General features: G+C 35.8%; 10 protein-coding genes across 19 annotated transcripts in view; 7 read left to right on the top strand and 3 right to left on the bottom strand.

Annotated features, from left to right (window-relative positions):
* LOC137810573 (receptor-like serine/threonine-protein kinase ALE2) overlaps window positions 1–38,064 on the top strand; it is an 81,342-nt gene extending 43,278 nt beyond the window's left edge. The window contains exon 2 of the mRNA XM_068611915.1: window positions 37,275–38,064. Coding sequence (XP_068468016.1) covers window positions 37,297–37,959 — 663 coding nt within the window. The 5' untranslated portion in view covers window positions 37,275–37,296 and the 3' untranslated portion in view covers window positions 37,960–38,064. The remainder of the gene's footprint in view (window positions 1–37,274) is intronic.
* LOC137810569 (phosphatidylinositol 3-kinase, root isoform) lies at window positions 7,660–19,752 on the top strand. Its single transcript, XM_068611912.1, has 18 exons — window positions 7,660–7,857; window positions 8,009–8,105; window positions 8,478–8,574; window positions 8,775–8,927; window positions 9,036–9,242; window positions 10,601–10,779; window positions 12,289–12,436; window positions 12,931–13,026; window positions 13,581–13,716; window positions 13,804–13,925; window positions 14,497–14,691; window positions 14,880–15,050; window positions 15,213–15,350; window positions 16,108–16,262; window positions 18,593–18,736; window positions 18,830–18,977; window positions 19,056–19,236; window positions 19,577–19,752. Exons 1-17 carry the CDS (start codon window positions 7,746–7,748, stop codon window positions 19,191–19,193), a joined length of 2,436 nt encoding a protein of 811 aa, XP_068468013.1. The 5' UTR covers window positions 7,660–7,745; the 3' UTR covers window positions 19,194–19,236; window positions 19,577–19,752.
* Window positions 22,312–26,525, top strand: LOC137810572 (DEAD-box ATP-dependent RNA helicase 57-like). The gene is made up of 12 exons (XM_068611914.1): window positions 22,312–22,583; window positions 22,671–22,800; window positions 22,896–23,029; window positions 23,115–23,206; window positions 23,330–23,426; window positions 23,603–23,683; window positions 23,774–24,006; window positions 24,483–24,677; window positions 24,783–24,873; window positions 25,296–25,418; window positions 25,696–25,846; window positions 25,997–26,525. The coding sequence occupies exons 1-12, from the start codon at window positions 22,503–22,505 to the stop codon at window positions 26,197–26,199; spliced, it is 1,611 nt and encodes a 536-aa protein (XP_068468015.1). The 5' UTR covers window positions 22,312–22,502; the 3' UTR covers window positions 26,200–26,525.
* On the top strand, window positions 26,970–28,357 carry LOC137808997 (receptor-like serine/threonine-protein kinase ALE2). Its single transcript, XM_068610140.1, has 4 exons — window positions 26,970–27,117; window positions 27,738–27,880; window positions 27,976–28,129; window positions 28,215–28,357. Exons 1-4 carry the CDS (start codon window positions 26,970–26,972, stop codon window positions 28,355–28,357), a joined length of 588 nt encoding a protein of 195 aa, XP_068466241.1.
* LOC137808996 (uncharacterized) lies at window positions 28,731–30,197 on the top strand. The gene has a single exon (XM_068610139.1). It carries the CDS (start codon window positions 28,731–28,733, stop codon window positions 30,195–30,197), a length of 1,467 nt encoding a protein of 488 aa, XP_068466240.1.
* Window positions 32,185–34,823, top strand: LOC137810571 (uncharacterized). The gene is made up of 3 exons (XM_068611913.1): window positions 32,185–33,753; window positions 33,865–34,264; window positions 34,337–34,823. The coding sequence occupies exons 1-3, from the start codon at window positions 32,324–32,326 to the stop codon at window positions 34,691–34,693; spliced, it is 2,187 nt and encodes a 728-aa protein (XP_068468014.1). The 5' UTR covers window positions 32,185–32,323; the 3' UTR covers window positions 34,694–34,823.
* An 8,670-nt stretch (window positions 38,065–46,734) lies between the features above and the next one.
* On the bottom strand, window positions 46,735–48,918 carry LOC137809607 (axial regulator YABBY 4-like). The gene is given in 9 exon segments (XM_068610719.1): window positions 46,735–46,953; window positions 47,553–47,660; window positions 47,803–47,878; window positions 47,958–48,006; window positions 48,117–48,240; window positions 48,385–48,519; window positions 48,663–48,744; window positions 48,746–48,795; window positions 48,797–48,918. Coding segments are annotated over 9 exon segments (786 nt in total). The 5' UTR covers window positions 48,878–48,918; the 3' UTR covers window positions 46,735–46,872.
* Window positions 48,919–66,121: 17,203 nt separating this feature from the next.
* Window positions 66,122–66,889, top strand: LOC137808995 (uncharacterized). The gene has a single exon (XM_068610138.1). It carries the CDS (start codon window positions 66,122–66,124, stop codon window positions 66,887–66,889), a length of 768 nt encoding a protein of 255 aa, XP_068466239.1.
* A 24,486-nt stretch (window positions 66,890–91,375) lies between these two features.
* LOC137810568 (uncharacterized) lies at window positions 91,376–124,101 on the bottom strand. 10 transcript variants are annotated; one of them, XR_011080925.1, is made up of 4 exons: window positions 123,823–124,101; window positions 123,473–123,609; window positions 99,003–99,166; window positions 91,393–91,902 (listed from the first exon to the last, which is right to left on the bottom strand). XR_011080925.1 is itself a non-coding variant. In XM_068611911.1 (3 exons), exon 3 carries the CDS (start codon window positions 113,974–113,976, stop codon window positions 112,438–112,440), a length of 1,539 nt encoding a protein of 512 aa, XP_068468012.1. In that variant the 5' UTR covers window positions 113,977–114,952; window positions 123,473–123,609; window positions 123,823–124,101; the 3' UTR covers window positions 99,175–112,437. The 10 variants fall into 10 exon arrangements, 2 of the variants coding, with proteins under 2 accessions (XP_068468012.1, XP_068468011.1); XR_011080924.1 differs by lacking the exon at window positions 91,393–91,902 and adding an exon at window positions 96,566–96,991; XR_011080926.1 differs by lacking the exon at window positions 91,393–91,902 and adding an exon at window positions 96,566–96,991 and having other exon boundaries at window positions 99,003–99,154; window positions 123,473–124,101.
* Window positions 124,102–134,507: 10,406 nt separating this feature from the next.
* Window positions 134,508–135,523, bottom strand: LOC137808994 (uncharacterized). The gene is made up of 2 exons (XM_068610137.1): window positions 134,931–135,523; window positions 134,508–134,817 (listed from the first exon to the last, which is right to left on the bottom strand). The coding sequence occupies exons 1-2, from the start codon at window positions 135,521–135,523 to the stop codon at window positions 134,508–134,510; spliced, it is 903 nt and encodes a 300-aa protein (XP_068466238.1).
* Window positions 135,524–144,179: the final 8,656 nt, after the last annotated feature.

Below are 144,179 nucleotides of genomic sequence, written 5' to 3'. Positions count from 1 at the left end.
ATTTCCATAAACACCTTTCTGAAACTACCTTACACAAGAACACACAAAAATACAATGTTCAAGAATAAGAGAATAGAATACACCTAGGTATACAAAGCTTAAGTTCAGAAGCGTTAAACAACCTTTATATGAACTTAATCAATTGGTCAAAGCAGTTAAACCAAAAACCAAAGGTTGTTGGAATCATTTAAAACAGTTCAAACCACTTAACAGAATTCTGTTAAGGTTTTCACAAAAACAACCAGTTGATTTATCGAAACAACTAGTCGATTTTGTTTGATAGCAGAGCCAAAACAAAGCTAAGCTTTTCCAGGCCATTTTAAAAACCACTAAGTTTCAAATAATTGGTTGATTCGACATTTCAACAGGTTGAAATCTCACAGCCTTTTAAAAAACTTATCTTTTCAAAAAGATAAAGATTCAAATAAACTTGGATCATCTTAAGGAGTGAATTGACAAGTCAAAAACTACTAGACAACACACACACCTAGCAACAAGGTCTTCAAGCTTTCCTCATGGATTTAGAGACATCAAAGCATCTTGTTCAACAACCAACACGTCAGCAATTGTACGTCCAATTAAAGGTACTATCTGAGTCCCTCAACCTATACAGGTACAATATTAAATAATTTATGCATAAATACAATTTGGAAAAAAAGTAAAAACAAAAAAGTGAAATATTTTTTTATAAGTAAAACTAGTTTAATCATCAACTAAAATTATGATTATAAAAAAATTAAAAGAAATGTTTTCCATAAATTGATTTATACTAAAACTATTTTTAACATCACAAAAAATATTTTATTCTCAATTTTTTCAAAAATTTCATCTCTATTCAATTTAGTATCTCCTTTATTTTCTTCAGCATAATCTTATCAATTTTTTTTATTTTCTATTATTTTTTTTATAAATGGAATCAATCTAAGAATATATATACATATATAAAGATTAAATTATATGGATGTATTTTCATTAAATATTATATCGTTAATAATTTTATATATGAAAATAAATTTTATCAATTCAATTCTTAAATTATAATATTACCCATATTAATTTGATTAAAATTGAATAAAAATATAAAAAATATTAATTTTAGTATATTTTGAAAATTATATAATATAATTTTGATTTAGCTAAACAATATATTAAATAATTTTAAATTAATTTTTTAAATATAATCTATGTAAATTTTGTAAAGACACGATAAATTATTTAAAAACAGAAATCGTACATCTGAAAGGAGGCATAAATATTTTAATATTAAAGTGAAAAATTTATAAGTAGAAACAAATTAATTATTCAAATTTTATTTCGAAAGAATTATTATTTCTGTAAAACTTGATTTCCTTTTTTTTGTTTAACTTCTCTCTGAAAATTTGATAAATTTATCCATCTTTTTGAAGAATGAATTATGTCATAGAAAACCTGGTGAAAAATAAAACAAGTATGTCTAATCAGTTTCTTCTTTAGAGTAGGTTCATCTTCACTCTATTTTCTTGAGTCAGTTTTGAGAATTTTTGCATGTTTGGGAGAAAATTGGATGCATGTGGGGTTTATAGAGTTAGAATGAATCTTGTTAGCTTAGGATTATAGGGGTATATTTAGAATGTTGATTAAGACTTTTTGTGTACAAGTTTAGTCTTGTGAGTTTTGTGGAGTTGAAACTTTTGGTTTCGTATCGAGCAAACTAAGCATGTAAGGGAATCTAGTTTAGTTTTCAATATTACCTTAAGATAGATGATCTGAATGTGAAGGTGACATGGTCACATTATTTTGAAACTTTTGTAGGAATTCATGTGTTGATTGAATTGTGTTTGAAATTAAATTTTATATTATTTGAATATTTTGAAATGTTGAATGTGTTTATTAGTTTTATGATAGAATATTGAACATGAACAACTGGTTCAAGTTGTGATCAGTTAGAAGTGATTTGTTCAATGATAGGTAGAAAAGGAATTGAAAAATACATATTGAGTCATTTGAATATGTGTAATATTTTGCAAAAAAAACACCTTAATTTTTATGTAGACTCGTTGGACAAGCCATGTGCTTATTAGGTGAAATTCATTTAATAAAGCTATGAGAGCTTTGGTCTCCAAGTGAGCTAGATTTGTTAGAAGAGTCTTTTAAATAAAAACTCCTAGTGGTTTGGTCATTAGGCAAGCACACTCTCACTGGGAAAAATTTGTGGAATTAAAAACCCGAGAGCTTTGATTGTTAGGCGAGCCTTTTAAATAAAAAAACCTCTCAATGTTTTGGTCCTTGGGCGAGCATATTCTTGTTGGGCGAAATATTTTTATGAAAAACTTCTAGTGGAATAGTTGATGAGGTAATATTTTGTTCGTTGGGCAACTAAAAGTGGTTAGTTGTGTTGATGCCTTTGGTTGGACGACCAAAATGGTAATCGGGTAAACTGCAACATGTGCTTAATTTGGTGGGTGATAAAATATTTTCTTAAATTTGATTAAGCATGTTTCTAAGTATCTCTAAATGTTAAAATTGGTTTATTTTTCACTATATTGTTATATTTGACTAATATATTGTATTTGAACATTATTATAATCTAATGGTTGGTAAATTTTAATTTATGGGTGTTTAAATTGAGTTAGATGTATATGTATGAATTCCATGGTTTCATTAGATTATGGAATGTGTGGATGTTTTGTTATTAGGTGGCGAGAGTCGATGAATGTTCATATGACTTAGTTTGCGATGTGAAAAAATAACTAATTTGGCAGGTCATAAAAAGATTTACCCTATCATATAAGAGGACTTAGTTCTTATGTAGTTGTGTTGGAGAAACAACATAGTGAATATAGTATAACAAGTGCAAATCTCTAAGTCAAATTCAATGCAAGTGAGTTTTAGAAGTAAAGTCAGATGTTTGTCATGTTGATGTCGTTGAGTTATGACATGGGAGGTAGTTATTGGGATTGAGATTTAGACTTAGTTCTAATAAATGTTAACATTTGAATTGAAATTGTATTCATTATAGTAAATGAATGAGATCTAGTTAAAATATGTGTACATAATTGAATTTATACATATATAAGTTTTTGTTTTAAAACTCTAACTTATCCGGTTTTGTGTTTTGTTTATCAATAACTGTGATAATCATATATTACACGAGAGACGAGTTGAGAAATTAAAAAATAATTTTATTATGTTTTGTATATTTACCTTTTCTTAAAATATTTCTATGTATATATCTATTTTAATTTTTTTTGAGAAAAAGGTTTATTTTAAAAAGTTTATTTTCAGAAAATGGTAAATATTAGTATAAATGTGATAATTATTATGGATAAATATTAGATAATATAACTCTAACGATATATATTACAAAATTAATCTCACACTCAATTATACAATCATGATTCATTATATATAACAGATAAATGTATATAATATTTATATTTATAATCTGTTCCATGTTTTGATTCATTATGCATATAATCATTATGCTAAAATTACTATTCACTCAAAATTAACTTGAACCATCTTGCTGCAAATTAACATTTAACTAAAATTATACTTATAAAATGTAATTCATATATCCACTAATTTTTTTTTCAGTGCAAATCAAACAAAAGAGTTTTGATTATGGAGAAAGTGATACTTTTGTTTTGTCTCTATACAATGTGCTGGCGTATCATATTCTGCTTTGAATATCGAAATTTAATATAGTTATGCATTTGATTTGTTCCACACAATCTTTTCCATTGAGTAGAAGCAAAAGACATTTTGTACAGTTGAAGCACTCCTACAAACTTTTTATTTTATCTAAATATTTTCTTTATTCTTTTATTACTTCTAGCTTAGATGCTTAATATTTTGAACTATTTTTATCATATCATGTGTATATGTCAACAAAACACAATCACGTTAAAATAAGTTCAAACTTAACATTATTGGAAAACCTATTGAATCACTTTCAAATTTAGAATACAAGCAAAAATTAAGTTCAAAACTAAATTATTCAACACTTAAAAGATAGAAGCACCTATGTAATCAAATTTAACATTTTGAGCATAAATAAACTTTAACCGTTTTAGTTTAAAAGTCAAAGTACCTTATAAATTTATTAAATTAATTTTATTAAGACTTACCAAGCATTCTCCATGTACGCCTAAAGTACAAAGAGTTTTCATATTATTATAAATTAGTGAATCCGCATTTTTTATTTATTTTTACTATTACTATATATATATATATATATTTAAATATAAATCCTCTCGTATTTATATGTATGAGAGATATGTTATTAGGGTTCAAGAGATTTGAGGAATGAGAGAGATAAATAAGAGAAAAAAAATTAAAAAATTGTTCTACATTCAAAACTGTTTTTGATAACTGCTTTAAATAGGAGAATCAATCTCTACATTCTCCTGCCAGTTAAGTAACTACAAATAAAATAAAACTAATGTACCAATCTCTCCACTTTTAAGTTAGAACAAATAAAATAAAATTTTAAAATTAAAAAACTGCTTATTTAATAAAGAAGAATATCAGTTTAAAACAGAAAAGTAACCAATATCTCCACTCTCCTGCCAGTTAAGTTAAAATTAACGTACAAATCTCTCCACTCTCCTGTCAAATAAAATAAATAAAAATTAAAAAAATGTTTTATTAACTTCTAAAATTATAAAATATCCAAATAACTAAAATAAATTAATAAAACAAAATATTAAATAAGCATAAAATAGGAAAATAATTTAGAGCGGTTAATAAATGTGGAGAATCTCCCATTATATATAAGCATATATATAAGCATAGATAACTTATAATTAATAATGTTATGTTCTAACGTAATAATGTGTATTGATGATTACTTAATCGAATTTAATGAGTATATACCTTTGTTGATCATGATTCATGAGTGATACCTTTGTTGACCTTCTTGGATCATAAGCATCTTCAATTGCGGAATGCTTGTGTCATTAACATTTGACTTCTTTGAGATGCAATTTTTTGGTAATCTAAATTTCATATTTTTCTATTATTTTTGTTATTAAAAATTATGTTCGGATTTTTTTTAATAATCATGCACTCTAGGATAATGATTTCCATAAAAGGATGATCTCATAAAAAAAACAATAAATTCTTCATTGTGTATATATATGATCATACCATTTATTTGAAAATGCATAAATTTATTTAGTCTTTATTAATATAAAAGTTTGATTCCTATATTTATTTTAATATTTTTTTACAATAGATATAATATAAAAAAATAAGTTTGATGTCATGAAATAGTCTCATTATGAATGCTAATATCTTTTTTTTGGGTGGCAATGCGGGCTGGCCCGCCACGCATAGAATTTGTGGGTTGATTTTTCCAACCCGTCCCGCATAAGGGTTGGTCCGTGGGCCAGCCCGCATAAGAAATATTTATTAAAAAAATAATTTTTTAAATAAAAATTTGATTTTTTTTTATTTAGATGCATTAGGTAGATGATTTCATAATATTATTTCGATAAAACATGCGTAGTAAGATGTTATTAAAAATTTTGGGATATAAAATATAAGGCTACATGAAGAAAATATAGGGATGTGAAAAAAAAAGTATACATTTTAAAGTTATGCGGGTTATGCGGGCCAACCCGCTCCGCCCCGCACTTGGCCCGTGCGGGCTACGGGTTATACGGGGCGGGCCTAAGCGGGCCAGCGGGTTGAAATAAGCAACCCGCCCCGCGTTTTTTTCAGCGAGCCGCGGACCCGCACGGCCCGCCCCACTTTACCATTCCTAATTTTTTTAATAAAAAAAAATTGCGGTATAAGATATTTTGCTTTTAGAGGATCTAATTATAATTTTAGAACATTTCTACTCGGAGATGTTTTGGAAATATTTTGGATTGCTTAGAATAACTTTTTTTTACTGGAGTTGTGTGATGTGATAGTCTACATTTAAAAATAATAATCAGTTATTTAATTAAGGTTTAATTCTCTTGTAAATTTGATTATTTTTAATCTAAGTTCTTAATGAAAATAATTTATTTTATTAAGTATTTAAATTTTTTTATATTTTTTATTTGAATATTTTCAATCTAAGTTCTTAATGAAAAAAAATTGTTTTATTAAGTATTCAATTTTTTTTATATTTTTTAATTGAATCTTTGTGGTTTAATTTTGTTGTCATTAGGATAAAGTGAATATTACTTTGCATTGTTAATGTCCATGTGTTTTTAAATGGAAAATAAAAAAATAATATAATTAAGTTTTAAATCTCATAAATTGAATATGTTTAATTGAGTTTATATTAAAAATTTGCTTTATTAAGTGTTGAAAATCTCTATATTTTTCAATTGTATCCTTGTCGTGAATTGAATATGGTGACCATTTTGATTTGTAGCCTCAAACAAAACACCATCTAAATGAAAGGACTAATTAACTTTTTTTTTTGTTGAAGTTTTTGACAACTAAAGTTGGAAGGTTTTAGCTTTTATATCTTTGAAAATAACATTTCAAGCTAAATTTTTAACTTTGCATTTAAAAAATAACATCATTTTAAAATAGGTTTTAAATTATTTAAAAAAATAATTTCAAAATAATAAATTTGATTATGAAAGTGTTCTAGAATAAATAATCTAAACTAGTTAAATATTAATTGGATTACCCATTCTAGAATTTATTCTATCATCACTAGCAGGAACATAGGCGCTCCTGCCCATGTGCATCCGCATTTTTGTATGTATGATAGATATGTTATTGGATTTCAAGACATTTGAGAAATAATAGAGATAAACTAAGAGAGAAAAAAATTGAAAAAAACTACTTCTACAACTGTTTTAATTAGGAGAATCAATCTCTTCACTCTTCTGCCAGTTAAGTGACCAAATAAAATAAAATTAATGCACCAATCTCCCCACTTTTCTATGAGTTAAGTAAAAATAAATAAAATAAAATTAAAAATTAAAAAACTGCTTATTTAATAAAGAAGAATATCAGTTTAAAACAGACAAGTAACCAATCTCTCCACTCTCCTGGTAGTTCGTGATAACAAAATAAAATTAACTTATCAATCTCTCTATTCTTCTATCAGTTAAGTGAGAACAAATAAAATAAAATTTTAAAATTAAAAAACTGTTTTATTAACTTCTAAAATTATAAAATGTAAAAATAATCAAAATAAATTAATAAAACAAAATATTAAATTAGAATAAAATATAAAAAATAATTTAAAACAGTGAGATCTTTATATAGGTATAAATTTAATAATGAGGTTTATCATAAGCGCATTTAGATTGCCTAATTCAGAAACCTTGGGATAATTTTTTTTAAGCCCTAGGATTTTTAAAAATGTGATGCAAAAAGAATATTCCTTAAATAATGGGCCGAAAAGGAGAACATGTAAAAATGCAAAAAGGTGAGTCTCTCCCTTGTTTATGAATAAATAAAACCATATCAATTTCAACCTTCACTTCATTATCTTTTAAAATTATTTTTTATTTTAGATTTAAAAATTCAAAATGTAAAAAGTATAATTTCTAAAAAAAATTGAAACACAACATCTGAAAATATCTTTAAAAAAGTTATAAAAGTAAAAAATGTATTAAAGAATCCAATTTTAAAAAAAAAATTAAAAAAAGTTTCATATATTTTATTATCACATTATCTTTTTATTTAAGGTCATTTTCGTAATTTAAAAAAATTGATGAATACAAATTCCGATCGCATTATACTCTGTTTCTGTTTTGGTGCAAGTGATTCAACCAAAACTGGTTCAGCACAAAGAAGTAGTTCCAATGACCGGTAACGAGTTTCGCTTCTTCTTGTCCTGCGACATCAATCTTCCCGTCACTTTCCGCGTTGAGCGTCTCGAAGGCAGTTTTTCCCTTTCCAAATTCCCCGATTCAGGTTTCTTTCACACTCTTTTCTAATTCCTCATATCATGATTCAATTCCCCAATTATCTGCTCTCAGTTTCAGTACTTCTGCAATCTCAAATGTCCATCAATTAAACTCCATGATTCTGCACTTCACACTTTAGTGTTATTTGCTTATTGCAGAAAATGATGACCCCACGGAGAATATAATCCCGGAGTTGTATGTGGAGTGTGCGTTGTACATTGATGGTGCGCCGTTTGGCCTTCCCACCAGAACCAGGTTTTATATTTTTAATTGTGCTATTTTGATTCCTGTATATACTTCACACGTGACGCAACTTTGGTATCAAAGTTTAAAGAATGCTAGGATAACACTTTCAATAAACTTTAATCAAAGGGAGAAAATGCGTTAGAAAGCCAGTGTTAGAGAGTGTGTTCCCATCACTGTAACCTTGCTAGTATGTACTGGAGGAATAAATTTTATGGGATGACATTTGTTTTGCTTATTTAAAGATTTGGATTCAATTGGGTGGGGTTTGTTAACCAATTTTTGGAATGTTTTACCCAATCGGCAATTTGTCAATAGTTATAATATTACATTGAAATTTTAATGTATTTGAGAATTTTGATATTTTTAAATTATCTGGTGAAGGTTGGAGTCCACTGGACCACCATTTTGTTGGAATGAGCTCATCACTTTAACAACTAAATATCGAGACTTAACTGCTCAGTCACAACTCACCTTCACTGTAAGTTGCAAATTTAGCTTACAAGTTTATTTATGCTTCCTTCAAGTAGTGATAGAACAAAACTTGTTTTGTGCCAACTATGAATTGTTGCAAGAACTAAATTCTGGTTATGTCTGAATTTTATTAGCTTCCGTTCTACCAAAATTTTGCTTTAAAGTGCGGGCTTCATTATTTCGGTAATGTTGATGTATGGATAATAGGTTTGGGATGTTTCACATGGAGAAGGATTGATTGGAGGAGCTACAATTCTTCTCTTCAATAACAAAAAGCAACTCAAAACTGGGAAGCAAAAACTTAGGCTTTGGACAGGAAAAGAGGCAGATGGAACATATCCTACTAGTACACCTGGAAAGGTAGTGAATGTTTTTAAACACGCATGAGTGCCGTTTTTCTTTTTGGTTTAAATTTTGATGAAATCTTTCTGTCTTATAAAACATACTTTGGTGGTTTGTCATCATTAGGTTCCCAGGCACGAACGTGGGGAGTTGGAGCGTTTGGAAAAGCTTGTGAACAAGTATGAACGAGGCCAAATTCAGCGAGTAGACTGGTTGGACCGCCTCACATTTAGAACTATGGAGAGAATCAAGGAACGTGAAAGCTTGAAAAATGAAAGTTCTCATTACCTGGTTGTAGACTTCTGTAGTTTTGAGCATCGAGTTGTTTTTCAGGTATTATTGCATCTTAGTTGTGTCATTTCCCATGGTATTAGTCTCACAAAATTGCCTGTGGTATACTTGGTTAACGAACAAAAGTATATATATTTTTAGTAAAATGTTAACATGGTATACTGGTCCTCCCTCCCCTTATTTGAAATACTCCGGCACAAAATGGTTTTGTATTTATGATCTCTGGGTTTAGTGTAGCAACCTATGTAGCACAGACACTAACACGGATACTGATATGACACATAGACAGAGACGGAGATACGTATAATCTCTAAAATGTAGGACACATGAACACAAATATATATATTGTTGCATAATCAGGAGAATTATGCTGTAATTAAGTGCAGATTCCATTTTATATTTATTAGGAGAGATTTGTTAGTGATTTGATTTTATTTGATTTGTACAGCTTTAAACAACCATTATAATTGTCTTTTATTACCTATTATTTCCTTCCTTAAGTAGATTGTAAAACAGTCTATAAATAGAGACTGTAATCACATTTGTAAGACACATCAGAAATACATTCCTTCTATTTCTTTCTATTCCTTTCAACTTGGTATCAGAGCCATTTCGAGCCTATCCTAGCGAGTGTTTGTGTTGGGCCTATCGTGCCACCCGCTATCGGGCCGCTATCGGACCACCCATAATATATTGTCCCACGCACGAGTTGGCAGTCTCGGCGTGAGGGGGGTGTGTTGGAATCCCACATCGACTAGAGATTAGAGCCTTTCATTGTATATAAGTGGGTGCAAACCTCAACCTCATGAGCCGGTTTTATGGGGTTGAGTTAGGCTTAAAGTCCACTTCGTAATATATATATTATATAATTATGAATTATATAAATTAACAATAAAAATTTATGTACACAACTATGTTTTAGTTTTTTTTTGTAGTAGAAAGATAATAAAAATTTATACAATAAATTTGAGTTTTTAGAAAATTATGTATTTTTCATTTTTAAAATTGTGTTAGAACCGTGTTAAAATTGTCACAAATCCAACAAATATTTTTTTAATTGGACACTTTACGGATAAGTTTCATATGAGTCTCTTACGAGTGTCGGTGTCCGATACGTGTATCCGACACAGACAAACCATTTAAGAGGCGTGTCCGAGTCTTGTCATCCCTAAAATGCAGTCTTGGGTTTGCATGCAACTTATATTATAAAGAATGTTAACACTCGATGCATAGACCATCTAAGTTATCAATGTATCCTACCCTGCATACTGCTGTAAAGTTATCAGTTTACCAGGGGACCCCTGAACTTATTGATGCAGTTGTTGTTATTCTTCAAGAATATAATAAACGCTGATACATATCTTACATGTGCATTAACTCTTATTTCTTACAAAATGTAGGAATCAGGTGCAAATTTTTTGTTGCCATCTCCTATAGCTTCAACCAATGATATTGTTATTGTCTGGGATCCAGAAGTGGGAAAGATAAATCCCTCTGAGCACAAACAGTTAAAGCTGGCTAGGAGTTTGACTCGTGGTGTCATAGACAGGGATCTGAAGCCAAGCTCAAATGAGAGGAAGTAAGCTTAAACTTTTGTAGAAATGTAATTTCCCTGTTATATCAATCAGATTAATGTTGGAAATGATTTACCTCCTCAGAATTTGAAATGATTAATTTGTTCAGTGACACACACATATGCACATATGTATGTTACACCCATTATTTCTTCACACACCCTCTCTCTCTGCCTATAACTAATTTTTCTCTTACAAGACATCCTATTAACATAATAATAAACAACACATAAAAGTTATAGCTCTTTGGCGCAATTCAAACCATAGTAGCCGACAATTAGCAATCTTGGTGATCCATCTAACACAATAAAACATTTACAAAATTAAAATAGATTGAAACATATATAGAGTTCACATTAGTACATAATTGCAACATGTATCAGTTTACAAGGAATGCAATGCAAACATCAAATCATTAATCAATCAATCAATCATGAATAAAACATAATACAAAGGCAAAAGGAATGAGTGAGTAGTTCTTATATTTGCTATGAAAAATATTGAATGCCTAAGAAGAAATTCAAACCATGAAAAGGGACTGACAGTTTTCAAATAGATGCACAACAGTGGGAACTAACTTGTGACAAATGATAGAAATTTACTTAAATGCAATAGCAAATGGATGGGAGAAGAATTGGAGTTGAAGTTTCTCAGTTGAAGCTTTGGCAGGTTGAGAATTGGACATGACAGCAAGAAGAATGATAGGAGAAGAAATGAGTTACATAGGCGAAAAAGCAATTAGGTCAATTTATTCAAACTAATTAAAATGTTTAGATTGACACTTTCCCTCTTCTCCAAATCCCCCCAATATTGGAGGAAAGCCAAAATTAGATTAGAAGGGATTTTGCTCCCTCCATTCCTCTTCCCTTCTCTTAAATAATGAACCAAACAAAAAAGGTTTACAAAATCCTGACCTTCCCTCCCCTCCATTTCCTTCCAACCAAACACTATGCTACAGAAAGAGGATATGTTCATAGCAGATTTGATGCAACGCTTCAAATACACGTGGACATTTTGTTATGTAATAATGTCAGTGTCATTGACCATAGTTCTTAGATTACCACATTTTAATGGTGGGTGGTTAAACTAAATGATTTCAGATTTAACTAGGATTTTATTTAATAATTTAACTTCAGTAAAACAATTTTGGTCTGATTTGTCCAAGGAAATTTGCAATTGAAAAGGAAAATGTATTTATGTGAAAGTGAAAGAATTGAAATAATGTATTTCTTTCCAGGACCATGTGCTTCTTCCGTTTTGAAGGGATCTAGACCATATTTCTGTTTGATAAATGAAAATTTAATTATTAGGATTCTTTTCTTATTTGTCTAGTTTTAGCTGTAAGTACTGGGATTTTTTTTATTAAGAGTTAGTATTATCTCTTCTGACAAACCTTTTTCATTTCTCTAATTGGTTTTGTTATGAATATCATTTTCTTCCCTCTATAATATTGTACTTCTTTTCTTTATCATATAAATCATTCTGTAACCTTTTTATTTGATCCTTTATGTCAGGTCAATTCAGAGAATACTAAAATATCCACCAACAAGGACTTTGAGTGGTGATGAGAGGCAGCTCTTGTGGAAATTCCGCTTCTCTTTGATGTCTGAAAAGAGGGCTCTTACAAAGTTCCTTCGTTGTGTTGAATGGAGTGATGTTCAGGTCAGCCTTTATTATTGTGGAAATTAGTAACAGATATTATGATAAATGATTTTTGGTATGTTGTAGGAGTGGTACTTAAATGTATGTTAGGTTTTCTGAAGTAGTTAATAAATAAATAGTGCATTCTGCACCGATTCTCCACTTGTAGCAGCTGTGATCATATCTCACACATTGTGTATTGGCTATGTTTATTTAATCAATTAGAAAGATCAGTGCATATTTCCTTTAGAAAAATCTGTTTTCAAAAGGGTATTAGTGTGACCATTTACTCTAATTATCAAATGTGGGGTATAATACCGCATTAATCAAGAAAGACTCTAAGTGAAACTCTAATAAGGATCTAGATCTAAATGGCTTTGCTGTAGTGGCTCTTGATGTAACACATTTTCATTATCTTATCTTCCTATCTCTATTTCATTTCTTTTTTCCCCCTTGAATTCTTATTGCTAAAAACGTGGTATAGTTTTTCATTTTATGATGCTGTTTTTATCCAGGAAGCAAAACAAGCATTAGAATTGATGGGCAAGTGGGAAATGATTGATGTTTCTGATGCACTGGAACTTTTGTCTCCTGTTTTTGAAAGTGAAGAGGTAATTTTCAAGAGAGATCTTTGGGAAAATTGTAACCAATATGGGTGTATGTGTACAGAGAGAAATCTAAGCATTAATCATGAATGTAATGCCCTCAACACATTAATAACGGAATACACTTATTATCAACATACTTAACTATCAGTATCAACAGACATAGTGGTAAGAACCAAGAAAGTTTCCTTTAGTTTTCCCACATTATTATTAGTTTGAAAAAGAAATTTTACCAGATAGCAGAGAAGAGTATTACAACTAGAGATGAGGGGGGAGAATAATGTATCTTCCTTAACTGAGAAAAGAAATGTAGCAAATCAGCCCAATCTCTCTGTACCTTAGAAATTTCCTTGATACAACCATGAATTGAACAAAACCAAAGAAAGGCATAAACATAGCATTCCAATACCAAGTGTAGGAACAAAGATGACATTGCACTCCCTGCCTTACTGTTGTTATAGATGTATGACTTAATATTGCAACTACTTTTTCATTCAAATGGAGAAATTTGTACATCTTTGAAGAACCAAATGAGGGCATTTATAACGGCTTCATTTCAGGTCCGTGCTTATGCAGTTAGTGTTCTTGAAAGAGCTGATGATGAAGAGCTTCAGTGCTACTTGCTTCAATTGGTTCAGGCTCTTCGGTTTGAGCGTTCTGACAAATCTCGTCTTTCACATTTCCTTGTCCAACGTGGTAGGTGCACGAGAGTTTAAAAGCTATTTCAGGTGCTGATTCTAGTTAAATCTGATTTTTTTCTGAAAGAAACCTGAATTTTGTCAGCATTATGCAATATTGAATTGGCAAGCTTTCTTCGCTGGTATGTGGCTGTTGAACTTTATGATCCTGCATATGCCAAACGATTTTACTGCACTTATGAGATTCTGGAGGAGAATATGATGAAGGTTTGGAGTCAATTTTCTTAATATGTACCCATTTACTTTACAAAGTTTTGCTTCTGTGATGCTTATTATCATGATGAATCATTTTTCCACTTGTCTACATTGGGAAAATATTATTTCTAAAGATTGCATGTTGTGGCTTCATTTGTACTCCTATTGTTAGAGATGCTACATCAACTAGAAATATAGTTAAATTATAGTATATAAGTGGGTGAAAATCTCACCTTATAAGTAAGTTTTGTAGGATTGAGTTAATAATAAACCTACTTTCTAATATGGTATCAAAGTTTGCCTATCTTAATGAAGATTGTTGGACACTCAAGATGTTAAGTCCTTGTTGTGAGGGGGTGTCTTACAAGTCAGTTTTGTAGGGTTGAGTTAGACTAAACTCATTTTCTAATACCTAATACCTACTGTAGAAAACATTTTCATATTTCACCATATTTTAAAATTGTTTCACTCTATGAATAAGTAGATTCTTTAATGTGTCATCATGGTTTCATCTGTGTGGCTTAATTTTGGAGTAATTCATTCTCGAACATCGGAACATGACAATTATGCTCATTTGTCTTAGATGGCAGCTGGTGTGAATGGAGAGGAAGATGGGTTTAAACAGTGGCAGAGTTTGGTACGCCAGACTGAATTGACAGCTCAGTTGTGTTCGATCACTAGAGATGTAAGGAATGTTCGTGGTAATACACAGAAGAAGATTGAAAAACTTAGACAACTACTTTCTGGTCTTCTCAGTGAACTTACCTATTTTGACGAGGTAGGTATAAATAATCTAACATGAAGCTGTATGCATTTATTGTTTTCACCTCTTACTTTCTTCAATTAATGATTAATGTTGAACAAACTATTAATTTCCACAATTTATTTTATTTTCAATAGTTGTATATAGTGAATTTGTTGAAGTCATTAAAATGTATGTTTATTGTTGCTATGTTTTACTTGTAGCCAATACGATCACCTTTGGCACCTGGTGTCCTCATTAGTGGTATTGTACCTTCAGAGTCATCAATATTTAAGAGTGCACTGCATCCTCTGCGCCTTACTTTTAGAACAACAAATGGTGGAACTAGTAAAATTATATTTAAAAAGGGAGATGATATTCGGCAGGACCAGTTGGTATTCCTACTTATCCTTTTTCTGTCTCATTGTTATGCATGCAAATGAGTACATGCGTGCATTGACGCACCAAATATACATGTTTTTCCATGTTCTCATTCACGCACATGATAGATATTCAGAAAACACGAGTTCAATTATATAAATGTTGGTTTTATGTAGGTTGTTCAAATGGTATCCCTAATGGACCGATTACTTAAGCTGGAAAATCTTGATTTGCACCTCACACCATACAAGGTGCTAGCAACTGGACAAGATGAAGGCATGTTGGAATTTATTCCATCTCGTTCATTGGCCCAGGTATGGTGATTTATGCTTTTTAAAAGCTGTTTCTTGTATTAGCATGTTGCTGCTTCTTTTCATAGCTGAAGATTTCTTGCATTGACATATAGTAAGGGTTTAAGTTTGATACATCAAGTGTTAATTTCTTAACATTTAGTTATAAGTTGTAGCATATTTACCTTTTTTAACTGACAAAGATGCTGGAGATCTGACACTGACTAGTGATATGACTAAAATAAAATGTATAAGTGTAGTGCCAATTTCATCTTACAAATCAGTTTTATGGTGTTGAGTTATGTTCAAATTCAAGTTATAAGAAAAAGGCTTGTTAATTTAATGCTTTTGGTCTATGTTTTATGAATCTTGTTTTATCTTTACTTTCATATCTGCTTCTACACTGAATTATTTTATATTATTGGTTGAAGGAGTTGAAAATGATTCATTGACTTAGGCATCATAACATTGTAGAAAATATTAAAATATCTGGAATTTTGTAGCTGTGTTTTAGCCTGGTCACTTGATTTATGTATAAGTTTATATGTTTAGTTGCTAATATTTCTGTGAGAGATTTTATTTTATAGTGTTCTAAAAAAGATCACGTTGGGAATAAGAATTCAAATACCTGTCAGGTTGCTAATTGATATTGGATATTGAAATTTACTAATAACATATTTGCTTAGCTCTTTAGTTTTTTATATTAAATAAATGATCATGTTGGTTGTAGGATGCACAATCTTGTAATTGCTGTACTAATATATAATCTTTTCTTGACTAGATTTTATCAGAGCATCGTAGCATCATAAGCTATTTGCAGAAATTTCATCCTGATGACCATGGGCCTTTTGGAATCACAGCCACCTGCCTTGAAACTTTTATAAAAAGCTGTGCTGGCTACTCTGTTATCACATATATACTTGGTATCGGAGACAGGTGATTGCTAATTTTATTCATCACACACCATTTTACATCCAACTATTTAAGCATTGATATGTTGTTTGATACTTCTAATTTTGTTATTGTGATGTGCTGGTGTGATCACGTGAGCAACCTCCCCCATGGCCGCCACCCCCAATGAATTTGGGGAATTGGTTGTTAGAGAGTTGGGTGGGTGTGAATGTGAACCAAGGATAGTTGTTCTTTTGGGTGTTTTATGGTCTATTAGCTATCAGAAATTTCACAACCAGGATGAAAAGGTTGGACTTGTTATTATGAAATTATCTGCATGTCTTGGTTCTATGACTTTAACATCTTCAAGAGATTTTTGTCTTTAGTCCTTACACCAGATACGTTGCTTTGGCTTTGTTAGAAATATAATAAATATCTAGAGATGTATGTAAGAATAAAATCTCCTATAATTATTTTTATTTATTGTAATCAACTTTATAAGATGAACTCTAGTCCATACAATCGTTTTCAGAATCTTTCCCATTTATTTTTCTCTTTCAATTGGCTTTTTGACAATCTGATCATGCTTATACTGAAGACCTTCATTCATTTTAAGAGTAAATGCCCTGTTCACCCCTTCCTCGATAATATTCTACCAATTGATCCTTAAAGATAGTCAACCAAATTCCTCAAGATTACAAATGTGGGACACTTCAGTTCATCAGTTATTCTCCGCCTATTTTATAGTACATAAATATTCCATAAATAAGTGAATGTGTAATAATTTAGTCTAAGTCTTTGGAAGAAAATCATTACTGGCCCAAATTACTCCCCTGAAATATTGACTCAAATAAATGAATGACTAAAATGTGCTATTTTTGTAATCTCGAGGAACTATTTGGTATTTTTTTCATCAGACACTAAATTGGGTTGAGTGTTTTTTTTTTCAGGAACTGGGTATTTACTATTATTTTATCGTACTATATTTTTTTACTGTTCCACTGTTTCATCAGATTTTGAAGAGGATGTATCACCCTCTTTTATTGTATTTTATTGGTAGGAACTGGGTATTTACTATTATTTTATCGTACTATAGTTTTTCACTGTTTCACTGTTTCATCAGATTTTGAAGAGGATGTATTACCCTCTTTTATTGTATTTTTTGGTAATCAAATTTCATAATTTATTGAAAACATTTAGGTACTTCACTTAGTTTGGTAATGTTTGAATAGTTGTGAGAGGCTAAGTTTCATTTCTGAATGTTTACTGTTATAGTAAGATGTGTCTAGAACTATAAGGATGGCTGCAAGGTTTTCAGAAAGCCATTAGAGAATTGAAGAATAGGGATTGGACAATCTTGTCCAAACATACTTTAAGGAAGGGGATGGCCCTGCTGATTGATTTGCAAATTATAATTCATCTCATGATGAAAGATTGAAGACGTGGACTGCATGCCCAGAACAGTTACAACCTTTGCTGGTAGCTGATAGGATGGGTATTGGCCATGTTAGGAGACGAGTTTTTGTGTTCTCTGTCTTTGTCTTTATATTTTCCTCGTAAATAAAAAAACAAGCAAATATCCAATTAGCTGCAGAAACTGAGTGGGAGAGAGAGGTTTAGTGGGTGAATCTGCTTATTGATCTTGACCTGGAACATGTTGAACAACTAACAGCTTGCTGAAAACCTTTTCACACACAAAAAACAGGTCAAACTCCATATGCTTGGTCCTGGCATGGTCAACATGATTATGAGTGAGGGAACTGCACGATGATGTGACACTGAACCTGTGGAGTCAGGGAAGAACTGCATGTTCGATGAGCTGAGTCTGAATCCGTGATAAGTTCAGTCCTCAAGAAAATCCTTAAAATACCCCTGTAATGTTAAAACTTAAAAATTAAGAGCATCTTCAGGGTTTTGGGAGACTGCCCTATCATGGACAATTTGCACGCACGGGCTGTGATCTGTAACACTATATTGGCTGCAACAGCTGTGACACCAAACATGATTCTACAGTGTTCAAATAGCTGCCACTGGCCACTGTGCTGCTATAGCGTGCTTTTGGAAACCTAGGTTTCCACTGAACAACGGCCCCCACTCATTCCATCAATTAAAGAAGATAGAGGCTAAAATGGGGAAAAGGGGTTGAAAATAAATGAACCAGGCTCTCAACCAGTTTCTAAACGAAAGTTATTCCTATTATTTGGTTATCAAGTGCTGCTGCCATTTGTCTATCTTATACATATAACTAACACAAATGATTCCAAGATTGTTTCCCCATTTTCAAGTGAAGAAAGATAATAAGATTAGATTACATCACATTATTCTAAATTTTAGATTTTGTCCCTATTTTGACGGAACTTTAATTTTTTGGGCAGGCATTTGGACAATCTCCTCCTTAGAAATGATGGAGGTCTTTTCCATGTCGATTTTGGTTTTATTCTTGGGCGAGATCCTAAGCCATTTCCACCTCCAATGAAGCTTTGCAAGGAAATGGTTGAGGCAATGGGTGGAGCTGAAAGGTACAGTTCCCATTGATGATTCACTTTATATTCAAGGTTGTTGTGATTTGTAGCTTAAATTGTGAGATAGTGATTGATTTCTTTGCCATGCAGCCAATATTATACAAGGTTCAAGTCCTATTGTTGTGAAGCATACAACATTCTTCGCAAATCCAGTAACCTAATTTTAAATCTATTTTACTTAATGGCGGGTTCCAATATTCCTGACATAGCTTCTGATCCTGAAAAGGGGATTCTTAAGGTGAGATTCCTCATTATTTAATAAATAGGTAAATAAACTGTTAACTTTTTCTTATTCCTTCACATTATGGATGTACAGCTTCAGGAGAAGTTTCGGTTGGACTTGGACGATGAAGCTAGTATACATTTCTTCCAGGATCTGATTAATGAGAGTGTGAGTGCATTATTCCCTCAGATGGTTGAGACTATCCATCGTTGGGCTCAATATTGGCGGTAACCCCAATATTTATTGGGTGTTATTACACTGACCAATTAATCAGGTATTTTTTATTACTATTCTCAGGAAGACGGGTAGAACCCAAATGTTATCTTTGACCGACTTAGTATTAGTATACAACTGCTTGTTTTGATGTATGGCTTTAAGCTCTTAATTTAAATCATAATCATTCCAAAGCACCTTCCGTTAGCTCTTAAAAGTGCGACGCTGACATATGATTATCGGTAACTGATTGGAACGTCATAGTAGCTGCAATTTTCAATTCTTCAAGGTTGTTTCTGTCAAACAGAAAGATCTCATCTACTGAAAACCTGTGCATGCTAGACAAATTGAAATACAAGTTATTTTAGGTTTCTTTCTCACACTATATCTCCTGTTTCCAGAACCTGATGCTGTCTTTAGGCTTTTAAGCAGCTGAAATAAAGTATGCTTTGGAATTCAACAATCAGAGAAAGCCCTGACTGCAGATGTATATATGGACTTCTAATTTCTAAACTAATTATTCTTAATGTAGTGTGATATTGTTGGCAACAATGTAAATAAAATTAGTTTTCTTTCATTCTTCTGGTTACTGTTTTTATTTTTTTTATCAGCAATAAAATTCTGGTTACGGTTGCATCAAGGCGTCACCGTAAGTTATAAAATGCTTATCATACCAATGTTCGTTTAGGTCAAATTGATTCTGCCATTTGTAAATAAACCCTCTTACATGCTCATAGTCTATAGTTCGATGTATGTGTAATGTAAATAACTTTAGCTGTGATGTTTGCCAGTTAAGGTGTTCATTACTTTAGGTCAATCCAACCAATCAGATACTCTAAACCAAACCAATTAAATCCAGTGGTCATTGGTTCGAATATGTATTTATCATATACAAATCCAATTATTAACTATTATATGTGAAGTTGTATCATATAATTAAAGGTACTTCCTGAAAAAATATACTAATCTGCTAAATTTATTGTTTTGGTTAGATCCTTTAGCATTAAACTACTACCTACGAGTTCAATTTATAGAGTTGGTAAGAAATTAGATGTTAGGTACCTTTTTCGGTGTTCTCAGTAACTAAGATAAGAAACTATTATTATTATTATTATTAGCGGGAAGACAGTTTGTATCTGTATTCTTTTATTTTTATCATTACATCATTTAATGATATCATTAAGTAATAAACTAAAAATTCATTATCAATTATTCAATCAACATTAATCATAATTATTCAATCAACATTAATCATGAAAAATATTATATACAAAAGAATAAAATATAATGAAATGTGCTTATTTTTTCTTTGCCTTAGACTCGCAGAGAGACTTAGTCAAATTGTTTTTATCTTTTACTACTACCGTCAACCACTTCCTCTCCATATACTCCATCACCGTCACCTCCCTTATTTTTAACCCTCTCAAACAAATTCCAAAATGAATCATTTTTTTTCTATTCATATATTAATCATGAGTAATATGTCATTGAATGACTATTTTATTTTTATCATTACCATATATATATATTTTATATATTAAAAATAATTATAAACTTATGTATATTCGTATTTTGAAATCAATTTGTCTATATACATATGTTCTAAAAATAAGAAAAAAAAATACTAATTTGAAATTTCTTGATTTTACATCAATGAATTATATTTTTAGATGGGAGGCATTCACATAATTTACAGGATCTTTTATAATTCACATAATTTAACATTGAAGGATTCTTTATAATTTTGTATAAAATAGCTCATCCATAATGTCTTGAGTTTTTAAAAACTACAAATTTTATTTATTATTTTATTCCTTGCATATTCTTATTAACATTAAAAAAAATAAAATTATTATAATTGTTAAGTATTATAATTATAACTTACTTGATATAACTTTATGTATGTAGATTAAATATTAATAATATATAAAACAGGGTTATAAATTTAGGTTTTAACATTATAAAGTTATGTTATTATGTTTTTATATTATTTTATGTGTTATTTAGTTATTATCATTATTTTTAATATTTTAATATTAATTCAGCGTTATTATAATTGATGCAATGTTTGATGCTAATAAATGATTTTCAATTTCTAATAAACTATATGTACAAATGACTTAAATCATAATGAGTATTACCTTAGTCAAAGTTTTGCTACACATTATTAAGATAGAGAATGCATAAAGTGGAATTATTTTGAATTTAAAATGAATGAAATGAATAAAAAATAACACAAATTTTTATAATAATAAAATAAAATAAAATAAAATATTAATATAAAAATAAAATAAGAAAAAAATAAAGAAAAGTTAAAGGAATATTATTATTAAAGATATTAATGAGTATTATAATAGTCGCGTATTCAATGTGGTATCTTCTTTTAAGTTTTAAAATAAGATTATTTAAAATAAAAATTCAAATAACATTTTAATAAGATTATTTAAAATATAAATTCAAATAACATTTTGATGTTGAAGTATATTTTAAAAAAGTAGTCTTTTATAAAAAAGAAATAAGTTATAGATTAAGTATTACTTTGTATAAATTTAATTATTTAAAAATTATCTTAATTTCATAAATTTAAATAAAAAATATTATTTAATTTATTTTTTCATCAATAATTTTACTTCAGTCTTAATAGATCAAATTGAGTGGAGGAGTAAAAGGTCCAAATTAAACTAACGGAATACATGTAGTCTAAGGCAGAATCTCCCAGTACCATATAATTTTTTAGGGCGATGAAATTTTTACATTTTACTCCACTTTACATCCACAACAAAATATTAATATTTATAAAAAAAAAATTTATAAAAAAAAAAATGTTCTTAATAAAAATATAAGCAAAATGAAAAATGTTAAAATAATTTTTAAAATTAAAAGAATTAAAAATAATTAAAATATTAATATTTAGTGGGATGTAGAGTGAAGCAATGAGTGGTGTCAAAAAAATATTTTTCAATTTTTTACCTACATCCAACAGTAGTACTATATGTGAAATGTTTTAGATGTGAAATGTCTATTGTATCCTTAGCTCTACTACAGCTAAACGCACACCAAGCACTCACTCCTATGGTGTGTAGGAAAAATTGCCCTAGTCTAATATACTTTTCTTTATTTTTTATAACTGTAAAACAGGTTAAAGGTATGGGCCGAGAAAAAAACGATTTTTTTTAGCAAATGTATTATGTGGAGTAATTTTGGTTTGGTTGCTTTCCCTCACAAATTGCAGAACACAGGACTGGCCGCAAGGAAGTGGAAGAAGGAACTGCACATCCCGTGACTCATTACAGAAACTCCTAAATCCTCTCTTTCTTCCAATTTTCAATGGCCAGCGAGTCGTCGTTTTTGTTTTCCGGCATTCGTTTCGACAGAAAGAAGTTCGGCGCCGATATCGCCAGGTTCCAGGTACCGCTCTCTCTCATCGTGCATACGCTTATTCACTGCTACACCACATACTATTAATAACTGTTATTTTCCGTTGATTTTGAAAAGAAAAAGGAGAGCGATACTGATTCGGTGAAGATTTGGAGCGTTGCCGAAGACGAAAGCGCGAAAACGAGGGAAGCAGTAGAAGAGAAAACAACCTCCACGAAGAAGAGGAAGCGCAAGGGAAACTCTTCCGGTATTCACATTCTCGTGCTTTATTTATCCTATGCTATCTCTTGTATTCAACGTTTCGTATCTCACTTTTGCTTCGTGTTCGTAAATGCATAAAAGAAACTGTTGAAGGATTCAACGTGTTTAGAAATTCCGCATCTGTGGTGCAGTCCAGTGGTGAAGTTCAAGCTGATGAGGAGTCTATTGAGCTGAATAAGAAGAAGAATAAGAAGGAAAAAAATCGTCAACTCGAGGTTCCTTTTCTGTTTTGTGCGATTTGCGTAATTATAAGTGTTAGTAAGTTTGTGCAATGGTTTTATATTTTGAATAATTTTTCAGCGGGACGCGATATTCAGAAAGCAGCACAACATTCATGTCTCTGGTTATAATGTACCGTCTCCTCTTCAAAACTTTGACGAGTTGAAAACAAGGTATCTTTCTTGAGAATGCTATGTTATCTCATTTCAGTAATATCTTTTATTCCCTTTGCTTCTCATTCTCGTATTTGGTTTACAAGAAAGGGAGGATTCAGAATCTTAATGAATTGTTTGCAGATATAACTGTCCATCGTATTTGTTGCGCAATCTGAAGGAGCTTGGATTCAAACTACCAACGCCTATTCAAAGACAAGCTATTCCAGTACTTTTAGATGTATGGATTTTATGTTAATTTACTTGTGGTATAAGTATTTTTCAATTGGTTTTCTGGTCTTTAGAAAACTGTTGCTGAAGTTCGATCATGATTCATATGCAGTTTCTATTGTCCTTGGGATAGGTATTAACTTAATATTGTTTTAACTGCTGTATTTCTTCAATTATTTGGGATAGGGTCGTGAATGCTTTGCGTGTGCACCAACTGGTTCTGGGAAAACCCTTGCATTTGTATGTCCAATGTTAATGAAGCTTAAGGTATTTTGCTTATTTTCTCCACCCGTGTTTGCAGATCACAATGTCCTGTGTACTTGGTTCGTATGATATAACGTCTTTTATGTTTTACAGGACCCAGAAAGAGGTGGCATTCGAGCTGTCATCCTTTGTCATACCCGTGAATTGTCTGCTCAGATATTTCGAGAGTGCAAAAAGCTTGCCAAAAGAAAAAAATTTCGTATTAAGTTAATGACTAAAAATCTCTTAAGAAATGCTGATTTTTCAAAGTTTCCATGTGATATACTAATATCTACACCACTCCGATTACGCTTGGCTATCAAGAAGAAGAAGATTGATCTCAGCAGGTGCGATGATACATTTGTTTTGTTGATTTAAACCTGAAATCCTTAAAATACTAGTCAAGTAATCATTACAGACTTGCAGTATAAGCATCTTTTATCCACAAATATTTTATCTTGAATGCTTATATAGATGGTTTATTGTTACACTCTTGCTCTCCTATTATTATACTGCAGTTTTTTATCATAATAATTGATTGAGCTATGGTTTATTGATTATCAATCAATTGCACATTTGATGCGAAATGGTTTCCTGGGATGGAATGTATGATAACCTTGGGGGGACCATTTTACTGTTAGTATCCATTCCTTTTGATTGTGCTTGTATTAAACGGCATGGTCCAACTACTGTGGGTTTGGTAGATTCTTTTAGATGTATCTTACAATTGTGTCTAGAAAGTCAGTAGCAGATATCTGATAATTTATTCAATAGCTCGTTGTATTGATATTTTTATTTCTTGCAACTATTTTGGGTGCTTCAGAGTTGATTATCTTGTCCTTGATGAATCGGATAAGCTTTTTGAGCCTGAATTATTCAAACAGATTGATTCTGTTCTCAAGGCATGCTCCAACCCATCAATCATACGCTCACTTTTCAGTGCTACTTTACCTGATTTTGTTGAGGATCGAGCTCGAGAACTTATGCATGATGCTGTTCGTGTAATTGTTGGCAGGAAGTAAGTTAAATGCAAAACATTTACAAACATGATACTCCAGAGCATATACTTAATACAGTTTTAGTTATCATTATTTTAAGATGATGTCTAATACTTTTGGATCAGGAATATGGCTTCTGAAACGATAAAGCAAAAATTGGTTTTTACTGGAAGTGAAGAAGGAAAACTTCTTGCAATTCGTCAAAGTTTTGCAGAGGTAAATTGCTAAACTAATTCACTGGATGATAATGCTAGTCAGTCCCATGTTCTTATGCTTCTAGGGGTTGTGTGTCTCGCAGTTAAACATTAGTTGGTGTAGGTATGTTTAAAAGAAATTGGAATTGTCCCTACAATTTACTATTAATATATATTTTCCTATTATTATTCTTTTTTCTAGACTCATTTCTTTACTGATTGTGCGCTGCATGTATGTAATTAAGCATTTTGTTTATTCTAGGTTTGGTGTCAAATAATGTGTCTTGAACTTAATATGGACTTGGAATGTTTAATTATATATCACTTACCTTTGCTTAACTAACTTGCAAAATGCATATAATATTGCAGTCCCTCATATGAGGTATATTGGTATTTTTTAGTTGCTTGCCTTCTGGCCTTCTTATTTGCTGCAACATCTTGTAGAGTCTAAATCCTCCAGTATTGGTTTTTCTCCAAAGCAAGGAACGAGCCAAGGAGCTGTACGGCGAACTTGCATTTGACAACATTAGAGTTGATGTCATTCATTCTGATTTGTCTGAACAAGAGGTAGTTAGAACAACGCAAGATATTTATTTCAAAATACATAGAAAAGTTGCAACATTCCCCTTCCTCTCGAAAAACATCAAAATGAAAAGAAAACGGATAAGTGTGTGACCAAGGTCTGATTTTTAATATTTGAATGAAGATGATATTCCTTATGTTATGACTACTATTTGTTCATATTTCTTTTATCATCGGCATAGGTACTCCAATTCTAAAGCATACTTTTTCATTTAGCAGTTTGTTTTTTTGTGATTTATAAATCTAAAAAAAAATTATGTAGCGAGAAAATGCTGTTGATAACTTCAGAGCTGGAAAAACATGGGTTTTGATTGCTACTGATGTGGTTGCCCGGGGCATGGATTTCAAAGGTGTGAACTGTGTGATCAATTATGATTTCCCTGATTCTGCCTCCGCATATGTCCACAGAATTGGTATGTGCAGCTATATTAATTTTGCTTGATTTAGATTTGAGAAAAGATATTTATAGGAATTACAGTTTGTATTATTCTCATGGAGACTTTTGTTTCCTAAATCCACGTATTATTATTATTATTATTTGTTGACATAATTGTTTTCATTAGGTCGTTCTGGCAGAGCAGGGAGGACTGGAGAAGCGATTACTTTTTACACAGAGGACGACATTCCATTCCTGCGGAATGTTGCTAATCTTATGGCAGCATCGGGCTGTGAAGTTCCATCCTGGCTCATGGAGTTGCAGAAAAAGAAGTGGAAGAAGCACCGACCCAAAAGAGATTCAATCTCCACAAAACCAGAAACAGCATAGAATGGGTGAACATGAGTGTAACCCTGAAATTTCCTGTACTATTTATATATTAGCAGGCCTGGCCAGGCAACACTGTGTTAAGATTTTTTCGTTACCCATCCCCAAAAGTTTTAACACCATGATGAAAAGGGAAGGGAGTGGGGTAGGAATGTGACCGAGAGAATCACGTTTTAGGTTAATTAAGTGCAGAAGCTGGCAGTGTTGCCTAAAGTCTAAACCATGTCATAGACTGCCGAAAATATCTTCCTACAGCTCTTTGAGGCCATTTTTCGAACAGTTGTATGCAAAAGAACTGCATTCTAAAATTTGAAATTGAGTTTGGAAAAGGGTGTATGCGCACTAATGACACATGAAAAAATAGTTTAATAAATAAATGCAGAAAATTCGCCTTCCAAATTAAAGTTTCCTACAGTAAAACAATATAACTGAAAATAACGTACCTCGAACGAAAATCTCTACTATCTGTATAAAACACAAGTAGTAAGCAACACTTTGTTCCTTTCGTGTGTTACATTGTCTAAACCAAAGAACCATAATAATGAATGATTTTATATTCTCCGTTTTTATATTTGTTTTGAAATTAAGATAAAACATTTTCTAAAACTACTCTGGCATGGTACAACACATTCTTTATGGATGGATGGGTGCCATCCCAACTGCTATTTGGTGTAGATAACAACCCTTGGTCGCACACTATCTCTTTTTATGCTTATTTTTATTATATTACTTTTACTTTAAGGGACAACCAAGTGAAGCCACCCTCCTATGAAATGCCTCCATTGTATATTGCTTTATCTTCCTTTGTACTCTTGCTGGTTTTGGTGGGAGCATTTTCAATTGTTTTGAAATGGAGGAAGAGTAGGAGACCATCGAGTGCTGTTGGCCCTGCATTCACATCATCTCTGAACAAGAGATCAGGTATACTTTTGAAAATATTTGTCACATTTAAAAATAGTTTTATGATGTTTAAATTGGCAGAATCTTTTGTTTGGTTATTAGTAATTTATTGTTTACACAACTACGCCTTTTGCCTGCATAGTTTTTCTCTGGTTGATTGTGGCTGCTTTTGTAGTTTTTTTTTCTTACTTTCTATGCTACTCTTGTAATGTGAACTGTCACTTCTCATTTGTGTTACATTTGTACTACACACCAATTAGGTTGTTTTATGCGTTAATTTCTGTATGCGTTTTAAACTTTAATATGAAAATTGGACAGCTGTAAATTAGACTTGTTATACCAAATTCATCCTATTATTGTCGTGTACAGAATCAACACTATTAATGAGATGTTCTCTGCCCTTGGTGGTTGCTGGTTTATATACATATCTGCTGCGCAAATATAGTAGCAAAGCAATGAAACATTTATGTTTGCAAATTCCTTTTTCTCTAGTTATTAAATTTGTATTTATGAGGTGCAAGTGGTATTTACTTGTCCTTGTGTAATACGTAGTAATTTTATTATTTTCTTAGCTATATTTATTCTGTTAGTTATATTATATCATAAATTTAAACATAAATGGGTTGATGCATGCACTGCAGGCTTAGGGTCTAGGTTGTCAAGCAGTATTACAAGCTCAACATCAGTGTCACTTATGTCCACAATGGCTACTTCCATTCTCTCTGTTAAAACATTTTCACTTTCTGAGCTTGAGAAAGCAACAGATAAGTTTAATTCAAAGAGAGTACTGGGCGAAGGAGAGGATTTGGACGTGTTTATAGTGGAACATTGGAAGAAGGGGCTGAAGTTGCAGTTAAGCTGCTAACAAGAGATAATCAGAATGGAGATCGAGAATTTATTGCAGAGGTTGAGATGCTAAGCCGTTTGCATCACCGAAATCTAGTGAAACTGATTGGTATATGCATTGAGGGGCGCAGGCGTTGCTTGGTGTATGAGCTTGTTCGCAATGGCAGTGTCGAGTCACATCTGCATGGTAGCATTTTCATCAGCTCATCAGCCCATGTACTAGTGTTGTGTTATCTGTTAAATAATTTAAATGCTTGTTAATGATCTTATAGGTGATGACAAGATAAAGGGGATGCTAGATTGGGAAGCACGGATGAAAATTGCCCTAGGAGCTGCAAGAGGATTGGCCTATCTTCACGAGGATTCCAATTCCCGTGTAATTCATCGAGACTTAAAGCTAGTAACGTGTTACTAGAAGATGACTTTACTCCCAAATTTTCTGATTTTGGATTGGCAAGAGAAGCAACTGAAGGAAGTAATCATATTTCAACACGAGTGATGGGAACTTTAGGACTTATCTCAAGGCTATCGAAGGCAGGGGTGTCCTCTCACGTAAGAGATGGTATGTGCCCAGAACCTTTATCGGAAGGGGACGTTATTAATTGCAATTTACGTTTCTGTGAGCCTAGTATTTCAGTTGAACCATCAAAATTATGGGAGATTGGATTGCAAGCCGGGGTAAGATGTCAGGGGGATGAGGAGGAGGTGGTTAAAGAATATCACTGTTTGGAAGAGAGGGATTCAGAGTTTTTGAAGAAATACGAGGAGGGTAAAAAGGATGGTTATCTATGTTGATAGTAAACCTGAATGTTAGAGGGTTAGGAGGAAGTACTAAAGCTAGGTACTTGAATCACATTATTTCTAGCGAGGGAGCAGATTTTGTTTGTTTACAAGAAACAAAATTGAGTGCCATTTCGGATGCAAGATGCTTTGCATTGTGGGGGAACAACAATGTGGGGTGGTTACATTATGGAGGAGACAATGGTAGTGGAAGTTTGTCGTCTTTGTGGCATAAAGAAGCATTCTGTTATGATACACATATCATGGGGAAGGGGTTCATTGCTGTTTTTGGACAACATAATAAATCAAATTGCAGATGCGTGGTGGTAAATGTCTACGCTGCATGTTCTCTAAGAGACAAGATCTCTTTGTGGGGGGAGTTGACAGATATGAAAAAGGCATCTCAAGATATGGTTTGGTGCTTTTGTGGCGACTTCAATGCTGTTAGAAAGAGTTGTGAAAGGAAAGGTGTTAGCATGAGGGATAATCAGTCAGCTGAGATGAGAGGCTTCAATACCTTCATCGATACCAATCTTTTGATTGAAATACCTTTGGTTGGTAAGCACTTTACGTGGTTTAACTCAAATGGGAAGGCAAAGAGTAGGTTAGACAGAGTACTAGTTACCGAGGAATGGATGCAAATCTGGCCTACGTGCAAGCAGTATGTGCAGAGGAGGGATGTATCAGACCATTGTGCTTTAGTGGTGAAATCCACGGTCAAGGATTGGGGCCCAAAACCTTTCAGAAGCATTGATGCATGGATTATGGAGAGGGGCTTCACTGATCTGGTGAAGGACAAGTGGAGTTCGTATTCAGCACAGGGGAATGCTCTTACAGTGATCAAGGAGAAGCTGAAGCGGTTAAAGGGTGACTTGAAGGTTTGGAATAGGGATGTGTTTGGTAATATGGAGACCTCAAAGAAGTCAATTTTGCAGGAATTAGAGGCATTGGATTGCCAAGATTGCAGTGGCGCCTTATCGGAAACTCAGAGATTGCAAAGGATTGGTCTGGTGAGTAGACGGAAGGAAACTGATAAAAAGTTGGAATCCCTCTTATGCCAAAAAGCCAGAGCTAGTTGGTTTAAGAATGGTGATTCGTGTTCTAAATTCTATCACTCATCTTTGAGATGGAGGCGCCTCAAAAATGAAGTTAAAGGTGTAGAGGTGGGGGGTCAATGGTGTGAGGAACCTTGCACAGTTCGTGCTGAGGCAAAAAAGCTATTTGAAAATAGATTTAAAGCTAGCAGAGACTTTGGTGTAAGACTGGATGCGGTAGAGTTTAAATCTTTATCCCAGGAAGACAATCTAAGTTTGGTAGCAAAGTTCACTGAGAAAGAAATAAGGGATGCAGTGTGGCAGTGTGAAGGTTCAAAGAGTCCTGGACTTGATGGCTTCAACTTCAACTTCATCAAGAATAGTTGGGAGGTACTAAAAGTAGAGATTGTGGCAGCAATGGCTAATTTTCATGCCACATGATATATACCCAAGGGGTGTAATGCTTCTTTCATAGCCTTGGTCCCTAAAGTTAGGGACCCTATAATGCTTGAGCAGTATCGTCCTATATCATTAGTAGGGGCTATGTACAAAATTATCTCTAAGGTTCTAGTTGGAAGAATCAAGCAGGTCTTGTCCTCTATTACTGATGAGAGCCAATCGGCGTTTATAAAGGACAGAGGGATTCTTGACAGCGTGCTTATGGCCAATGAAGTGGTCGAGGATCTCAGGAGGGGTGGGAGGAGCGGGTTGTGTTTGAAGGTGGATTTTGAGAAGGCTTATGATTCAGTTAGTTGGGCTTTCCTCTATGATATGCTCCATAGAATGGGGTTTCACAGTAAGTGGATTAGTTGGATCAGAGGCGGTATGGAAAGTGCCACAATCTCAGTTCTTGTTAATGGGAGTCCTACGGAGGAATTTAAACCTTCCAGAGGCAGGGTGATCCTCTAGCCCCTTTTCTCTTTGTAGTGGTAGCAGAAGGTTTGGCAGGCTTAGTAAGGCAAGCTTGTAAGGCTAACTTACTCTCCGGGCTTAAGATTGGTAGAAAGGAAGTTGAATTATGCATTCTCCAGTTTGCAGATGACACTGTGTTCTTCTGTGAGGACTCCTACACCAATGTGATGACCCTGAAGTCCATCCTTAGGGGGTTTGAGTTGGCTTCAGGGTTGAAGATTAATTTCCACAAGTTAAAATTAGCAGGTATCAATGTTCAGAGTTATAATCTCGCTTGTTACACGAAGACTCTGAATTGTACGCAGATGGGTTTGCCGTTTAATTATCTGGGACTTGAAGTGGGAGGAAACCCAAGGAAGAAAAAATTCTGGGAGCCGGTGCTAAACAAATTAAAAGCAAGGCTAAATGTATGGAAAGGGAGATTTTTATCTATGGCAGGAAGAATATGCTTAATTAAATCGGTCCTTACCTCTACCCCGCTTTATTACCTATCCTTGTTCAGAGCACCGGTTGCGGTCTGCAAAAGCATCACCAGAATACAAAGGAGGTTCCTTTGGGGTTGGGGGAAGGAAAAGGAGTCAATCTCGTGGGTTAGTTGGAAAGTGCTGTGTAAACCAAGAGAGGAGGGTGGTCTGGGGTTGAGAGACATCCGGATGTTTAATTCTGCGCTACTGGCTAAATGGAGATGGCGTCTTATAGTGGAAGAGCAAGGGAGATGGAAGGATTTGCTGGTATCAAAGTATGGCTTGAGTTCAGAAGCCTATCATTTACCAGTGAAACTTCAATCATGGTGGTGGAGAGACTTACTCAAAGTCTGTGGGGAGGGTGGAGGAGACCATGGTTGTCAAACTCGCGAGTCAACTCGTTGACTCGTCCGAGTTCACGTTTCCACTTTGCCTTACCGAGTTAACTCGGTAGCAGACTCGGTTTTGAGGTAAACTCGGTGGACTCGGTGTGGAATCGGTAGACTCGGTGTGGACTCGCGACTCTGGTCCGAGTTGGCGAGTCCAGCTGGGTTTTTTTTTAAAAAACAAAACTGTGTCGTTTTGAATGGGGGCCTGAATGAAATAAAAAAACTTAGGTTTTTGCATTTCGTTTTGTGTTTCCGTTCTGTTCTGTGGAGTGTAGCATAGCAGCGATCGATTGAGTTGTGAGTTGTAGTGGTGGTGGTGGTCGCGTCGCAAGTTGCAGTGGTGGTGGTCGCGAGTTGCTGCAGGTTGCTGTAGGTGGTGCGGTGGTCGCGTCGGGAGTTGCTGCAGGTGGTGGTGTCGCGTTGCTGCAAGTGGGGCGTCGCGGTGGTGCGTTGCGGAGGTCGCATCGGGAGTTGCTGCAGGTGGTGGTGTCGCGTTGCTGCAGGTGGGGCGTCGCGGTGGTGCGTTGCGGAGGTCGCGTCGGAGTGTTCGCGACTCGTGGGTTGTTGCAGGTGGGGCGTCGCGGTGGTGCGTTGCGGTGGTGCGTTGCTGCTCATCATATAAGGTTAGAGTTTGGTGGTGTGAAATTAGGGTAGGAAAGGGAAGGGATTATTAGGGTTCTGTTTTTTTTTAATTGGCTGCAGAATGGACTGTTTTTTAATTGAGAATAGTTGCTGGTTGCCCTGCACTTTTGTTTTTTTTTTACAGAAATTGAATTTGGAGGAGCAGTATTTTTGTTAAGAAATGTCTGGGAGTGGATCAAATTCAAGTGAGCTCAATAGAACTACATCTGCATCTTCTAATAGAAGTAAAAATGCTCCAGGAAATAGAACTGATGTTGGATGGAAGCATGGGATAGATATTAATGGCAATGGTAAAAAAGTGAAGTGTAGTTATTGTTCAAAGACTATGAGTGGAGGAATCTTTAGGTTCAAACATCATCTGGCTGGAACTAGGGAGGACTCTGAACCTTGTTGTTCTGTTCCAGAAGAAATAAGAGATTTGATGATAAAAATTGTTGCAGAAGCTAAGCAAGCCTCTTTGAAAAAAAGAAAGTTAAATATAATTGATGAAGACCAAGGATGTGAGGGGCTTGAAGAAAGACAACATATATTTGGTTCTAAAGGAAAAGAAAAAGTTGGTAGTAAGGGGGCAGTTCAAGCTACCATAAATCAAATGATGAAGAAAGGTTATAAAGAAGAAGTGGATGCTCAAGTTGCTGAATTTTTTTACACAAGTGCCATTCCGTTTAATGTAATTAAAAATCCAGCTTTTACAAAGATGTGTGAAATGATTGGAAAATATGGAGCTGGCTATAAACCTCCATCTTATCATGATATTAGAGAAAAACTATTGAAGCAAGCAATTGACAAAACTGATTTAGTGCTTCAAGAATACAAGGAAGAGTGGAAGAAAACAGGTTGCACAATCATGTCTGATGGGTGGACAGATAAAAAGAGGCGTTCTATTTGCAACTTCTTGGTAAATAGTCCTAAAGGGACTGTTTTTATGTATTCATTGGACACCTCGGACATATCAAAAACTGCAGATAAAGTTTTTAAGATGCTGGATGATGTTGTTGAATTAGTTGGAGAAGAAAATGTGGTACAAGTGGTGACTGCTGCAAATTTCAAGGCAGCTGGAGAGTTGTTGATGCAAAAAAGAGAGCATTTGTATTGGACCCCATGTGCTGCCCACTGCATTGATTTGATTTTTGAAGATTTTGAAAAGAAGTTGAAGGTCCATGAGCTTACTATCAAGAAAGGAAGAAAGATCACCACTTATATTTATGGCAGATCAATGCTAATCAGCATGTTGAAGAAGTTCACAAAAGAAAGAGACTTGATAAGACCGGGTGTAACTAGATTTGCCACCGCTTATTTAACTCTAGGTTGTCTTCATGAACTGAAAGCCTCATTATTGACCATGTTCAGTTTTGAAGAATGGAAAACAAGTAAATTTGGAACTTCACAAGAGGGGAAAAAGGTTGAAAATATGATATTAGACAACCGATTTTGGAAGAATATCTCCACGTGCCTCAAAGTTGCTGCCCCTCTTATGGTGGTCCTAAGATTGGTGGATTCAGATGCAAAACCTGCAATGGGTTGCATATATGAAGAGATGGATCGTGCAAAGGAGAAGATTAAGAACAATTTTAATCATATTAAGAAAAGGTAAAATTTTTATAGCTTTTCTCTTTAAAAATTTAATTACTCCTTCTTCTTCTATTACTTATATGATAGTTGGTTGGTTGATATTGATTACTATTGAATGAATGTATGTAGCTATGAAGAGGTTTGGCAAATAATTGATGCAAGATGGGATAATCAACTTCATAGGCCTCTGCATGCAGCTGCATACTATCTTAATCCACAATTCCATTATGAACCTGAGTTTAGATCTGATGATCCTGAGGTGAAAGAAGGCTTGTATACATCCATGAGAAGATTGGTTAAGGATGCTGCTGAAAGAAGGATAATTAATGTGCAACTTGTTGAGTATCATTTTGGTAGAGGAGCCTTTGCAATGGATGACGCAAAGGAAAGTAGAAAAACAATACTTCCTGGAGAATGGTGGGAGATGTTTGGGTATAGAACTCCTGAGTTGAAGAGGTTTGCTATCCGAATTCTAAGCTTGACTTGTAGCTCTTCTGGATGTGAGCGAAATTGGAGCTCATTTGAAATGGTAATTGAAGTTATTTATAATTTCTTTATTTAGTTTTATATGGTTAGTTACTAAATTTCCTATTTAATATAGGTTCATACAAAGAGAAGAAACCGTTTGCATCAGAAAAAGATGAATGATTTGGTGTATGTCATGTACAACTTGAAGTTGAGTAATAAGCAAATTAGAAAAACAGTTGCTCTTCCCTTTGATGATATTCAATCAGATGATGAATGGATAACTGAAGAGGGAGATAATATTGATGAGATTGATCAAGTTCAAGATGCAAATGTTCACTTAAATCCGGCAATAACAGTTCCAACTCTAGATGCATTTGATCTTGAAAATTTGACTTTTGATGTCAATGTGGATGAAGATGAAGATGAAGATGGAGATGATGATGGAGATGATGGAGATGATATCATTAGAGGATTGGACATGGAAATTTGAATTTCTAATTATTTAATTTCTATGACTTGAATTGAACAATTTAACTTTTGTAGTATTTGTATGACCTTCTTTATTTGAGACTTTGAAGTTAGATGATTTGGTATATTATTAATTCTCATTCAGGACTAAATGTAGTTATTTACACTATTTTTTTTTTTAATATGAAAGTAGACTCTTACGAGTCTACGAGTCGAGTCTACGGAGCTCCCACGAGTCTACGTAGACTCGCGAGTTTGACAACCATGGAGGAGACGGATGGTTTCTTAAAGAAGTTGAATGGAATATAGGTTGTGGAGACAAAGTAAAGTTCTGGGAAGATGTATGGATTGGGAATTCTAACCTTAAATCTATATACCCCAGACTGTATTCTCTGTCTTTGAATCAGGGGCAAAAGGTAGAAGAGGTTGGAAATTGGGAGGATTCGGTATGTCGATGGTGCTTAAGATGGAGGCGTGCAAGATTTGAATGGGAATCTAAGTTGGAAGAAGAACTAATGACCTACCTAGCCACGACCAAGTTGTGTAAAGAAGAGAAGGATGTCCAAGTGTGGGGAAATGATGAAATAAGGTGCTTCTCCGTGAATTCTGCTTATAAATGCTTGGCCAAACAAGGAAGTGGTCCACAATATGATGTGTTTAAATACCTTTGGAAGGCCAAAGCATTCCCAAGTGTGGTGTCTACAACATGGAGAGTCTTGACGGATAGTTTACCAACTAGAGAGCGCTTGGGTAGGAGAGGGGTGACTATGAACACTTCTGTATGTGCCTTATGTCAGATCAAGGAAGAATCCTGCCAGCATCTTTTCCTGGAGTGTAAACATGCCACGAGCGTCTGGATCATGTGCTACAAATGGTTTGGTATCCTGTTTGTCCAACATAAGGACATAAAATCCCACTTTGAGAGCTTCCACCTATCCCAGGTTAGTAATAAACAAAATATGGTTTGGAAAGGGGTTTGGACAGCAGCTGTTAGGTGTATCTGGGATCAAAGGAATGCGGTGGTGTTTAAGCAAGGTGTAGTAGATGCGGAAGAGATGTTTCAAAAGGCTCAAATTAAATCCTGGCTATGGATGAAGCACAAATCAATCTCTTTTAATTACTCCCTTGTGGATTGAATTCTGAATCCAATGATCTGCATTAAAAGCTTCAAGTGAGTGGGGTAGGAAGGCGTTTTGCCAAGGCGAGGAAGGTGGGAGGTGCTGCAGGTGGGCGTGGAGTGATCTAATGTTGGGGAGGATGAAGGAAAGAAGTCGATGTGAGGGTGATGCAGTAGAAGTTTTGCTCCACCGAGTTAGAAGATGTATTACTCTCAATTTCATGTAGGAACTCACAGAATGGTGCCGAATCTTTGGTGAACCCGAGGGAGTAGGGTGGATGAAGAACAAAGAAGTTGGTTTGTGTAGATGAAGCAGAAGTTGAATACGTTGTAGTTTATACATCTAATAGATGTTGTGCATAGAAGCTCTTGATACCAAGGTTAGTAAAACAAATATGGCTTGGATTCTGGCCAATTCTGACCCAGTTTGTGAGAACCAGTCAAGATTTCTGTCACTGCAGCAACTTGTAATTGGGTGAGGTGGTCTATAAAAGGAGTGGGCTTTTGGACAGGTTCTGTATGGTGCAAGGTAATGAATTTGTGCTGAATTATGATCTGCAACTTTAACCCAAAGTTGTGTGACCCTCAAGTCAATTCTATTGGGAGGCTGTTTTTGCTCTGGTGGGAAGTACGGGCCAGTCTCGTAACAATAAGGGAGTCTCTAGTAGACTTAGGCAGGGTATTATGGGACTGCAACAGAGGTCACGCAATCAAGGAGCAGCACCTACAAGGTGTTGTACTGTGGCAATAAAAGAAGTGTTATAGGGGAGGATGGAGCGCGGAACAAGGCATCTAGCAAGGAACGAGTGTCAAACCTCTGTATTGAGCATGGTGGTTGGATGCTGAGGAGTTCGGTGTGCAGATGCTGTCCTGTGCAACACTCTGCTGGTTGGTATGTTGGAATCGGATGTGGGGATGTGCTTATTTCACTTCATTCAGTTTTGAAGCCACTGTTTTTGTGCTTTTCTGTTTTCTAGTGGTTCTGATTGACCTAAGGCATGTGCTGGTTTCTAGTAGCCTGCAGGTTGTTTTACTGCATTAATGTGTGACTCTAGTAGGTGCTCTATGGTGATCAAGAACCAAAAGCTTCTGTTGTATGGAGTTCTTGACTATTGTATACGGGTTGGGACACCCCTGAAGTGTCCTATTTTAATTTTATTTATTCGTTGCTGATAAAAAAAAAAAAGTGTATGGACAGACTGTCTGCAGCATTTTGAAGAAGTACAGCCTAAACATTTTTTAATGCCAAATTGTAAAGTTCTTCACTGATTTCTAGTGTTAATATTCTAATAGTTAAAATCAAATCTTCTACATACTTCATATTAACCATGTGGAGATTTATCTCCTCTTTAAATAATTTTGCTTTATGAGCTATAGTTCATTCGTCTAATAAATTGGGGCTACAGTGCATTCTTTTTTTTGGTTCATTTCAAATTCCAGACTTTAATTTTGATGCCTTTTCTATCTGATGTGTTCATTTTTGTAGGTATGTTGCCCCAGAATATGCAATGACAGGGCATTTACTCGTCAAAAGTGATGTTTATAGTTATGGTGTTGTGCTGCTTGAACTTCTCACAGGCAGAAAGCCAGTGGATATGTCTCAACCTCAGGGACAGGAGAATCTTGTAACTTGGGCACGGCCAATGTTGACCAGTAGAGAAGGTCTAGAACAGCTGGTGGATCCATCTTTGGCTGGAAGTTACAACTTTGATGACATGGCAAAGGTTGCTGCAATCGCTTCAATGTGTGTTCACACGGAGGTTACACAGAGACCTTTTATGGGTGAAGTTGTGCAGGCTCTTAAGTTAATATACAATGACACAGATGAGACATGTGGAGATTGTTGTAGTCAGAAGGATTCCTCATGTGGGCAAGCATCTTCCTTCATCACTATGGAATACAGTTCTGGTCCACTTGAAGAAATGGAAAACAGACCGTTTTCAACATCAAGCTTGATTGGAGATGAAATATCTTTAGCATTTAGGCATGGGAATAGATCAGGCCCCTTAAGAACAGTCCGAAGCAAGCTGTCCTTACATAGATTTACAGGAAGTCGGAGTGAGCATGGAGGACCTTCTTCCAAGCGTAATTGGAATGATGGTTACTGGGGGATTTTCCAGTGTTTTTTAAATCTACAGTTTCTAAAGGGATCAGAACTAATGATTCAGTGACTGATTTAGCTTAGGCATCTCAAATTTCTTATCTTATTATCTGTGAGTTATATTTCTTTTACTTGTGTAGGAACTCTGATTTTATTTAACATTTATAATTTATCAGTTTGGCACCTTCATTTCATCTCTGCACCTCTAATCATCCTCAATTCAGTTTCTTCTAGGATATATAAGACAATATATTATTAATCTCACTAATTATAAGGTTGAATAATTAAGAAAATGTTGAAGTTAATTTTTAAATATTTTTTATATAATTTTTAATTTCTATGTAAATTATCTTATGAAACAATTCTTTTATCCTTTAATTTTTTTAAAAATATTTATAGAGGAACTTATTTTCTAAATTGTCTTAGTTTCTTAAAATTTCTTGGTATCTTGTCTTTTACTCTTTTTTTTTTGTTGTCTTTTTGTATAAGAATCTTATTAGGGAACTCTCTTTTTAGAGTGTCAACGCTATCTTTTACACAAACAAATAACCTAAAAATATTAATATAATTTTTTATGTTAATTCTTATACAGTTAAATTAGAGTAATTATCTTTTAAAGTTAAAATATTTTTTCAATTCTTGTTCTAAATATAAATTACTCATATTTTTTTAGTTTAATTAGAATAATTATCTATGTAGTATATGTTATAAAAAGTTTTAATTATAATAATTAACGTTTAAAAATATTATAGCAATATATAAAAATTTACGTCTATAATAGAAGGTTCTAATTATAGTAGTTAACGTTTCTAAATATTATAACAATAATTTTTTCTTCTTCTCGAAAATGGTTAATATTAACATTGATACGGGGATAATTATAATTATTTTATATGTTGAATTACTTAAATCAACATTTATCTTAGCTTATCAATATTTATGTCTTCTCTTTGTTAATTATTAAAATATTTACTATGTCGTTATTCTTGTTAAATAATCAGTAAAAGATGATTTCAATTGGAATTCATTAAGAAAGCTGAATGTATATGAAGAATATTTTTAACAAAATCTTTTTATTTTTACATTAATATAAAAAGTTTGAGGTAACAATGAGGGTCAAATATTTTAAGCGAAAGTGATGGTGACTTTGTTCATTAAAATAGCTTTCAGTATTAGAGATTCAGTTAACAGTGCCTCCCAAACAAAACCATGTCCTGTGACTGCAAAAACACCGTTATCTGTGTCTACCCTTTCATTTTTGAAGCTGAAAAATGGAATCTTGGTTTGTTTGTAACTGTGTGTTCATTTTTTAGTGGAAATGTTCATTGTTGACCATGTATTAACCTTTTACTACTCGTAGAGTTTCGACCATATGTTCACTCAATAGTAAAGAATGTAATGAATAGAAGAGTATTTTTGATTTATCGTTTGTTGTTAGAAATTGTTTGCATTGAATTTGCTATAGCAGCCACTCTCTGATCCGAAAACTCCTTGCAGTTGCTTTTTTCATCTATTCACACAATCAGCATCTCAAAATCATTGGATGAAAGGTCAGAAGACTAATATTTTAGCTCACAAAAAGAACTTAGCTTTTGCAATATCAGCTGTGCGGTTTCATCCAATAGTTAAATATGCTGACTACACCAATCTGATTCCTTCTATAATCTGTTGCACCAATGATGGAGATCAAGTAGAAGAGGATTTTACTAATGGTCGTCCACCCAAACATTTAAAGTTCTTCTTTCTAGTCTTCTCAAAGAAGAATTAAATAAAGAGAGGACCAAGGCCAAAGCCAACAAGAAGACTACAAGCATTCAAAAATGAGCTCCAATTAATATTTCTCTTTGTAATTTCTTTTGTATAAATTTGTAAATAATATAGAATAGCTTTAGGATGTACTAAAGAGGAAAACCTAAAAGACACCTCCATTGTATAGCACTTTAGGCGCTAGTTTTAGGAAGGAACTAGAAAGGTGTCTCTTCATACTCCTTTAGACGCTAGAATATTTTAGAAGGAGTTAGAAGGTGACCTTTCAAAGCTTCTCTTGTAAGCTTCTCTTGTAAGCTTCTCTTGCGGTCTTCCTCATTATAAAAGGGAGACTTAGGTCTTTGAAATAATAAGATTGATTTTTTAGAGTAAAGAACCTCTACCAAATTGGTGAGTGATCGAGAGATACTTGTGTCTTATTCTCTTTTAGTCTTATCTTGAGTGAATTCTTGGGCTCTAAGTGACGGCAACAACACTCATCTTGAAGCCAACCATCCTTCAAGTGGCGTGCACAATTCCAAGAGCTCCAACTACATAAGTTTCCTTGTCCTTTTCATCTTCTTCTTCCATCTCCATTCCAAAACAAACTCTAAAACATGTCTTTGTTGTTTCTTGTTGATTCAATTGGTAGAACTTGTTTAGTTAGTGTTTATATTCGGTAGTTTGTCTTAGTTTGCTGTTCTTATGGTTTTAATTGTGGTTCTTAACGTTTCTTTACAATCCTATCCTTGTGAAAGTTCAGACAACCATATAGAATGTCAAAGCAATTTGGTGATTTCAGTGTTATTTCTCCCAACAAGAGAGCATGGAAAGTCAAAAATATTTCAGTTTCAGCAGTCTCAGTCCTTGTCACACTCGTGAAGATAGCTTGTAATGAATAAAAAAAACAATGGCTTCATGAGGCCCAATAACTAATTGAATTCTGATAGAACAATTTCATACAAAATTACCGTTTTAATGTATCATATAATTTTGTCAATGTACTTTGTATGCTCATACAAATCAGAGTCACTTGGCTCACACACAATAAGTGTGTTCTGACATTGAGTCCAGAGTGTTATAGCCCCAATTGGTGTTTCCATGACCTGAGAACAATGGCTGAGATTAGAGATGCCCCTTTCGCTAATAAAGCATAGTAATGCAAAATGAATGAAATGTATTAAGATGCAGGTTCAAGGAAACAAAGCAACAACACAGGCTTTGAAGAGAAGGGTCGAGAATAGAAGCATTTACTTGTGCCTGAAACTGTGGATAGAGGGAGTTTGATTAGGAGAGTGACACAATTTTTTAGTGCCTGCAATTCAGCTTCTTTCTCTTGGAGTTCAGCTTCAACTAGTTGATCCCTGTCCAGAACCTGCGAATCTAAGTCTTCTGTAAGAGTACTACTTTCACATTCACCACTAATAATATTGCCAACGTAATCCAAAACTTAGTGAACTTCTGGTGATTTTTTTATAGTGATTTCGGATTTCTTATTATTGCCCATAACCCTACTTTCTTTCACAGCTCTATTGGATATAAGAAAGGAAATGACATGGCCAACCCAGTGCGTAGCTCTAGGTAAAGCTACTTCCTGAGAGTTCAATTTTATAGAGTTGGTAAGATATTAGAAGTTAGGATTGGTAAGATATTAGATATGTTAGGATACCTTTTTTTGTGTTTTGACTAACTAAGAACCTATTATTATTATTATTATTATTATTATTATTATTATTATTGTTATTGTTATTGTTATTGTTATTGTTATTGTTATTGTTATTGTTATTGTTCTTGTTCTTGTTACTAGTAGTACCTACCACCGGTGGTAAAGTATCACTGGTAGTAACACTCGTAGTACCAGTGATCATATTTCTATCATTGGTAGTACCATTGATATTATTATTATTATTATTGTTGATTTGTTACTGGTAGTATCGTCGGTAGTACCACTGGTAGTACCTCGGTGGTATCACCAGTAGTAAAGTACCACTGGTAGTACCGGTTGTAGTAACACTAGTAGTAATACTGGTAGTACCGGTTGTAGTAACACTCTAGTGGTAGTAACATTGGTATTATTATTTTTTTTATTTTTTTTATTGTTATTATTATTATTATAAATATTATTATTGTTGTTACTGGTAGTACCAGTGGTAGTAAAGTAACACTGGTAGTACGAGTGATAGTAATACTAGTATTACCAAATGTAGTAACACTGGTAGTACCATATGTACTAGCATTGGTAGTACCATTGGTATTATTATTATTATTAATTATTATTATTATTGTTGTTCCTGATAGTTGTTGTTGTTTTGATATTTACAAAATTACAAAATAACTAAAATACTACTAATAACTATTTTAATATAAAAATAAAATTAAATATATAAAAAAATAGTTATTTAAATTTTTTGAAAAATATAAAAATTTAATTTTTTAAAAAAACAGGAAATGATGCAATACCTATAATAATAAAATAAAATCAAATATTACATAGAACGTCCATCTGGTTGAGGAGTCTTGTTGTGGTGTTAACTCCGCTGAGAAGTCGGCTAGACATTGGGATTTAATTGCTCCCCTCGGCTCGTACCGAATGTCGAACTCTGACACCTCGACCGACCACCCTATCATCTAACCTGTAAGATCCGGTTTAGACAAAATCTTATATATGGGGTAGTCGATTCTTACCGTTATGGGGTAGTTGTTGCACTTCTTTTAGGTTTTGCGGGCTCCTCATCTCGGTTATCGCCCAACACTTGTCGGGATTGTCCTCAATCCCTCGGTGGGTCAACATGAAACCCAGGAACTTGCTGCCTTCGACCATGAACGCGCACTTTTCAGTGTTGAGCCGCATGTTCACCTTCCTCAAGGCATCGAAGACCTCTTGTAGGTCTTTGATATGTTGGTCGCATGAGTCGGAATTCACGACTATGTCGTCCACGTAAACCTCCACATTTCTGCCAATCATCTCCTTGAAGACCTTGTCCATTAGTCCCTGGTAGGTCGCTCCTACATTCTTCAGTCCGAATGGCATTACTTCATGGAAGTAATTTGCACCGTCGGTCGTGAAAGCCGTCTTCTCTTTGTCCTTCGGATGCATGCTTATTTGGTTGTAGCCAGAGTATGCATCGAAAAAGCTTAGGACTTTGTGGTCAATCGCTCCGTCGACGAGCCGATCTATACATGGCAGCGGACTTGCCGTTCGGTTTGGTGACCATGACGACGTTGGCCAACCACGTGGTGTAGCGGGCTTCTCATATGAAGTTGGTTGCTAGGAGCTTATCTGTCTCCTCCCAGTCTTTTCTCTTCTCCATGATTCCTTTTCTCCTGGCCGATCGGGCGTGCCTCCTTGTAGACTCATAGTCGGTGAGTAATGACGTCGGAATTTACTCTCGGTAGGTCAGCGAATGTCCAGACGAAAAGATTAACATTCTTCTTCAGGGTTTGGTGGATGACCTCAGTATCGGCGACTACCATTGCCGTGCCGATGCTTGTGTAATGTTCTTCGTCCAGCAAGGGGGTGTGACGCAACTCATCCTTAGCCTCTAGTCGTGGCTCGACTTCTCGGGGGTCGATGTAGACCAAAGCGACCGCGTGATCTACCGGTCGAGCTCGTGGGGACCTTGGCCTTCGAGGAGTCTTACGTCGTGGGGACCAGCTGCCTCGCACCTCCTGTTGGGTGGGTTCCACCCTCAGGCTCTCCGCATAGCACTCTCTGGATAGCTTCTGGTCTACATCGTCAGGGTATCTCCCGACGGCAACGAGTACTTCATTGCAAGGTGGGGGGTGGACACAATCGCTCCCAGCCTGTTCAGAGACGATCGGTCGAGAAGAATGTTGTAGGAGGTATTGGCATCGATGACCAAGTACCTTATCTTTATTGTTTTATTGGCTTTCTCCGTGCCGAAGGTGGTATACATCTCGATATACCCTTTCGTGCCCACCCGTTCTCCTACAAAACCGACCACGTGGTCTTTGTATGGCATCATCTCTTCTACTGGAATCCTCATCGTTTTGAAGGTCTTCCAGTAGAGGATGTCGACCGAACTCCCTTGGTCGACAAGAGTCTTCATGATGGTGAACTTGTCTATGTCGACCGATATCATCATCGGGTCGTCTTGAGAAGGGTCGATGACCTCGAACTCTTCGTCCGTGAACGTGATCGGGGGCATCCTCGGTCGGATGGAAACGGAATTCAGCTAGTGCATCACCCGCAATTGCTTCCTTCTAGCACTATTTGAGCTGCCCCCACCAACGAATTCGCCGACAAACGTGTTTATCACCTCACGACTGTCGCGTCTTTCGCTTCTTGGAGGGTTGTCCTTCGTCGATCAACGCTCACGTCATTGGTCGTCGCTGCCTCCTCCTAGCGGGGTGCGATCCCTCTTCCTTGAGGACTCTTCCCTGCACGGGGAACGCCTCGTTCCTCAGCCGCTTCGCACGAAATGGCGGAGATGCCCGTCCTGAATGAGCTTCTCAATTTTGTCTTTCAAGGCCTGACATTCCTCGGTTGTGTGATCGGTATTATGATGATACTGACACCTCTTACGGTGGTTGGCGTTGTCAAGGCTGAGGGCCCTCCTTGGCGGCGAGATTAACTCTGCACTTAGGGCCTTTTGCAAAATCTTCCCTCTGTCGGCGTTCAGCGCCGTGTAATGCGAGAACCGGGGTCCTCGGTTGTCTTTCCTCGGGTCACTATGCTCATATCCAAACTTCCCTTGATGGTCCTTGTCGTCTTTCTTCTCTTCACTGGGCTCTGCCTGGGCCTAGTTTTTGAACTCTCGCAACTCTTCCAATTGCATGAATTTGGCCACTCGGCACCTAACTTCGTCTATGCTCGCGGCTGGCTGAATGCAAAGATTGTCCGCAAAGGAACCCGAACGGAGGGTCGTCAGCATGTGGTGCATGACAACGTCCGGGCTGAGGTTTCAAATGCTCATTGTCACCTTATCGAACCAGTCAATGAGCTTCCTCAATGATTCCCCCTTCTCCTAGCGGATGCCAACCATGGCGATGGAGGTTATGTGATGTGGCCGACTAGTTGCGAACTGGGTGTCAAACTTGGCCACCAGTGTCTCGAAACAGTTGACGAAATTGGGTGGGAGCTTTGTGAACCAGCTAAGGGCTCCTCCTTTCAGCGAGGTCGGGAACACTCGGCAAAGGACCGCATCGTCTACAGTATACAGATTCATATGCGTAGTATATGCGTCCATGTGTTCGTCAGGGTCGGTCGTCCCATCATATCAGTCCTTGTTGAACCCCTTCCACTTTTCTGGCAACGGAGTACTCATGATGGCGTCAGTGAACGAGTGTCGGCGACTAGTGCCCATAGTGACGGTAGTGTTTAACGACTTGTTGGGGTATGATTCATCACCCATCTCTGTCTGAGCCTTTTCTTTTGACTCCTCAGTGGCCTTCGGGTCGACAACGGTGGCGGAGGACCCTCCAACCATGTTAGTCGGCCCTGCAGACAGACTGCCTTCGATGTGCCTTTTCATCTCTGCATTCTCCTTTCAGAGATTCTTGAGTTCCTCCTCGTTTTGCTCGTGCTTCCTCTTCATTTCAGCCATTTCCTTCCGCAAAGCAATCAGCATTGCCGCTTGTTCAACCTCAATCATCCTGTCACTTGTCATACTTCTCGTCAACACCATCCACTAGCTTCCTTCGCAACTATTCTCTCGATCCCACAGTGGGCGCCAATTGTTCTCGCACGGTAATAGGACCTAGAGAACGATTGCCTCCTGCTTTGGTCGGTCGATTGTCACAACCTTCCTCCTGCACTTCAAGTCTCTCTCCCTCGCTCTGCCGCTCGGTCGTATGGTAGCACTGGTTCGGATGGTATCTGCAAAAGGTACTCCAACGATCAAGTCAACAAAACACTCGGCGCTCGGTGGTAAACACTGTAGATAATGACGTATCTGATTCATGGATTCTGTGCTATTTATATTACCTAAGTGAACCTTAGTTAATGGATCGGATTAACGATTTGGATCGTGCTTAGGATTGTGTTAAGTAACACTTATTTAGTGATTAACTTTGCTGACATGAGTAATCTGTGGGACATCGACCGTCCGTCTCTCGGGTATGGACTACGACAGCCAAAGGCTTACCATACTCGAAGGGTCTCTCGGGTGGCTGCGCGTAGTACCCTCGGCCTGCGAGGTCGTTCGGCCACTACCGGTACAATTACTTTTTTTCAAAGAAATTGTGCAGGGTTTTTTTTATAAGCTGTTAGAAACCAAAAATATATTTGATTCTAATTAAATTTAGAATTTCTTAACAGGTATAATGTGTGGATTTTAATCTAGTTTAGCTATTATTGTTTGGTTAAGCATTGGTTTCTTGTCAGAATAATTATGTTTTAAGGATTTAAGGGAGCCTTCACATCTGAACAGTGTGATTTTTCTAAAAATACTTATTAAAACCGGTAAATATTAAAAAGAAAATAGTCGTGCTTAGCACGATTTTAAAATGAAAAGAGGTTTGAAATACAAGTTTTTAGTTATTTTAATTGCCAAGTTCACGATTTATTTTTTGCATAATTTGATTTGAAAAAGAATTTTATAAAAAAAGTTGTATTTTTTAAAATAAAAAATAAATGATAAATGTAATATTAAAGCGTCCTTATAAAACTTATATACAGAAATAATAAAATGTTTATACTACCTTAATTAAACAGGTAGGTAATATTACTCATATTACTCAAAAATAGTTCACCGATTTGAATAAAAAAATTTAAAATTACTCATTTTGTGGATTAAAAAAAAATCCTATTTCTGTAATATTGGTATGTGTATTACGTGAAAATCAGAACTAAGAAAATCGGTTCTATAGTAACACGAGAAAATCAAGAAACTGACTCATGATTTTGTTACGTCAAATTACGTACCAATAAATGTGATGCATATTTATCTATCACAAAAAATCTGTAGCCATTATCTGTTAAGAGCCATAAGAGTCTGAGAATTAATTTGAAACAACAGTTCAACAAATAAACATTTAGGTGAGCGAAAAAAAACAAGAACACATTTGTGGTGAAGAAGAGTAATTAATGGAAGCAGTATGGTGTCAGATAAAAGTATCAATTTAAGCAGTTGTTGAAGTCTCAAATTGTGAGCTCATAACCCTACTTAATTCATTTTCATTACCAAGAAAAGACCATATTTTCTTCATTTGGAAAATGATTTAGAGTTAAGACACAAAATAACTCTCTTGTCATGTCATAAAAACTGAACTTTCTTCACTCAAACGGTGTCCTTTCAAAGATGGAGTTCCTCTGGACCTTTCTTCCTCGGAAACCTTGACCATCTTCTTCATTGACCTGAAAGTTTCACAGAATGGTGAAGTACTAAGTAGTCTTTAAGTTGCATGTGAAGTGAACTGCATCTACATTACTCTAGAAAAGTTAACACATATCAAGGACAGTGTCAGCAATTGACTAGCTACAGACATTACATTTCATTGTAGTTTCGTGTTAAAGTTACCGTGTTGTCTTATTTACTTCAGTGTTATTGCCACTTTAGTTCCTCTTTGTCAAATTTCTTCTTGTCTCGTGGTAAAGTTTTAATGCATTCTCCATATTTTGAGAACACCATGTTAATCAACATCTTACACTGATCATAATTTATTGAGAATGTACAAAAATTTCTAATAAACGGTTCAATGTCTCAATGTCACACAAATTGGCGACCATCACATGAGGATAAGTCTTTGCTATTGAATGAATGGAGCCTACTTCTACTGTTCTGTGATATGAAGGAAAGGGACATGCAATACTATAGATGCAGTGTAGTGTCCTACCAAAGAATCTCCTCCTAATAACTAATTTTAATCAGCTAAAGTGATTTGTTTCAATTATGAGAGAACCTTTTGTTTTAAATGAAGAGGTTGCTGAGTTTTTCCAAATGGTTATGCTTTTACCTCAGCATCAGGAGGGTCCACTTGGGAATCAAGATCCACAAGTTGATCTGTCTGGATACAGCTCTCTTGATCATCTCCTTTGCACTGAGTTGGGGGAAAATTGGCCCACTGAAAATGACAAATATTTTCAAGATAAAAGCTTAAGAAAAGCACCCTTCTTTAACCAATATCCATGGTTCACCAACTTTATAAGACTACCAAATTTGCAAACTAGTTGAACTAAAAAGCAGCTTGAGAGATTAGACCTTACATTTTTTGCAGCTGTACTAAAAGCTTCTTTGTGAGCCATGTCAGGGTTCTCAGCCTTTAGCCTTTTAATCTCTTCTCTGCATTAAACTAGTACTCTCATTAGAATTCAAAGTTTGAAGTATTAATGCTATACAATTTTGTTTATTGAATCATTACTTGATGAAGCAGTTATAAGCTGATGGCGTTCGCTGTCTCTTCTCTGGAGCTGCATACAATCCATGGATAAAAAAACCAATTTATAATGAAGTATGAGTGCACAAACCTTGCTTTAAACTCAATAACTCATCTTATTATTGAAGTAACTATGTTACGTACGTTTATTCACAATATTACTCATTGGAATGACATCCTCTTCCTCACAATCAGAAAAGGTCATCAGGGATGCACTGTGGCTGTTCAAAGTCTTGTTAGCATCTTGTTCTGGACTACTTTCTTTTGGCTGGAGAAGAGTGGAGACAGTCACAAATGCTTTTTCAGTTAAAAATCCAATAAATGATGCAAATAATTAAAGATGAGTATGTGGGTCATTGGATTCACTACAACAACACCAAACAAACATAGAATTGGAAAGGTAACCTATCACCTCAAGATGACTAAGAGATGCTAAAAGGTGGAAAGGGACAAAAGAAGCTTTCATCATGTTAACAGAAAGGAGGCTTGTGCAGTGCCCACATCTTACTGTCACCACCATTGACAAACTGCTGCATGGGACACTTACCTGCATCTCAGTTGAATTGAAAAAGAAATAAAAAGTGAAATACGGAAAGTGTCATAAAACCACATGAACTCAACAAATGTATTTAGAAAATATAGCCACATGAACTCTAGAAGTGCAGTTGAAGTGAGCAAAGAGTCCATTACCATTAATATAGTGGTACAGAATCCACATTGTACGTAACATATCTGTTCAGGAAGATCAAAAAGATGGTTGAGTGTTGACATTGGTGTGTATCTGTCTGAATTTGTGAGTGTATAAGAGAGGAAGAGAAAGAAGGAGATAGAGAGATGAAGGTGTAGCTCTTCTGGCACAAGGAAGCATTTATAGTTGAAGATGGACACTCATAATCAATCATCATCTTACTTTAATGATTTGTGGAATGGGGTACTTAAGGTGGTTTTCATTGCCGGAAAGCACTCCAACATTGACGTTAAGGATGTGGAGAGTTTAATATTTTCAAGTCTTGTGTAGGGTGTCAAATTACAGCCACACCCTTCAGAAGAGGGTTTATGATAATTTTTCCTATTTGCATGAACATTATTTATCACTGACAAACTTCTCCATAGGGTTGCAGTGGCCCAAAGTTCTATGGAACTTTGCAGAATGACCAATGTAACTTGTTTGTTTCATGTGTTGTTTTCTCTTTTATTGACACTCCTACCACTCCAAGCCCTCTCTCTGTCCTAGATGAAAATGAAAGTGCAGAAAAAACTTGCGTTGTGGAAGGGAGGGGAAGTTTCCACAAAGACACGTAGAGAAGGTAATGAGTCATCTTAGGATTTGTCTTTCCTGAATGACAGCAAAAGAAATAGACCAATGAAAAAGGATCCTCCCCTCTTTCTGTGCTCTCTTGACATGTGTCTTTCCCATCTATTTTTGTTTCACTTTGACCCAAGATTCTGCATTAACCACATATTCATTTCATTCAAACTCCCTTCCATGTCACTGCACATTACTTGCTCTAACTTTCCCAGAACCAACACTCAATACTCATTCAACAAAATGAAAAACTAGTACAAACAAGGTTTTTATCTGTGATGGCTCATGCAATTTCCTCACTTTTTCATGTGTTAATAAATTACAAACCAATGTAGATGATGTGGTACAAATCTCCACTAACTATTTTTAATAACCTTTGCAAATATACTACACTCCTCAAAATATCAATGCTCAAGATATTATTGAGAAAGAGATTTTGGTAAATATGAGATTGACAAAGAACTGGTTCAACATGTCTGAAAGTGGATTAGATTTTGTTTCATGAACGTCAATGCAATAACGTGTGGGAGTTTTAAATTTTAATATGAAAATTGCCCTTACAATGTTATTGCAGACAACTAACTTTGGTAATCCTATTCCTATAGGCCTAGACTTAGAATATGGGGTGACAATGACTATTTCTTTCCACCAACAACCAATTGTTTGAAAATCTTTTACATATTCTGATCCATAGCCATGTCCTACATACAAAATGAACGGAAGCTGTTTGGTAGGTAGGAATCAAGTACCGAAGAATGAAGATACACTTCTCCAATATCTGCATTATTTTTAACTCGTTTTTATAACCTGTGAAGATGTTTTTGTCTCCTTGCAATTATATATACTCTCATTTTTTAGGCTCTCTCTATACTTTATATTTTGCACTTTTCTGCTTTCAAGATTGTCTCAAAACCCTGAAAGATGATGGCCCTATTGTTTCATTTAACTCTACTTTAAAGCTCCTTAATAACTCACCAAAATGAGTTTGGTAAACCTCTTTCAGTTTCATGTAAATAGAAAGAATCCAAAGAACATAATAATTTAATGATAAATCTCATGAAAAGTTTGGGGTTCTGATTTTCTAAAAGGGCCAGCAATACTATTTTGCTGCCAAGAATGGTCCTTTTACTTGTAATTTATTTTACAAGCAAAAGCAATAACATGAGCAAGTGATTCTCAATTTTTTTCATTATATACACAATCTATAACAAGAAGAAGAAGCTTCTTTGTCCATGACATCATCTATCTGAAGATGGCAACTTCTGCTAGCACTTTGAATGAGAAAAATGAAAATTATTTAATATGTAAACCAAATAAACAAGTCCACTTAAAGCTGTCATTGCATTTGCATGCACATAAGGAAAGCCTTGGAGCCCTTGACACACGGAAACTTTTGCTTTCTAAATGAACCTGAGAAGACTACTTAAGCATAAAGCTATGCACCATTTTCATGGCAAAAATTACCACAAAGCAAGAGAGTAAATTGAGCTTTTCAGCACACACATGATCAGAAGCCGAAAAGGGTATCTCATAATTGTGGGATGTAGTAGTTCAACATCAAGAAAGGGACTAAGTGTATTTGAAGCCTTGAAATTTGAACTAAAACGGGTGAGTCAAATATCAGATCATTAAGCCTTATATGAGGTGTCACTGTTGTCAATTGAAGTTGGATCAAAGCTTCCACCTACCCTTTTCATTCACAAAGATAACATTTATTTAGTTCAATGCTTTTTTATTTACAAGAATCAAATTAATGTTCCCTTATTCTCTTTTTTTCTTTCTTTCTAGTTTATGTTCATTAGTTTGCCTTTAAGTTTGGGTGTGCTTTAGATGGATAAGATTATACATAGGAAATGCTGTAAGTGTAAACTAATACTAACTTATTCATGCCAAAAGATTCTCACAATTATTCCCTTCCCCCCAAAAAATTATGATACAGTTATTTTAGAGGGTGAAGACAAATTCAGAAGTGGCATCCCCACTCGAGGATGTAAAACATGAAATAGTAATACAAGTTAAATCATTAACATTTCTAAATTAAATTTCAATTATTAATTATAATTAAATAATTTAATATATAAAGATAATAATTATTTTAATTTGTTTTATTGGAGATATTAATTAATAAATTAAAAATTTCAAAAATATTTATATAAATATATATGTTTTTAAAATATAATATATATATATATATAACAAAATTTAAAATAAAAACTGGTGGTCTGCCACTTGTCCCTTGATGGGTGGACAAAATTTTTCGTCTGTGTTATATTCTCCATGCTTTTTTTTATGAACTTCCATATAAGACTTGATATGAAAAATTTGTCTTTTTCTTCATTTACACTTTTCTATTTTAAATTCTAAAATTTGGAATACAATTTTATATTTTAAATTCTATATTTATAGGTTTAATAATATATTATGAAATTTAAAATTTGGAATGCGAAAATATATTCTGAATTCTAAAGTTTGAAATGTGTTTTTAGGGTTCGAAAATATTACAAGAAAATCATTAAATTGATTTCTATTTTATGATTTTCTTATAATTTGGTTTCTATTTTATAATTTTTTTATAATGTATATTTCGAACTCTTAAAATACAAAAATTGTATTCCGACTTTTAGAATGTGACAAATTATATACAATTGAAAAATAAAAAAGAAAAAGAAGCCTTGCACCTTTTGTCGAAGAGTAGTTTTGGAATTAAAATATTTATGGAAATGTAATAAGAAACTGTGGAGGTGAAAGAAGAAAATCTCTTTATGATGATGGACCAGTCCACTAATGGGTATGGATGACCCATTTTACTACCACTTGCCACATTTTATTTTAAAGGTCACATATATACTTTTAGGTAATTATAGTTTAAGTTTTTTAACTAATTATAGCTATTTATAATTTTAATTTGAAACTCTTAAATTTTCTTAAAGATAAAAGTACCGAGGACAAATATACTGAGGAAAAATTTGACATATATACTTTGAATACAAAAAATATTAAAGAAAAAATATAAAAACACGAGTTGATTAAAATTTTCATACTGAGGACAAATACGTAGATACATTATTTAAATACAAAATTTAAATAGTAACGAAAACACGTACGCGATAAATGTGTTCGATATTTTTATTATGATATCATTAAATTTAATAAATTATTATCATTTTCTATATATACTTTGAATACGAAAAATGTTAAAGAAAAAATATAAATTACAAATTTTCGTAAAAGAGGAAAAAAAAAACATAACTGGATTGTGTGGAATTATATTAAAGTCAAAAATTATTTTTAGTAAATTAATAAATTATATTCACTATTTTTTTTTTATTTTTTTAATGTTGGGTTGCATAGCTAACATAGTTAGGATATTCAATTTTTTATAATTAAAATTATAATAAGAATGTAAAATAAGTATATTAGAAAATCCTCATTATATATTTTTAAATATATGATATTATAGTAGATGTTATAAACTATAAAGACTAAAGTTACATAATGTATCATCAAGACAAAAAATAATGCTTTCAACAAAGAATAATGCTTTAAAATAGTTAGAGAAACTTGTGTACTAATTACTCCTATTTGAGTTAAACAAAATAAAAAGTAAATTATAAATTAACTAACATAACGTATTAAATACAATGTTCAAAAACATTAGAGAAAGACACTCATTTTCATCTTTTAAAATTAAGATTGTGAGAAATACATTTTCAAAATAGAGTGCGTTCGTAAATATTGATTACAAAATTTGAGGAATACCCGAAAACAAAAATAGTGTTCATGTGTATAAAAAAATTGAAGTTAGTTGTAGATTCAAATATTATTTTTTAAATAAATGATTAAGAGTAATATATTTTAAAAATTGTAATCCTCTTAGTTTAGTGAAGGCAAATCCACAAAAGTACCAATTTTATTTTGTTCATATCTTTTGAAAAAAAATTACATCGCAAAATTATTTCTTCAAAAATTATGTCATCTTACACCTTTTTTTTTCAGATATACACTTAAACCTCTGATTTAACACTGAATTGGCCTTTAAAATTTTTAAAAGTATTATTATATTTTTTCATAGGAATGAAATGATGATAAAAAAAATTGGAAACCATTTTGCTGATAGATTGAATCTGTTAAGAACTCTGCTCGTCTTTAATTAAAGAAATTCTTTATGTGATGAATTTTGTCTTTAATGCTTTATTTGGATGGGTTAAGCATGCAGGGCTAAGAAATTATCTGCATTGGAAAATATTAAAAAAAAAATACTCAAATACATGGGTTAAGAATGTTTTGCATTGTTGGGCTGATAATCTACATAACATAGTTTGATATTAAGTCTTTAACCTATTACATTTAAACTCTTAATCAGTTATCTCCTCCAACTTAATAGAATATATTTTTAGTTGTAATTGATTAGACTTGTATTTGTAGTTAATTATTAGGTTTAGGTAATTCATCGATTATATTTGAGTTATTCATCAATTACTCCCACAACATAACAAATTTATGTATGTCATTGTAATTGATTAGACATGTATTCTTAATCAATTATACTTGGACTTATGTATAGGTATTATTTGTATTAAATCAATTTTTAATTAAAATAATCCTTGTTCATATTATTCTTAATTTGATAATAAATGAAATGTTGACAAACTCAATGTCGCATAGTAGTTTTCTATAAAATGTTAAGAATTTTAATCTTGCGACATGGTATGCATTATTATTACTTACGAATATTATTTCGTTTATCTAAAAGTATTGGTGAAAAATATTTAAATGGGAATACAGCTGAAATGTAATCCCATGATCACTGAATTCTAATAATAATACTTCAGTTTCTATGCTAAATATGCCTTTTACAAGTCAACTTATGATACTATAATAACATTTTACCTACAGGCCACCAACTAAAAGTTAGAATTTTTATTTTCCATATAGTCATTTGTTAAGACTAAATCTCCTCTATGTTAGGAAAGGTAGAGCAGGACGTGGAGAGATACACAGGCTGTACATACAATTCAGTGCGGAAAGTCCATTATTCTCCTACAATTTTTAAGCTGTACGGGTATGGGCGAGGTCGATCCCTGACCTCCCTGCCCGAGATCAGGTCAATCTGACCGAAACTAAAGGAAAGCCGACCGAGACCTGAGGGACCTGGTCGAGATGACGAGGCCGACTGTCTACCTGGCTGAGACCTTAGAAGGCCTAACTGAAGACGGTCAAGACCATGGGAACTTAGTCGATGGCCGGCACACGTCATGTTAACTTGGCCGATGGCTGACCCTTACCACCATTAACGCTCAAACCGAGATCAGTAAAGCTAATCCATCATTAAGAATTAGGTAATGCAACCCTAAGCGGTATCCACCTCGACAAACGGGCCCAAAAGGGTAGGCCCATTAGAATAATATAAATAACACGCATCCTAAGGAGTAAAGTATGTCATTTATTACTGTTCACCTACCTGAGAGCTGACCACCCGCTTTACTGACTTGAGCGTCGGAGTGCCCTCGCAGGTACCCCCACCATCCGGTGTTCACCCGAGACCGAGTGCCGAAGGAGAAGCAGGAGGACGAGAAGAATCCCAGCTCACCACCCAGTTGCCTGACCGACCGAAGGAAGGAGAAGAAGACTTCAATAGTTCTCTAGGTCCCATCTCCCTAGCAGGAACAATTGGCGCCCACCGTGGGGCCGAGGGAAACTAGCTGAAGGAAAAAAGTAGATGGTCTCAACCAGAAGCATGGAGAGAATGACTGAAGCCGACCAGACGATGCTGCTGCAGTCTCTCCAAAGGGAGATGGCCGAGATGAAAAGGAAGACTGAGGAGGTTGCTCAAAGAAACGAGCAGGAGCTGCAAGTTCTCCGAAGGGAGAACGAAGAAATGAAAAAGAAGCTGGGAGAGGGAGGACCCTCTGTCATATCGACAAACGTTTTCGACAAGTCCTACACCTCTCCCCTAGACCCAGATGTGGCTGAGGGGACGAGAGGCCGACCCCCTCCCCGAGAGACCGAGATGGGCGACGAGTCATGCCTAATCAGGTCCACCCGGACGAGCCTAACGGCCGACCCGAACCGCCGACATCCCTTCACCAACACCATCATTGAAATCCCACTACCTGAGAAGTGGAAGGGTTTCAACCGAGACCGGTACGACGGGTCGACCGACCCGGACGAGCATATGGACGCCTACACCACCCATACGAGTCTATACACCTCGGACGATGCTGTGTTGTGCCGAGTGTTTCCCACATCTTTGAAAGGAGCAACCCTTAGTTGGTTCACCAAGCTCTCACCCAACTCCATCGATAGCTTTGCCATGCTCGTAGCAAAGTTTGAAACTCAGTTTGCGACCAGCCGGCCGCACCACCTAACCTCCATCGCCCTGGTAGGCATCCGCCAGGAGAAGGGAGAGTCACTGAGAACCTTTGTGGATAGGTTCAGTAAAGTGGCAATGAGCATCCGAAATCTGAGCCGGACGTTGCCATGCACCACATGCTGACGGCCCTGCGTCTGGGGCCCTTTGCCGACAACCTGTGCATGCAGTCGGCTGACAGCCTGGATGAGCTGAGAAAGAGAGCTGCTAAGTACATGCAGCTGGAAGAGCTAAGAGAATTCTGCAACCAGGCCCGTGCCGAGGCCGGTGGGGAGAGAAGCAAGGAAGAAAGGGACCGCCAAGCGTGGCCAAATCAAATAAATGATCGACGCCGGGACAACCGAGACCGGCCAATCCGGTTCTCAAGGTACACACCCCTGACGGCTGAGAGGGGGAGGATTCTGGACGAGGCCCTCAACGCCGAGTTGATCCCTCCTCGAAGGAAGGTGGCCAGCCCAAATAATGCCGACCGGAGGAAGCAGTGTCAGTACCACCAAAACACCAGACACTCAACCGAGGAGTGTCAGGCCCTTAAGGATAAGATCGAGGAACTTATCCAGGCTGGACATCTCCGCCGTTTCGTCAGGAATGGTCGAGAACCACCCCGCCGGGCGGATCCACTCAGGTGGACGAGGTCACCTCAACACGGCCGAAATGACCAAGACAACAGAGGCGATCGACAACCCGCGAGGGACGACCCCCCAGGGAGGCCGATAGGAGAGGTAACCGAGAGGTTATCAACACTATAGCCGGCGGCTTCGCCGGGGGAGGAAGCACGAACAACGCTCAGAAGAAGCACCTCTGATGGAGATCAAGCCCAAGAGAACATGGAGGCCACTCATCAAGCTCAAGAAGAGGTGGAGGCACAAATGGAGGACGCCCATGGAGGTCAAAGTCCACCTCAAAGGATTACAAGAAGCATGTTCAAAGCCTTGGGAGCTAGAGGACATTTATTTTCTCTTTTTGTAGTGTCTTTAGTTGAAGGTGCTTAGAGGGAAACCTTAGAAACCTCTTTTGTTATAGCATCTTTTAGGCTTTAGTTAGGAGCTTTAGGGGGGTGTATTAGTAGATAGGTGTAGAAGTAGAATAGGGGGTGCCAAAGTGAAGGAAAGGATCACACCTTCCTTGCTTTGCAAATAGGCGCCGGTTCTAGTTTGAATTAGGAGGGAATTTTGAATTGTTTTAGCTTTCTTTTTCAGCACCTTAGGCTATAAATAGAGGTGCCTTCCTTGTAAATTTCAGATTTGAATTTATCTAAAGAAACTATACTCAAAATTGGAGTGAGCATTTGGAGAGCTTTGAGCTTCTTCTCTAGTCTTATCTTGAAGGACCATGGTTTCCTCAAGTGGCGGCTTCCACACTCATCTAGGAGCATCCATACTTCTAGTGGCGTGATCATCCAACCTATCTTCCATCTTCATGAGCATTCTCTTCTCCTTCCTTTCTTCTTCTTCAATTGTTCATGTTACCTTGTGTTTTGAGTTGTCTAGCTTTCGGTTTTTCTATTTTCAGCACCTATATTCTGTTTTGTTTTTAAATTCTGTTCGGTTCTTTTGTTTAGTAGCTTAATTCTGTTCGGTTAATCTAGTTTCTATTCCTTTGTTGATTCAATTTGACAATATTTGGTTCATCCAAATGAGTTTGGGATTTGGTACTTGTTATTGGTGAGTTCTTGATCTTAGAACCATGATCCAACTTCTAAGAAAGTGCCTTTACATTTTCCAGCTCAAGGTGATTCCTCAAAGTGTCAAGAATCTTGTTCTATGTGGCTATTGGAATCACATCATGTGGTATCATGAGTCTTAGGTTCATTCTTGTTTAATTGTTGAGTTGTGTGCACTTTATTTCAAGAGCTCTTTAATTTTCTTGCAATTTAAGTTTCTGTTTTAGAATTTTAATTGAGTTTTCTTGCTGTTTTTCTTTTGCTCCAAGTGTTTGAGGAAAGGTTTATGGCACTCATAATTCTTATGAGTATGGTTGCTCTTTTGGAATGGCATTATCCTTCCTAGAGTTTACCTTAAAGCTTCCTTTCACTTGTTACAATTTGTGTTGTGTCTTTTAATTTTTGAATCATGTCAAGTTTTGTCTTAGTCATGTTATTCCATATATGTCATTACTTCTAGTAGTACTTTTATTGTTTTGATTGTTTCTTGCTTTGGTGTCATATAATTTTTTTTCTGAATTGATGTTGATCCTTTGTGCATTTTCTTTTTAGAATTGAGTTCATACTTGTATTCTAGACCTATACAAGTTCCACTACATCATTTTCTATTATGTCTTTGCTAGTTCATCATTCTGTTTTTTATTCCTATTAGGATTCCTCTGTTTCTGAAAAGAGTGCTTACTGTTTTTCCTTATTGCAACTGATTTACGTACTGTAAAATTCTGAAATTCTGGATTTGAGATATTCAAAGTGTTAGAAAAGAATAGAAAAAAAGAATCATTCAAAAATATGAAGTACACAAAAAATGATAAATAAAATAAAAAAAGTGTACATTCCTGCCGAAAAAAATACGGTAATCTGGCAGTGATTTTAAAAAATTTATTTCTCTCAATTGGCTTACTGTTTTTAATTGATTCCAGTGCCATTTTTGAGTTAACATCTTGAAGTTTCTGTGGTATAAATTTCATAATCCAGTTCGCTCTACAACGTTCCAGTTAAATCAGTGAATATCAAACACAGTTTGCATAAAAAAAAAATTTTCCAGTAGCTAAATTTTTTTTTTTCTTCATCTCCTCTAGTGCTTTTCCTTAGGTATTCTTTTGTGTGCCTACTTTTCTCATTGAGTTCTTTATTTTCTTGATTGTCTTTCATTCTTATTCTTTGAGTTTGTCTTACATATAGTATTCCTTTTGCAATTACCTTTTCCTTGCTTATACCTTTTCTTGTTTGTCTTTATTGTTTCTTTGGTTTTGTGGTGGTTTGCTCTTAAGATTGGTGTGCTTGCTTTGACATATTTCATTTGAGGATTCCAAGGCCTCAAGATCAGATTGGAGCAAGAACATTATTTCTTTGAGAGTGATATCTTTTTCAGCCTTAAATTCACTTCGGCAGTTTCAAGTGCAAAGCTCACTGTTTTTGCTAATTTTTAACTTGTTTGCTGTTTTGTGTGTTTGCTGTTTTTTAATTACAAATGGCTGGATCTTCAAGTGATGCATCCTACAAGCAGAATTCTCCTTCCAAAGCTTCCATTCTTGGTGAATTACATGAAGCTCAAAGAACAATTAGAAGGTTGGAGGAGAAATTGCAAAAGATGGAGGTCCAACAAACTAGACCATCTCCTTCTATCCATGATGGACATCATTCTCATAGACCATCTTCAAGAGCTTCTTCAAATGATGTTGGCCGTGAAGATGAGCATAGGAGAAGGAGACCTCCACCCCAAGTCCATGGACAAAGACATCATCACCAAGGGGAAAGAATTCACTACGGCAATGGCTTCTACCATGATGCAAAGTCCAAGCTTCCTTCGGTCAAACTACCTTGCTTTAATGGTTCTAGTGATCCAAATGTGTATTTAGATTGGGAGGCTAAGTGTGAACAAATTTTTGAGATCCATGAGATCCAAGATGAGCATAAGCTCAAGCTAGCCACCCTAGAGTTTAGTGATTATGCCATGAAATGGTGGCATGGAATTGTAAAGGACATTATCTATCACAAGGGTCCTCCCGTGGACTCTTGGAACTCTTTAAAGGATCATATGCGCGCTAGGTTTGTGCCCCCACATTTTAGGAAAGACCTCATGTTGAGACTCCAACGGTTTCAACAAGGCACGCTAAATGTGGATGAATATTATAAGGAGCTTGAGACGCTTGTGCTTAAAATTGAATTAGAAGAAAGTGAAGAAGCCATGGTTGCTAGGTTTGTGAGTGGTCTTAGGAAGGATATCCAAGACATTGTTGAGTTACAAGAGTATTCATCATTGGGCTCTTTAGTTCATCTTGCAATGAAGGTGGAAGCCCAACTTGCTAAGAAAAACTCTTTTAAAAATGCTTCCAATAATGGATACTACTCCAAGTCTTGGAGAAACAAAACTTCTTTTTCTAAACATCCTTCCAAAGATTCTTCTTTCAAACCCAAGGAATCTAAGCCATCAACATCTAGACCTAAGTCTCCCACTAGAACATCTAACACTAAATGCTTTAAATGTATGGGTTATGGTCATATTGCTGCAAATTGTCCTTCCAAACGAAGTATGTACATGCATGAGGGCATTGTAGTTAGTGAGCATGATTCGGATTCTTCAAAGCATTCATTGCATTCTCATGCATCTAGTGAGGAAGAGAGCGAATGTCCACTTGAAGGGGATTTGTTAGTTGTGAGAAGACTTCTTGGACAAGTTTCACAACCTTTTGATGAAAGTCAAAGGGAAAATATTTTCCATACAAGATGTCTTATTCAAAACAACATTTGTTCCTTGATAGTGGATGGGGGTAGTTGTGCAAATGTGGCTAGTACAAGAGTAGTAGATAAGCTTGGATTGCCTACTATCTCTCATACAAAAAGCCCTATAAGTTACAATGGCTTAGTGAAGTAGGAGAAATAATTGTTAATAAACAAGTCCTCATCCATTTCTCCATTGGAAAATACAAAGATGAGGTATTATGTGATCTTGTGCCCATGGAAGCCACTCATGTTCTTTTGGGAAGGCCTTGGCAATTTGATAGAAAAGTTTTACATGATGGCTTTACCAACAAATTCTCTTTTGAATTCCATGGTCACAAGGTTACTTTAAAATCTCTCTCTCCAAGAGAAGTCCATGAGGACCAAGTTATCATGAAGAAAAAGAGGGAGAGTGAAAAAGATAAAAAAGATAAAAAAGATAAGAGTTCTAAGCCTACACTCCTTGTGTCTAGGCGTGACATTGAAAGGGAAATAGTGGCTCATCATCCTCTTTTTTTAGCCATCCCTAGAACTCTTAGCATAGAAACACTTGTTGATAGTCCTCATTGCTTGGAAAATTTGGTAGAAGAGTTCAAAGATGTGTTTCAAGATCCTCCAAATGGACTTCCACCTTTGAGAGGGATTGAGCACCAAATTGATTTGATACCGGGCTCTTCTTTACCAAATCGTCCCGCATATAGGACCAATCCAAGTGAAACCAAGGAAATTCGCCAACAAGTTGAGGCTTTGATTGAAAAAGGGTGGGTGCAAGATAGCATGAGTCCTTGTGCTATGCCTATCATCTTAGTGCCAAAAAAGGATGGCACATGGCGAATGTGTTCGGATTGTAGGGCCATCAATAACATAACCATTAAGTATAGGCATCCCATACCTAGACTAGATGATTTGTTGGATGAATTACATGGTTCAAAAATCTTCTCAAAGATTGATCTTAAAAGCGGCTACAATCAAATCCATATCAAACCGGGTGATGAATGGAAGACGGCTTTTAAGACCAACTTTGGTTTATATGAGTGGTTAGTTATGCCTTTTGGTTTAACTAATGCACCAAGTACCTTCATGCGCCTCATGCATCATGTTCTTAGACCTTTCATTGGTAAGTTTGTTGTGGTTTACTTTGATGACATTCTCATTTATAGCTTATCTTTGAATGACCATAGGTTGCATGTTAGGCAAGTTTTGGAAACCCTTAGGAAGGAACATTTGTATGCTAACCTTGCTAAATGTATGTTTGCTCTTGATCATATAGAATTTCTAGGGTTTGTTGTGAGTTGTAAAGGGGTCCATGTGGACAAAACCAAGGTGGTGGCCATTCAAAATTGGCCTACACCGAAATCTTTGAATGAGGTCCGAAGTTTTCATGGGCTTGCTTCTTTCTATAGAAGATTTGTCCCAAACTTTGGTACCATTGCCGCACCACTCAATGACATAGTGAAAAAGGATGTGGTCTTTCATTGGGGAGAAGCACAACAAAATGCTTTTGATACTTTGAAAGAAAAATTGACTAATGCTCCCATCTTGGCCCTTCCTAATTTCACTAAGACATTTGAGATTGAGTGTGATGCTTCAAGCATAGGTATTGGGGCTGTTCTCCTTCAAGAGGGCCACCCCATAGCCTATTTTAGTGAGAAATTGAAGGGAAGTCATATCAACTATTCCACCTATGATAAAGAATTATATGCACTTGTTAGGGCTTTGTTTACTTGGCAACACTATCTTTTTCCCAAAGAGTTTGTGATACATAGTGATCATGAATCTCTTAAATATTTGAAAAGCCAAAACAAACTTAACAAGAGGCATGCTAAGTGGGTGGAATTCATTGAGCAATTTCCTTATGTGATCAAACACAAGCAAGGCAAAATAAATATTGTGGCGGATGCTCTTTCTAGAAGATACACCTTGCTAAATCTTTTAACCTCTCAATATCTTGGTTTTGATCACATTAAGGAACTTTATCATGATGACCTTGATTTTTCTCTCCTCTATCAAGAGTGTCTTAAGGGAGGACACAAAGATTTTTTTATTCAAGATGGCTTTCTTTTTAAAGGAAAACGTCTTTGTGTTCCCCAATGCTCTATTAGATTATCTCTTGTTAGAGAAGCTCATGAGGGGGGCTTAATGGGACATTTTGGGGTTGCTAAAACTTTGGATGTGTTGCATGAACATTTCTTTTGGCCTCATATGCATAAACATGTTCATAGTTTGTGTGATAAATGCATAGCTTGCCGCAAAGCTAAATCTAAAATGCATCCCCATGGTCTTTATACTCCTCTTCCTATCCCTTCAATGCCTTGGGTAGATATATCTATGGATTTCATCTTAGGCTTACCCAAGACATCAAAGGGAAAGGACTCCATTTTTGTGGTAGTGGATCGTTTTTCAAAGATGGCTCACTTTATTCCTTGCCACAAAGTGGATGATGCATGCCACATTGCAAACCTCTTCTTCCAAGAAGTGGTTCGCTTGCATGGGATTCCTAGGTCTATAGTGTCCGATAGAGATCCTAAGTTCTTGAGTCACTTTTGGAAGACCTTGTGGGGCAAGCTTGGAACTAAGCTTTTATTTTCTACCACTTGCCACCCACAAACCGATGGTCAAACCGAGGTGGTGAATAGAACTTTGGGACAACTATTGAGATGCTTTATTTCGGGGAATCCTAGAGTGTGGGAGAATTTACTACCCCATGTTGAGTTTGCATATAACCGAGTAGTAAATTCTACCACCTCCCATTCTCCTTTTGAGGTGGTCTATGGGTTTAATCCCCTAACACCTCTTGATCTTCTTCCTATTCCCCTTCTTGACGATGTCTTGTGCAAAGATGGGGATGAAAAGGCTTCTTTTGTGAAAACTTTGCATAAAGACATCAAGAAGAGAATTGAGAAGAAGGTTGGCAAGTATGCTGAACTTGCCAATAAGAGGAGAAAAGCATTGTTGTTTGATGAGGGCGATTGGGTTTGGCTTCACTTGAGGAAGGATCGTTTTCCTACTCAAAGGAAGTCCAAACTAATGCCTCGAGGGGATGGACCTTTCCAAGTCCTCAAGAGGATTAATGACAATGCTTATGAGTTAGATATGCCTGATACATTCTTAGGTAGTCATACTTTTAATGTCAGCGATCTAACTCCTTTTTCTGTAGGTCTCCAGAATTCGTGGTCGAATTCTCTCCAACTCGGGGAGTATGATGGAGATCAAGCCCAAGAGAACATGGAGGCCACTCATCAAGCTCAAGAAGAGGTGGAGGCACAAATGGAGGACGCCCATGGAGGTCAAAGTCCACCTCAAAGGATTACAAGAAGCATGTTCAAAGCCTTGGGAGCTAGAGGACATTTATTTTCTCTTTTTGTAGTGTCTTTAGTTGAAGGTGCTTAGAGGGAAACCTTAGAAACCTCTTTTGTTATAGCATCTTTTAGGCTTTAGTTAGGAGCTTTAGGGGGGTGTATTAGTAGATAGGTGTAGAAGTAGAATAGGGGGTGCCAAAGTGAAGGAAAGGATCACACCTTCCTTGCTTTGCAAATAGGCGCCGGTTCTAGTTTGAATTAGGAGGGAATTTTGAATTGTTTTAGCTTTCTTTTTCAGCACCTTAGGCTATAAATAGAGGTGCCTTCCTTGTAAATTTCAGATTTGAATTTATCTAAAGAAACTATACTCAAAATTGGAGTGAGCATTTGGAGAGCTTTGAGCTTCTTCTCTAGTCTTATCTTGAAGGACCATGGTTTCCTCAAGTGGCGGCTTCCACACTCATCTAGGAGCATCCATACTTCTAGTGGTGTGATCATCCAACCTATCTTCCATCTTCATGAGCATTCTCTTCTCCTTCCTTTCTTCTTCTTCAATTGTTCATGTTACCTTGTGTTTTGAGTTGTCTAGCTTTCGGTTTTTCTATTTTCAGCACCTATATTCTGTTTTGTTTTTAAATTCTGTTCGGTTCTTTTGTTTAGTAGCTTAATTCTGTTCGGTTAATCTAGTTTCTATTCCTTTGTTGATTCAATTTGACAATATTTGGTTCATCCAAATGAGTTTGGGATTTGGTACTTGTTATTGGTGAGTTCTTGATCTTAGAACCATGATCCAACTTCTAAGAAAGTGCCTCTACATTTTCCAGCTCAAGGTGATTCCTCAAAGTGTCAAGAATCTTGTTCTATGTGGCTATTGGAATCACATCAACCTCCGGGCAGTACACCAGGTAAACGCGGTGGCATTCCGACCGAGGATGCCACCCATCACGTTCACGGACGAGGACTTTAAGGGCGTAGACTACCGCTAGCAGGACGACCCAATGGTGATAGCGGTCGATATAGATCGATTCACCATACGGAAGACCCTTGTGGACCAAGGAAGTTCGGTAGACATCCTCTACTGGAAAACTTTGAAGGCCATGAGGATAGCCGAGGCCGAGATGATGCCATACGACGACCACGTGGTAGGATTCTCGGGCGAGAGGGTAGGTACCAAGGGTTACATCGAATTGTATACCACCTTTGGAGAGGGAAGAACACCAGGACCATCAAAATTCGATACCTGTTCATCAACGCCAACACCTCCTACAACATCCTCCTTGGCCGACCATCCATCAACCGGCTGATGGCCATAATATCAACCCCTCACCTCGCAATGAAATTCCCTTCGAGGACAGGGGACATTCTCACGGTCCATGTAGACCAGAAAGAAGCACGAGAGTGCTACGCCGAGAGCCTTTGGGTGGAGCCTTTAAGGGCCGACACCTCTCCCTTCAGGGTGAGAAAGTCCTCCCGAAAGGACTGCTCTCCCAGGAAGGATCGACCGAGGAAGATCGAGCCAACCGTGGCGTTGGTAGATCTCGACCCCCGGGCGACCAAGGGCAGGTTGGAGGCGAGAGAGGAGCTAAGGAGAGTCCCCCTCCTCGACGAAGAGCACAACACGACTGTAGGAACAACCTTGGCAGCGGCCGAGGCCGAGATCATGCACGCCGCGCTGAAAAAGAATATCGACATGTTTGCATGGACGCCGGTCGACATGCTGGGGTGAGCCCAGACGTCATCACCCATCGATTGTCAATATTCAAGGAAGCCCGCCCGATCTCCCAAAAGAAGAAGGACTTGGGTGACGAAAAGCGACTCGTGGCGAAGGAGGAGGCCGACAAGCTCCTGTCGGCCGGCTTCATAAGGGAGGCCCGATACACGACATGGCTGGCCAACGTCGTTATGGTCACCAAACCAAACGGTAACTGGAGGATGTGCGTCGACTACAGAAACATCAACAGCGCATGTCCGAAGGACACCTACCCTCTCCCGAACATTGACCGACTGGTGGACGGGGCAGTCGGCCACAAGATTATGAACTTCCTGGACGCTTACTCTAGCTATAACCAGATAAGCATGCACCCCAGGGACAAGGAAAAAACGGCCTTCATGACGACCGACGCCAACTACTGTTACGAGGTCATGCCATTTGGCCTTAAGAACGCAGGGGCGACCTACCAGCGCCTCATGGACAAAATCTTCAAAGGCCTAATCGGCCGGGCGGTAGAAGTGTACGTGGACGACATAGTCGTGAAGTCCGACTCATTCGATCAACATCTGAAGGACCTGGACGAGGTCTTCAGGGCCTTAAGGGGAGTCAACATTAAGCTCAACCCCGAAAAATGTACCTTTGGGGTTGAGGGAGGGAAGTTCCTAGGCTTCATGCTCACCCACCGAGGAATAGAGGCCAACCCCGACAAATGCCAGGCCATACTCAACATGAGAAGTCCAAACAATGTGAAAGAGGTACAACAACTCCTAGGACGGCTGACCGTCCTCTCCCGGTTCGTCCCCCGCTTGGCCGAGAGGACGAGGCTGATGGTCCAGCTGCTCTGAAAGGGCAAAAAATTCGCCTGGGACAACCAATGCAAGGAAATCTTCAAACAGTTCAAGGAGTTCCTCACATCCCCGGCCGTCATCCAGAAGCCGAGACCCGACCACCCGATCCTTGTGTATCTGGTAGTCTCGGAGGAAGCAGTCAGCGCTGCCCTGGTACAAGAGATTGAGGGCGAGGAACGACTGGTGTACTTCGTCAGCCGAACCCTCCACTCGGCCGAGACCAGGTACCAGATGATAGAGAAGGTGACCCTCGCCCTAGTCCTCACAGCAAGACGGATGCGCCCCTACTTCCAAAATCACTCAATAACTGTAAGAACCGACTACCCTATTTTTAAAATTTTGTCTAAGCCGGACCTTGAAGGGAGGATGATAGGATGGTCAGTTGAACTCTCCAAGTTCGACATACGCTACGAACCGAGGGGTGCCATCAAGTCTCAATGCCTGACCGACTTCTCGGCCGAGCTAACACCACTACCCACCCTCTCGGGTGGGTGGACGCTCTATGTGGACGGCTCCTCAAATAAAACAGTCTGTGGAGCGAGAGTCGTCCTGGAGGGGTCGGGCGACCTCTTCCTGGAACAAACCCTCCAATTCGGATTCCGGGCGACCAACAACCAGGCCGAGTACGAGGCCTTGCTCGCTGGGCTGAACCTAGCCTACGACATGGGAGCATGTGAAGTCACATGCAAAAGCGACTCCCAAGTGATGGTCGGCCAAGTCAATAGGGAGTTCGAAGTTAAAGAGCCTCTACTGCAGCAGTACTACCACGCGGCCAAAAATAGCATCGCTCGCTTCAGCAAAGCACCCTTGGAACACATACCGAGGGAGGACAACAAAAGGGCCGACATCCTGTCCAAGCTGTCGGTTACCAAGAAGAAGAGCCACCAGAGGTCAGTCATACAAATATGGCTGAGACACCCCAGTGTGACTGAGGTTGAGGCCGACTGTCTGGCTATAGAAGAGGCCGAGGCTGACAATTGGATGACACCCGTCATCTAGTACCTAACGACTGGCACATGCAAGGCCGACCAAGAAAAGGCGATGAAGCAACAATGTGCCCGGTATACCATGATCAACGAAGATTTGTACCGGAGAGGTTACTCGACCCCCCTACTGAAGTGCATCACCAACAAACGGGCCGAGTACATTCTGGCCGAGATCCAGACGGTACAACACAAAGGTCCAGCCAAGGAGTTTTCAGAAGGGCGACCTCGTTTGGAGAATGCGCAGCGATGCGAGAAAAAATGAAGGAAAATTCTCATCCAACTGGGAGGGGCCTTTCCGAGTCCGAGAAGTCGCACAAGTGGGGGCTTATAATTTGGAATGGCTTTCGGGAAAAATTGTACCGAGAACGTGGAATGCCACGCACCTCAAATTCTACTACAGCTAAAATCAATAAAGTCACGCACTCTTTCCTTACCCGACCAGGGAGGTTTTAACGAGGCATTTTCATCAAAATATTGACAAAGTTCTTCTACAACATCTCAGATCGGAATCCCCTGCCGAGATCGACCGCCAAACTTGCTCGATTAACATCGCAAGTATCGGCCGACCTCCCACAAGAAGAAGAAGAAGAAGAAGAGGGAGAAGAGGGAGAAGAGGGAGAAGAGGAAGAAGAGGAAGAAGAGGAAGAAGAGGAAGAAGAAGAAGAAGAAGAAGAAGAAGAAGAAGAAAAAGAGGAAGAAGAGGAAGAAGAGGAGGAAGAAGAAGAAGAAGAAGAAGAAGAAGAAGAAGAAGAGTCCAAGAGGAGATGAGAAGGGAAAGCATCCAAGCAAGGGAAACGTTGGAAGAATCACTGAGAGTTCAGGATCGTTTACAGAGAAGGAATGAAGAACTTGAACACCGTTTGGATCAACAGTTGATAGTCCAATCGGAAGAAGGGAATGATGTTGATTGGGATTTTCAGCCATTTTCAGAAGAAATTCTGAGAGAGCAAACCTCAACGGATTATGTTTTCCCAAAATAAGTGTGTTTGCGGGAAAGCAAGACCTAGGAGCCCATTTAAAAATCTTTAGAACCCAGATCTGATATGTGGAGGGACAGACGCCCTGAGGTGTAAGATGTTCGCAGGTACGCTAGTAGGAACGATGCTGGATTGGTTTAGCAGTTTACCGGAAAGGTCAGTAACTTCGTTCAAAGTATTCTCGAGATTATTTATATCTCATTTTTCAGCAAACAAAGCGAAACCTTTGGAGGTAGCAGATTTATTTAAAGTAAAGCAAGCAAAGAAGGAGTCTATAAAGCAATTCTTGTGTCGATTCAGCGAGGTGATGGTACAGATTCCTCAGCCGAATAAACGATTATTCGTGGAAGCCTTTATAAGGGGTATGCGGTCAGGATCGTTCGGAGAATCTTTGATCAAAAGGAGGTCGGACAACATGGTAGCGGTAAAAATTTATGTTCTAAACTTATGATGGTGTTATCTTCTAAACTTATGTTTTTTACATAAAGATTTGTGATGATGTTATGTTTTGAAATTGATGTTATGATATAAAACTTACTTAAGATCTATCATGATATGATCATGTTATTTTGAAGAGATATAAATGATGTGATTTGATATGATAGATGATTTAATACAACCGTATATGGTCAGTGGAGAGATATTTTAAAAAGGTCATGCACTGTATGATGAAAATCCTCCAGCACAACTGGAAGGGATTCCGACCACGAGTCGGATGAAAATCAATAATTAAAAAGGTCATGCGGTGCATGATGAAATGCCTGCAGTATATCTGGAAGGGATTCCGACCACGAATCGGGCAAAGATCAATAATTAAGAAGGTCATGCACTACATGATGAAATTCTTGCAGTATAATTGGAAGGGATTCCGACCACGAGTCGGGAAAAGATCAATAATTAAGAAGGCCATGCACTGCATGATGAAATTCTTGCAGTATAACTGGAAGGGATTCCGACTACGAGTCGGGTGAAGATCAATAATTAAGAAGGTCATGCACTGCATGATGAAATCTCTGCAGTATAACTGGAAGGGATTCCGACCACGAGTCGGGTGAAGATCAATAATTAAGAAGGTCATGCACAGCATGATGAAATCCCTGCAATATATAACAAATAAACATGAGCATATACGAATAATTAATTTTAGAAATTTTATTTATTTGAGATTATTATTTAAGTGGGGAATAAAATAATTTAGGATTTTTATTTATTTAAGAATTTAGAAAACGTAAAAATTTATTAATTTTAGATTTTTATCTAAGAATAACATTAAATAATTTAGGATACGGATTTATTTAGAAATTTGATTAATTTAGAAATTTTATTGATTTTCGATTTTTATCTAAAAATGAAAATACAAATTTTTGGATTTTTATTTAATTAGGATTTTGAAAACTTTCAAATTTCATTTATTTTATATTTTTATTTAAGTAGAAAATAAAATAATTTTTGATTTTGTATTTATTTAGGATTTTTTAAAACTTTTGAAATTTTATTTATGTATGACATAAAATAAGTTATGATTTGTATTTATTTAGGATTTTGAATATTTTAGAAATTTTATTTATTTAAAAATTTCATTTAAGCAGGGCATTAAATAATTTAGAATTATTATTTATTAATATTTTAAATAATTTAAGAATTTTATTTATTCTAGAGATATTTTATTTAAGTAGGACATTAAATAAATTGGGATTTTTATTTGTTTAAAATTTTAAATAATTTAGAAATTTTATTTATTGTAAATTTTTATTTAAGTATGACATTTAATAATTTATGATTTGTGTTTATTTATATATATAAATGTAAATGACAAAATAAATAAAAGAATCACAAATATATAAGAAATAATCACTAACATATGCTAATAAATAAATAAAAATAAACATACTAAATTAATATAAACAATATACTAGTGGGAACACAGGCACTAACGTGTCTGTATATTTGTATTTTTTATTTTTATCATTTATATATAATTATGTTTAATATTAAAATTTAATAAACAATATTATTATTCACACACTTATATTATCGATATAAATTTAAGTTCATTTTAATAAATACGAATACATGTAGGAAAACACATAAATTTTATCAAAACATAGCTAAGATAGTAGTAATACATGATAAATTTACCGATTATTCAATGCAGATTATCACCAATGAAAATAAAATCATAGTATGAAGCAGTAATAACATTTTTGTTAACTGCATTTTTTTATTGATTGAGTCTGTTTTTGTCGGTGACTTGGTTGCTGGTTAACTCTGCGACGGGTTCAAGCTCCGCCTGTCTCCTATGGAATCTACAATTCTCTTGGTTGTTAAATGCTTTTACCTGTATAGACAAAGGGTGTTTGCACTCCGACGCTCAAGTCAGTAAGGGCTCACAAAAGCAACAATAATTCTCAGTGTAGTATGTAAAAACAGCGTACCTTCACCTAGGGTTTCAAGCCCTTTTTATAACTGCACATGTAGCAATTGCACTTGAGATAAACAAATATTAACTGAAAATAAGCACAATATCTTATATCTCTAACAGAAAACCACCTCTCACATGCACCAATGACCTTTAGGTGCTAAACTGCAAGCCACATTCTGTTATACATACACCTCCCTATCTTTTTAGGGTTAACAATATCTATTAACAGATATTTTACGTGCAGCAAACAGATAAAATATCTATTTATCTTTTATCTCCATAATCACAACAGATAAAATATCTCTTTATATTTTATCTTATATCTTTATAAAATATCTCTTTATATTTTATCTTATATCTTTATAAAATAACTCTTTATATTTTATCTTATATCTTTATAAAATATCTCTTTATATTTTATCTTTAAACACATGCAACTTGAATTTAAATCATAACACATCATTAGAAAACTATACCTTGACTCCAGATCCATGGTCGAGCTGACCTCTGCCCTACCCGAGAACCGAGTAGTAGCTGGTCCAAGACCGAAGACCGAGCCCCTGTCCAGTACACAAGCTCCCTAGGCTCGAGTTGAGCTTGGCTAAGCGAATAGGCTTTCAAGTGCTTTGGCCTTTACTGAACCGTTTTCCATAGCCACTACATGCTAATGCTCGAATGTGGCGCATCCAGAGGCATCCTACCTTGATCTCGCCAAGTATTGCTCCATGTGGTGCATGTTCGGATAATTGTGCCCTTTTGTGCATGGTGATTCTTTCAACATGCTAGCTCAGCTTTCTGCTTGGTCACGTGCCCTCGTCGTCATCAACTTTTGCAAGGCACTTGCCAGCGTACCACTAGACAATTAAACTATGCAACTCGAAATCATCTCACAGAGCGTCCAGCTCGGGTGATCACGGGCACCTGCACAACTTGCTCATCCCTCACAGTGTCTAGTTCTCACATGGCATCAATCATGTTGACATATCCTACACTTAGCCAAATTTATGCTCTTGCTTATCCTGCAGAGCATTTAAAGCTCGGGTGATACTGACTTAGGCGACTTACCTGCGTCTCAGGATAGCTTATCTACGCACTTGCTCATCCTACAGAGCACCTACAGCCTGGGTGACACCGGCTTAGGCAACTTACCTACGTCTCTGGATAACACTTTTATGTAACTTGCTCATCCTGTAGAGCACCTACAACCCGGGTGACACCGACATAGGCGACTTACCTACGTCTCTGGATAGCACTTTTGTGTAACTTGCTCATCCTGTAGAGCACCTACAACCCATGTGACACCGGCTTAGGCGACTTACCTACGTCTCTGGATAACTCGTTTATGCACTTGCTCACAAATTAAACAATATGTAAAGCAACAATAAGCCACAACAACAATAATGCATCATAAGCAACATTTATTAGATGGCCCCATTAAAAAACCCTCTTTAAGGGAAAAAGAGCGCTACCTTATAGCACTGCACTATTCAACAATATAATTCAGCTTAACAACAATAAAACTTGAGGTTAGTGACATTCCAAGCCCGAGGACTAGGTTCCCCCATCAGTGTTTCTAACATGTATGCACCATTTCCCGGCAGTTCAATTGCTCGGTACTATCTTGCCACTTGGGAGAAAACCTGTTCTCCAGCTAGTACGAATGGGCTTTCAAAGTGAGAGCTCGCCCTCTAATATGGCTTCTCTCTTCTGTTCTTCAGGCTCCTCTCATAACACTTTCGAGCAACTTTCTGGTCATACTTGATGGTAATTACTTTCCCTTCCAAAGATGGCAACTTCATCTTCATATGCTTGGTTGAAGCCACGACACCTAACCTGTTTATATAAGGTCTACCCAAAAGCAGGTTATAAGCGGAAGGGATATTTACAACAATGTACCTGGCAACTATAGTTCGTGCAACTTCCTCATCAGAGAAAGTGGTTATCTAATCGATGTACCCTCGCATCTCCACTTGGTCCCCTACGAAGCCCACCAAACACTTATCATGCGGTCTCAACTGGTCAGGGGACAGTCACAGATTGACGAATGTCGACCAAAACATCACGTCATCCGATCTTTCTTGGTCAATAAGAACTCGGTGCACTCGCCTTCCTATGGTCACAACAGAGATCACGACCGGGTCATTTTCATGAGAGACCACCCTTACCAGATCAGTCTTGGTAAAGTAAAGGGGCGGGTTTGGTGCATCATCAGGTTCCTGCGTCTCTACTAACATCACAGCTCTTGCATATCGGTTGCGCTCTGTGGCTGAGCTCCCTCCTCTTGAGAATCCACCCGAGATCGTTTTTATCTTGCCATACACTGGAATCTCGTGCGAGGGATCTTTTCCCGAAGTGTCTCCATGAGGCTCTTCCTGCCCGACCTCACAATACTCCTTTAAGAACCCTTCATTCAAAAATTATGCTAGATGACGTCCTAAAGCCAAACATCGTTCAATGTCATGACCGAACCCTTTGTGAAAATCACACCAAGCATCCCTTTTAGGTCCTAAATTCCTCTCAGCCTTACTGGGGAACCTCAATTTTTCTACTACTGCTGGTATGGCTATCAATTCCTTGTAAGATATTTTGAATTTAGGGCAGACCTCCTCTTCCCTGAACCCTGCCCTGGGTTCGCCTCTCTTGTAAGGCACGTGTCTAACTCTTGACGTCTTGTGGACCCTCAAAGGTCGAGAAGCCTTGCTAGTATTCCCTGGTTTAACTGGATGAGAATGCAAACTGTCATTTCTGACTGCGACTGCCTCTTCAGCATTGATGTGTATGAATGCTCTTCGCCTAATCTCTAAAAAAGTCTCTGGCAAGTTCCTGATTAGGGAGTCGCAGAATGGTCCTGACACAATCCCCTGCTCAAAGGCGGTAACCATCACCTTCTCGTCATGGGTTTGAAGTCAGACGGTGAGAGCCCAGAACCTGTTCAAATATACCTTCAACGTCTCTCATTCCTTTTGTCTGACATTGAAGAGGTCGTACAACTCGGGGGATTTGACCTAATTGGCGTAGAATTGTTCTCGGAACAGTTTGGTGAAATGAGCAAAAGAGGTGATGTGGCCATCAGGGAGCCCACTGAACCACTACATCGCTATACCTGTGAAGGTGCCCATAAAGATCTTGCACCGCACTGCGTCTAATCCTCCCGAAATAATCATCTTAGAATTGAACATTGTAAGATGGTTCTCGTGGTCTTTTGTTCCTGATAAGGTAATCTTAGGCGTGACATAGTGTGCTGGTATTGGTTCATCCATGATGGCTCTCGAAAAAGGCTCTGGGCAATCCCTTGCGGGCACACCCGAGCCTCGCTCCCATTGGGTCGCAAAGCACGTTGTTGCATGTCTTTGAGCAGATCCTCATTGTTCTTGCGCAATTCTTCTCGCATTTACACATTGGCCTCTTGGAGAGTCCTGATAGTCTCCATGAGTTGTTGTAGTGTGGGAACCTCGACTCCTCCTGGTCCCACTGACATTGGTTGTGGCTACACTGGTTGTGTTGGCTGCGCCAGTTGCTCTGGTTGCGCTGCTGACACTGGTTCTGTTGTCTGCGCAACCTGCGTTATCTTTGCATTCCGCATCTTGCTTAAAAACTTTGAGCACAAATGTGGATGGGATCAGGTTTTATCGGGCCCCACGGTGGGTCCCAAATGTTCTTGTCGGTGACTTGGCTGCCGATTGACTCTGGCGACGGGTTCAAGCTCCGACTGTCTCCTCTGGAATCTGCATTTCTCTTGGTTGTTGAATGCTTTTACTTGTAAAGATAGAGGGCGCCCTTACGGCCGTTTGCACTCCAACGCTCAAGTCAGTAAGGGCTCACAAAAGCAACAATAATTCTCAGTGTAGTGTGTAAAAACAATATACCTTCACCTAGGGTTTTAACCATTTTTTATAACCGCACATGTAGCAATTGCACTTGAGATAAACAAATATTAACTGAAAATAAGCACATTACCTTATATCTCTAACAGAAAACCACCTGCCACATGCACCAATGACCTTTAGGTGCTAAACTGCAAGCCACATTCTGTTATACATACACCTCCCTATCTTTTTAGGGTTAACAATATCTATTAACAGATATTTTACGTGCAACAAATAGATAAAATATTTCTTTATCTTTTATCTTCAGAATCACTACAGATAAAATATCTCTTTATATTTTATCTTATATCTTTATAAAATATCTCTTTATATTTTATCTTATATCTTTATAAAATATCTCTTTATATTTTATCTTTAAACACATGCAACTTGAATTTAAATCATAGCACATCATTAGAAAACTAGACTCATTAACCAAACAGGCCCAACACCGCTACCTTGACTCCAGGTCCATGGCCGAGCTGACCTCTGCCCTACCCGAGAACCGAGGACCGAGGACCGAGCCTCTTTCTGGTACAGAGTCAAATGTCAAATAGATGTCAATTTTATTTCTAAAAAAATATTTGTCATCTATACCTATATATAAAGGGGATTCCCCACTTTAACTGCTCTAAATTGTTTTCCTATTTTATCTTTGCTTAATATTTTGTTTTATTGTGAGAGAGTAAAAATATAAAAACATCTTAAAAACTGTTGTCTAGTGCTATTTGATATTCTTTCCACAGAACCCCAAGTGCGCTCTTTCTACAGATTCACAAGTGTGTGCAAATTCAACACCCTGAATGCAAGTGCACACGTGCACACAGTGCTTAAAAATGACTAGACACTTCAATATTATCTGTGTGTCCAATACTAATTAATACTATTTGACTTTCATTTTTTTATAATTATGTCCTTTATTTTTTTACTTGAAATTAACATGATTACATAATGAATAATAATAAATAAATACTAATTTTTGTTTATAAATTCAACTTTTATGTTGTAGGGTTTAATTTTTTATTTTCTTCATTCTTAAAAAACAATTTAAACTAAACATTTTTATTTTATTACTTTTTTATTTTTATTTTGTAAAAACTCATTTCTTTATTAATTAATAACTATTTTAAACATTAAAAATATTTATATTTTTAATGTATTTAAAATAAAAATTATCAATTTTTTTTTTACTTTTGAATGGTGCTAGATAGGAAAATAAAAACAAAAAAGGTGCTAGATGAGGAAATAAAAGTGTAAATAGTGTTATATGAGAAATTAGTAAATTAGTAATTTTTGATCAAAAATTGAGCAACATTAAATTTATTAAATACGGACCGAACGACTCGGTGAACAATATTTATTGGTAACGTTAGTTATAAATTCTAACCGAGCGCTCGGTTAACAATACTTAAAATTATTAATTTCTGATCAAGATTGGTGGATAACATTTCTTACCGAACGCTCGGTTAATAATACCTAAAATTATTAATTTCTGAAAAAGATTGGTAAATAACACTTAAGTTATAATTTCTGATTGAACGCTCGGTTAATTAATACTTAAAATTATTAATTTCTGACCAAGATTGGTAAATAACACTTAAGTTATAATTTCTGACCGAACGCTCGGTTAATTAATACTTAAAATTGTTAATTTCTGACCAAGATTGGTGAATAACATTCGAGTTATAATTTATGACCGAATGCTTGGTTAATTAATACTTAAAATTATTAATTTCTGACCAAGATTGGTGAATAACATTCGAGTTATAATTTCTGACCGAATGCTCGGTTAATTAATACTTAAAATTATCAATTTCTGACCAAGATTGGTGAATAACATTTAAGTTATTAAGTGTTGATAGAATACCTCAGGAAAAACAATAATGTATGGTGTTGGAAGATGATGATTTTTTAAAGTGCCTCGTTAAAACCTTCTCGGCCAAAAACCCTCCTTAGGGATAAAACAACCGAGCAAGGAAAAAGTGCACTAACTTTATTTATCAACTGTAATAAAATTTGAGATGTGTGGCATTCCACGTTCTCGGTATAGATTTTCCTGACAAATATTCTAAATAATATGCTCCTCCAGCCGTTGTATCGACAATGCGGAATGGACCTTCCCAATTGCTTGAGAATTTTCCACCGTCCTTCTGAGCGTCACTGCACATGCGCCAGACTAAGTCCCCTTTCTGAAAGCTTCGTGGCTTTACCTTCGAGTTATACCTTCTCGCCGCCGTATTTTGCACGCTTCTTCTCGTATTTTGCACTTGTCTCTTAGTTCGTTGATAAGGTCAAGGCCGACCAATAGACTTTCTTTATTTAGCTCTAAATCTAACGTTTGTCGGCATAATAAAGGTTCTCCTATCTCGACCGGAATCATGGCTTCAGTGTCGTATGTCAGACTGTAGGGCGTCTCTTGAGTGGTAGATTGTGGGGTACATCGTTAGGACCACAGAACCTCCAGGAGTTCTTCAGTCCAATTTCCCTTGGCTGGACCAAGTCTCTTTTTAAGCTCATTGAGGATGACTTTATTGGCAGCCTTTGCTTGGTCGTTGGTTTGCGGATCTTCGACCGAACTTGCACTGTGTTTGATGTTGAGTTTGTCGTAGAATTCCGCTAACCCTCGGTCAGTGAATTGTCGACCATTATCGGGGATAATAACCTGGGGTAGACCGAATCGACACAATATTCTTCCATACGAAAGTTTGAACGTTTCGAGCGGTTATGGCTATTAAGGGTTCGGCCTTGATCCACTTATTGAAGTAATCGATGCCGACTAACAGAAATTTGCATTGCCCCTTGCCAGGTGCAAAGGATCCAATTATATCCATTCCACACTTCACGAACGGCCATGGGGACAAAATGTAGTGCAAATTTTCTGGTTTTTTGTGTGACAGGGTGCCATACTCTTGGCACTTCAAACATTTTCGAACGAATTTCGTGAAATCTCCTTGCACGGTCGTCCAATAATACCCGGCCCGTAACACTTTAGCAGCCATAGTTCGGGCTCTGGAATGAGTTCCGCATATCCCCTCGTGTAGTTCGGTCATCACGTAAGTGACTTTCTCAGGATCAAGACACTTTAGGAGTAGACGAGAGTATCCTCGCCTATAGAGGTCATAATCAATGAGTATGAACCGAGCGGCCTGTTGTTTCATCGTTTTTTCTAAGTGTGGGTCGCATACTCCCTCTGTCAAGTATTGCTTGATAGGGGTCATCCAGTTAGGCTGAGTATCGGTCATCATACATTCCTCGACACCGACACTGGGTCTAGTTAAAGTTACATGTATGACCGACCGATGAACTCCTTTTTGTTTGGTGGTGGCCAATCGTGAGAGAGCGTCCGCTCGAGTGTTATTTTCTCTTCAGACGTGTTGGAACGATGTCTCCTTAAATCTGGTTAAGAGATTTTTCACAAAATGGAAGTATTGTTGTAGTAAAGTTTCCTTTACCTTATATTCCTTTGTGAGTTGTTCGATGACAAGACGAGAATCACTTTTACAAATCAAGATGGTTACCTCTAACTCGATCGCTAGGTGGAGACTGGCGATTATAACTTCGTATTCAGCCTGGTTGTTTGAGGTCTTGAACTCAAATTTCATGGCTTGCTCAATAACAATCTCGCCTGGTCCTTCCAATACTACTCCTGCTCCGCACGAACGACTGTTCGAAGAGCCGTCTACATATAATGTCCATTTGGACTCCCTTTCCTCGGTCGGGTGGGGAGTGAGCTCCGCCGCGAAGTCGGCAAAGGCCTAAGATTTAATGGCTCCCTTGGGTTGATATTCAATGTGAAACTCTGATAACTCAATTGCTCAACCTATCATTCGTCCGGCTAAGTCAGGTTTAGTCAGAATCTTCATAATGGGATAGTTAGTCTTAACTATGACCTAATGATTCTAGAAGTACATATGCATTCGTCGTGCGGTGATGATTAATGCCAATGCAACTTTCTCGACCATTTGGTATCTGATTTCTGCGCCATGCAATACTCGACTAACAAAATACACCGGTCGTTCTTCCGCTTCTATTTCTTGCACAAGGACTGAACTTACTGCTTCATTGGAAACAACAAGATAAATTATGATGGGTTCTCGTGCGTTCGATTTTTGGATGACCAGTGTGGATAATAAAAATGCTTTCAACTGCAAAAATTTTGTTCGCACTCGACGGTCCACTCAAACTTGAATGTCTTTTTTAGTAATTGGATAATGGGTCTCGTTCGTTCGGCAAGCTTGGGTATGAACCGAGACAGGGAAGTGAGTCGGCCGATTAGCCGTTGGATTTTTTTAAAACCGCTAGGACTTCGCATTTCTGCAATGGCTTTACACTTCTCGGGATTTGCTTCTATGCCCCGATGAGTGAGCATGAAACCTAAGAACTTTCTGCCTTCTACGCCGAACGCACACTTCTCAGGGTTTAGACACACATGATACTTGCGTAAGGCTTGAAAAACCTCTTTCAGATCTGAAACATGCTGCTTGCACGAGTCAAATTTAACAACAATATTGTTAACATATACCTCAATGTTCCTTCCGATCATGTCATGAAAGTCCATCAAACGTTGATAAGTAGCTCCAGCATTCTTGAGGCCGAACGACATGACCTCGTTGTAAAAGTTGTTGAAATCTATTCTGAAAGCCGTTTTTTCCTTATCTCGAGGATGCATATGGATTTGATTATACGCTGAGTATGCATCCAAAAAAAATTAGGATCTGATGGTCAGCTGCTCCGTCGACCAGTCGGTCAATAGTGGGTAGAGGATACAAATCCTTTGGGCATGCTTTGTTAAGATCTATGTAATCTACACACATTCTCCATTTACCATTTGAATTTTTGACCATTACTATGTTGGCCAACCATGTAGTATAGCGGGCTTTTTGAATGAACCCGGCCTGCACCAATTTACCTATTTCTTCTCGGGCGGCCTTCCGCCTTTCTTCCCCTAACTTTCTTTTCTTCTGGGCAATCGGCCTAGCCTCCTTGTACACATATAAACGATGAGTAATAACATCGGGTTTTACCCTGGGCATATCTGCAACAGTCCAAGAAAAAAGGTCAGCATTTTTCATTAACGTTTTACCAATGGCCTCTCGGTCGTCTTGTTTTAAGGAGGTTCCCATATGCGTTTTATGGTCCTTGTCGCGAAGTACTATGGGTTGAAGATCTTCCCCGGCCTCCATGCGAGGATCGTCCAATCGAGGATCTAGGTCGACAAGAGCAACCAAGTGTCTTTTAGAGTCTCTTCCTCTGGAACGCCTCTCTAGCGGTCAGCCTCTTCTATCCGAGGATCGGTCGTTCGTAGTTGTGTATAGTCGTCTGGTTGGTTCAACCTTTAGACTAGCTACGTAACATTCTCTCGCAGTTTTATGATCGACATGTACTGTCGCAAAGTCTCCACTGACGGAGGGAAATTTCATGGCTAAATGAGGGGTGGAAACGATAGCCTTCAACCTGTTTATGGAGGGACGACCGAGCAGTATATTGTAAGATGTGTTGGCATTAATCAGCAAGTACCGGATGTTGATAGTCTTGCTGAGATAGTCATCCCCGAAAGTGGTGAATAAGTCAATATATCCCCTCGTATCTACCCGTTCCCCCGAAAATCCAACTATCTGCTCATTGTAAGGTTGTATCTCTGCCTCCGAAATTTGCATCTCTTTAAAGGTTTCCCATTATAGGATGTCGACCAAGCTCCCTTGATCCACGAGGACTTTAGCAATTGCAAATTTATCTATCTCCACCATAATGACCATAGGGGGTCGTCTTGAGCGGGGTCGATTGTGGTGAAGTCGTTGTCGGTAAATGTGATTGGTGGTATGTGTGGTCGTCTATGCGTAGAAGTTGAATGGACGGATTGAATCACCCTAAGGTGTTTTTTCCTGGCGGAGTTAGAACATCCTCCACCTGCGAAACCGCATGCAATGTAATTAACTTCTTGAAGAGGTACGCTGAACGAAACTGGTCCGGCAATGGTGTTAATGACCTCGCGAACCTTTTGTTTGGTTCGGCTTCTACGTTCAAGGCTTTCGCTTCGAGGTCGGGTCCGTCTGACCGGACTCTCACTTCATTTCCTTCGGGTCGTGTGACGATAGCCGTCACGGTTTTCGTCGTCCCCTCGTCCAGAGCGTTCTTTATCTCTGGAATAGTCAATGTCATGTTGGGGCGACCGTGGTGCAGATGTGGTTGTTCTGATGAATTTGCGGAGGTGGCCAGCTTGAACAAGCTCTTTTATTTTATCCCTTAATGCCTGGCAGCCCTCGGTCGTATGACCGTAATTGCAATGATATTGACAACGTTTGGTCGTATCTGCATTGGGTGGTGTTTGTGTTTGTTTGAGTGCGGGGATGAGTTCAGCTTGCAAGGCCTCATCCAATATCTTACCACTGGGTACTGTCAAAGAAGTATAGTTATGGAAGCGAGGACCTCTGTTTGAGCGATACCTGTCTCAGTCGGTCGTTATAACGGGAGGACGGGTGCCCTTGTTTCTCTCTGTGTTCTCAACTTGTGTTTTCCTGTGATAATCAATGTGTTCCTCTATTTGCATAAATTTAGTCGCTCTTGTTCTTAATTCGTCCATGTTATATGGTGGCCGTTTGATAAGACTTTCCGTGAACCGTCCTGGCAGAATGGCCGAAACTAAATGGTGCATTGCTATATCTGGATTTAAATTCCTGATTCTCATGCATACTTTGCTGAACCTATCCATAAAAGCCCTCGACGATTCCCCTCTTTCCTGTTTGACATTGAGGGGATACATGGAGGACGTACGATGGGGTCTACTCGTGGCATATTGGGTAGTAAACTTTACTTCTAATACATCGAAGCTGGTTACAAAGTTTGGGCGAAGCTCAGTGAACCAGCCTAGGGGTCCCTCTCTCAGAGAGATGGGAAAAGCCTTGCTGATGCGAATCAAATAAAGAAGGCTTTTAATAATGAAGGACAAGATCATTCGTCCTCACATATAAGTTCTTCTTATTATTCTTTGCAAAAGATGAGGCCCAAAGCCCAAGCCCAAGCCCAAGAAGGCCAAAGCCCAAAAAGCCCAAGTTCATCTCATGAAGGGCAAGGCCAAGTATTAAATAATAAAGAATATTGTTGAAGGTGCTTAAAGGGAAACATTAGAAACCTCTATTGTTAAAGCATCTTTTAGTCTTTAGTTAGGAGTTTTAGGGGGGGTGTGTTAGTAGATAGGTGTAGGAGTAAATAAGGAGATGCCAAAGTGAGAGAAGGGATCACACCTTCCTCATGCATTGTTTTAGGCGCCAATTCTAGAAGCTTTTAGGAGGGAGTTTTTTTGAATTTGTGTAGCTTACATTTCAGCACCTTAGGCTATAAATTAAGGTGCAGCCCTTGTATTTTTCAGATTGGAATTAATCTAAGAAAACTCTACTCAAATTTTGAGTGAACTTTGGAGAGCTTTTGGAACCTTCTTCTCTAGTCTTATCTTGATGGATCAATGGAGTCCTCAAGTGGCGGCATCACTCTTATCTAGGAGCATTCCACACTTCTAGTGGCGAGATCATCCAACATCCTTCCATCTTCATGAGCACTCTCTTCTCCTTCCTTCATTCTCTTTCAATTGTTCATGTTGTCTTGTGTTCTTGAGTTGTTTGGTTCGGCTTTTCTATTTTTCCAGCACCTATGTTCTGTTCTTGTCTTTTAAATACACTTTTGTTCGGTTCATATGTTTGCTTATTCAATTCTGTTCGGTCCTTTCAATTTTACCTCTCTTTGTTGATTCAATTTGACAATATGTGGAGCATCCAAATGAGTTTGGGATTTGGTACTAGTTTTTGGTGAGTTCTTGTCTTAGAACAATGATCAAACTCTAAGAAAAGTGCCTCTATAATGTCCAGCTCAAGGTGATTCCTAAGAATGTCAAGAATCATTCTCTATATGGCTAGTGGAATCACATCATGTGGTATCATGAGTCTTAGGTTCTTCTTGCTTAATTGTTGAGTTGTGTGCACTTTAATTTCAAGAGCTCTTTAATTTTCTTGCAATTTAAGTTTCTGTTTTATTTTTTTTTTACTTGAGTTTTCTTGCTGTTTTTCTTTTACACCAAGTGCTTGTGAAAAGGTTTATGGCACTCATTCTTCTTATGAGTATGGTTGCTCTTTTGGAATAGCATTATCCTTCCTAGAGTTTACCTTAAGCTTCCTTTCACTTGTTGTTAAAATTTGTGATGTGTCTTTTAATTTTGTAATCATGTCAAGTTTTGTCTTAGTCATGTTATTCCATAATTGTCATTACTTCTAGTAGTACTTTTATTACTTTGATTGTTTCTTGCTTTGGTGTCATATAATTTTCTGAATTGATATTGATCCTTTGTGCATTTTCTTTTTAGAATTGAGTTCATACTTGTATTCTAGACCTATACAAGTTCCAATACATCATTTTCCATTATGTCTTTGCTAGTTCATAATTCTGTTTTTTATTCCTATTAGGATTCCTCTGTTTCTGAAAAAAGTGCTTACTGTTTCCTTATTGCAATTGATTTACTCACTGGAAAATTCTGAAATTCTGAAATTCTGGATTTGTGATATTCAAAGTGTTAGAAAAGAATAGAAAAAAGAATCATTCAAAAATTCAAAGTACACAAAAAATGATAAATAAAATAAAAAAAAGTGTACAATTCTGCCGAAAAGAATACGGTAATCTGGCAGCGATTTTAAAAAATTTATCTCAATTAATTGATTCCAGTGCCATTATTGAGTTAACATCTTGAAGTTTCTGTGGTTTAATTTTCATAATCCAGTTCGCTCTACATCATTCCAGTTAAATCAGTGAATATCAAGCACAATTTGCATTTTTAAAAAAAAAAATTCCAGTAGCTAATTTTTTGTTTTCTTCATCTACTCTAGAGCTTTTCCTTAAGTATTCTTTTGTGTGCCTACTTTTCTCATTGAGTTCTTTATTTTCTTGATTGTCTTTCATTCTTACTCTTTGAGTTTGTCTTACATATAGTATTCCTTTTGCACTTACCTTTCCTTGCTTATACCTTTTCTTGTTTGTTTTTATTGTTTCATTGGTTTTGTGGTGGTTGCTTTTGAGATTGGTGTGCTTGCTTTGACATCTTTCATTTGAGGATTCCAAGGCCTCAAGATCAGATTGGTGCAAGAACATTATTTCTTTGAGAGTGACCTCTTTTTCTACCTCATTTCACTTCGGCAGTTTCAATTGCCAAGCTCACTGTTTTTGCTAATTTTTTTAACTTGTTTGCTGTTTTGTGTGTTTGCTGTTTTTAATTCCAAATGGCTGGATTTTCAAGTGATGCATCCTACAAGCAGAATTCTCCTTCCAAAGCTTCAATTCTTGGTGAATTACATGAAGCTCAAAGAACAATTAGACGGTTGGAGGAGAAAATGCAAAAGATGGAGGTCCAACAAGCTAGACCATCTCCTTCTATCCATGATGGACATCATTCTCATAGACCATCTTCAAGAGCTTCTTCAAATGATGTTGGCCGTGAAGATGAGCATAGGAGAAGGAGACCTCCACCCCAAGTCCATGGACAAAGACATCATCACCAAGGGGAAAGAATTCACTACGGCAATGGCTTCTATCATGATGCAAAGTCCAAGCTTCCTTCGGTCAAGCTACCTTGTTTTAATGGTTCTAGTGATCCAAATGTATATTTAGATTGGGAGGCTAAGTGTGAACAAATTTTTGAGATCCATGAGATCCAAGATGAGCATAAGCTCAAGCTAGCCACCCTAGAGTTTAGTGATTATGCCATGAAATGGTGGCATGGAATTGTAAAGGACATTATCTATCACAAGGGTCCTCCCGTGGACTCTTGGAACTCTTTAAAGGATCATATGCGCGCTAGGTTTGTGCCCCCACATTTTAGGAAAGACCTCGTGTTGAGACTCCAACGGTTTCAACAAGGTACGCTAAATGTGGATGAATATTATAAGGAGCTTGAGACGCTTGTGCTTAAAATTGAATTAAAAGAAAGTGAAGAAGCCATGGTTGCTAGGTTTGTGAGTGGTCTTAGGAAGGATATTCAAGACATTGTTGAGTTACAAGAGTATTCATCATTGGGCTCTTTAGTTTATCTTGCAATGAAGGTGGAAGCCCAACTTGCTAAGAAAAACTCTTTTAAAAATGCTTCCAATGATGGATACTACTCCAAGTCTTGGAGAAACAAAACTTCTTTTTCTAAACATCCTTCCAAAGATTCTTCTTTCAAACCCAAGGAATCTAAGCCATCTACTTCTAGACCTAAGTCTCCCACTAGAACATCTAATACTAAATGCTTTAAATGTATGGGTTATGGTCATATTGCTGCAAATTGTCCTTCCAAACGAAGTATGTACATGCATGAGGGCATTGTAGTTAGTGAGCATGATTCGGATTCTCCAAAGCATTCATTGCATTCTCATGCATCTAGTGAGGAAGAGAGCGAATGTCCACTTGAAGGGGACTTGTTAGTTGTGAGAAGACTTCTTGGACAAGTTTCACAACCTTTTGATGAAAGTCAAAGGGAAAATATTTTCCATACAAGATGTCTTATTCAAAACAACATTTGTTCCTTGATAGTGGATGGGGGAAGTTGCACTAATGTGGCTAGTACAAGAGTTGTGGAGAAGTTAGCCTTACCCACTATCTCTCATACCAAGCCCTACAAATTACAATGGCTTAGTGAAGTAGGTGAAATCATGGTGAATAAATAAGTCCTCATTAACTTTGCAATAGGAAAGTATAAAGATGAGGTTTTATGTGATGTTGTGCCCATGGAAGCATCTCATCTTCTTTTTGGAAGGCCTTGGCAATATGATAGACATGTTTTACATGATGGCCTATCCAATACAATGTCTTTTTCCTTCCTAGGGCGCAAGGTTATATTAAAACCCCTCTCTCCCAAAGAGGTTCATGAGGACCAAATAAAAATGAAAACTAAAAGAGAAAATGAGAAAGAAAAAGAAGTAAGTACTACACCGAGTCACACCATTTTCTCCTCTAAATCCATCATGTTGACTCGTGCTATGCCTCAAATGGACCCTCCAAGGTCTTCTTCTTCTTTATCTTTTTCATTACCCAAGGTTCCTATTTCAACACCAACTTGGTTAAAATATGTTAGGGATGATTTTTTCATACCTCCTAATGGGTTTCACCATTTAAGAGGTCTTTTTCCAAAAAACATCATCATTCCCAAACAAATTTTTCCAACTTGGTCGATTTATAGGACCTCCTTTTCTGCAATCCCTTTGGTTTCATCCGCTAAGTCATGTATTCCTTTTTCTTACACTTTTGATTATAAAAGTAAACTGACTTTGTTATATGCAGGGATTCAGAATTCGTGGGCGAATTCTCTCCAACTTGGGGAGTATGATGCGAATCAAATAAAGAAGGCTTTTAATAATGAAGGACAAGATCATTCGCCCTCACATTTAAAGTTCTTCTTATTATTCTTTGCAAAAGATGAGGCCCAAAGCCCAAGCCCAAGCCCAAGAAGGCCAAAGCCCAAAAAGCCCAAGTTCATCTCATGAAGGGCAAGGCCAAGTATTAAATAATAAAGAATATTGTTGAAGGTGCTTAGAGGGAAACATTAGAAACCTCTATTGTTAAAGCATCTTTTAGTCTTTAGTTAGGAGTTTTAGGGGGGTGTGTTAGTAGATAGGTGTATGAGTAAATAAGGAGGTGCCAAAGTGAGAGAAGGGATCACACCTTCTTCATGCATTGTTTTAGGCGCCAATTCTAGAAGCTTTTAGGAGTGAGTTTTTTGAATTTGTGTAGCTTACATTTCAGCACCTTAGGCTATAAATTAAGGTGCAACCCTTGTATTTTTCAGATTGGAATTAATCTAAGAAAACTCTACTCAAATTTTGAGTGAACTTTGGAGAGCTTTTGGAGCCTTCTTCTCTAGTCTTATCTTGATGGATCAATGGAGTCCTCAAGTGGCGGCATCACTCTTATCTAGGAGCATTCCACACTTCTAGTGGCGAGATCATCCAACATCCTTCCATCTTCATGAGCACTCTCTTCTCCTTCCTTCCTTCTCTTTCAATTGTTCATGTTGTCTTGTGTTCTTGAGTTGTTTGGTTCGGCTTTTCTATTTTTCCAGCACCTATGTTCTGTTCTTGTCTTTTAAATACACTTTTGTTCGGTTCATATGTTTGCTTATTCAATTCTGTTCGGTCCTTTCAATTTTACCTCTCTTTGTTGATTCAATTTGACAATATGTGGAGCATCCAAATGAGTTTGGGATTTGGTACTAGTTTTTGGTGAGTTCTTGTCTTAGAACAATGATCCAACTCTAAGAAAAGTGTCTCTATAATGTCCAGCTCAAGGTGATTCCTAAGAATGTCAAGAATCATTCTCTATATGGCTAGTGGAATCACATCACTTGCACCATACCGTCTGATCCACGATGTATAGGGTCATTAGTGTTCTGAAAATATTTAAGTGTTCGTTCGGATCGGAGGAGCCATCATAAAGATTCATAGTTAAGCCCCTCCACTTATCGGGAAGAGGCATAACAATGATATCGTTTGTGAAGGGATGACCCCTTGGATTAGCTACCCTGCCTGGAGCAGCATACTTAATGCTTTGGTGAGTATGGTGCGTAAGTGACGTGTGGTGTACCACCTGGGTTGGTACCTTCGTCCCGGATTGATGTGTGGGTGTGTTGACACGAAGGAATGTCCTTCTCGTTCGGATTCTTCAAGTCGCTGAAGCAGTCTTTAGTTTTGCTCTTTTTAACTAAGCCATTTCCTCCACTTGCTGACGTCGCTCTTCCTCTTGCTTGCGCTGACCTTCTTCATGACGTAATTGATCTATAGTTCCCTTCCGTAGTAATTCTTGGATCTGGGCTTGCAGCATCGCCATTTGATCTTCTGCCGTGTTGTCATTATTCGCATTGTTTACTGCAGATACCATCGTTGCTCGTCGAGGTCCTTGTGAATGAAGGTTTAGAAATTACTCAGGCCCCACGATGGGCACCAATTGTACCTGTGTGGATGACAGGGCCTGAGTAATATTGATCCACTCGATACACAATTTGTTGACGTGCTCGTATTCCTTGAATTCTTCAAAGCTCTTCTTCTCTCGCGCGCGTTCTGCCGGCCGGCGGGGGTACTTGCGATTGCACTTCAAAGCTCAAGTCAGTGTTGGTGGTTTGTCAATTCTCTTAAGATATTCAAAAGCGTACATTTTCCCCCTTTCAAAAGTCCCTTTTATAAGTTGACTTGGGCCTTCACACTCGCGTGGGCCAGATACCCGGTTACCAAGACATGTGTAGTCTTTAGGTCGTGTGTAGTGGTTTTCTGATATTACATAAGTGTGTTTTGTAGTGTCTCTTTGACTTATTCAACGTCAGTTATAACCACTTTCTTGTCACGTATTTATTATGTTGTATTATTAATTTGTGTCTTCGGTCGTCCGGGGTCCGACCGGTACATAAATCAAATAAATAAATAAAAATATGAGTAATCAAGTGCTGGATGATTGGATTGTAAAATATAAATTCAATATTAACAAATGACGATAATGTTTTGTTAGTTTGGATTGAGTGATCTAATCAGTCAACTCAAATTGAATTGTTGAACATTCTTGTATTGGACAATTTATCTTAATAATTTAGTTTAAATATATTATACGTGTAGAATACTGTATCATTTTTTTATTGTGAATTACTATTGTTCCTACTAGGGAGATGGGATCTAGAGAACTATTGAAGTCTTTTTCTCCTTCCTTCGGTCTGGCAGGTGAATGGTTGATGAGCTGGGATTCTTCTCGTCCTCCTGCTTCTCCTTCGGCACTCGGTCTCAGGTGAACACCGGATGGTGGGGGTACCTGCGAAGGCACTCCGACACTCAAGTCAGTAAAGCGGGTGGTCAGCTCTCAGGTAGGTGAACAGTAATAAATGACGTACCTTACTCCTTGGGATGTGTGCTATTTATATTATTCTAATGGGTCTACCTTGTTGGGCCCGTTTATCGAGGGGGATACCGCTTAGGGTTGCATTACCTAATTCCTAATGATGGATTAGTTTCGTTGACCTTGGTTTGAGCGTTAACGGTGATAGGGGTCGGCCATCGGCCAAATTCCCATGGTCTTGGTCGTCCCGGCCAGGTCTTCTGAGGTTTCGGCCGAGTCTTCTAAGGTCTTGACCGAGTGGGTCGTCGGCCTCGTCGCTCGGCCAAATCTCTCAGGCTTCGGCCGACTCTCCCTTGATCTCAGTCAGGCTGACCAGGTCTCGGTCAAGTTGACTAGGTCTCGACCTCGCCCATACCGTACAAGTATATAAATATATCATTAACTTGTCCAATGATTACTTTAAAGTTATATTCATAGTATATTTTTAATCAATTAATAATATAAAATATTTTATATCATCAATACATTAAAAAGTTGTATTAATTTTTTTAATCTTCATATTAAATATTTATTAAGATATACTTTTAAATATGGTTGCTCCATAAGCTTATTACAAACCACTTTTCATATATATATATATATATATATATATATATATATATATATATATATAGTTCCATATATATATATATATAAAAGAATTACTACAAAATTCAACCTTCTTATTTTATATGTCAAATATGTGATTGAACAAATAATGGTATTTTATGTATAATTAGTATACTCTAATTGTGTTATATATCTTAACGTTTTAATTTGTAGTTGTAATTTGTAATTGGCTTATTTCATTTTATTTTATTTTACTTTCGAATTAAATGGAACTATTTTTGCATAACATTTCCTCCAATTGGACTCTTGCATGAAAAAACATGTATCTTATTAAATGGTAAAAAAGAGAAAATTAGTAAAATGTATAATAAATAAAACAAAATTAAATTAAATTAAATAAGTGGTCAAGTACTTCTATATAAATAAAAAAAATTAAATTCTTGCAATTCTATATACAAAAAGGATTAAATTCTTGCAATGCTCCAATCAAATAACAATTTTCTTGTAAGTTGACAAATTATTTATCCTCTTTGATACAATAAAAGGGACACTTCAGGGGTTAAGTGTCCCAACCCTTTACATTACTCAATTTCACATGTACAACCACCTAAAGAGAAAAATAAGCACAACTCTTAACTTTTAAGACAACAGAAAGCGAAGCAAAATCCAAGTAATCTAAACACTTGAACCATTATGATTCCACTTGATTTCTACCAACCCAAAAACCCAAAAGGACAAAAGCTACTTAATAAAATCACATAAACTTAGGACCACTATAGTAAATTAATATACCTTTGCACGAGTAAAAGTCATACTTTAGCCTTGGATAGGTTCAAACCTTCAAACTCATAACAAAACTTATAACATTAATTCCTAAATTATTTAATTTTATTTTTAAACAAAAATCTAAATTAATTAAATTTCTATATTTTTTAAAGTTCTAAATAAATACAAATTCTAAATTAATTTATTTTCTACTTGGATAATCTAAAATAAATAATATTTTTAAAGTTTTCAAAATCTTAAAAAAACACAAAATCAAATTATTTATTGTCTTACACAAATAAAATTTTTAAATAAATTAAATTCCTAAATTATTTAAAAATCTAAATAAATACAAATCTTAAATAATTTACTATCATACTTAAATAAAAAATGAAAATACAAAAATTACTCAATTATTTAAAATTCTAAACAAATACAAAAATTAATAAATGTAGTACTTAAATAAAAAAATTACAATAAATAAAATACCTAAATTATTTAAAATTAAAAATAAATATAAATCCTAAATTATTTAATGTCATTTTTAAATAAAAATTTATAATAAATAAAATTTCTAAATTATTTAAAATTTTAAAAAAATAAAATCTTAAATTATTTAATGTCATACTTAAATAAAATATCTAAAATAAATAAAATTCTTATTTTATTTAAAATATTAATAAATAATATTTAAAATTATTTAATGTCTTACTTAAATGAAAATTTTAAATAAATAAAATTTCTAAAAATCCTAAATAAACATAAATTATAACTTATGTCATACATAAATAAAATTTCAAAAGTTTTTAAAAATCCTAAATAAACACAAAATCAGAAATTATTTTATTTCTAACTTAAATAAAAAAAATTAAAAAAAAATTTAAGTTTTTCAAAATCCTAAATAAATAAAAATCTAAAGATTTGTAATATCATTCTTACATAAAAAAAAGAAAATCAATAAAATTTTTAAATTAATCAAAATTCTAAACAAATCCATATCCTAAATTAAAAATCTAAAATTAATAAAATTTTATGTTTTTTAAAATTTTCAATAAATACAAATCCTAAATTATTTTATTTTCTACTTAAATAATAATTTTAAAGAAATAAATTTTAAAAATTACTTATTTGTATATGTTTATTACTTATATATTAATATTTGTATTATAATTTTATTTTTATTTTCTTATCAAATTTATATATAATTATATAAAATTTATTTTTATACAGAAAAATGAAAAAAAAAATATACAAAATAAATCAACAAAACTTGGAGAAACATGAAATAGTTTTATGTTAAATGATTTCAAAAAGACAATAAAATTGTTTTCGAAACAGGGATTAATATACTAAATAATAAAATTTGAATTATTCGACTTTTAGAATGAGTCATTTGGTACACAACCGTTCATTATTACTTACTTTCTTTAAAATTTGTGTCTGTTTATTAGACTTAATTTATTTATGTGTATTATTTATGTTCACGTATTGTTTATATTAATTTAATATGTTTATTTTATTTATTTATTAGCATATGTTAATGATTATTTTTATATTTGTATTTTTTTATTTTGTCATTTCATTTATATTTATATTTATATATATATATATATAAATACAAATTATAAATTATTAAATGTCATACTTAAATAAAAATTTACAATAAATAAAATTTCTAAATTATTTAAAATTTTAAACAAATAAAAATCCCAAATTATTTAATGTTCTACTTAAATAAAATATCTCTAAAACAAATAAAATTCTTAAATTATTCAAAATATTAATAAATAATAATTCTAAATCATTTAATGCTCGCTTAAATGAAATTTTTAAATAAATAAAATTTTTAAAATATTCAAAATCCTAAATAAATACAAATCATAAGTTATTTTATGTGATACATAAATAAAATTTCAAAAGTTTTAAAAAATCCTAAATAAATACAAAATCAGAAATAATTTTATTTTCTACTTAAATAATAATATAAAATAAATGAAATTTGAAAATTTCAAAAATCCTGAATAAATAAAAATCCAAAAGTTTGTAATGTCATTCTTAGATAAAAATCGAAAATGGATAAAATTTCTAAATTAATCAAAATTTTAAATTAATAATGTCATTAGATAAAAATCTAAAATTAATAAATCTAAAAGTGAGCAGGTGATCCAACTCAGCATGAGATTCAACCTTCACTTCAACTTTTTCAACCTTTTTAAAGTAAGCAACTCATCACTAAATTCAACCTTCAGTAAATTCAACCTTCAGTTCAACTTTATCAACATTGATCCAACTCAGCACCAGATTCAACCTTCACTTCAATCTGTTTAAAGTAAGCAGGGTAATTCAACTTATCACTAAATTCAACCTTCACTTCAACTTTATCAACCTTTTCCTTTTTAAAGTAAGCATGGTGATCCAACTCATCACTAGATTCAACCTCTGATTCAACCTCCATTCAAATTCATCAAGCTCTTTAAAGTAAGCAATCCGTTTTTCTACATATTCTTGAAGCTGGTGTTCGATCTTGATTGCATCTTCTAGATAACAAAGTACGCTGTTTCTGAAAATTCAGCAAATATGTATCACATACTAGCAAAATATTTATTTACTGTGAACAAGGCTCCAAGATGAGAGGTTGAATATGTGAGCTATATAACCGATGACACACAAATTCATCACCTTCAAATAATGAAAGTACCCATTATATTTTAGATGTGAAGACATTTCATAGAGCTTCCTTCTTCTAAAATTGTCTACCTTGTTTCATTAGACATTAATGGAGGCTGGCGTAAAAATGTTTACAGACAACAGACTTAAGATCATTCATGGCACAGAAATTGACCCATCCACTAAAAAGACAGGGTACTCATCTTAAACGGTAAATAAACAGTTATCGGAAATTCTTAGTTTCATAAAAAATCAAGTTCTTGTCGAATAACCAATTCAATATCCTTTGAGCTTCCTAATAAAATCACAGAAACTTAGGACCACGATAGTAAATTAATATACCTCTGCACGAGGAAAAGTCGATGCTTTGGCCTTGGATAGGTTCAAACCTTCAAACTCATCCTTTTTCTTTCTATTTTTTCATCACAAAACCATAAACAACAACATATGAAAGAAATTTTGGGAAGGAAACAATAAAAAGAAAAAAAATCAAACTCAGTTCTCTTAGCCTGTGTTTGGATTAGGGGGTGGCCCTGTAGCGCGAACGGCTCATAGGGTGGTCACCCCGTTTGGTTCTGGGAGAGGGTGAGGGTGAGTGTGAGGGTGAGGGTGAGTGGAAATGAAAGTGGTTTTTGGTTCATCTGTAATATGAGAAGAGAGGAGGGTGAGAAGGGTGGAAAGCCACGTAGGATTCCTTCATTTACCATGTTGCCCTTATTCACATTACGCACAGTAACTCTTTTTGCATTGGAAGCAAAGCTGCCGCAGCACAGGCCCGTCAGTAAGCATGAGATTCCTGACTTTGATTCAGGAATCTGTTGACCAATTTGAATAGAAATGAATGTAAGGACTGTGTTGGTGAGAGAGTAGGTGCATGATGAACCATTATATAAGTGCCTTTGAAGACCACCACATCTACGCCACATATACATTTGTCTAGCCTTCACAGAGAAAGAGTTGCATTGATATAGTGCTTGGAGAGGGTCTTCAGTGAGAATAGAGGTAGGAGAGTGAGTTTGATGGTTCATGTGTGCCTTGGGTTACGTTTTTTTTTTTCAGTTTGAACCCTAATCGATTATTTCAGTTTCATGTGTGCTCACATAATCAGTTATCTGGAAATTTTTGGCAACCATAATCGATTATGAAACTAACATAATCGATTATGTTAGTTTTTGCACTACAAGCATAATCGATAATGTATGTGGATAATCGATTATGTGGCTTTTTGAAGGGAAGTGATAATCGATTATGTTCATAGTTTTCAGATTTATGATTTATGATATTTTTTTTTAATATTTTTTCAGGGAGACTTTGATCTTGCTGGTACTTGCATTGTGTGGTGATTTTGTTCTGCTCTCTTGAGGTATGTGATTTTTTTAAAAATGTATGTTTTATTTATGTTTAAATTTTCTTTGGAATTGAATTTGTTTAAATTATTTGAAAGTAATTATTCATGTTAATTACTTTGTAATTTTATATCTGAATATTTAGGAGAAATTTATTAATTATATTAGTAAATTAATTATTGTGATAACTTGTTTGTGTAATTATATATTGGAAGGAAAGATTATATTGAAATATGAATATTTATTTTGTTAGAGATGAATTGAAATTATAAATATGAATAAGTATTTTAAAAATAGTAATAATAATAATGTTTAGTGTTTCTTTTGTTAAGTTATACATAAATTATTAATCTTATAATTAAAAAATTATAAAAAAAGGTTGTAGTAATTAAAAACACAGACAAGATTTAGAGAAGAAATTTAATTTTTTTATAATATATATACATAGATTTATGAAGGTATACCTAGTTATTTTTATTTTGTTTACTTTTAAGCTGTTAATAAAAAATTGATTTAAAATTAAGAAATTTACAGAATATATTATTTTTTTGAAATTATTATTTTTACAGGATGGAAATAGAAATTTTTAATGTTATTTATTTGAAATTATTATTTTTACAGAATAGAAATAGAAATTTGGAATGTTATTTATTTGAAATTATTATTTTTACAGAATAGAAATAGAAATTTGGAATGTTATATATATATATATATATATATATATATTATTTTCATTTTACATAGACTTATCATAATTACCATAATGTTATCAAATACATATAATTTATTTATCACATTTTACATAAATGGTCAATGTTATTATTAAAAAATTATAAAAAATATTGTAGTAATTACAAGAAAACAGAAACAAAGTACATAATAAATTATAATTTTTAATAATATGTGTAGATAGTTAATATTTTTTTAACATTTAAATCTTTATTAAAAATATATTAATTTTTTTGGAATAATTATTTTTTCAGAATTGTTTATAAAAAATATATTTATTTATTTTGAAATTATTTTTTACATAATGGAATTTTTTGTAATGTTATATTTTTTAAACATTAAATTCTTTATAAATAATAGATTTATTTATTAAAATTTAATATTTTTACAGAATGCATGAATGGAATTTTTTTATGTTATAAATAATAAATGTTAATGTTACAGAAATTTTTATAAAAATTAATAATATTATAGAAATTTTTATTGTTACATAATGGAAATGTAATTAAAAAAATTGATAATGTTATAGAATTGTAGAATGTTACAGAATGTAAATTGTTGTATAAATTATTGTTATTTAATTTTATGTAATTGACAATTTTGTTAGTATCTATTTATTTGTTGTTTGATCAAATTATAATATTTATATATTTAATTTGTGTATATATTTATATATTTTTGTTAGATTAGATAAACGAAATGATAGAGTTATTTATAATAGAATTTTTATTAAAATTATTTAAAATTAGGTATTAGGGTCACTGTATTGGTGTACTTTTACACCGAAACGGTAACCGTCTTCGGTATGTTGTATTGACACTTACCCGTAATCATGGTTCTGAATCAAAGTTGAAGATTACGTGGATATCATTATGAATTCAGGAAGTCATTATGATGAGGCAGAGATGGTACATTTTGAGGAAACAGTTGCAATTTATGACGACCTTGTTGCGGCGAACATGAAATTAATTTCACAAATACAAGAACAAATTAAGAAAAATACTGAAGGTACTTTGGTGATGGTTCTTTGCATGATTGGTTTTGGATTGAATTTGTTACGTACAGTGCGTACTAAAAGTAGCTGTATGAGTGAGTTCCAACCATAAAAAGAGCGTCGCACACTGAACAATGTCGTGATATTATTCCCATGGGATCAGAAGCTTTTCTTCAATTATGTCAACGAATACGGGGAACTGGACTTTTTAAAGATGCATATCGATCAACCGTGGAAGAACAAGAAATTTCTGCACATTATTAGGCATAATGTGAAGAATCGAAGTGTGTCATTCTTTTTTCATCGGTTTGGAGAAACAGTTTCCCGTCACTTTCATAATGTTTTGAGTGCAATTTTAAGGTTGGAGGGGGAATTCTTAATTCAACCAAATGGAACGGTTGTAGAAACGCACATCCTTAGCAACAGTCGATTTTACCCGTACTTTAAGGTTTGTTTATGCTAATATTATTTTAAATCATGTATAATTTTTTATTTATTTTTTCTTTAATTAAAGTTATGAAATTTGGTTTACATTAGGATTGTTTAGGGGCCATAGATAGGACTCGTGTACGTGTTAAGGTTGCACGTGCTGATGCACCTCGTTTTCGAGGGAGAAAAGATTGGCCAACTCAAAACATATTTGCAGCTTGTGACTTTGACATGAAGTTCACCTATGTCCTGGCCGATTGGGAAGGAACTACCTTAGATTCAAGGATATTGAAAGACGCTTTGGTACAAGACGATCCTTTGGTTATTCCAGAAGGTTAGTCTTAGGGGATTGTGTGTGCACAACAAAAAATAGGTTATAGTAGTATATACTGACGCAATTTTCCACTATCTTTGTAGGAAAATACTATCTTGGAGATGCAGGTTTTATGTTAAAACCAAATATAATAACACCTTATCGCGGGGTTAGATATCATTTGAAAGAATATTCTAGAAGAGAGTCACAAAATGCTAAAGAGTTGTTTAATCTTCGACATTCATCACTTAGGAACGTAATTGAGAGAACCTTTGGAGTGCTTAAAAAACGTTTTTCAATTATAGCCAGTGGGACTGAGCCACATTATGATGTGGATACTATGACAAAAATTGTTTTAGCTTGTTGTATTCTGCATAACATTCTACGCGGGGTCGACAATGATGAGTCTCTACTTGAAGAAGTAGATAATGAATTGTTACAACAAGATGTCCAACCTGATGGCAAATTCATGAAGTTCTTCTTAGAATCATGTGAAAGATGGTGCGGAAGCCATGGATGTGTATGAGCAAGATCCTCCTAAGAGCTATGGTGATCTTGAAGGTACATGGTGTGTATGGAAGTTGGGAGGTTCGACCAGCCCAATGAGGGGTGAAGGATGTGAAGATTAGAGCCTAGAAACTAGGTAGAAGCAAAACACAAGAGGTAGGTCCAAGAGATGGCCTTCCTATTTATAGGCTATAGGGCCGTGAAAGTTAAGCTAATTCCTAATGAAATGAGAGCCAAATGAAATGCAAAATGACAAGGCACATGGCACATGTGCTCATGACCGGCCAAGCAAAACAAGCTTCTAGAATATTCACTCATTTATGCTTTCTAGCACTACTCTAATTACTAAGCACCCCTAATGGGCCTCCATGTAACATGTACAAGGCTTTCTCTCTTCCATCCGTGGCTTCATCCAATTGTGCGTGAATGTGCTTAGCCATTGACCTTGTAATAGGGCCTAGACGGGCTAGGTCTCCTCCTAGACGCTCCATGTGTAGCCTTCCCTCTTCACGTCCTAGATGCTCCTTCCTTGAGTCTAGACACTCATCACGGTCTAACTTTGGGTCTTGGCTTCCATGGTGAGATGTGCTTGGCCCTCCTCCATCATCCCCTCCCCCTTGGAAAGGATTTGTCCTCAAATCCAGCTCGTCATCGTCATTGGTACCTACAAATGGAGAAAGATCAATTACATTAAAAGTGTCATGAACTCCATATTCAAGAGGTAGGTCCAATTTATATGCATTGTTATTGACTCGCTTGAGAACTTGAAAGGGTTCATCACCTCGGGGACTTAGTTTGGACTTCCTTTGAGTTGGAAATCTATCTTTGCGAAGGTGAAGTCAAACTAAGTCTCCTTCCTCAAAAATTATTTTCTTCTTCCCTTTATTGTTGTATTTTGTGTACTTCTCATTTTGTTGTTGTATCTGGAGTTTAATCTTCTCATGCATTTTCTTCACAAAGTCGGCTTTGATTACTCATTCCTTATGCACAAATTCTTGTGGATTAGGAAGAGGTAACAAATCCATGGGTGTGAGAGGATTAAAACCATATACTACTTCAAAAGGAGAAGCATTAGTAGTCTTGTGAACTACTCGATTGTAAGCAAATTCAATGTGGGGAAGATACTCATCCCAAGATTTATGGTTGCCCTTCATGATAGCCCTAAGCATAGTCCCAAGAGATCTATTGACTACTTCGGTTTGGCCATCCGTTTGAGGATGACAAGAAGTTGAAAATTGTAGTCTTGTTCCAAGTTTGCCCCCAAAGAGTTTTCCAAAGGGTTTGGTAGGTTCTTTTGGTTTTTCTTTTGATGTACTACCCTCCCTTCTACACTCTTTCTTGGGATAAAAGTTAGAGTAAGGGCTCACCTTTTGACTTGATGTTTTGCGTAAGATTTGTTGCTCAACTTTAATGCAAAGTTGAACCAAGTCATTCAAGTCTTGGTAAGGTAAGAGCTCTACCCTATCTCTTATCTCAAGTGATAGGCCACTAAGGAACCTAGTTATTGTGGTATCCTCCTCTTCTCTAATGGATGCTTTCATCATGTAGAGCTCCATTTTTTGCCTATACTCTTCCACACTCATGTTCTTTTGTTGGAGTCTTTGGAGCTTGTCCATCAACTCCCTATGGTAGTAGGAAGGTATGTGGCGGCGTCTTAGGGCTCCCCTAAGGTCATTCCAATATGTAATGGGAGGTTCCCTATGAAGACGCCTTTCTCTTTCGAGAGAGGTCCACCAATACATGGCGTTCCCTTGGAAGCTAAGGGTGGCTAGGGGTACCTTACGTTCTTCACTCACCTTATGGCAAGCAAAGAGTTGTTCTACTTTCATCTCCCAATCTAGGTAGGTTTCTACATTCTCCTTACCATGGAAGTGAGGTAGGTCTACTCTAGTTTCCCTTGGCCCCTCTTGCTCCCTTTGCCTATTCCTTCTAGGGGGTGGTTGGTAATAGTCATTAATTCTAAGGCTCCCCTCCCCTAGAGACTCATTACTCCTAGATGCATGAGTATGAGTTTTCTTTGATTTTTGTGATTTTTGGGATTTCTCTTCTTGGGCTTTAGCCAATTCATTAATTTTTGTCTCATTCTCCTATTGTCTAAAAGAAATCATTTGCACAGCTTGTGAAACTTCTTTCAAAAGAGATTTTATAGATTTTACTTCACTTTCAATAGACTTTGGAGAGTGAGGAGAAGACATGGCTAAAGTTTTGTGTATACAAGTATTTTACCTTGAGAAAATTTAGGAAAGTCAAAGAAGGTAGTTTTCCAGGTAAGGAAGGTGAGTCTCAAAGGACTACTTAAGTATCAAGCCTTTGCCTTAGCAAAAAACTATCCCTCAATGTCTTCACACAAAACTCTCTCTTAGTAAACTACTTAGAACACAATGAAGTTGAGAAATCAGATTTTCAATGCTAGAAAACAATGTAAGCTAACTAATTAAGAAAGCTAGACGATTCAACAAAGCTTAAACAAACCAACCACACATGCAAAGCGTAACTAAAGAAGCAAGTTATGTAATTAAAACAATTAACAGTTTGCTAATTAAAAACTCTACACTAGTCGGCCCTAGGTGAGGCTTCTTGGACACTTTGAGCCCTTGAAGACACACTCACCGTCTAAGTACGTAATTAAGAAGTACTTAACACAAACTAAGTTGAAAAGAAATTAAGAAAACTACCTTTGTTGATCCTTTTTTTGCTATTGGCACTTCCTTGGTTGTCTTTGCTTGTTGGGCCTTCCAAGTGTTTGTGGTGTTTTGGGAAAGTGTTTGATTCTGCCTTTGTCCTTGTTCCCCTTAGAATGAAGGTCCTAATTCTCCAATTCCAGCACCTATCAAGAAGACTAGACCTTACCCAAGTCAAATTTCCACTTAATCAAGCACCAAAAGAGAATAAATTCCAGCACCAAATTTAGAGGTCAAAGAATAAAAGCAAGAAACAAATTAATTGAAGAAAACAGTACCACACAAATGGAGTTAGATTGTGACAACTAGAAAGAGGTCCAAGAATTTTAGACAAGCAAATAAAGGTACTCAAATAAAGGTAGGCACACAAAAGAATCCTAAGAATAGCACTAGAATTAGATTACAAAATAAAAAACAGCACCACTGGAAAATTGTTGTGGGCCAGAAACGTGTTTTTTCCCCAATTTATGTTGAGCTGTGCTTTTTAGATTTGATTCTGAAATTTGATATTCAAGATATTCAAGATCTTACCTAAAATATGGAGTTGGAATCACTCAAAACGTATGAACCATTTTTTTTTAATAAATTTTCAATTTCAGTGTTCAGTTACGCCAACTGTAGCGCCTCAGATTTGCACACTGATTTTAAAATATTTATCATTTTTTTTCTGTTGACTCTTTTGAGCTAATTTTTTTTTTGTCTTTTCTATAACACTCTAATCTTGCATATTCCAGAGAATCAAAATTTTCCTATGAGTGAAAATATTTTTCTGGAACAAAACAGCCAGCACAGAGAAAGTGAAACAGGGGATTCTGGAAAAACTGGAAAAAAACAGCAAGATACCAAAATGTAAACACAATGGAATTAAGAAAAGGAATTTGTGTAAGATCTAAACACAAATATGAACTCAAACTAAAATTAAAAGGCACCAAAAGATCAAAAGAACAGCAGATTCAAAGCAAATATAGATACCCAAAATCAAGAAACAATCAAGCCAAACAAAGGACTACTATGAATTGATGACATTGTGGATGAACACGACTTGACAAAACATATATGGATTCAGAAATTAAAGACTCAAAGAGCATAATATGAACCAAATTAAAAGTGCAATAAAGACTTAAAAACCTAAAAGAAAACAGCAACTCAAAGGTGTATGGAATCCTATCACAATTTGCACAAGAATTGTTCAAGATCAATTGAACAAAGTGCACTGGTTGGATCTTCCAAATAGCACACCAAAACAAATTAAAATGTAAAAAACAGCAAGACAATTATGGAAACAAGATGAACAACATGAAATAAAGAAGAACTAAAAATGAATAGACCAAGAACAACTCATCTTTGAAGAACCTATGCTCATGATACCAAATGATGGCAAATTCATGAAGTTCTTCTTAGAATCATGTGAAAGATGGTGCGGAAGCCATGGATGTGTATGAGCAAGATCCTCCTAAGAGCTATGGTGATCTTGAAGGTGCATTGTGTGTATGGAAGTTGGGAGGTTCGGCCAGCCCAATGAGAGGTGAAGGATGTGAAGATTAGAGCCTAGAAACTAGGTAGAAGCAAAGCTTGGCACAAAGTTGGCAGCATAACTTTACTATCAATAATCTTGGAAAATACAAGAGATGGCCTTCCTATTTATAGGCTATAGGGCCGTGAAAGCTAAGCTAATTCCTAATGAAATGAGAGCCAAATGAAATGCAAAATGACAAGGCACATGGCACATGTGCTCATGACCGGCCAAGCAAAACAAGCTTCTAGAATATTCACTCATTTATGCTTTATAGCACTACTCTAATTACTAAGCACCCTTAATGGGCCTCCATGTAACATGTACAAGGCTTTCTCTCTTCCATCCGTGGCTTTATCCAATTGGGCGTGAATGTGCTTAGCCATTGACCTTGTAATAGGGCCTAGACGGTCTAGGTCTCCTCCTAGACGCTCCATGTGTAGCCTTCCCTCATCACGTCCTAGACGCTCCTTCCTTGAGTCTAGACGCTCATCACAATCTAGCTTTGGGTCCTGGCTTCCATGGTGAGATGTGCTTGGCCCTCCTCCATCACAACCAAGCACCACCCATGCTCGTGAACATGATTATAGGCTAAGGTGTGATATTAGGGACACTATAGCAAACGAAATGTGGTAAGATTATGTAAACAATTAATTTCATGAAATAATATATTTTCTGCTATTTTTCAATGTTTCTCATCCTAACTTTATTTAAGTTAATTAGATGGATCGCGGGAAAAATGTTGCTTCAAATTCATCAGGTTCTTATCGAGAGTTCACCAAGTGGCGGCGGAGATGGACCTAATTTTGCTTAATGCAATGATTGACGAGGTACGAAAAGGGTGTAGAATTGATGGTAGCTGGACCACTCAATGATACACTAACATAGTTATGGCTTTAAATGAGGCTGGCTTATCGGGTCTTAAGAAAAATAATGTGAAGAACCGCCAGAAAAGCCTCAAGGACAGGTAGAGGGAAGTCCATGATTTGTTTGGTGGATTGAGTGGTTTCGCATGGAACCAGACCACCAAACTTTTTGAAGCCGAGGACGAAGTTTGGAGTGAGTTGATTAAGGTACAATGATAAGAAATTTTTTATTTAACAATTACATTTCACTTCACATTTCGCATCAAATACTAATATGTGAAATGTATGTAGGCCAAACCTGATGGAGGAGGGCCCAAGCTCACCACACTATGAAAGTCAAGCTTCCAAGACTAAGACCATCTAGCCATGATGAGGAGCGTCTAGTCTCAAATGGAGCGTCTAGCCTATGATGAGGAGCGTCTAGGCCATGATGAGGAGCGGCTACATAAGGAGCATCTAGGAGGAATCCTAGACCGTCTAGCTTCTCATACATATGGGTCAAGCTACGGTTTTGGGAAAAGAAGACCTTGTAATTGTTACATGGAGGCCCATTAAGGGTGCTTAGTAATTAGAGTAGTGTAGAAAGCATAAATGAGTGAAACATTCTAGAATTTCTTTAGCTTGGCCGGTCATGAGCACATGTGTCATGTGCTTGGTGATTTGCATTTCATTTGGCTTTCATTTCATTAGACATTAGCTTAGTTTTTACGGTTCTATAGCCTATAAATAGGAAGGCTATCTCTTGTATTTTCCAAGTTTATTGTGAGTAAAGTTATGTTGCCATTTTGTGCCAAGCTTTGCTTCTCCCTAGAACTCTAGGCTCTAAACTTCACATCATTCACCTTTCCTTGGGCTGGCCGAACCTCCCTATGTTCATACCTATCATGCACCTTCTAGATCAACATCACTCTTAGGAGGATCTTGCACACACACATCCATTGCTTACGCACCATTTTCTTACATGATTCAAGAAGACCTTCATGAAATTTGCCATCATTTGGTATCATGAGCTTGGGTTCTTCAAGATGAGTTGCTTTTGGTCTTTTCATTTCTAGATCTTCTTTATTTCATGTTGTTTATCTTATTTCCATAATTGTCTTGCTGTTTTTTGCATTTTAATTTGTTTTGGTGTGCTTTGTGGAAGATCCAACCGAAGCACTTTTGTTCAATTGATCTTGAACAAGTTCTTGCGCAAATTGTGATAAGATTCCATACACCTTTGAGTTGCTATTTTCTTTTAGGCTTTTGAGTCTTTATTGCTTACTTTTTTGGTTCATATTATGCTTTTGAGTCTTTAATTTCTGAATCTTATATGTTTTGTCAAGTCATGTTCATCCACAATATCAACAATTCTTAGTAGTCCTTTATTTGGCTTGATTGTTTCTTGATTTTGGGTATTTTTAATTGCTTTGAATCTGCTGTTCTTTGATCTTTCAGTGCCTTTTTAATTTTAGTTTGAGTTCATATTGTGTTTAGATCCTACACAATTCTATTTCACAAATTCCATTGTGTTTAAATTTTGGTATCTTGCTGTTTTTGTTTCCAGTTTCCAGAATTCCCTGTTTCAAATTTTCTATGCTGGCTGTTTTGTTCCAGAAAAATATTTTCACTCATAGGAAAATTTTGATTCTCTGGAATATGCAAGTTTGAAGTGTTATAGAAAGGACAAAAAAAGAATTAGTCCAAAAGAATCAACAGAAAAAAAATGATAAATCTTTTAAAATCAGTGTGCAAATCTGAGGCGCTACAGCTGGCGTAACTGAACACCAAAATTGCAAAATTTATTAAAAAAATTGGTGCATGCGTTTTGAGTGATTCCAAAGCCAGATTTGAGCTAAGATCTTGAATATCTTGCATATCAAATTTCAGAATCATATCTTAAAAACACAGCTCAGCATAAATTGGGGAAAAACACGTTTCTGGCCCACAACATTTTCCAGTGGTGCTATTTTTTTATTTGGTCATCTAATTCTAGTGTCATTCTTAGGATTCTTTTGTGTGCCTACCTTTATTTTGGTACCTTTTATTTGCTTGCTTAATATTGCTTGGACTTCTTTCTAGTTGTCATAATCTAACTCCTTTTGGTGGTACTGTTTTATTCAATTAAATTGTTTCTTGCTTTTGTTTCTTGACCTCTAATTTGGTGCTGGAATTTATTTCTCCTTTGGTGCTTAATTGAATGGAAACTTGACTTGGGTAAGGTCTAGTCTTTTGATAGGTGCTGGAATTGGAGAATTAAAACCTTCATTCTAAGGGGAAACAAAGCCAAGGCCGAAACAAGCATTCTTGAAAAACACTACAAACACTTGGAGGGCCAACAAGCAAAGACAACAAGGAAGTGCATTTAGCAAAAAGAGGATCAACAAAGGGTGTTTTTCTTAATTTCCTTACAACTTAATTTGTGTTAATTACCTCTTAATTACGATTTAGACGGTGAGTGTGTCTTTAAGGGGTCAAAGTGTCCAAGAAGCCTCACCTAGGGCCGACTAGTATAGAATTCTTAATTAGCAATTGTTAATTGTTTGTAATTGCCTTTTCTTTTGCTTAGTTAGTGACGCTTTGCATGCTTATTTTGTTAAGTTTGTGATAAACCGTCTAGCTTTCTTGATTAGTTAACATACATTGTTTTCTTGCATTGAAAAAAAAAAAGTTTTGATTTCTCAACTTAATTGTGTTCTAAGTAGTTTACTAAGAGAAAGTTTTGTGTGAAGACATTGAGGGATAGTTTTTGGCTAAGGCAAAGGCTTGGTACTTAAGTAGTCCTTTGTGACTCACCTCCCTTACCTGGAAAACTACCTTCTTTGACTTTCCTAAATTTCCTTAAGGTAAAACACTTATATACACAAAAACTTTAGCCATGTCTTCTACTCCTCACTCTCCAAAGTCTATTGAAAGTGAAGTCAAATCTATAAAATCTCTTTTAAAAGAAGTTTCACAAGCTGTACAAATGATTTCTTTTAGACAATTGGAGAATGAGAATAAAATTAATGAATTGGCTAAAGCCCAAGAAGAGAAATCCCAAAAATAAAAAAAAACTCATACTCATGCATCCCATTCTAAAAGTAATGAGTTTCTAGGGGAGGGAAGCCTTAGAATCAATGACTATTACCAACCACCCCCTAGAAGAACTAGACAAAGGGAGCAAGAGAGCCCAAGGGAAGTAAGGGTAGACCTACCCCATTTCTATGGCAAGGAAGATGTAGAAACCTACATAGATTGGGAGATGAAAGTCGAGCAACTCTTTGCTTGCCATGGGGTGAGTGAAGAGACGAAGGTACCCTTAGCAACCCTTAGTTTCCAAAGCAATGCCATGTATTGGTGGACCTCTCTAGAGAGAGACCGACGTCTTCATAGGGAGCCTCCCATAGAATATTGGAATGACCTTAGGGGAGCCCTAAGACGTCGCCACATACCTTCCTACTACCATAGGGAGTTAATGGACAAGCTCCAAAGACTCCAACAAAAGAACATGAGTGTGGAAGAGTATAGGCAGAAAATGGAGCTCTACATGATGAGAGCATCCATTAGAGAGGAAGAAACCACCACCATATCTAGGTTTCTAAGTGGGCTCAACCTTGAGATAAGGGATAGAGTAGAACTATTACCCTACCAAGACTTGAATGATTTGGTTCAACTTTGCATTAAAGTTGAACAACAAAATTTGCGCAAAACTTCAAGTCAAAGGGTGGGTTCTTACTCCAACTCTTATCCCAAAAAAGTCTTTAAAAGGGAGGGTAGTACACCTAGAGACGGACCCAAAGAAACTACCAAACCCTTAGTGAAAGATGCCTCCACCCCATACATCCGTGCTAGGGACACCAAGTGTTTTAAATGTTTTGGAAGAGGACATGTGCAAGCACAATGTCCAAACCAAAGGGTTTTGTTCTTAAAAGGAAAAGATGAATACACAAGTGGTGAGGATAAACCTAGTATACAAGAAAAGAGGGAAGGAGAGAGGATAAATCCTTTGGAGGGGGACTTATTGATGATTCAAAGAATCCTTCACAATCAACCTAGTGCATCCACTGAGACACAACGAGAGAACATTTTTCATACTAGATGTAATGTTTTCGAAAATATATGCTCTCTTGTTGTCAATGGTGGATCATGCTGCAATTGTTGTAGCACTAGATTGATTGAAAAACTAAAACTACAAGTAGTTCCTCATCCAAAACCGTACAATTTACAATGGACCAATGAGGATGGAGAACTACGTGTAGACAAACAAGTGGAAATCGAGTTTTCTATAGGTAACTACAAAGACAATGTTTTATGTGATGTAGTACCTATGGAAGCTTGCCACATCTTATTAGGTAGACCATGGCAATTTGATAAGAAAACCTTGCATAATGGTTGATGAGAGTCAAGTAAAGGAGGTTTTTATTAATGAAGGAAGAGGCAATTCACCATCACACTTGAAGTTCTTCCTTCTAGTCTTCTTAAAATTAAAAGAAGACATAAAATAAAGAGAGGCCCAAGCCCAAAGCCCAAGCCCAAGCCCAAAGCCCAAGCCCAAACCCAAGTTCATCCTATGAAGGGCAAGGCCAAGTATTAAATAATAAAGAATATTGTTGAAGGTGCTTAGAGGGAAACATTAGAAACCTCTATTGTTAAAGCATCTTTAAGTCTTTAGTTAGGAGTCTTGGGGGGGTGTGTTAGTAGATAGGTGTAGGAGTAGAAAAGGAGGTGCCAAAGTGAAGGAAGAGGTCACACCTTCCTCATGCATTGTTTTAGGCGCCAATTCTAGAAGCTTTTTAGGAGGGAGTTTTTGAATTTGTGTAGCTTGCATTTCAGCACCTTAGGCTATAAATAGAGGTGCTCTCTTTGTAAAATTCAGATTTGAATTTATCTAAAGAAACTATACTCAAAATTAGAGTGAGCATTGGAGAGCTTTTGAGCCTTCTTCTCTAGTCTTATCTTGATGGATCCATGGAGTCCTCAAGTGGCGGCAGCACTCTCATCTAGGAGCATTCCACACTTCTAGTGGCGAGATCATCCATCATCCTTCCATCTTCATGAGCAATTCTTCTCTCCTTCCTTTCTTCTTTGTTAATTCTTTGTTCTAGCTTGTTGTCTTGTTGTTTGGTTCGGCTATTCTTGTTTTCCAGCACCTATTTTCTGTTCTTGCCTTTTTAATTTCACTTTGTTCGGTTCAAATGTGTTCTTATTCAATTCTATTCGGTGCTTTTTAGTTTTACCTCTTTTTGTTGGTTCAATTTGACAATATGTGGAACATCCAAATGAGTTTGGGATTTGGTACTAGTTTTTGGTGAGTTCTTGTCTTAGAACAATGATCCAACTCTAAGAAAAGTGCCTCAATAATGTCCATCTCAAGGTGATTCCTAAGAATGTCAAGAATCATTCTCTATATGGCTAGTGGAATCACATCAATGGTCTAACTAACGAGATTTCTTTCATCCACAAGCACAAAAAGTTTGTACTTAGCCCTTTATCACATTCCCAAGTGGTAAAAGACCAAATACAAATGAAACACAAAAGGGATGAAGAAAAAATAGAAAAAGAGAAAAATTTTGGGAAACAAAAGGCGTGGGGGAAGAGTGTTCCTTCCCACAAGGTCATTCAACAAGTCAAGCACATTGAAAATACCTTTACAAACATGCTTCTTGTTGAACAACCTAGCCTTACCTCTTGTAAAGGAACACTTGCAAGCATGAGCACAAAAGAAGAGTCTTTAAAAGAAGCTTGCATAGATCAAGACTATTTCTCAAATGTGTTAAGATATCCCCAAAAGAATGACAAGTTATCTATAAGCACCTACCAATTTTTGTATGAAGTAGTGCCTAGAACAACTTGCCATGTCTTATTGAGACAATCATTGCAAAATGTACAAATTTTCATAAACAATGGTTGTACCAACGAGACTCTCTTTGCACATAAGAGAAAAAGTCTACAAGAAGGAGACCTCATGGGACAAATGAGAGTTGATGAAACTCTAGAGCTTTTAAGAGGAAAACTTTTGTCACCCATGAGAAAAGAAGTTCAAAGACATTACTTTAGGTATAACTCTTGTTTTCAAACTACACCTAAAGCAAAGTCCCAAGAACTCTATACTCCTTCACCTTTTGTAAAAGATCCTTGGGAAGACACATTTCAAATTAGAGCTTCCTAGGACGACAAAAGGTCTTGTTTCATTCTTCAAGGATGTGGATAAACTCATCCTAAGAAACGTGGCAAGCTTCCATGATTTATTCTCAAATGATAGAGCTTCAAAATTTGCAAACATAACTCTTCCTTCTATGCTTCACGAAATCATGAAAGACACTCACAAATCTTGGGATAAGAATCCTTTTCCTTATAAGCATGCATACAATGGAATAGTCCACAAGATTACTCATATTTCTCCATTTGAAGTTGTATGTGCCCAATGTCCTCTTGCCTTTTTAAAGTTGTTACCATTTCTTAAAGGGATTATGCCTAAGGGAAAAGTAACTACTTTTGGAAATTTTAGAAAATATAAGAGGATTAGAGGGCACCTACAACCCTCAAAAGGGAGGTGTTGTGAGAAGTTGGCCAAAACAAGAGAAAAACAAAAATGGCAACTTCACACAATTATTTGTTCTCCAAAGGCTCACCCTAACTCCTTTGCTTTGTTTCAAGATTCACATAGATTGATATTTGATCCGGGAGGACACACCTTGACGAAGCAAGAGGCTGCTATCCGAGATCAAAATGCACATCTGAGGATAGATCTTCTCAAGAAAGAGGAGATGATGGACACCATCCAGCCACAACCATCCCCTTAGCAAAAGCCTTAGATTTGAGGACAAATCCTTTTCAAGAGGGAGGGGATGATGGAGGAGGGCCCAAGCTCACCACACTATGAAAGCCAAGCTTCCAAGACTAAGACCGTCTAGCCATGATGAGGAGCGTCTAGTCTCAAATGGAGCGTCTAGCCTATGATGAGGAGCGTCTAGGCCATGATGAGGAGCGGCTACATAAGGAGCATCTAGGAGGAATCCTAGACCGTCTAGCTTCTCATACATATGGGTCAAGCTACGGTTTTGGGAAAAGAAGACCTTGTAATTGTTACATGGAGGCTCATTAAGGGTGCTTAGTAATTAGAGTAGTGTAGAAAGCATAAATGAGTGAAACATTCTAGAATTTCTTTAGCTTGGCCGGTCATGAGCACATGTGCCATGTGCTTGGTGATTTGCATTTCATTTGGCTTTCATTTCATTAGACATTAGCTTAGTTTTTACGGTTTTATAGCCTATAAATAGGAAGGCTATCTCTTGTATTTTCCAAGTTTATTGTGAGTAAAGTTATGTTGCCATTTTGTGTCAAGCTTTGCTTCTCCCTAGAACTCTAGGCTCTAAACTTCACATCCTTCACCTTTCCTTGGGCTGGCCGAACCTCCCTATGTTCATACCTATCATGCACCTTCAAGATCAACATCACTCTTAGGAGGATCTTGCACACACACACATTCATTGCTTCCGCACCATTTTCTTACATGATTCAAGAAGACCTTCATGAAATTTGCCATCAAAACCATCTGCGGCGAAATGGTGTGTCAATCCCATTCGCCATTATGACCTCATGGAGGAGTTGTGGTCTAATGATAAAGCCACGGGAAGTCGGGTCAGGACAGCCCATGACATCAATTCACCTCCTCACATGAGCAATTTGAGTGTCAACCTTGGGGACAATAATAATGGATTATATCCCCGAGCAACCAAACTATGAGGAGGCAAATGACTACGTCCCACGATCACCTGCTCCTCACTTCCAATCTAGTGACACTCCTTCAGACACACCGTCAAACACTCCTTCTATGCCGTCAGCTAGCTCTGCGGGCACATCCTCGTCTCGAGGATCAAAGAGGAAAGGCCCTACTATGGACGGCATTGATGAACATTTTGCAATGTTGAATACTAATCTTCAACAAGACGTGGCATCAATGAAGGATGGAAATGAAAATGCCTCTCAATTGGTGGATATTGCTTGTGCACAGGCAACGACAGCTCAAGAAATAGTTGTTGAAATTAGACGAATAAACGACCTATATGCTGAGCATGTACACCACCATCGGCGCCATGCCTGATACCACTACTGAGAGTTTGATATTTGGGCAATGCTCGTGGAGCTTAACATTCAGGATGAATAGGTCATGGATCAAAGCTACGAGTTTTTATGTGACCATCCTGGAAGAGTCAAGCAACTATTTGGGATGCCATAGCAGCGTCGCATGACAAAGTTGTTTGCTTTTATGACTAGGCGTTGATTTCATATCTCTGTGTCGGCGTTACCTTCGTGTCTTTTAATTACATGTTGTCCTTTTATTTCATTTAACTTATTCTATAATTTGTTTATTATTGGACAACTAGGATAAGAACTTTTAATAGTATTGTATTTGCATTGGCCTTGTAATTTTATTTTGTGTGAACTTGTACTATTGTGTTTGATAAGACCTACCATTATGCTTATGATATTATGTTAACTTTTGTTTAGTTATTTATTGTAGTAATTGCATTAAACATGACATCATCCTCTCAAAAATGTAACAGAACCCGTAAGGGTAAATGATGGCAAATTCATGGAGCTCTTCTCGGATTTATGATCAAGGGTGCAGAAGCTATGGATTGGAATGTGCAAGATCCTCTTAGGAGCTATGGTGATCTTGAAGGTGCATGATGTGTATGGAAAGAGGGAGGTTCGGCCAGCCCTATGGTAGGTAATGAAGATGAAGATTAGGTCCTAGAAACTAGGGAAAAGCAATGTATGGCACAATGTTGGTAGCATAACATTACTCTCATTAATCTTGAAAATACAAGAGTTAGGCATCTCCTTTTATAGGCTAAGGAGGCCGTAAATCCTAAGTTAATTCCACATGAAACGTAAGCAAAATGAAATGTAAATGTGAGGCACATGGACACATGGAGCACATAGGTGCACATGGGTTCACATGGCTACCAAAACCGTCCCTTGATTAATGAAGACTTCTAGAAACCTTTGCTAATCAAGGTTAACTCCTCCTTAATTCTAATGTGCAGAAAAATAAACATTTGTCCACATGGCTATGCTATTTACACCCCAATTAAAGCTAAACTACACTTGTTGGGCCTTCACGGAATTTGTGCTAGTAAGCCACTCTCCCATTCATAGCTTTGATCCAAGTCTTCTTGTCCTAGACGCTCCTAGCTTGTCTTAGACGCTACTAGCTTGGCCTTCTTGTCCTAGACGCTCCTAACTTGGTCCTAAACTGATGGAAGAGGACCAAGCACAACTTCACAAGAAAGACAAAAGCGAAGACATGAGCATCGAAAGCCAAACCAAGAGCGTCTAGGGCTAAGGGAGGAGCATCTAGGCCAAAGGGGAGGAGCGTCTTTCTTAAGGTGGAGAGCGTCTGGGCCAATGAAAGGAGCGTCTAGGACCAAATTGCTAAGCCCATGGCCAAGCGAATCCATGCAGATTTGTTTATGCTACATGAAGGCCCATTAGGGGTAGCTTAGTATTAGTTGTGGTGTAAATAGCAAAACTTGATTCCATGATACTTGACCTAGATTTGCTAAAGATTTGGTCACTTTCTAGAAGGATTCTCCACATGGCCATGTGCTCCATGTGATGTAAATTTGCATTTCATTTTGATTAGCATTAGGGTTGCATTATGGTCCTCTTTAGCCTATAAAAAGAGGAGCCTACACCTTGTATTTTCAAGTTTATTGTGAGTAAAGTTATGCTGCCATTTTGTGCCAAGTTTTGCTTCTCCCTAGAACTCTAGGCTCTAAACTTCACATCCTTCACCTTTCCTTGGGTTGGCCGAACCTCCCTATGTTCATACCTATCATGCACCTTCAAGATCAACATCACTCTTAGGAGGATCTTGCACACACACCTCCATAGCTTCCACACCATTTTCTTACATGATTCAAGAAGACCTTCATGAAATTTGCCATCATAAACGCTCCTAGCTTGGTCTTAGACGCTCCTAGCTTGATCTTGGACGTTCTTGACTTGGCTCTTGCTTTTCATGAAAAGTTGTGCTTGACCCTCTTCCATCATCCCCTCCCTCTTGAAAAGGATTTGTCCTCAAATCCAATGCTTTTGCTTCTTAGGGGGATGGTTGTGGCTGGATGGTGACCATCATCTCCTCCTTCTTGAGAAGATCTATTCTCAGATCTACATACTTGATCTCGGATAGCAGCCTCTTGCTTCGTCAAGGTGTGTCCTCCCAGATCAAATGTCAATCTATGGGAATCTTGAAACAAAACAAAGGAGTTAGTGTGAGCATTTGGAGAAAATTTAATTGTGTGAAGTTGCCATTTTTGTTTTTCTTTTGTTTTTGGCAACTTCTCACAATGTTTCCCTTTTGATGGTTGTATGTGTCCTCTAATCCTCTTATGTTTTCTAAAATTTCCTATAGTAGTTACTTTTCCCTTAGGCATAATTCCTTTAGGAGATGGTAACAACTTTAAAAGGGTAAGAGGACTATGTTCGCATACAACTTCAAATGGAGAAATATGAGTAATCTTGTGGACTACTCCATTGTATGCATGCTCAAAAGGAAAAGGATTCTTATCCCAAGAATTGTGGGTGTCCCTCATGATTTCGTGAAGCATAGAAGGAAGAGCTATGTTTTCAAATTTTGGAGCTCTATCCATCACTATTTTTGAAAATAAATCATGGAGGCTTGTCACTTTTCTTAGGAAGAGTTTATCCACACCAATGAAGAAGAAATCAAAACCTTTTGGTGTCCTAGAAAGCTCTAATATGAAATGTGTGTCTTCCCAAGGATCATTTACAAAAGGTGAAGGAGTATAGAGTTCTTGAGACTTTGCTTTAGGTGTAGATTGAAAACAAGAATTGTACCTAAAGTAATGTCTTTGAACCTCTTTTCTCAAGGGTGACAAAAGTTTTCCTTTTAAAAGCTCTAAAGTTTTATCAACTCTAATTTGGCCCATGAGTTCTCCTTCATGTAGATTTTTTCTCTCATGTGTAAAGAGAGTCTTGTTGGTACAACCATTGTTTATGAAAATTTGTACACTTTGCAATGGTTGTCTCAATAAGACATGATAAGTTGCTCTAGGCACTACTTCACACAAAATTGGTTTTTGTAGATGCTTATAGATAACTTGACATTCTCTTGGGGATATCCTAACACATTTGAGAAATAGTCTTTATCTATGCAAGCTTCTTTTAAAGACTCTTCTTTTGTGCTCATGCTTGCAAGTGTTCCTTTACAATAGGTAAGGCTAGGTTGTTCAACAAGAAGCATGTTTGCAGGGATATTTTCAATGTGCTTGACTTGTTGAATGACCTTGTGGGAAGGAACACTCTTCTCCCACGCCTTTTGTTTTCCAAAAGTTTTCTCTTTTTCTATTTTCTCTTCATCCCTTTTATGTTTCATTTGTAATTGGTCTTTTACCACTTGGGAATGTGGTAAAGGGCTAAGTACAAACTTTTTGTGCTTGTGGATGAAAGAAATCTCGTTAGTTAGACCATTATGCAAAGTTTTTTTATCAAATTGCGATGGTCTACCTAATAAGATGTGGCAAGCTTCCATAGGTACTTCATCACATAAAACATTGTCTTTGTAGTTACCTATAGAAAACTTGATTTCCACTTGTTTGTCTACACGTAGTTCTCCATCCTCATTTATCCATTGTAAATTGTAAGGTTTTGGATGAGGAACTACTTGTAGATTTAGTTTCTCAATCAATCTAGTGCTACAACAATTGCAGCATGATCCACCATCCACAATAAGAGAGCATATATTTTCTAAAACATTGCATCTAGTATGAAAAATGTTCTCTCGTTGTGTCTCGATGGATGCACTAGGTTGATTGTGGAGGATTCTTTGAATCATCAATAAGTCCCCCTCCAAAGGATTTATCCTCTCTCCTTCTCCCTTTTCTTGTGTACTAGGTTCATCCTCACCACTCGTGTACTCATCTTTTCCTTTTAAGAACAAAACCCTTTGGTTTGGACATTGCGCTTGCACATGCCCTCTTCCAAAACATTTAAAACACTTGGTGTCCCTAGCACGGATGGATGGGGTGGAGGCATCTTTCACTAAAGGTTTGGTAGTTTCTTTGGTTTCGTCTCTAGATGTCCTACCCTCCCTTTTAAAGTCATTCTTGAGATAAAAGTTGGAGTAAGAACCCACCCTTTGACTTGAAGTTTTACGCAAATTTTGTTGTTCAACTTTAATGCAAAGTTGAATCAAGTCATTCAAGTCTTGGTAGGGTAGAAGTTCTACTCTATCCCTTATCTCAAGATTGAACCCACTTAGAAACCTAGATATGGTGGTGGTTTCTTCCTCTCTAATGGATGCTCTCATCATGTAGAGGTCCATTTTCTGCCTATACTCTTCCACACTCATGTTCTTTTGTTGGAGTCTTTGGAGCTTGTCCATTAACTCCCTATGGTAGTAGGAAGGTATGTGGCGACGTCTTAGGGCTCCCCTAAGGTCATTCCAATATTCTATGGGAGGCTCCCTATGAAGACGTCGGTCTCTCTCTAGAGAGGTCCACCAATACATGGCATTTCTTTGGAAACTAAGGGTTGCTAAGGGTACCTTCCTTTCTTCACTCACCCTATGGCAAGCAAAGAGTTGTTCTACTTTCATCTCTCAATCTAGGTATACCTCTACATCTTCCTTACCATAGAAATGGGGTAGGTCTACCCTTACTTCCCTTGGGCTATCTTCCTCTCTTCTTCTATTTCTCCTAGGGGGTGGTGGATAGTAATCATGGATTCTAGGGCTTCCCTCCCCTAGAGACTCATTACCTTTAGATGCATGAGTATGAGATTTTTTTTATTTTTGTGATTTCTCTTCTTGGGCTTTAGCCAACTCATTAATTTTAGTCTCATTCTCCAATTGTCTAAAAGAAATCATTTGCACAGCTTGTGAAACTTCTTTCAAAAGAGTTTTTATAGATTTTACTTCACTTTCAATAGACTTTGGAGAGTGAGGAGAAGAAGACAAGGCTAAAGTTTTGTGTATACAAGTATTTTACCTTGAGAAAAATTAGAAAAGTCAAAGGTAGTTTTCCAGGTAAGGGAGGTGAGGGCTACTTAAATACCAAGCCTTTACCTTAGCCAAAAACTATCCCTCAATGTCTTCACACAAAGCTTTCTCTTAATAAACCACTTAGAACACAATTAAGTTGAGAAATCAGATTTTAATGCAAACTAACTAATTAACCAAGCAAGACGAATTAACAAAGCTTAAACAAGGCAATACACATGAAAAGCGTAGCTAATTAACCAAGGAAATGTAATTAAAAACAATTAACAATTGCTAATTAGTAAACTCTACACTAGTCGGCTCTAGGTGAGGCTTCTTGGAGCCCTTGAAAACACACTCACCGTCTAATCACGTAATTAAATAAGTAATTAACACAAGTTAAGTTGCAAAGAAAATTAAGAAAACTCCCTTTGTTGATCTTTTTATTTTTGCTATTGGCACTTCCTTGGTTGCCTTTTCTTGTTGGGCCCTCCAAGTGTTTGTGGTGTTTTGAGAAGTATTTGTTTCTGTCTTTGCTTTTGTTCCCCTTAGAATTAAGGACTTAATTCTCCAATTCCAGCACCTATCAAGAAGACTAGACCTTACTCAAGTCAAATTTTCACTCAAATAAGCACCAATTGAGAATGAATTCCAACACCAAATTTAGAGGCCAAAGAATGAAAGCAAGAAACAATTTAATTGGAAAAACAGTACCACACAAATGGAGTTAAATTGTGACAACTAGAAAGAGTTCCAAGAAATATTAGACAATCAAATAAAGGTACTCAAATAAAGGTAGGCACACAAAATGAATCCTAAGAATAGCACTAGAATAGATTTCAAAATCAAAAAAACAGCACCACTGAAAAAACTGTTGTGGGCCAGAGAACGTGATTTTCCCCGATTTATGTTGAGTTGCCCCTTTAAGATTTGATTCTGAAAATTTATATGCAAAATATTCAAGATCTTAACTAAAATCTGGTGTTGGTTTCACTCCAAACGCATGAACCATTTTTTTAATAAATATTTCAAATTCAGTGTTCAGTTACGCCAACTGTAGCGCCCAGATTTGCACACTGTTTTAAAATATTTATCATTTTTTTCTATTGACTCTTTTGAGGTGATTCTTTTTTGTCTTTTCTGTAACACCTCAATCTTGCATAATCTAGAAAATCAAAAATTTCCTATGTAGGGAAATAATTTTCTTAAACAAAACAACCAGCACAGTTATGTAAAACAGGGGATTCTGTAAAAACTGGAAAAAACAGCAAGAGACCAAAAGATAAACACAATGGAATTGATGAAAAGGAATTTGTGTAGATCTAAACACAAATATGGACTCAAGCTAAAAATAAAAGGCACCAAAAGATCAAAACACAGTAGATTCAAAACAAGTATTTAGACCAAAATCAAGAAACAAATAAGCCAAACAAAGTACTACTTATGATTTGATGACATTTTGGAAAAACATGACTAGACAAAACACATATAGATTCAGAAATTAAAAGACTCAAAAAGCATAAAATGAACCAAATAAACATGCAATAAAGACTCAAATACCTAAAATAAAAACAGCAACTCAAAGGAGTATGGAATCCTACCACAAATTGCACAAGGATTGCTCAAGATCAATTAAGCAAAGTGCACCGATTGGATTTTCCAAATAGCACACCAAAACAAAGTAAAAATTAAAAACAACAAGACAAGTATGAAAACAAGATGAAAAACATGAAATAAAGAAGAACTCAAAATGAAAATGACCAAGAACTACTCATCTTTGAAGAACATATGCTCATGATACCAAATGATGGCAAATTCATGGAGCTCTTCTCGGATTTATGATCAAGGGTGCGGAAGCTATGGATTGGAATGTGCAAGATCCTCCTAAGAGCTATGGTGATCTTGAAGGTGCATGATGTGTATGGAAAGAGGGAGGTTCGGCCAGCCCTATGGTAGGTGATGAAGATGAAGATTAGGTCCTAGAAACTAGGGAAAAGCAATGTATAGCACAATGTTGGCAGCATAACATTACTCTCATTAATCTTGAAAATACAAGAGCTGCGCATCTCCTTTTATGGGCTAAGGAGGCCGTAAATCCTAAGCTAATTCCACATGAAATGTGAGCAAAATGAAATGTAAATGTGAGGCACATGGAGCTCATGGGTGCACATGGGTTCACATGGCTACCAAAATCGTCCTTTGATTAGTGAAGGCTTCTAGAAACCTTTGCTAATCAAGGTTAACTCCTCCTTAATTTTAATGTGCAGAAAAATAAACATTTGTCCACATGGCTATGCTATTTACACCCCAATTAAAGCTAAACTACACTTGTTGGGCCTTCACGGAATTTGTGCTAGTAAGCCACTCTCCCATTCATAGCTTTGATCCAAGTCTTCTTGTCCTAGACGCTCCTAGCTTGTCTTAGACGCTCCTAGCTTGTCTTAGACGCTCCTAGCTTGGCCTTCTTGTCCTAGACGCTCCTAGCTTGGTCCTAAACGCTCCTAGCTTGGTCTTAGACGCTCCTAGCTTGATCTTGGACGTTCTTGACTTGGCTCTTGCTTTTCATGAAAGGTTGTGCTTGGCCCTCTTCCATCAGTAAAGCTCGGCAGAAGATGTTTCCGTTCCTCCTCAGCCTGGAACGATGATTGAACAAGTTCTTAATTATTCAAGATACTTTAGTACAAGACGTCAAATGCTGCTTTTTTTTAAAAGTTTCACGCAAGACCAGTATTACCACCAAAAGTTAAGCATACTTCCTTTTTTGCTGCTCTAGGATTTGAATTCCAAAATTTTCTGAATTGGCAAGGTTTACAACCTTTCCTTAGAATTAATCTTCCGTATTATGAGGACTTGGTAAGAGTATTTTATACAAATGCAAAGATCACACCTGATGGAAGAGAGCCAAGCACAACCTTCCATGAAAGGCAAGAGCCAAGTCAAGAGCGTCTAAGATCAAGCTAGGAGCGTCTAAGACCAAGCTAGGAGCGTCTAGGACAAGCTAGGAGCGTCTAGGACAAGCTAGGAGCGTCTAGGACAAGAAGACTTGGATCAAAGCTATGAATGGGAGAGTGGCATACTAGCACATATTCCGTGAAGGCCCATCAAGTGTAGTTTAGCTTTAATTGGGTGTAAATAGCATAGCCATGTGGACAAATGTTTATTTTTCTGCACATTAGAATTAAGGAGGAGTTAACCTTGATTAGCTAAAGGTTTCTAGAAGCCTTCACTAATCTAGGGACGGTTTTGTGAAGCCATGTGCACCCATGTGCTCCATGTGGCCCATGTGCTTCACATTTACATTACATTTACCTAGCATTTCATCTTCTATTAGCTTAACATTTACGACCTCCTTAGCCTATAAAAGGAGAAGCCCATCACTTGTATTTGCAAGATTAAATTGAGTAATGTTATGCTGCCCATTTTGTGTCATACTTGCTCCTTACCTAGTTTTTAGGTTTTAATCTTCCTTCACCATCTATCAAAGGGCTGGCCGAACCTCCCTTCTTCCATACTCTTCATGCACCTTCAAGGTCACCACAACTCCTAAGAGGACCTTGCCCATTTCATACATAAGCTTCCGCACCATTTTACCAAACATCCAAGAAGAGCTCCTTGAGAATGTCATCATTTGGTATCATGAGCTATGGTTCTTCAAAGATGAGTATCTCTTTGTGTCTTTTCTTTTGAGCTCTTCTTATTTCCTAGTTGTTCATCTTGATTCCATATTGTCTTGTTGTTTTAATTTTCGTTTTGAATTGGTGTGCTGTTTGGAATTTTCCAATCAGTGCATCTTGTTCAATTGTTCTTGAACAATCTTTGTGCAATTTTTGGTAGGATTCCATATATTTGTGTTGCTGTTTTATTTTAGGTATTTGAGTCCTTATTGCAATTTTATTTGGTTCATTTTATGTTCATTTGAGTCTTTTAATTTCTGAATCTGTATGTGTTTTGTCTAGTCATGTTCTTCCAAAATGTCATCAAATCATAGTAGTACTTTGTTTGGCTTATTTGTTTCTTGATTTTGGTATAAATGTTTGATTTGAATCTGTTGTGTTTTAGATCCTTTTGTGCCTTTTATTTTTAGCTTGAGTTCATATTTGTGTTTAGATCTACACAAATTCCATTGTGTTTTTCGTTTGGTATATCTTGCTGTTTTTTTTCAGATTTACAGAATCTCCTGTTTTGCATAACTCTGTGCTGGCTGTTTTGCTTAAGAAAATTATTTTCCAACATAGGAAATTTCTCATCCTCTGGATTATGCAAGATTGAGGTGTTACAGAAAAGACAAAAAAAGAATCAGTTCAAAAAAGTCAATAGAAAAAAAATGATAAATATTATAAAAACAATGTGCAAATCTGGCGCTACAATTGGCGTAACTGAACACTGATTTTAGAAAATTTATTAAAAAAAAATGGTTCATGCGTTTGGAGTGAAACCAACGCCAGAATTTAGTTGAGATCTTGAATTATTGGCATATAAATTTTCAGAAGCAAATATTAAAAGGACCGCTCAGCATAAATCGGGGAAAATCACGCTCTCTGGCCCACAACAATTTTTTCAGTGGTGCTGTTTTTTATTTTGAAATCAATTCTAGTGTTATTCTTAGGATCCATTTTGTGTGCCTACCTTTCTTTGAGTACCTTTATTTGCTTGTCTAATATTTCTTTGGAACTCTTTATAGTTGTCACATTTTTAATTCCATTTGTGTGGTACTGTTTTTCCAATTAATTTGTTTCATGCTTTAATTCTTTGGCCTCTAAATTTGGTGGTGGATTAATTCTCAATTGGTGCTTATTTGAGTGGAAATTTGACTTGAGTGAGGTCTAGTTTGCTTGATAGGTGCTGGATTGGAGAATTAATTCCCTAATTCTAAGAGGAACAAAGGCAAGGGCAGAAAACAAATACCTACCAAAAACACCACAAACATTGGAAGGCCCAACAAAGAAAAGACAACCAAGGAAGTGCCAATAGCAAAAAAAATCAACAAAGGGAGTTTCCTTTATTTTCTTTGCAACTTAACTTTTGTTAATTACTTCTTTAATTACGTGATTATACGGTGAGTGTGTCTTCAAGGGCTCCAAGTGTCCAAGAAACCTCACCTAGGACCGACTAGTGTAGAACTATCTAGTTTAGCAATTGTTAATTGTTTAATTTGCATCTCTTTGCTTTAGATAGTTACGTTTTTAATTGTCTTGTATTGCTTAAAGCTTTGTTAATTTTTGCTTGGTTAATTAGTTAGCTTGCATTGTTTTCTTGCATTAAAAATTTTGATTTCTCCAACTTAATTGTGTTTTAAGTGGTTTACCAAGAGATAACTTTGTGTGAAGGCATTAAGGGATAGTCTTTGGCTAAGGCAAGGCTTGGTATTTAAGTAGTCCACTGTGACTCACCTACCTTACCTGGAAGACTACCTTCTTTGACTTCCCTAAATTTTCTCAAAGTAAAATACTTCTACACACAAAGCTCTAGTCATGTCTTCTTCTTCTCATTCTGCAAAGTCTATTGAAAGTGAAGTAAAATCTTTGAAAACTCTTTTGAAAGAAGTTTCACAAGCTGTGCAATTGATTTCATCTAAACAATTGGAGAATGAATTATCTTGGGGACAAATGTTTATTTTTCTGCACATTAGAATTAAGGAGGAGTTAACCTTGATTAGCTAAAGGTTTCTAGAAGCCTTCACTAATCTAAGGACGATTTTGTGAAGCCATGTGCACCCATGTGGCCCATGTGCTTCACATTTACATTACATTTACCTAGCATTTCACTTCTATTAGCTTAACATTTGCGGCCTCCTTAACCTATAAAAGGAGAAGCCCATCACTTGTATTTGCAAGATTAAATTGAGTAATGTTATGCTGCCAATTTTGTGTCATATTTGCTCCTTACCTAGTTTCTAGGTTTTAATCTTCCTTCACCATCTATCAAAGGGCTGGCCGAACCTCCCTTCTTCCATACTCTTCATGCACCTTCAAGGTCACCACAACTCCTAGGAGGACCTTGCCCATTTCATACATAAGCTTTCACACCATTTTACCAAACATCCAAGAAGAGCTCCTTGAGAATGTCATCAACACTTGTTGGTCACCTTGCCATTGAGATTTGCAGAAGGATGATACACATTAAAGAAATGGATTGGATGACCATTGCTCATCTCCAGTATGACGGTCTTAAGTTAACGTCTGGGACGATCCCTGAGGAACTAAATTTTGATCGAGCACTAGCATTATCGTCCATGATTATCGTCCATGATTCGTGAAGATGTTGAAGGTGAAAATCTCAGAAATGCAGGTAGTCTGAAAATGAATGACCGACTGTTGCATTACATATGGGTGCATATCTTGTGCCCTCGTGGAAGCAACTTTGCACAACTACTGAATTAAGATATTTTGATGTTGTGGTTAATAAAAAATAATGTACGCATTAATTAGCCTCATTACATCATGTAACACATCATCAAATGTCGGGATAACAAGATGCATCTCCCATATGCAAATTTGATCACGAGGATCTTGCAGGTGTATGGCTTCGACTTGTCGAATGAGCAAGCAATAATGCTAGGCTGGAATCATTAATTTGGGAAAAAAAGTATGACAAAATTAAATATATTCCAGGTCAATGGCGTATGACAACTTGGTAGACCTCACCATGCACACGAAGAAGATGATGAAGAGATGAATTGTTAGCACAAGATGTTGAAGGTGGTCAACCTCAACCAGCAATCCTCAGTCGAACTGAAATGTTAACCCAAATTTGGACGGGGATGCAAGACATGAGAGAAAGCATGAGGAACGTTAACATTCGTTTTGACAGGTTTGATGAAAGGATGGAGCGAAATGATCAAAGGATGGACAGATTGGAGGATACTCTGAATCAGATTCATTGTCAACAAGGCCATTGATTGTCTATTTGCATTATGTTATTGTCTTTTATTTTATTTCTATTTTTCGGGTTGAACATTATTATTGCTATTTTTGTTGTTTTTGTTATTTTTCACCTTGAACATTGAGAAATTCATATTTAACATTAAGCTTCATTTTATTTTAAATGCAAGTTCTTTAAGATTTGAATTCTATTATGATTAAAGTAAATCTTTCGGGTCCATTATCTAAATTGGAAAATTAATAACATTCATTACGTAGCCTTCAATGTCTACGCATGACATGACATCATCCTCTAGTTGCATTGGTTGTGGTGCAAAATCATGTGGTACTTTTACCCATGTTGCTGGGAGCACAAGTGCGTTCGTTGTCCCATTTGTGATTGTGGACACTTTGCTGTTTTGAGAACAGCAACAACTGAAAAAAAAATGCCGAAAAACGATTTTGGGGTTGTCCCAAGTACAAGGTAAATTTAATTCAATTCAGTTTCATGCAAACTTAACTTTGGTTATTTAAATTTTTTCATTGTTGAATTTTATTATTTTCTCAAAACAGATTACAAGTAGCATTGTTCTAGGCTGTAATTTTTTCAAATGGTACAATGAAGAAGTTGTCGATGACAAAGATGCAATCATTATCAGACAACGAAATAAGATATGTCTTTTAGAAAGGTGTTTGAAGGTTTCCACAAGAAGGGTTAAAATGTTATTACTGGGGATGTCATATATTTTTCTACTTAACATTATTATGTTTTTAAGTTTTCTATAATTTCAAATTAACATGTATTTATCTCTCTCTACATCAAATGTAATGACTTTATATATTTTTGCAACTAATTAATGTTCATGACATCTTTTCTTAAATTATATTCATGTTATTATTAATAATAATCAAAATCATAATTAATAATAATTATATATTTATATAACATAACATTTATTAAATAATCATTAATAATATTATAATTATCTACAAACAAAAATTTTACTAATACAAATATTTTCAATTAATAAAATTATAAACGAAGAATTTATATTTCATTTATATATTCTATTTTTTTAATTCATTTCAATTTTATATTATTTTTTAAGTTATAATTGAAACTTACAATTATTTTAATTATGAAAATTATGTACAAAAGTAATAATCATTTCTTTATTATTTTTTTACACACATGGACAAAAGTATACTTTATTATTATATATAATGTAATCGAAATTAAATAATATAATACTAATTATTTTAATTAACTTAAATATCTTTAACCTAATTAATATTTCATTTTCCTATTTATTTATATATCAGGGTAAATTTGTAATCTTACAATTTACACTATTCAAAATATATTAAAATACTCTCACAACTATCACATCATTCACATTTTTCAATAAATTTTCTTCACACATCCACTCTAACATCTCTCAATCCAAATACCCTCAACTTTCTTGACACTTCCACTCACCCACACCCTCAACTTTCCATTCACCCACAACCTCTAATTCAAACAAAGTCTTAATCATGACAAGAAATATAATGAATGTATACAACTATAACATTGAATCGAACCAAGAAACGAAAGAAACATAAAATGTCACGGGCATAAAGCATAATAATGGCAAAACAGGACAGACTAAAGAGGTCAAATTTTTTTTTAAAAAAAGATAACTATGAATCAGTATCTGTTCAGGAAAGCTTTCACAAATCCAAGACTTTTCATGTATTCAAACAAAACTTATAAGATTAATATACCCAATCCAAACAGCACACTATTCAACTTAAAATTTTAAAATACAAAAGAGTGCTAGCAAATAGCAACATAGTCCTCTGACAAAGTCTGTACTATTGGCTAAAATTTACAGTAAACAAAAATCATAAGTGAGACTCATTAACTAAAGAACAACCCACAACTTTATAATTTCCAATCGATTTCAGTAGCCTATAGTACTAACCCAAAAAGAGTGGATTACTAGCATTTCTATTGGATCCATCACAATGGTTAGCATTTTATTCCCAATCTCAGATTTCAGCAGCCTATAGTACTAACACAAAATTTGTGTAAAAAGGTGGGTTATTAGCATTTCTATTCTATAGAATCCATCACAATGGTTAGCATTTTATTCCTCACTCAATCTCACTTCCTCTCTTATTGTCTTCGATAATTGCATCTTAAAACTCAATACAACTTCCTCAAAAACACAATCTACCGCCACAAATTTTTTTGAAGGATAATTACTTACGGACTATCAGAGATCTTCAAATTTGGGGTGCTACTAACAGGAACAGCCACTGCCTTCCCTTTGTCCTTCTTTCGGTCTTAGGCTGTGCACTGCTGAAATAGGCTGAACAGGCTCAGAAGACTCAACATCAACAATCCCTGAAGGAAAAAAAGAAAAGAAAAGAAATCACAGAGTGATTCAACATAGTTATACGAACATAGTTATACGAAAGCTTGAAATCAAATAGCGATAATTAAATGGTATATTGAAATTGAATTAGTCAAGCGACAGTAGTATTGCGAAGGTGGAATGTCTCTTTGGTCGCAAGAAAAACTAAAATTGTAAAATCAATAAAATAAGGAAGCGTGTACGGATTGAAGGGAGAGTTATTGAATCGGCGTGTAGAGAGGGTGCTTTGAGAGATGGTGTGAAGGGAACGGGCGGTGAAGGAGAGGTAGGGTTTAGGGCATTATCGAGATTGGTGGCGGCGTCAACCGTGCTGTTTTCGGTGTTGGGGATATGGGTGTAACTGTTAGCTTCCTTCCTTATTGAATTTCCAATGTCGCCGAAAAACACGTTAAACATGTTTGTTGAAGCAAATGCACAAGCTTTACTGTTAGTTTTTTTTCTTCTTCCCAGATGCCAGTCATTCGATTCGATCTTTGATTTTGTTTTCGATTTAAGGACCCTAAACGCTAAGAAAGGCTTCTTCTTCCTGCACCCTGACGTTTTTCTTCCTGCACCTCCACAATCTTTTAAATCCCAAAACTGACCTTCACCTTTTATTTGAAAAAACTAGAGTTTTTTAGGTTACCAGATATTGGATCCGGGAGTATGCTACGGATTCATCAATCCAGAAGTGATTCGTGTTCTTTTTCAAATAAAGGGGTGTTTCGAAAGCAACTTATTAATTTTTGGATTGCTGAATTCGAAAGTCTAATTTTTGTTACGGATTGATGGATCTGGAAGATTACTGGATTCACCAATCCAGAAAATTTATGGATTTCCTAATTCAGAATGTAACAAAATAAATGTGAATTTCTCATTCCGTAAAATTAACGAATTGCATTATCCAGAAGAAGAAAGAGTAGTGTGGATTTTATGTGTATATTGGAGTTTTTAAAAAATAATATAAATATTTTTGTCTTTGCATTACATTATGGGGCTGCAGGAAGAAAAACGTAGGCGTGCAGGAAGAAACTGCCGCCAAGAAAAAGGCAAGTCTGCTCCTATCCAATACGGGCTTGGGCTTACTACTTACACTGATACGTGGCAACAGCGAGATCATTTTTAATTGTTTTTCATATATTTTTATAATTTTGCAGAATGTATATTTCGAATTAATTTAAAAATAATATACAAAATCTAAACTGAATTAGTCCCTCCTAACATAAATAACTAAATTTTGGTTATACTTTCATCTGAAATCTTTGTTTATGTATTTGTAGTGAAAAAAATATTAAAATAAATCATTGTAAAAGAATTTAAATAATCACAATATCTTAAATTACTTTATTTTCAATTTAAATAAAAATTTAAAATAAAAATACAATAAAAAATCAAATGATTTAATGTCTTACACAAATAAAAAAATTAAATAAATTAAATTCTTAAATTACTCAAAATCCTAAATAAATACAAATCCTAAATAATTTATTGTCATACTTAAATAAAAAATGAAAATAAAAAAATTCTTCAATTATTTAAAATTCTAAACAAATACAAATCTTAAATTAATAAATATAATATTTAAATAAAAATTTCCAATAAATAAAATACCTAAATTATTTAAAATTATAAATAAATACAAATCCTAAATTATTGAATCTCATACTTAAATTAAAACTTACACTAAATAAAAATTATAAATTATTTAAAATTTTAAACACATATAAATACTAAAATTATTTAATATCCTAATTAAATAAAATATCTAAACTAAATAAAATTCTTAAATAATTATAAATATTAATGTATAATAATTTTAAATTATTTAATGTCCTACTTAAATGAAAATTTGAAATAAATAAAATATCTAAAATCTTAAATAAACACAAATCATAACTTACTTTATGTCATACATAAATAAAACTTCAAAAAAATTTAGAAATCCTAAATAAATACAAAATCATAAATTATTTTATTTCCTACTTAAATAAAAATAAAAAAATAAAGCTTTTTAAGTTTTTCAAAATCCTAAACAAAATAAAAATACAAAGATTTGAAATATGTTTCTTAGATAAAAATCGAAAATGAATAAAATTTATAAATTAATCAAAATTTTAAATAAATCCATATCCTAAATTATTTAATTTCATTCTTGATAAAAGTCTAAAATTAATAAATTTATACGTTTTATAAAACCCTAAATAAATACAAATCCGAAATTATTTCATCTCTTACTTAAATAATAATCTCAAAAAAATAAATTTTCTAAAATTATTTTTTTTATATTTTATTTCTTATATATTAATATTTGCATTGTAATTTTATTTTTATTTTCTTATTTTCATATTTATTTATATATACATAATTATATTATTATATAAATTATATTTTTACACAGAAAAGTGAAAGAAAATACACCAAATAAATCAACTAAAGTTGGAGTGGGATAAATAATTTTATGTTAAATGACTCCAAAGAAAATAAAATGACTGTTTTTGAAGCAGAGATTAAAATATTATATAATGAAATTTCAATTATTCGGTTTTTAGGATATACCCATTTTTTAAATAATTGTTTATTATTATTTATTTTTCTTAAAAAATTTGTTAGTTTATTTTACTTGAATTATTTACTTATGTATATTATTTATGTTCATACATTGTTTATTTTAATTTAGTATGTTTAATTTATTTATTTATACACCTATACTAATGATTATTTATTATATTATTTTAATTTTTAATTTATTTTTTCATTTACATATATATATATATATATATATAAATAAATACAAATCCTAAATTATTTAATGTCATACTTAAATAAAAAATTATAATAAATAATTTTTTTAAATTATTTTAAATTTTAAACAAATAAAATTCTAAATTAATTAATATCATATTTAAATAAAATATCTGAAATAAATAAATTTCTTAAAATATTCAAAATATTAATAAATAATAATTCTAGATTATTCAATGCATTACTTAAATGAAAATTTGAAATAAATAAAATTTCTAAAATATTGAAAAATCCTAAATAAACATAAATTATTTTATGTCATACATAAATAAAATTTCAAATATTTTTAAAAATCCTAAATAAACACAAAATCAGAAATTATTTTATTTCATACTTAAATAAAAAATATAAAATAAATAAAAAAATTAAGTTTTTCAAAATCCTAAATAAATAAAAATCCCAAGATTTGTAATATTATTCTTAGATAAAAATCGAAAATCAACAAAATTTTAAATAAATCCATATCCTAAATTATTTAATTTCATTCTTAAATAAAAATATAAAATTAATAAATTTTTATGTTTTCTAAAATTCTCAATAAATACAAATCCTAAATTATTTTATTTCCTACTTAAATAATAATTTCAAAGAAATAAAATTTCTAAAATTACTTATTGTATATGTTCATGTTTATTTCTTATATATTAATATTTGCATTATAATTTTATTTTTATTTTTTATTAAAATTGTATATATAATTATATAGTTATATAAATTATATTTTTATATAAAAAAAAATTGAAAGAAAATACGTAAAATAAATCAACAAAATAAATTATAGTTGTGAGTCTTGTAAGCAAAATAGTTAACAATACTATTTTACCTTCCATATAGACCGAGCAAAGATAGTGGATTTTACACAGCCATTTATTGAGTCTGGGCTAGTTGTTGTGGCACCTATCAAGAAGTTGAAATCCAGTGCTTGAGCTTTTCTCAGACCTTTCACTCCAATGATGTGGTTTGTCACAGGAATGTTCTTCTTGGTGAAATCCAGTGCTTGAGCTTTTCTCAGACCTTTCACTCCAATGATGTGGTTTGTCACAGGAATGTTCTTCTTGGTGGTGGAAGTTGTTGTGTGGACTTTACAATTTGTCACTATTATCTGGTAACTAAGTTGCATGACAGTTTTAAAATATGGTGTAGTTAACTACTTTGATTGATTCATCATATGATCACTTGCACATTGTTGCTAAATCTTAATCATTTATCTCTGCAGGTTTAGCTTCTCAACCCTATTTTTTGACAGAGTAAGTAGTTGGAGAGTTCCTTTAGCTAGTTATTCTTGTTGTTTTCCTCTTGTAGAGGACAAAAACTCAATTCTTAACAAACTCCAAAGAAACATTTAGTCTAAAAGCTTGGCACTATTACCTGGAAGCACATGAATGATTTAACCTCCAACAAATTTTCTGACAAATTGTCTTTTCCACTATTAAGAGTGGATATCAAAAACTCCTTTTATCTTATGATGAAATTCTATTTAATTGTAAAGATAGACTGCAATATTGCAATTCACGAACCTTGTTTTCAAATGCTTTAATACCATGTCAATTACAAATCATCTTAATCTCAAAGTTGTTGGGTTTAAGTTGAAAATTGGTGTAGTAAATTCAAGCCTTACATCTATATGATCCCCTTCTATGCAAAAGAGAGCACTCTTGGCACCCTTGGTTGTTTCTTACTAATCATATGAATGTCTGTGGTTTTGATACTCAACTCAAGCTATACTGCAAGCCTCACCTCAATCCTAATTGTGGAACAACTCTCATCCCACGTTAAGGGAATTGAAAGCTTAATAGCAAGTGATGACCGCATTGATTTCCAGAGAGATACTTTTACTAAAAATTATCTGAGGAACTACACATGGACAAATCCAGGCTTTGTTTCTCTCATCTCCATGTCAGAATATGAAAAGGCCTTAAAAGATGGACTAGCTAGTGGTGGTGTTGTTGCAATAATAGAAGAACGTGCATACATGGGGCTTTTCCAAGAAACCAGATCTGAATTTAGAGTTGTTGGTCAAGAGTTCAGCATGAGTGGATGGGGTTCTGTGAAACTCAACTTCACCACATATACGAAACTCGTCATTCAAAATATTAAGCCAGGTGTTTGTTTATAAAACATATATGCATGTATTCCTTTTTGTATACTTCATATTTCAATTTATCATAACTCATATCTTTACTCCGTATGTACCAAATAGAATTATGAGTGTTTATAATTGTATGATATGTAGGTAGGGTTTAATGTTTCGCACTCGTGACTACTACCATGTGTGTGAAGCTAATTATCACTTAATTGCCACTGATGTTGATGTTGATGTTGAGTGGTTGGTACCATAGAGATGTTGATGACATTCCTATGAGTTCTTTTTGGATTTTTGTTGATGATGGTGCGGAAGCTTAATGGATGAGAGTGGAACAAGGTTCTCCTAAGAGGTGTGGTGACCTTGAAGGTGCATGAGAGGTAGTGAAAGTTGGAGTGGTTCGGTCATCTCCATTTGGGGGTGAAGTTTGAAGACTAAAAACCTAATTCTAGAGAGAATTTGGAAAGGGAGTAATTTGAATGACACTTGAGCAGCATTTCATTACTCAAAATAGTCTTGAAAATACAAGGTGTAGGCTCCTCCTTTTATAGGCTAAGGAGGACCATAATGCAACCCTAATGCTAATCAAAATGAAATGCAAATTACATCACATGGAGCACATGGCCGACCATGTGGAGAATCCTTCTAGAATGTGACCAAATCTTTAGCAAATCTAGGTCAAGTCTCATGGAATCAAGTTTATGCTATTTACACCACAACTAATACTAAGCTACCCTTAATGGGCCTTCATATAGCATATACAAGTTGTTTTCTCTCTCATCCATAGCTTGGCCCAAGTCTCCCATCCGTAGCTTGGTCATGGACCTAGTAATAGGTCCTAGACGCTCTCCCCTTCCTTCTAGACGCTCTTGGTTTGGCTTTGGATGCTCATGTCTTGGCTCTTGTCTTTTTATATGAGGTTGTGCTTGGCCCTCTTCCATCATCCCCTCCCTCTTGAAAAGGATTTGTCCTCAAATCCAATGCTTTTTCTTCAACTAGGGGGATGAGTGTGGCTGGATGGTGTCCATCATCTCCTCCTTCTTGAGAAGATCTATCCTCAGATCTACAGACTTGATCTCGAACTCTTGCTTCGCCAAAGCTTGTCCTCCTGGATCAAACGTCCACCTATAGAAATCATCAAATAAAGCATATGTGTTAGTTTGAAAATCAATTTTACTATGTTGCCATTTTTGTTTTTCTTTTGGTTTTGGCAACTTTGGACAATGTTTCTCTTTTGATTGTTGTATGTGTTCTCTAATCATCTTATGCATTTTGAAATGTTCATTTGTGGTTACTTCCTCTTTAGGCATAAATCCTATAGGAGATGGTAACAACTTAAAAGGAGAAAGATGATTTAGCCCACATATAACCTCAAAAGTAGAAATACAAGTAGTTTTGTGAACTACTTTATGGTATGTATGCTCCTCTCTAGAGTTGTGTTTGTCCTTTATGATTATTCTAGGCATAGTAGAAAGAGCTAGATTTTCAAATGTATTTTGACCATGCCTTTAAGGATGATAAGAATTTAAAGTGTACAACTTAGTTGCAAGTTTTCCAAAGAGAATCCTCAAATGGTTTGCGAAATTTGGAGCTCTATCCAACACTATGCTTGAGGATAATCCATGAAGATGTATCACTTCTCTATAGAAGAGTTTATCCATATCCATGAATATTGAATCAAAACCATTTGTTGTCCTAGGAAGCTCTAATATGAAATTTGTGTCTTCCCAATGATCATTTGCAAAAGGTGAAGGAGTATAGAGTTCTTGAGACATTGCCTTAGGTGTAGTTTTAAAACAAGAATTGTACCTAAGGTAATGTCTTTGAACCTCTTTTCTCATGGGTGACAAAAGTTTTCCTTTTAAAAGCTCTAGAGTTTTATCAACTCTAATTTGGCCCATGAGTTCTCCTTCATGAAGACTTTTTCTCTTATGTGTAAAGATAGTCTCGTTGTTACAACCATTGTTTATGAGAATTTGTACATTTGGCAATGGTTGTCTCAATAAGACATGACAAGTTTCTTTAGGCACTACCTCACATAAAAATTTGTTTTTGTAGATGCTTATAGATAACTTGACATTTACTTGGTGATATCCTAGCACATATGAAAAATAATCTATTTCATTTTTATTTATGCAAGCTTCTTTTAAAGACTCTTCTTTTTTTATTATGCTTGCAAGTGTTCCTTTACAAGAGGTAACGCTAGGTTGTTCAACAAGAAGCATGTTTTCAAAGGTATTTTTAATTTGATTGTCTTGTTGAATGACCTTGTGGGAAGGAACACTTTTCTCCCACGCCTTTTGTTTCCCAAGGGTTTTCTCTTGCTTTTCTATTTTTACATTTTCATCACTCTCACTGGCTTCTTTTTATTGGCTACTATTCTCATCTTTGTCCCTTAAGATCATAGATCTTCATTGAAACATTGAGATGCTAATTGATCATGGCCAAGGTATTCTAAACATGGAATTTCTCTAGCTTGAGTGTGAGAGATATGCTTGGTTAGGTTTTGGGAAAGTTCTAGAGATGTTTCTTGTATATGTTCTTCCCCTCTATGGAACTCATCCTTGTCATAAGATACATAGTATGAACTTTGTTTTTGACTTGATTGTTTTCTCAAAATTTGTTTTTCAACTTTAATGCTAAGTTGAATCTAGTCATTTAAATCTCTATAAGGTAAAAGTTCAACTTTGTTTCTTATCTCAAGTTTGAGACCACTTAGAAACCTAGCTATGTGATATGGTTATCTTCGTTAATCCTTGCCCTCTCAATATATGATATCATCTTTTGCCAATATTCTTCTACACTCATATCTTTTTGATGAAGTCTTTGGAGCTTGTCCATCAACTTTCTATTGTAATGTGAGGGAATATGGCGACACCTCAAGGCTCCCCTAAGGTCATTCCAAGATGTAATGGGAGGGTCCTTGTGGAGATGTCTCTCTCTTTTTAGGGCATTCCACCAATACATAGCATCACATTGAAAACTTAAGGTAGCTAAGGATACTTTCTTTTCTTCACTCACATGGTTGTAAGCAAACAATTGCTCTACCCTCATTTCCCAATCTAGGCAAGCTTCTATATTTTATTTTCCATGGAAATGGGGTAGGTCTACCCTAACCTCTCTTGGGCTTTCTTGCTCTCTCCTTCTATTCCTCCTAGGGGGTGGTTGATAATATTCATTTATTCTAAGACTTTCCTCCCCAAGAGAATCATGATTTTTAGAGCTAGATGCATGAGAATGTAATTTTTTTGATTTTTGAGAATTCTCATCCTTTGCTTTAGTCAATACATTAGTTTTGGCCTCATTCTCCAATTCTTTATATGAAATTAATTGAACATCCTTGGAAAGTTGTTTCAAAAGGGATTTGATGGATTTCACATCACTTTCCATAGACTTTGAAGAATGAGAAGACATGACTAGAACTTTGTGTCTAGAAATGTTTTACTTTGAGAAAAATGAGGGAAGTTAAAGAAGGTAGTTTTCCAGGTAAGAGAGGTGAGTCACAATGGACTACTTAAATACCAAGTCTTGCCTTAGCCAAAAACTATCCCTCAAGATCTTCCACAAATCTTTCTCTTGGTAAACCACTTAAAACACAATGAGGTTGGAGAAACCAAATTTTTAATGCAAGAAGCAATGCAAACTATCTAACAACCCAAGCAAAATTATCAAAGCTTAACAAGACAAAAGCAAAGCAAATAAGCGTAGCTAACTAAGGCAAATGATGTAATTAAAACAATTAACAAAAGCTAAGCTAGATAGTTTTAAGCTAGTTGGCCCTAGGTGAGGCTTCTTGGACACTTGGAGCCCTTGAAGACACACTCACCGTCTAATTGCGTAATTAACAAGTAATTAACAAGAGTTAAGTTGCAAAGAAATTAAATGGAACTCCTTTTGCTGATTTTCTATTTGCACTTCCTTTGTTGTCTCTTCTTGGTTGGGCCTTCCAATGTGTGTGGTGTATTTAGTATGTGTTTGTTGCTACCCTTGCCTTTGTTCCTCTTGGAATTAGGTAATTAAAATCTTCAATCCAACACCTATCAAGCAAAGCTAGACTCCTCTCAAGTTAATACCCACTCAACAAGTACCAATTGATATTTAATTCACCACAAAGCTTAGAGGTCAAAGAAAGAAAGCAAGAAACAGATTAATTTGAAAAAACAGTACCACACAAATGGAATTAAATGTGACAACTAGAAAGAGTTCCAATGAAATTAGACAAGCAAATAAAAAGGTACTCAAAGAAAGGATGGCACACAAAAAGGATCCTATGGAATAGCACTAGATTTGATTTAAAAACCAAAAACAGCACCACTGAAACAAATTGTTGTGGTCCAGAATGCGTGATTTTCACAGATTTATGCTGAGCTGGCCTTTTAATATTTGCTTCTGAAAATTGATATTCAAACAAATAAAGATCTCAACAAATTTTTGGCGTTGGTTTCACTCCAAACGCATGCACCATTTAATTTTAATAATTTTTCTAAAATCAGTGCTTAGAACCGCCAGTTGTAGCGTCAGGATTGCACACTTTTTTTGTAATATTTATCTTTTTTTTCTATTTCTTTTTTTCAACTGATTATTTTTTGTCCTTTTGCTAACACCTCAATCTAGTAAAATCCAGAGGCTCAGAATTTTCTTATGTGGCATTTAATTTTCATAAACAAAATCAGCCAAAACAGAATGGTGGAAAACAGAGGATTCTGCAAATCTGGAAACAAAAAACAGAAAGATATACCAACAAAAACACAATGGAATTGGTGTAATGGAATTTGTGTGGATCTAACACACAAATATGAACTCAAACTAAAAAATAAAAAGCACCAAAGGATCAAAACACAGCAGATTTTAGATCAAGCATTCAAACCAAAAACAAGAAACAAAATAAACCAAGAAAAGTACTACTAGGATTTGATGACAAATATGGAAACACAAGACTTGACAAAACTTATAGATTCAGAAAATAAAATGACTCAAACATATTAATATGAACCGAATAAAATTTCAATCAAGACTCAAGCAACCTAAAAAATCAAAAACAGCAACACAATGTATCAAGAATCCTACACAAAATTAAAATAAGATGTCCAAGCACAATTTGAACAAAAACTACCAATTGAATTGAATAGAAAAACATTCAAATCATATTAAAATCATAAAAACAACAAGACAAGATGAACACAAGATGAACAACTTGGAAATAAGAACTCAAAAAGAAAAACACAAAGAGATGCTCATCTTTGAAGAACCATAGCTCATGATACCAAATGATGACATTCCTATGAGCTCTTCTTTGATTTTGATGATGATGGGTGCGGAAGCTTGGTGGAGGAGAGTGGAACAAGGCCTTCCTAGGAAGTGTGGGTGCCTTGAAGGTGCATGAGGAGTAGTGAGGGTTGGAGTGGTTCGGCCATCTCCATTTGAGGGTGAAGATTGAAGACTAAAAACCTAATTCTAGAGAGAATTTGGCAAGGGAGTAATTTGAATGGCACTTGAGCAACATTTCATTACTCAAAATAGTCTTGAAAATACAAGGTGTAGACTCCTCCTTTTATAGGCTAAGGAGGACCATAATGCAACCCTAATGCTAATCAAAATGAAATGCAAATTACATCACATGGAGCACATGGCCGGCCATGTGGAGAATCCCTCTAGAATGTGACCAAATCTTTAGCAAATCTAGGTCAAGTCTCATGGAATCAAGTTTATGATATTTACACCGCAACTAATACTAAGCTACCCTTAATGGGCCTTCATATAGCATATACAAGTTGCTTTCTCTCCCATCCATAGCTTGGCCCAAGTCTCCCATCCGTAGCTTGGTCATGGACCTAGTAATAGGTCCTAGACGCTCTCCCCTTCCTTCTAGACGCTCTCCCTTTAGACGCTCTCCACCTTGAGCTAGACGCTCCTTCCTTTGGCCTAGACGCTCTTGGTTTGGCTTTGGATGCTCATGTCTTGGCTCTTGTCTTTTTATATGAGGTTGTGATTGGCCCTCTTCCATCAGATGTGCTCCACTAGAAGTGACTTCTTCAAGTATTCATATCTATCATCACCACCAAAGAGTTGAACATATTCTTGTCTCCATTCACTTAGTTCTTTTAACAAATTCATTCGAACAACAGCCCATGAGTCCTCTCCCATTCCTAATTGGGCAGCAACAGCACGGTAACCACAATGACCATCAACCTTAACGTCGACAACATCAACAATGTATGGATGATATCCTACAGGGAACTGATCAAGGAAAGGAATACATTTTGTTGGTACAATTTCTGGTAAGCTTCCTTCATTAGATTTTTTGCTTGCACAACTATCATGTTGTGAGTGTAAGAAATCCACATGTTCAAAATAAGAAGGGATTCGCTTAGTTGATCTCATGAATTTGGTAGGACGAGACATCTTTACAACACCTTTTGTTTTCACCTTATATCTGGTGCGTAAATAGATGTCTTCTCTGGAAAAGCAATCTTCTGCAATTTACTTTTGATGTTAACCTTGCTTGCAACATCCAACTCTTTGAACCGCTTCGCGATGACCTCAAACTCTTTATCAATTGACAACTCAGATGAAGATTGTTTAGTTGCAATGTCTTCAAAGCTTAAACGAGTACACATCACATGTACTGATTTAAGTGGTATGCTACCAACACCAAACGAAGCCAATTGACACGCACAAGGAAGACCATGAGTACATGTAAGAGTACATCCACACCTACTTTTATCAAACCCCACTGATTTAACCCTATCAACCTCTTCCGAAATAAGGTTCAAAGCATATTTAGACACAAAACCTAACAATTTTTTGTAAGTTGTAACCTTAAACCAATGTCCAACCACATGCAAACTTTTTTGGAATGAAGCTTTGATTGCATTATGTTGTAAAATAATCATCTTATTGATGGAATCCCAACAGAAACATAAATCCCCCATCGAATTTTGAAGAACTCTCTTTAGGCTCCAGTGTGCCGCCTCAACTCTGTTACTTGTTGTGTTTCCTAAGTGCATCACCTTATCCATGCCTTGACAAATTTTTCTTTATGTGGATGTAACCATGTATCCATCACATAATCAACAAATATAGGCCATGGAGAACAGACAACTCGAAGAGCATTGACACGATCTTCAAAGGCCTCAACAATATCATAATCCACAACATTACTTGATCATGCCTCTCTTGGATGCACCAACATTTTACATTTTTCTTTCACATTTTTATCAATGTGAAATCGACAGAGCAAATTATAAGCTTCAGGAAACATCATTCTAATTGCATTCATTAAGGCAACATCTCTATCACATACCACCACCCTAGGGCATGAATCAACTCTAAAAAACAACCCTTTATTTTCCTTTTCTGCTGCCAGTAAACAAAATGCAACGGAGAAAGTCAAACCAGTTGACGTAATCCCAACAACCTCAAGTAACAACATTCTATACTTATTCGTCTTGTACGTACTATCCATTAATATGACAATATTAAATGAGTTCACTAGTTTTACTGAATCTGGGTGTGTCCAAAATATATCTTGCACAATATTCGAGACCTCATCACACCTACACCAATGCACGTACATGTCTCGCTCCAGTAACAACATCAGTTGTTGCATTTCTGTTTTGTGACCTTGTTGTGATCTTCGGTGAATAGTCATTGCATTATAAACCTGCTTAATCATCGTCACATTCTTCGTTGGCTCGTCCATGTATCCGACCTTAATATAACAATAACAAACTCATAACTATAGCCAACACTTCTCGCCCACTCTAACAGCTCATCTCGATCACGAAATACCTACAATAACATATGCCAAATTTTAAAATAATTCATAAAAAAGCATTCACAACCCAACATTAACCCGACCCGACCCGATCCAGATTCCTTTATATTGAGTTATAATTGCGCCCACACACTATGTCCTATTCATACATAAAAAACTTCTAAAAGTTAACCTAAATCCTAATGGTCGAACACCTCTTAGATAGCATTTTCATGTTAAACATATGTATTAGAGGTTAACAGTTGAACGACACTCATAAGATACTTTAAAAATATATTAATTTCTAAACCTCATAACTTATTATATAAAATTTTATTATGATTATAAAAATAAGAAAAAAATCTTTTAAAACTAGTTATATGAAAAAACATCTTTCTCTTATAAAAGAAAACTGAAATATATTTGTATACTTAATTTTTTTTAATTTATATAATTCATAATTATATAATATATAAATTCGTATCTTTGTGATCTACATTTTAGAGATTATACATATTTTCGTGTTCGTGTATGTGTTGTCCAACAACTTCCGGCCACCGATGATGCTTCGTCCATTGTTGGATTGGGCTAAAATTTTGTCAGCAAGTTCATAACGTGTGGTACTTCAATCTGACCGTTCAGATCTTTGAGAAGTTATTTGAGCAGTGAGAAATTCCTCTCACACTGCAACAGTGTTTTCAGCGCTTTGTTGTTGTTGTCATTATTTATTATTGTTCCTCACTAATTCTTGAATGATAAAGACAAATACAAATAAAATGGTTTATTATGGATTAATTAAAAAAAATCATTATTTATGGTTTGTGTATAAGATCTTTATTTATTAATATTTTATTTAATTAATAATGTTTTTAAGAATCTTTTATGATTTATTTTTTTATTTAAAATTTAAGGTTTTACGTCATGCATATTTGAATGCAAATTTTCTATGAGATATAAATTTTAATCTTAAAAATCTGAATATGATCTCTATTATAGCCTCTCTTTTTTTATTAATAATGATTATTTCAAAATTTTAAATAATAAAATTGAAACTATAAGACTTCTAGATTTGGACACACAATTATTTTAATTATACTTTTAGTTTTTATTATTTAAAATAAATCTACTTTTGATTCTTCAAATTTAAAATAGCTTATTTTAATTCTTAAAATTTTGAAAAAGTTTAATTTTTGAAATCGCCATTGAAGCACAAAACTGGAAACATAACCGGAGTTGGAACGCGAACGGAGCCTCGCTGAACTCCGCCGTCACGCGCGACGCTCGCAACTGGTTAGAAAGCTTCCTCCTCGAGCTGCGATCAAAGTCATAGCCTTTTTCTCTTAAACATTTGTTTTGTTTGGTCTTAAGGGACTCGAAGTTGCTTAGAAGTGGCCCTCATTGAGAAAGTGTCTTTAGAGGTACCTCCTTGTTTCATCTATTTTCCCAATCTTTTTAATTTCTCGTGTTAAATTGTTTGCTGTGGCTTCTTGTCAATCAAGCTCTTGTGGGTTATATAGATGTCATATATATATATATATATATATATATATATGTATGTACTAGAGTTTAGGGAATACTTAGATATATGAGAATAAGGATGATTGTGGGAAAGATTGTCATATTAGTTATAATGTTATTGCTGTATAAATAGGATCTTTGGATCTTCAGTTGAGACTAACTTTTGAGTTGTTGTTGAGTGAGAGTTTGTTAGGAGAGAAAATGTGAAGTTGTAATCTTAGATTATAGTGAACCCTTCCTTCCATGAACGTAGATTGAAGTTTGTTAACACTTCAATTGAATCAGGTTATTTCTGTGTGTGGTGTGTGATTCTTTCTTGTGTTTCCTCTTAAGTTTACCTTCTACTACCTGCTACATTTAAGGGTCTTGCATTATGAATCAAAATTGGTCTCATTTGTGAACCGGATTCGTCTCTAGAAGGAGAAAGCTTTAAGCTTCTAGGTCTTCTTGCTTGCGCTCGTATGAAATGCCCTTCTTTGTCAAAGCGATTTTCACTCTCATTTCATGAGAGCTTGGTCAACAGGACTACATTGGCATCTTCTATTTTTGCCTTGAGAATGCGTGTGGTTTGGTTTGATTAGTTTTAATTTGACAACGAGATTGTTCGTATGGTTTAGATGCTTGTGAGTTTGGGTTATTTATTCGTACGCATTACTTGTTTGCCAATAATGAGATGTGGAAGTTTTACCTAAGATTGTGTCATTGCTCATGTTGGATTTGGGGTCTATCTCTCACTCTTTTATTTTAGGAATTCATGCAAGAATGTGTGCAATTTCTTTTAATTGCTAAAAGGGCTTACTCTCACTTAAACCCTCAAACTCACTATTAGATCCGTCTATTAAAAATGGATAGACTTTCACTTGGATATAGCTTAATGACAAAGCCTAATGATAATAATGATGATGAGGACAGTATGATAATATGGGGAGGGTATATCTTGCAAATATTTGGTGGCTTCTTGTGTTTTCCACGGGGTAGATCCTAGTTCCTGTTATGAGGCAATGTAATACTATTATTATGTGCAGATGGAAATGTGGCTTCATTGAATTTCACTTTTGAAAGAATGAGATTAAGATGTTTAGTCAGACATGATTGCATGTATTGAAACAAATTTCTTTGTCATAAATGCTAACGACTAGTGTACATAGCTAGCTGTCTACTCCATCCTGACAATGCGGTAAGATGACCTGATATATCTAAAGCATTTACTGCTACATTGACTTTGTGGCAATATAGGACAACCTTTGTTGATATGTACACGAGAATAACATGTTTTCATTCCAAGAGAGCCAATGATGACAAAGAGGAAGATGACAGATTTAAATAAGTTATCACATTGGGGATCTGGATTTTTCTTTAGGCAGACCTAGGTAGTGATACGGATAGACCCTTTAGCAAATAGAATAAAAAGAAAGATCAGGAAGTAGGCCACTTAAATCTTGAGAATGGAATCCTTGGGGGTAGTCCTATTCGTAGGCTATCTGTTGCACACTTTTTTGCATACTAACAGTTATTAGTAAACGTTGGTAAAAATGAATATTACCTAAGTTAACTTGGGCCTCCTTGGCAAATAGTTCATGGTTTCAGAGTTTCAATTAACTTTTTTAAACTCTAAATATGTAACAGTTAATTGTTGTAGTTTTAACTTTGGTAAATAGTCTACCTATACAATCAATGTGTGACAAACAACAGTAACCTTGTTTCAGTAGATGAGGATGACTGCATGGATTACTCAATAGCATTGGGCTCTCAACGTGACAGATAACCCCTGTAATTTTAATTTTGGCAAATAGTTTGCCTAAAATTGAAATTTGTGGCTACTAATCCTCGTGGATTTAGTTTTGAGAATTAATTACAAGGGGTTATAAGTTGAAATGCTTTACTGGTTATTTTTAAAACAGATACCATTTTTTGTTGTCATAATTTTGATTCTCCTCTCCTTGCACAACAAATTGATTTTCTAGATCATATCTTCCTGGATCCCCTTGTTACGCCTCATCATCCCTTATCAGAACTTGCTCCTTCATTATGGGTTGTTTCTTCTCCTTGACAATGGTGTCCACCTGGAGCTTTAGTACTTCATCCACAACATGCACCTCTTGTACAACCACTTCGCAGTTATATTTTCTTTTTTTAAATACCTTTTCTGATTTAACTAGACATATATCCTCCACCAAGTTCTTTGTTGATTTATTCTCAGTAGCCTCCCCATTTATAACTCCATTTCCCATAATGATTAACTCCTTTGTATTCTTGATATTTGATTCCTCAACAACATTTAATTTTGTGGAATTTTGGAATTCAAAAAAATTATCCCCAGTATATTTCTAGTTGCAATGCTTTTTCTTTTTCATTTCACGTTATTTGGTCTTTGACTCTGTTAGGTTTTGTTGGAGTCTTTGCATGGCCATCTAACTCGGTAATCTTATTGTCACCGTTGTCCTTTCACTCACTTCTGCTTGCCTCTGGTCTTACCGAGGTAAGCCCTCAATTCTCTGGTCATTGCAATTTCTTATTGATTATAAAAAACCATGTGATGTTGCAATTTTATGACAAGTCATGGAAATGCGTATACTTAATTAAGTCAGTATTGCAATTTGATATTCAAGCTTTTTAACTAGTGGTCAGTATTTTAGCCTTTTAAAATATGATTTTCAATGAGTTCATCTACTAAGATCTCTCTTCTATTATGCAATTTATTTTTATCGATTTCTACTCTTTTCATATAAATTGCAGAATGGAAAGCAGGGAAGGCAAATCACTTTCTGAATTGGAGGAAGAAATTTTTCAAAAATTCGGAGCTTTCATGACAGGGTAATTGCTAATCTTGCAAGTTGTTAGCTTTTTGTATTTTCTGTGCAAAAAATCATTGGTCTATATGCGGTAGTTATATTTGTGTGTGAAGTAAATAAGTTATATGTTTTCCTTGACGGATGCTAACCCTTCAAAATTATAAATTTGAGTGAAGGATTATTCTTGTTAGGTTGGAACTACTTCATACTGAGTAATTATTTCATTCACATGAATCAATACATCAAATTGATCTCTAGATTGATAAAACCCCTTGTGTTACTAAGGTCATGAAAGAAGAAAAAATAGGTACAAAGGGGTACATCAGAAATGCCAATTATGGAAGGGAAATTGGGTATGAGGGATTGAGTAGAGAGAGAAAGAGGGGATAATCTGTTAGTTTGTTATGGACAGGGAATGTTAGCTCTCTAGAGGAGCATTGCTCTTGGCAGTGGGAAAGTTTCTGATACGGGACTCACAAGCACAAGGCCCATTAGAAGGACATCTAGGCCCATTTGGTTAAAGGATTATATCTAGAAGGATCTCTTTTGTCTTTTGTAGGGATTGGATCCCCTTTTCTGTTAGGATTTTCTGTTATAGCTTTTCAGTATTTTCAGCACAACTGTCTATGAGGACAAATAGTTTTTCAAAGGGTATTATATACCCCACTAGACTAGTAGAGTAGGCATGTTGTTGGTTATATTTTTTTTTATCCTAGAAAAGTTGTTTTTATTCTGATATATCTCTATCCCAGCACTTATTTTTCTAGTTTTCTTTGTGTTCTTCCCCTTCCCTGCTCCATCACCGTATCAATTTGGTGCTTTCATTGAGCCTACCTCCATGGCTCCCAAATCAATCAAAGATTTAGAGGAAACCCTGCAAACCATTTTAGACAAACTAGCCCACCTCCAAACCCAAATCCAACAAACCCATGACCATCATGAAACACGTTATAATGCCTTAAACCACACTATAGAATCTCGTCAAAAAGATTGGGACTCCAAACAAGAGGTTGTCAATCACACCCTCCATACCATCTTAACGTTTATACCCCCACCGTTACCTTTCCCCAATGAAACAACCAGTTCTGCTACTACCTTCTCTGTTCCACACATAACCCCTGTCTCACCCCCACCCCTAACTTCACAAACTACATCCTCCATCTTTGCCACAACAACGTCTGTTGTTCCCCCATCCATTACGCCACATACCACGATTCCTACCCTACCCCGCCCCCCAAAAATCCAATTATCTTTCTTTGATGGATCTGATCCGCTAGATTGGCTTTTCCAGGCTGACCAGTTTTTCCAATTTTACAATATCACTTGGGAATCTCGCTTACACATGGCCGCTTTCTATATGCACGGAGATGCTCTCAGTTGGTTTAAATGGATGTACCAAAATCATCAATTAAGTGACTGGCTCTCTTTCAGTCGTGCCTTAGACCTCCGGTTCGGTCCCTCAACATATGCCAACCATCAAGCAGAGTTGTTCAAACTCTGCCAAAATAGCACAGTCACTGAGTACCAAAAATCTTTTGAAAGATTGTGCAATCGAGTCTTGGGCCTCACACTTGAGATGATCCTCAATTGTTTTATTTCAAGTTTGGTCCCAGAAATCAGAAGAGAGCTTGTTCTTCAACCTACCTCAATCACCCAAGCCATGGGCCTTGCGAAGCTCTTGGAATCTAAAATCCATGATTCAAGGAAATATTACCGTAACTCCACCCTTCCACAACCATCCCCCCATCTTTTACCACCACCACGTCCCCCTTTCCAACCCCAAACAACAACCACTACACCCACCTCTCTACCCATAAAAAAATTATCATCCACCCAGTTACAAGAACAAAGAGAAGCCGGTTTATGCTACAATTGTGATGAAAAAAATTTCCCTGGTCACAAGTGTATCACAAAACGTTTCTTATTGCTATTTACTGAAGAACCTACACTAGAAGCACACCCAGACACCTTCCCTGCCTTCGATACTGTCTCTGACTCTGAGGACCCTAATCCAGTCCACCTATCTCTCCAGGCCTTGTCTGGAACCCCCTCGGCCCAAACCTTCAAACTTCAGGGATTTATTCATCATACACCCGTTACCATTTTAATAGACACCGGGAGTTCACACAATATCCTCCAACCTCGCCTAGCCCATCACCTCAACCTTTGCACCCTTCCTATTAAACCTTTTTCCATCATGGTTGGAAACGACAAGAAAATTCATTGCACACATCTCAGCCCAACAGTTCCTGTTTCTATACAAAATCATTATTTTTCCATCCCACTTTACCTCATTCCAATTGAAGGCGTGGATGTAGTCCTAGGAATGGACTGGTTACGCTGTCTTTGACCCCTACAAGCAGATTTCTCTACACCACAACTCTCTTTCCATCACCAAGGCACCATCATAACCCTAGTTGGAACCAACAAACTCTTAGACACACACGCTTCTGTCACCAATATTTGTCACCTCCTACATACCAAAGTCATAGCATCACTTCATTTGCTCACTTTCCAACCGGATCCCTTACCAGGCTCCAACCCTTCCCCACAAAATATACACCCCAAGATTCAAAACATCCTCCACACATACCATTCAGTTTTCTCACCTCCTCGTGGTTTACTTCCCCACCGCCCCATAACCATCACATTCCCTTGATCCCAAACTCCACCCCCATAAATATCAAACCCTACCGCTACCCCCACACCCACAAACACACTATGACTTCTCTCATTCAAGAAATGTTGTATGAGGGCATCATTCGCCCAAGTACCAGCCCTTTCTCCTCCCCAGTCATACTCATAAAAAAAAAGATGGATCATGGAGATTTTGTGTGGATTACAGGGCTTTAAATGCTATCACAGTGAAGGATAGATTTCTCATTCCCACGATTGAGGAACTCTTAGATGAATTAACTGAGGCACGAGTGTTCACTAAGCTTGACCTACGAGCTGGCTATCACAAAATACGTGTACACCCCACAGACTGCCACAAGACAACTTTTCGGACCTTTGATGGTCATTATGAGTTTTTAGTTATGCCATTTGGCTTATCTAATGCTCCATCTACCTTTCAAGCTGCAATGAATGACCTCCTTCGACCATACCTAAGGCGTTTTGTACTAGTTTTCTTTAATGACATCTTAATCTACAGTACATCCATGACAGACCACATTCAACATCTCACCATTGTTCTCCAATTACTTCAGACTCATCAGTTTTTTGTTAAGGAATCAAAATGCAATTTTGCAGCCCCTACAGTTGCCTATTTGGGCCATATCATTCAACAGGGAATGGTTTCCCCAGATCCAGAAAAGATTCAAGCTATTCTACAGTGGCCCGAGCCCAAATCATTCACTATGCTACGTGCATTTTTGGGCATTACGGGGTTTTACCGGAAATTCATCCGCGATTATGCCACTCTTGCCTCTCCACTCACGGATTTACTCAAATTGAAAGTTTTTACATGGAATCAAAATGCCAACACAGCCTTTACACAGTTCAAAAATATCCTAACTACACCCCCTCTCTTGCACCTCCCTGACTTCACCATCCCTTTTGTAGTGGAAACAGACGCTTCCAATTCCGCCATCGGAGTTGTTTTATCTC

This window comes from Phaseolus vulgaris, chromosome 2 (genome assembly GCF_000499845.2).
Source record: "Phaseolus vulgaris cultivar G19833 chromosome 2, P. vulgaris v2.0, whole genome shotgun sequence".
NCBI lineage: Eukaryota > Viridiplantae > Streptophyta > Magnoliopsida > Fabales > Fabaceae > Phaseolus > Phaseolus vulgaris.
This window is presented reverse-complemented; position numbering and strand designations above follow the sequence as displayed.

Excerpts from the sequence above, each read along its gene's own strand:
- LOC137810569 (XM_068611912.1), top strand. The coding sequence starts at position 7,746 with ATGACCGGTAACGAGTTTCGCTTCTTCTTGTCCTGCGACATCAATCTT. Across the intron at positions 13,926-14,496 it reads TGGAGGAGAATATGATGAAG|ATGGCAGCTGGTGTGAATGG; the intron begins GTTTGGAGTCAA and ends CATTTGTCTTAG. Across the intron at positions 15,051-15,212 it reads ATATTCGGCAGGACCAGTTG|GTTGTTCAAATGGTATCCCT; the intron begins GTATTCCTACTT and ends GGTTTTATGTAG.
- LOC137810572 (XM_068611914.1), top strand. The coding sequence starts at position 22,503 with ATGGCCAGCGAGTCGTCGTTTTTGTTTTCCGGCATTCGTTTCGACAGA. Across the intron at positions 23,207-23,329 it reads TTTGACGAGTTGAAAACAAG|ATATAACTGTCCATCGTATT; the intron begins GTATCTTTCTTG and ends AATTGTTTGCAG. Across the intron at positions 24,874-25,295 it reads TTCGTCAAAGTTTTGCAGAG|AGTCTAAATCCTCCAGTATT; the intron begins GTAAATTGCTAA and ends AACATCTTGTAG.
- LOC137808997 (XM_068610140.1), top strand. The coding sequence starts at position 26,970 with ATGCCTCCATTGTATATTGCTTTATCTTCCTTTGTACTCTTGCTGGTT. Across the intron at positions 27,118-27,737 it reads ATCTCTGAACAAGAGATCAG|GCTTAGGGTCTAGGTTGTCA; the intron begins GTATACTTTTGA and ends CATGCACTGCAG. Across the intron at positions 28,130-28,214 it reads TGTCGAGTCACATCTGCATG|GTGATGACAAGATAAAGGGG; the intron begins GTAGCATTTTCA and ends ATGATCTTATAG.
- LOC137808996 (XM_068610139.1), top strand. The coding sequence starts at position 28,731 with ATGTTGATAGTAAACCTGAATGTTAGAGGGTTAGGAGGAAGTACTAAA.
- LOC137810571 (XM_068611913.1), top strand. The coding sequence starts at position 32,324 with ATGTCTGGGAGTGGATCAAATTCAAGTGAGCTCAATAGAACTACATCT. Across the intron at positions 33,754-33,864 it reads TTTAATCATATTAAGAAAAG|CTATGAAGAGGTTTGGCAAA; the intron begins GTAAAATTTTTA and ends GAATGTATGTAG. Across the intron at positions 34,265-34,336 it reads ATTGGAGCTCATTTGAAATG|GTTCATACAAAGAGAAGAAA; the intron begins GTAATTGAAGTT and ends TATTTAATATAG.
- LOC137808995 (XM_068610138.1), top strand. The coding sequence starts at position 66,122 with ATGATAGAGAAGGTGACCCTCGCCCTAGTCCTCACAGCAAGACGGATG.
- LOC137810568 (XM_068611910.1), bottom strand. The coding sequence starts at position 113,976 with ATGAAAGTAGAACAACTCTTTGCTTGCCATAGGGTGAGTGAAGAAAGG.
- LOC137808994 (XM_068610137.1), bottom strand. The coding sequence starts at position 135,523 with ATGGATAAGGTGATGCACTTAGGAAACACAACAAGTAACAGAGTTGAG. Across the intron at positions 134,818-134,930 it reads ATTTACGCACCAGATATAAG|TTGTGCAAGCAAAAAATCTA; the intron begins GTGAAAACAAAA and ends ACAACATGATAG.